A 102,510-nucleotide genomic window follows, 5' to 3' on the forward strand; every position below is an offset into this window, starting at 1 on the left:
ACACACATGGCACAGCAGCGATAACTTCGTTAACACTGGATCTGACCGTAAATCATGTTCTGTGTTCCTCTGCACAACCAGCAGATGAGCTGTTCCACATGTATTCCAGGTTTTTCCAAGAAGAAATTAGTGTTAAAGATTCTCTGGATAAACTCCGAGCTCCATCAGAGCTGTGGGGACATTATGGTTAAGGTGAGCTTGTCATTACGCACAGAATTACATTTCAGTGCTTTCATTGTGCCATGGAACTAACTTTTAGCAGCTCAAATACGCCCTCGATGTAAACGCTGAAAACAAGTGTGAAGTAGTTTCAGAATTACATCTTTAGGAGACCTTTGTGGTGATCATTTAATCCACTAGGTGGTGCTCGACATGAGTTTGTTTCTCTGCTACTTACCTGCTTATGATTTGCAACCTGAGCTACAATCACACACTGTTGGGCTGATCTGAAAGTGAATTTTAAAAAATGAAATAACAAACGGACTACATGGCAGCAAAAAAAAAAGTGTAAACCACACACAGAGACACACAAGCAGGCAGAGACGCACTGGTGTCACCTCTAGGGGGACTCCTGTGTTCACGAATGCAGCTTGTGTGCGTGCGCGTGTGTGCGTGCACGTGTTTGTGCGAGAGAGAGAGAGAGAGAGAGAGAGAGAGAGAGAGAGAGAGAGAGAGAGAGAGAGAGAGGCGTTGGGAATGTAGTACTGTAGCTCTGACTGGAGAGCGAAGGTTGTCCTGCCAATATCGCAGTGTTTCTTCGCTTCCCAAAGCGCCTCTCCACACGGACCGATCCGCATCTGAAAAGCGTGTCACGGCGGCTGTGTTGAAGCCTGAAACACTGTGGGGCTTAAACTGGAGCTCCACTGCAGTAGTTACTCCTATTGGATATCCAATGGTAAGTACGCTTGCCTGTCTTGCTGAAGCTTTCGCGCCGCTGTGTTGGGCAAACTGCTCTGCACAATGTTGATTTGTTGCAGGCCGGCTGAATTAAAACGCAGTCAGTGGACACAGGAGGAGGGGGGGATCGCCAACAGCTGACTTGTACTCCGGTGTTTTGCTGTGATGGTGAACTGTTCTGCAGGACACTAACATCGCTCCTTATGCAGGCAATTTATGTGCACTTTTTTTTTTGGACCTGATCGCCACAATAACCAGTTTGGCGCACGGCGTTTTTTTCCTCCAGTGTCTGGTCCTGTTTGGAGTCCAAACACAAGACAGGCTCATGTTGCCGGAGACAGGCCCCGGTGTGTAAGCTCGTGTAGACCCATGTTGTCAGTGTACATGAGTCTTGTAAGCCGGACTGCACATCCCTGTGATATCGGGGGGGATCCGGTGCCAAGTTGCCTGACGGAATGTTTTTACTCCTGATAAGTTTGCGGCGATGTGTGTCGAGCCCCCTCTCTGCAAGCCCCCCACAGACTCCAGGCTGACTTCAGGCTCCTGTACTATCTCCATGTGAATTGTGCTTAAAGAGGCTGCATTTAAAAACGCGGAGAGCTGTCGACTTCCCCTGTAGGCTACTTGGAGCGTCCTGTTATGTAATGCGCTTCGGCCGGCTGCCCGCAACCAGACAGCCTGGGCCTACACGTGTAAATTGCTATACATGTTTTTTTTTTTTTTATTCTCTAAAGCTTAGCATTGATGGTTGCTGTTCAGTGTCATTATTACCCTACAATAAAATAAGAAGCCAAAGCATCTCCTTGGTTTGCGGTGCAGGACGCCTGACTCAAACCGTGGCACACTTTCACTTCATGATCCGCGGTGGACGCATGCATGTACAGATTGCATTAGATAAGAGCCACATGTCGCCGCCTCACCTGTCGTAAATGTACCAAAGGTGAGTGGAGGTCATTCCTGCAGCCCACATACTTGGATTAAACCAGTGACACACTAAGTTGCTGCTTTTTGCATGTTGATTAGTAGTTTGTACTTCTGTGCCTTTATCAAATTTGTAAAAAGTGGAGTTTAATTGAATTGTATCTACTAAAGACATGTTGGTTTTTCCCAGTTACTTATTATGTTTTCTCTCAAGCACAATCCATGAAGCCCAGCTGTGTCCGAAGCTTTCAATTAGATTTTTTTTGTTGTTGTGGTGGTTGTGCAACTCATATTACAAGCCGCTGTTGATTATAAACATGTCCATGTGTGCTCTTCCCACCATTAGTCTCAGATCAGTCACCCTGGCAGAGATTTGCTTATTAAGTTTAGAGGTTAGTGGTGTCCTTGACATGTGCCGCCAGAAGCCAGCTATAGTGAGTCATCAAAGCTAATGGGGGAAGCATGGACAATTTAATCTGGACTGAGGAGCTCTTGATCTCTGATGGTGCCCACTCAGGAGGCCTTTATTGTCAAATAGAGCACACCCATCTCTGTCCACTCAAGATGTTGGGGGCAGATTGCAGTGACAGAGCGTCGCCCAAGAGTTGTTTGTCTCCTCCAAAAGCCCCCAATGGTAAATGTCTTTTTAATAAAGTCCAGCAGTCAGCGGAGAGTTTGCCGAAACGGGACCACATTCAATGTTATGGTTTAATGACGAAACTGACCAGTGGCACCTGATGCATGTTGCAATAATTGAAGGAGGTTTTTGCTGTCACAAGCCAGCGTTTTTCAATCGAAACAGAAAATCATTTCCATGGAAATGCTGCTCCAGGCTGCTGGGGGCAGGTGATGATGGAGAGTGAAATGGACAAGCCATTAACTAGATATTATATCTGGTCTCAGCTATTGATTGTCAAACCCTCTGCCAGAGAATCAGTGCACATAGAAGCAGATGTAATAAGACAAATGCATGTTTATGTATCCATAATGATCCTGATCCTCGGGTGATATTCCCTCAGGCGATGCTTTCTCAACAACATCACATGTTTTGTTTGTGTGTTCCTTTTTTTTTTTCCAGGACAACAGGTGGTCTGTGAAGACACTAGGTGGTGTATAGGGTTGACACACTGACTGTTTCCACAAAAGAAAGGTGGCTCAAACACAGACACACCTCTGATGCCTCTGGCCAGTCTGAGCTCATGGTTTGTGCCTGCTGGGATCAACTAGTGGCCTGGCCAAAGAGCGCAGTGTTGCTACACACAATACAGCCCACACAGGTGAGAGGACCCTTCAAATCTCTCTGAAACTGACTTTTCGCTTGTGGGATGTTGAGAACTTCTTCCATGTGAGGTTTTCCTATTTTTATGTTCTGTTTGTTTCATGTTTTGCTTAGGATGTCGTGGGCCAGAGGCCTCTTTGTGGGCAGAGTGGATGAGCGAAAGACAGCATGGGGAGAGCGCAATGGCAAAAAGAGGAAGGACAGCTCGTCACTATGCAACCCACGTTACATGAGCTGCCTGAGGGACCCGGAGGACTTAGAGACCCCTAATGCGGCCCCTCAGCATTACCACTGTGGGGCAGGTACCAGCGGGGGCAGCTTCGGCCTGCGCTGTGGCTGGCAGGAGGACCACTATGGGAAGAGGATGGTCAGCGGTGGGGATCTGGGACTAAAGGCTGTGGATCTGGGCTTTGAAGATGGTGAGCTGAAGGGCAGGAAAGGGGAAGAACTGGGGGAATTAGCAGAAGGCAGCTGCAAGACGATGAGCGCGGCGGACTGCTGGAGGCGGGTCGTGTGGGTTTTCCAATCCAAGAAATTTCAGTCGACTAAGCTGGAACGTCTGTACCAGCGCTACTTCTTCAGGCTCAATCAGAGCTCTCTGACCATGCTCATGGGGGTGCTGGTGGTGGTGTGCGGGGTCATGCTCGCCTTCCACTGCATCCACGCGACCCCCAATGTGCCCTACATCTCAGTACTGTCGGTGGCCATGGCGCTCTTCCTGGCCATGATGGTGGTGTGCAACCGCAACGGCTTCCACCAAGACTACATGTGGATTGTGAGCTACCTGGTGATCGGGGTGCTGATTGTGGTGCAGGTTTTCGGGGTGCTCATGGTGCACCCTCGCAGTGCCTCGGAGGGCATCTGGTGGACGGTGTTCTTCATCTACATTATCTACACTCTGCTGCCGGTCAGAATGAGAGCTGCTGTGCTCAGTGGAGCTGTGCTGTCCACCATTCACATAGTCACAGCGTGGCAGGTCAACCAAGAGGACAAGTTCATTTTCACACAGGTACGTGACAGCGGAAGTGATGTACAGTTTGTGAAAGTGGATAGAAATGTACAATAATATTTGTCAGTTCATAATTTGAGTTTCTTGTCAAACAAACATTATGCCCTTTTTTTTGGAAACAATGAATTTCTTTGGGTTTTGGACTGTTGCTTGAAGAAAAATTCTCAATTTGAGCATATCTTCATGGGGATGTAAGAGATGGTTGCCTCAGTATGGCTGGTTTGTTAAACCTCTTACATGGCGCAAATAATTTAACTGAATGTCCTTTTTACGTACACTTGCAGCACTTTACTCTAGATGCACATATGTGCAGTCAAAGTCGCTGCCATTGTTCCTTTTCCCCATTCTGATTGCTTCTCTAAGTATTGTGGTTTTATATTCTAAAGTTTTTCTTTGTGCAGAAATGGGTCCAAAGCCACTTCAGCAGCTGGAGGTAGATGAATCAAGTGGGTGTCTTCCAGTATTCTGTAGTTTAAGATTCTCTTCAAAATTCTCACTAAAAACATGAAGATGTCACTTGATTGTGAGACTCCGACTGCTGAGGCCTTGTATCAGTTGTCCTCACAATGCATTATTGAACAAAACTACAACTGTGGATTTGGTTCTCTGTCACAGTGAAGTCGTGTTTCATGGTTCGCCTGAACAGGAGAACTAATAACAGCCAGCAGTAATTGTTTCACTGCACATATGGCCATGTGAGCATTGTTTAAAACAGATGAAATGTCACTTTATTCAGTCGTATTCAGATGTTGACACTAAATCCTTACAATTCTAAATTATCCATCCTTTCAAAAGGGCATCCATGGTGCGCTTTTGCATCCTACCTGCAACCATTTGTGAAAGTTAACATTCATATTTATGAGAAAACAAGGCAACATATCTCAAACTCATGCTTGTCAGGGCCCATTATAATCACCCTACAATCGAGTACAATGTTGTTACTGTATTCACCAGTGGAAACGCCCTACTTTCTCTTCCCATCAATATAGGACAAACATTGTACAGACTCCTCAACCCCTTTTCCATGTCAAAGGTGCTGTACTAAAAGTAGATGGTGCTGTAGATCTCGGCAGCGTTTCAAATGAGATTTTTAATGAGCCTATGTTTTGTGCTGTAGGGCAGCTATTGGCAACTCTTTTGGGGTTTGTAGAAGGTCATCTGGGTTGAATGAGCCCGTTTAACTGCATTGTGGAGGAATATCATGATAATGTAGCATGGTGCCATTCAGGCCGCCATTCCCTACAACAAGGAGACTATTGTCGTAAAATGAAACCGGGTGGGGTGGAATACTCAGATGACTGCAATGAATTTTTATGGAAAACAGCATGATTACTTCTTCATTTTGGAAGCTGTGGGGAAAAAAGAAAATCAGAAAGGATTAGACATTTATAATGACTTCAGCTCCCAGCACAATGGACATTTCTCCATTACTTTTGCGTGCTTGCTCTTTATTCTGTACCTTGTGTTACTCACAACGTACACTCTGTTCATGTTAATTAGATGCACACTGTAGCAAACTGTGCTGCTGAATTATACACAGCATTTCAAAGCTACATATAAACCAGCACACCTCAACAGAACAGAACTGATGAATGCCCTTTATTTTCATCAGCAACTAATGTTTTTTATGATTATGTGATAATAAGTCAAAAAATAGGGCAGACCAACAGTCCAAACACCCGTCTGTTCATGTCCCTCTCCGGTTATTGATTAACCCCCTTAAAATTCCCTTCTGTGTATTAAAATGACCCCTTTTAGAGGTTTTTTCATTGAAGTAATCCCTCTCGCCTTTCCCCATCCCATCCTTCTTCTGCTCACTGCAGCTTGAGCACACCAGCTCACCTACAAAGCTGCTCAAACACTGTAAAACTTCTTAACTCTACGATGGCAAGTTGTAATGTTGGAGTAAATCAGTCATACAAAGGAAACAGATTCTGAAGAAGAGCAATGGCACAGAAAGTCCCACTCTGCAAGTAAAGAGGACTAAGTTAATGAGTCTGTATCCATGTTTTTGATATGGTCATTTGTAGGCTGCAATTTCAAGCTAAAAATGCTAAGCCATGGAGTTTCATATATTTCTCACGATGTGTCTTCCTATATAGAAAAAAACCACAATATGGACACGTTAAGAAGGGAAAAAAACCCGACTTTCTTCTTTAAAAAAGTGGAGTGAGCAAATTTTTTGTGTTAAAAAAATTTTATGCTATAATTGTTCTTGTCCACGATGAAGTAATTGACTGTAGTTTACCACCAAACCCTTAAAATGTAGTTTTCTAACTGCACATGATTCTGTTTTTGTGCTTGTTAGCTTATTTTACATTTAATCAGATCAGCTGTTGTTGTTAATAGTATCACATCCAACTATAAAAACAAATTGCATCCTCACTACTCTACTTTTGGCACTAAAAGGTACCCTGCCATAAAGAGCTGTGCAGTAGTTATGCATTTCAATGGGGATTTTTGCGTCCCCATGATGGCTTACATGCTGCTCTTGAGAGTTTTTTTTTTCTTTTTAACCACGGATTTAAAAAAAAGAAAGAAAGAAAGAAAGAAAGAAATCCTGGAACATGATAACCTCCCAACAAAACACATGTGAACTGAACTGATATGTTTTTGTTTTTTCTCTACCAACCATCGCTATTAAGCAACCAGATAAACGTGGAGCCAATGTGAATAAGGCAATATTGACATAACTCCACTGGTCCAGTGAGCTTGTGTGTTAAGTGCTCATGCCCCAGACTAGACAGGGTGACTACAGGCACATTGGTCTGTTGCCTCTGTGTGCTCTGGCCCTGGCTGGTTGCTTTGGTCCGCTGATGATGGACTGCTGCCCTGCCTGAGGGCCTGGACCCTCAACACTGTATGTTCCAGTTGTCTGAGCAATCAATGATGGGACGTGGACCTCGCACTCTTCGGCTAGAGGCTTATTCATTCCCTCTTGGGCTCATAGTCTTTTAATACAGATGAAGAGAAGGACATCGGTCTGTTTGGGGTTGCGTGAAGCTGCATCATCTATACATAAATGTTCTGGGTGATTTTGCAGTTTTTAGCCTCAAGAAAAAAGCGGCACAGGGTGTCATTTAGTCATCTCTCAGCTGCTCAGTCATATGAGTACCGAGGGACTCCATGCACTCTGTCACACCGTCTGTATCGCACATGCAAGTCACAAACTTTGTGGGCTCTCGACGTCACTCTTCTTCTGGGGCCTCATCGTCCTCCAGCTCTTTCTTTTCGTCCCAGCCCTTTTCCCTTATTTGTATTTTCCCAGCGGAGATATTCATGCAGGATCAGAGCTGAGAAGATGTGGAACTGATGACAGTGAGGACAAAAGCCTTCTTTGTGAAGGACCTCCACGATGAAGCTGGAGAATTGGTGGTGCGGGGGGGGTGGGGGAGGTTACAGTGGTGACAAGGGGACAGCCATGGATGGAGAGCATGAAATAATCCCAGGCTGACTCACCCTGCTGTAAAAGAGCTGCCACTCTCTTCTCTCTATTTTTTTTTCCCCTCTCTCGCTCCACGTTTTTTTCTCTGAGTCATAATTCCATTCTCACAAAATCCCTCTCAGATGGAGTGGCCTTTTATTTCACAGCCAGCCGAGATTGAGCTCACCCTACTCGTGGGGATTGCTTCCATAGATCTCCATGTTTCGCCGCTCGGCTCGACTCTGAAGGGCTCCGTCAGAAGACTACAAAGGGATGAAGGTGTAACTATTCTCAGGAAGAAGCAAGTTACGCCGCTGCTGTTCACTTGGAGTGCCACCGCTATCCTACAGGCCTCGGAGAGACCTGAAGCGTTCTTACAGGTGGTGCCTGCTGTCAAGGTTCAAAAGGAGAAAACTGCAACAGTATCTTAGAAATCGGTTGGTTGCATAATGTTGACTTTGTTATTTGTGGTCTGTGGTGGATCAACAGATGCTTTCTTGGGACATCATCAGTTCAGGTTTTATCGCCCCTCGCTGGCCTGTTACTGGTGTTTGGTTCCAGCTTTAAAATTGAGGAAAACTTGGCAGCTCTTTAGTAAAAACATCCTATTTGCTCTCAGTTGTCGTTGTTCTGGATCAAACGAATAGCTGCGTAAGAGTCTCGGTTATTACTGAAGCTGTTAGTGAGAGTGATGAGTGTGTTCTCATCATAATACAACTTGAGTCACTTTTCTACATTTCACTTTGAAGCAGTTCGGACAGCTTCATTTGTCTTCACTCTCATTGCTCATAATTGCTTGTTTTCTTTGAATTACTGTGAGCTGGATGACACATCCTGCCTGTGAAACTGACTTCAGCTCAAGCTGTTGGAAACTCTGCACGGATATTTGACGGGCTGAAATCCCTCCACTGTGGTAACTGAGCCACAGAAGGGTCAGTTTATTACTTCCTCATCTTCACTTCTGCTTACTGGGATTTTGCACGCTTCATCCCTTTAACTGCATTTGGTATAAAAAGGCTGCTGTGACAGCTGATGTTGTTGTGGAAGCTGTTTTATTCCCAAGTTTTGACAGCTGGATGATGACCAGCAGCCCTTTTGATGAGGAGAAGCGACCAAATTCCAATTAATATTTTTCATGATGTCTGTATTTGTTGTCATGTTTGGGTTTCTGACACGTCCACTCGCCTTCTTAAGACTGATGTCAGATCGACTCTCTAGCACATGAAGACACCAAACTTACCCAGAGCCAGAGGGTGGTTTGCATTCCAGTAGCTTCACCGTTTTCTCTATTTGTAGTTTTTGGTGGTTTAGAACTGTGACTTTAGAGATTCACCCCACATGGAACAGATAGCGTTCTGCTGCGTTGGTCTACTTTGGTCCAGCCACCTGAGTTATGATTTTAGCTCACGGCCACAAACATCACAAGGTCTAGAACGGATACCTCAGAGTGCTTCATGTCAGAGACCACCTGTCCCAAGTGTTTTGTTATGTAACTCTCTCTTGTTGGTTAATAAAGCCTCAGCTAACTTTTTTTTTTGTTAGTAGAGACAGACAGCTCATGTGGGGAAAGACAACAGAGGAATGACATGCAGTAAAAGTCTGCGGTGAACTGGGGGATTTATTGCCAATGTGGTATGCGCCCGAACCGCTCAGCCATCAGGTCGCCCAACAACTAACTTTTCCGTGATTGGCAGAGAAGTTTTCCTTTGATGCATGTATTTCCATACGTTAAGTATGAACAGCTGTGCATCCATCCGCCTATGTGTACATACGGGGGGATTATGTGACTTATCGAACCATTGTTTAGTTTTTTTGTAACCAGTCGGCTTGCGTCATGATGTCACTCATGGATTACCAAGGGACCAGACAGAAGTTTGAATAACCAAATCTTTAATGAAGAGAGGAGCCACCGACAGCTCAAAAATAGTCTTGGAGACACATCTGCTCCGTGCTCATCCGGGACTAGAGGAGAAAAACCTGTTCCTTTGGTAGATTGTTGTGGGGTCAGTGAGTGTAAGACAAGTGGAATCGTACTGATCTCCTGCCTTGACATTGGTGAAAAAGATACCAATCAACAAAAGAATGACTGAGGAATGCCAAATGTGTTTAGGCCAGAATGCTACAAGGGCAACCCTAACAGTTTATGGTGTTTGTCTGGAAAATATGACAAGAGCCATGTTTGATACCCACAGTACTAGAGGGAAATACCCTGTGCTCTCTGGTTCTAACGTGACACCAAAAGAAAAGGAAAATGTCTGTTCTCTGTGTCTTAACAATGAAAGCACAAGATAGGAGTTTGATATTTCTTTGAAGTGGGTCAGAGGTCGCAATGACTTATTGTTAGGATTTTTTTTTTTTAAAGGTAGTAGAGCCAGTCGGTGGAGTTTTAGCACTTTTTGTATCACAGTTTGAGTACTAAAATTGCAAGCAGCTGTTTAACCTCAACAAAGCGCAGTCTGATTGTGTAAGATTCAGAATGATTAGAAATCAAGAAATATGTAACAGTGCGCTTTGATGCAAACATTTAAGGCATGACACTTGTTGCTGTGGGCTGTTTTTTGGTCAGCACTCAACAAGTAAGCTACTGAAGTTTGATACTCAGCATTGGTTATCAGCAAGTCCAAGATACAAATGTTACGTGCAGTTACATACACGTGTACGAGTGTAGGACCTGTCTGCTTGACGTGCGTGCATCAGAGCAGCACATATGAAATGGTGAGAACCCATCGTCAGGTACTTTGGGTTCCAAACAATGCAGCGGCTCAAATAATAGATCCCCCCCACTGTTTCACTCCCAACCCCACCCGTTCTCAGAGAGGCAGAAAGCTCGTGACTCATCCACTTATTGTATTACAACCACGGGCAATGATACAAACCCGGATAACTTCCATCACCATGGGTGGGAGAAATTAGGATTAGCGATAAGCGAAATGTTGCTCTTAAAATACAGCCAGTGATAAGGGAAATAATAGCCTGGCTAATAATAGCTGTGTGAGTCAGGGACGAGGAAGTGCAGGCTTCTAATAACAGTTCATGGTTTACTAACAACTTGGCTCCCCGCAAAAGTAAATACAGGGATTTAAGGCTGAACTGCAATGGCAGACAGCCAAGAGATATATATTAGGAATCCATTAGTGGAGTTAAATGCTGATCTGTGTGGCACGCATGGCTTTAGGCTCTTATGTGCACTTTTACTGTGGATCCTGCTGAGAGCAGTTCCTATCCAAGTGCAGGAGACAGGAAGGTGACTGGTTCTCTGTCAAAGGTCACCGTCACACCAGCCAACTGTCTTGTTATCCCCGGTCTCCCAGTTACAATTACACTGTTAAAACAGTGACAACATATGTCAGGCCGGCATGAGAGCGCGCTACTGGAATGAAGCTGCAATAACACGTTCTCTATCAGAGTACAAATAGGCAACACCTTCCTCCCTGTGAAATGTACACCACTCCACACAGCCTTTTGCCTTTTGTTTTAATTCACAAAGCCACGATAGACCCTCTTCAACCTGCTCAGCCTCTGCAACTTTTTGACCAGTTTAATAAAGGAGCAGAGCAGATCATTCTAAAGATTTGGTCCAGTTAGTGTCGATTTCTTTTCTGTTAGCTGCGAGGTTTAAAGAGCTGAGCCTTCACTGCATGTCTTCTTCACATTTTTCTTGAATGATGTCAGATACAGTAACAAGACCCTGGTCCCATGATTGTAATTTCACACACTCAGGGTTAATCCACAGAAAGTTGCACTCGTGTCTTGCGCCTTCGCAGGATCCTCCCACTAAAGTATGCAGAAAGCTCAAAAAGCATATTGTTTCATGTGTGCTTTATTCGTAATAGTTATTATTATCATGTTCCCTCTGGAGACATTAAGAAAACAATTGTTGCCCGGTAAAATGACGTGAAATATGGCACTGTGTTTCACTGAGCAGGCCCCTCATTGAAGACGTACACAGCAGCGGTTCGTGTTGTAGTTTCCTATGCACGTGCTGAAACTCTACACCTGTGCTTTTATTCTGGTGAAAGCGCTGCCTATGTATTAGGCCTCATAAACACGTCACGTGACTTTTGCTGAAGTTGGCCCAGGAGGCGGATTTGTTACATGCATTCCCTATCAGCTCATCCTTGACTGAGCGACTCATGGAAGACGAGCCTTCTCTGCTGTTTAGACTATAACCTGCTTCTGTCCCGTTATTGATCCGTGTGCTTTGTAGTAAAAGCCAATATTTTGTGTGGTCGAGGGAGACCAGAACAGGGAAGGACAGCGGTTACAACAGTGCCGCGAATGTTGTGTTTATATAACTGGACAGTCGAGCTGAACTCTTGTGTGTTTTTATTGGCCCATACACACTATCTTATTAAATGTAGATAAAAGCTTCTCTTGTTATTCGTGCTCTTACTTACTATTTAAAGACTTACTAAGTGATTAGACAAACATGGTGCCATGCTATTGCAGACATTTTTTTCCTACTTGGAGTAAATCTTTCAATATCCACGTTGCTGAATGTTGGCCTTGGGTTCACGTTGTGCTTAAAAGGAGATGCAATAGCAGTTGAAATAGGACTTCCTGGATGTTTATCTCACACAGTTCAAGGTTCACAAGCTCGTATCAGCGAGAGGAGCCGGCGGAAGAGTTACTGTCGCTGGTCGGCTGCCTGGTTAGGCTAATTAAGCAGATTTTGTGTTCCTTCGGCCGCCGTGCTATAATTGCAGCTGTGCCTATGAGGGTGTGAGCAGGCAGGAAGTGGAGGGTTAGTGAGGACACAGCTGGGAGGAGAGTGTTGTGTCCAGTCCTGCTCTCTCTCTCTCCCCCTCCCTCCATCTGACCAGGCAAGCACTGACCCCGACCACTGAGCAGCCAAGACCACTGACCAACAGCAACCAGTCTGCTCCGAAACACAACTTTTCATGGAACGCTTGTCTGTTTTTTTGAGCGCAGTTATTTATAGGAAAATTAGAAGGGCAGATGCAAACATACAATTCCAGTTGGGAATGCTTTACTTCTATTGATTCCACGAGTATGTTAATATTCTAAATCTGTATCAATATAGAGTATATTAACCTACAGAACACGAAGCAGTTTTTGGGTTTCCTGTCACGGTTTACACTGGTAATGGTACTTTTATATAGCGCTTTAATCCAAAGCGCTTTACTATGCGTTTCTTATTCACCCATACATACATACACCAAATGGCAAAGTGCTGCCTGCCATTGGGAACAACTTCGGGTACGGTGTCTCGCCCAAGAGGGCCGGGGATCGAACCGCCAACCTTGCGATTGGAGGACAGCCCGCTCTAACACCTGAGCCACAGCCGCTTAATATAAAGTCCTCTATGAAAACAGACCAATCGTGGCTCGAAGTAGCGAGAACTCAGAAGTGTCGCCTGTACAGTACGACACAGTTAAAACTCCATAAAACATAACAAAAAAAAATGAAAGTAAAATTTATTTTATTTACGAATATTAAAAAAAAACAAAATTGAATCATTATGTTTTGTTTTTTCATGTGCTCACCGGTGTTAGCAATACTGGACAAGAAAATCGGTGACTCTAAATACTATAGATATTTAACTTCTAATGTTTTTTATTTGTGTCAATACTTGTCTTGTATCTGTTCTTTGTAAACACAGCCTGCAGTTCAGCCAAATAGTCTCTGAATTTTTGTCATGTGACTGTTCATCACAGCTGAGCCAGCAATGACTTCTTGGTTGCACTACAATACTTAGAATTTTTTGTTTTTTGCAGAACCTAGTTATTGGATACAACTTAGAAGTAGAATAAAGTTCTTTCGATGAAATATCCCAATGTTAGGCTTAGGTTTAGATTTTTCTGATGGAACGGCACGCCAAATATTATCAGTGTAATGGAAAGTAAGGATAGGATATAATGTAATTAATATACAGTTGATTTTATTGATTGCTCGACTGACTGGTCATTCGTCCGAATTTCTTCTGATAATCAGTTAGTTGTGTGTCATTGTTTAATTTAGTGTCATTTTGCAACTGTTCTGCATCTGATGATTGATATTTTTGGTATCTTTGAGTTATTAACCACTGATTGTACAAAACAAGTTCAATCAAAACTTCCCTTTTGAAACTATGATGAACAGTTGGATACAACCCTTCAAAATGTCAGATTTTAAATGCTTTTATGAAGAAACAGAAAAATCTTAGGAAAGCAAAAGAACAGAGACAGATGATAAATGCTCTGCAGCAGACAAGCCCGATATGCCACATGATATTTTTCAGCCAAATGAAGTTGGCCACGAGAAAGTGATAAGAAAAAGTAATGTGACCCTCCTGCTTTGTTTTAGGGAACAGCTGCGTTCAAGGCTCTCAAATAACACTGCAACAATAACAACAAAGAATCTTTTCGATCCGTGTCCAGTTTTGCCAAAGTTGTCCCTTTTATCTGTTTTTTTCTCTGAAGCCAAGTAATCCTCTCTGTTGTTTCGTTATATCTTCTTCATGTCTGTCCTGAAGGTAAATATAGATACAGTGGCAGAAAAAAAGGAGTAAAATCATGGCCGGCCAAATGCGTATTGTCCTCAACAGGGAGCATTATAATGCAAATTTGATCTTCAGCCAAACTGATATCAAAGTAGAAGTTATCCCTATAATATTTAGAGATTTGGAAAAATTTGTTGGTGAAATTAGAAGGACTGACTGTGTAGTTTAAGCTGGTCGTTGGAGTTTGTTTGAGTCAGTAATTCCGGGATAGCTGGGAGATTTTCCTCTTGTTTGATTTTCCACTTGCAACTATTAATTCAGGATCTGTTTTTCTGACAGATGTGCGGCCGGGGTCCAGCTCTATTTAGCCTCGCGGAATTTGCTTCAGCGTTTCACAAAGATTACTTCGTGGCCTCGCTGGTCGCCTGAGACCAATTTTGGTTTGGCCTGAGCCACGACAAAAACAGAGCTCCGGTTCCAGATGGCAGAGACCCAGGATGGCAAAGACAGGCAACCCCACCCCTTTGCAACATTTACCTTTTTAAGGAATAGAGTCTTTCTCATGTCAGTAATTACATGTTGTAGTGACCCCAATTCGATCAGGAGGAGCGCAACAAAGTCTCATAGTATTGTCTATTTTTACCACTCGAGCACCACATGGTATCTTTTCAGGCTGTGATCAGCAGTGTGTGACTGGGCTTTGACGTTCATCTCTGTAAGAGATTTTAAAAGCTCCAGATGCCTATCAAAGGTCATGTGCTGAAGAGCAGCCCCCATGTCAACAGCAGTCAGTGTCCCAGGAGTCTGTGTGTTGACTTGTGGGATGTAGAACTGTGGCCTTTTTAAAGTTTAAACTTCGGCTTTCGTGGAGCTCAAGGTTGGTGGAATATCTGAACTTAAGTTTCACTGCGAGCGTTTTCACATACATCCAAACTATGACAGGGTAGACAATGCCTTTATACAAGTGACAGTGCATTGTGATTATTAGTTCTTAGTTTTTACCTCCCATCATTGTTTTGTCATCGGAGTTATAAATTCATCAGCGTGTGACAACCTCAGCTCTGCTCGCAGACTGAGCTTCACTGAATATACTTAGAAGAAAACAAAAAAGCACTTGTGCAGTTACTTTACTGCTGCAGATTGTCATGAAAATCTCTTTTATTGATCAGTTTAACATATCAGTCGTGGCATTTGTTTTGAGTGGATAATGACATTGCTGTCAGAACTTGATCCGTGCACATGGACATTCCAGCGTGCTTGTGCTTAAGGGAATTGTCCGTTGGGATATTATTAAAGACGGACTGGATTTGCTGTACGTTTGCCAAGCAGAAATCTTTTCCATCCCCTTTCCTCATTTGTTCTTTAACATGCTATCCTTCTTCCGTACTTTATAAAGCACCTTGCCGTGAGCCGCACCTTATAAGCCAATGTTTGGACTCCTTTTAACTTCACCGCCAAGAGGGCCCTGCTTAAGTAAATGTTGAGCACGGCTCATCTCTGAGAGCCAAAAGTCTGCAGGAAGAATGGTCAGGAGACGTGAGTGGAAGATTCTCTAAGTCCAGATTAGCGGTTATAAAGAGAGTCGCGCTGCCCTAATGGAAAGAAGCGGCTTCTGCCCTCTTTGCACCGGTTTGCAGAAGGAAGTGTCAGCTGTGGGTCTGTGCTGGATTTGCAGGCCGGGCTGATATATGTGCAGCAACAGACACAACAAGCTTCAGGATCAAAGAGCTGCCAGTCCAAAAGGAGTCTCACACACACATGCAGAGCTCACGCATAAGATTTATTCAAAAGCCTCTGTGAATGCTTTCGCCTCTAATCTCTAGACGGTGTGGTGACTAAGCATACAACTTGGCATTAACACAAGCTTTGTTCGTTGTGTTTCTGCACACCTTAGTTTCACTTATTCATAGCTATGAAGCTGTTATATTAAGCTGTCCTTCCTGATGTCGTCAGCCAGTCGTTGCAACTCTTAATAGTGCTGAACCTGAATGCCCCCGTACCTGCTGATGTTTTGGGGCTTTTTTAAGTTTCAATAGATGCTGCACTTACATTTGCATCACATTTGCAAATAAATGTGTATCCATGCTGCCACATCTCAATTGTGTGCCATCCTGCTCGGCATAAACGGACAAAATTCTGACTATGAGACCTCCTAAGCCATGTTGCAAACACTCCATGTGCATTGCTAAGCTATCAATACATCAATTTGTGAGGAATGTCTCTATTCGGAAAGCAGCCGGCTCACATGGGAAGCTGCATTGTCAAAATGCAAATTGAGTGCACTGTTGAGAAGTGTGGTCCGGGGGAGCTGCAGGTGGCCCTGTATCAGACAGGCCACTTAACTAAGTTATCTGCCTCACTCTTTTCAGAGCCATCTGTTTGCTGCTAACACAATCATGTTGTATCAGAGCTGTTCAAGACTGGAGTGTCAGGTCTCCATTGGTTGTCTGTGACATTCTATCAGGCAGCCCCGGCCTGCCAGTGATTTATGAACACAATAGGTTAATCACTGATTGAGCGATGGTGCGGCACAAATTCGATGTTGCACTTAGAGAACAATCACAAAGCCAGCGGAGTAAAGAGCACGAGGGGATGTTCTTTGTAGGTCCTTACACCTGATCTTTTACGATGAGACGTCTCGCACGTCTTGACAGCTTTCATATGAATCCCTGAAAGCCGCCTGATGATTCATCAGCTATTCATCCTGCATCAGGGAGTTCAGGAAAAAGTGCTTCTTATTCTCACCTAAAAAGCTGTTTGAGGGAAACCTGGTTGTCTGGATAACTCTGTGAGTTTAAAAAAAAAAAAATAAAAAAAAAAAGAGGACATACTGTATTTTGCATGCTCTGTTGTTAATTCCTGAACAATGCTGTGGCTCAGGGGTTGGTATTTACCCAGCACATCAAAGGTGTGTTTGCTTCTGCACCTGTGAACCATCAGCGTGTTCATTTTTGCTTACTGCTGTGCTCCTAATCTGGTTCAGCCATTTGTTTTCAGTTAGAATAGGAGACTACCATTGATTCTGCCTTCTAACACAGAGTGGCCTCTCACCATCCTGTGGTAATGGCGTTCAGTTTCAAGCACAGGTTGTTAGATTATCTCTGACGTGTTGTGACAACAAATGGTAAGTTCTTGTGTATACACTGTAAACCTCAGGTCAGGACAGTGGTAGAAAGCCTGGCATCACTCTACCAGTTTGAAGCTGTGTTTTCATCTCCTTACATTGTGTGGATGCTGTGGTATAACAGCATGATTTCATTCTCATTTCAAAAAGGCAAAGACACATCCCTGAAAATATACGGTTTGTGTATACATACAGACAATCATCCTCTATCTGCCTTTTGCCATCCTGCAGATAAACACAAGTTACGAGCACAAACACACACTGGTTTGGCAACATACCAAGCGTGGCTCAGACATACTGGTACCGGCGATGAGATTTTTCAAGTCTTCGATTTCGGTCATAATGCTGTTTATTAAGACAGATTGAAGCCCAGCCTTTGTGTGTGTGCGGTGCCTGCACGTCTTTTTCTCATTATTAATGATATCATCTTCAGAGGAAACAGTCTGGTGCTCTGGTCATGGGTCAAGTGACTTTCCCAGGCTGAAGTGTGTTTCTGAACATGGAGAGGACGTGTGTGTGTGCGCATGCCCATATGTTTCTGAGCAGAGGGGAAGTCCAGAGCTCCAGGCTCCATTCCTGATGTTCAGTCTTGGCTGTGGACTAGTGAGACGAGAAATCACTAACAGACCTACACACTGGCTTACCACATGCATCCGAAAACACACAGACACACGCAGAAAGTGGCTTCAGCACAGAGGAATGCCTTTAAGGTCAATGACCCCCAAAAAAGCTAACTGTACACTATAGCTAAACTTAATTTACTCAAGGCACAGATAATGTTATACAGATTGTGCGCTGCATTCTCATTGCCAACATCTGCACTCGGCACACACAAGAAAGTCACGTTATTGCCTGCTTCTGTTTCTATCTAAAGCTGTACATCCAGGCTACCAGTTGCATGGCGGTTGTTCGGTCTTTCTGCTTCATGCTACTGGAAATAGCTCCATTTGACAAGAAAACCCTGTTTCGCTGGGTCATGTCATCTGTTCTTGGCTTTCAACAAAAGCAATTTTCTTTCACATGCTGGATGTATCTGCCTGTCTGTCCTTCTCCCCCTTGAATGGATTCCACTCTGTAAAGATAACTGTTCTGCTCAAATAGGACGAAGTCACACAGTCGTCACGTGTCTCCAGTCATGCATCGCACTGACGCCTGTGGGCTCCCTATCTGCCATTCAGAACATGAAGTGAGGAAAATGTTCTCTTGCAGAGCAACCGTGAGGCCGTGCTCATCATCTTCTAACCAGATCACATCTAATGGCCCCTCAGACGTTTGAGGAATGTTTCGCCTCGCAGTAATTCCTATGACATAGAGTGTTATCAATTTCCCTCAGTGACCTCACCCAGGTCAACCCAAGTTTACTGTATTCTTGTGATGTGACCTGTGCATACTTTTTTTTTTCTTTTCTCTTGAACATCTTTGTCGTGTGTGTGTGTGTGTGTTTGCAGATCAGTGCCAACGTGCTGATCTTCCTGTGCACTAACATGATCGGGATCTGTACCCACTACCCTGCTGAGGTCTCCCAGAGACAAGCCTTCCAGGAGACGAGAGGATACATTCAGGCCAGACTGCACCTGCAGAGGGAAAACCAGCAGCAGGTACACATGTTCTTGTACACGCGAACAACACCAGCGAGTTCAAAACAAAGTAAGACGGGAAGGCCAGCCGTGCCCACATCCTGCAGGAGAACGCATACACAAATGCAAAAGAGCAACAAACGGACGTCTCCATTTTCTAGTCTAATTTGTTTGTCTCCCTTCTGGAGGTCAACAATATGTCCTAGAGTATAACACACACCTCCACTCCTCTCTATTTGACTAACACGTTCCCACACAGATGCCAACGAGGGAGGGTGACTCATTGAACATTCTAACAGTGGAAAAGGATGAAAATGAATGGACTCTCTCTCTCTCTCTTTCTCTCACACTGTCTTTTCTTTCTGTTTTTTAATTCCTCTCTCTGTCTGTTCTCTCATTCTGTGTCTCCATCTCTCTCTCTCTCTCTCTCTCTCTCAGGAGCGCTTACTGCTGTCGGTGCTGCCAAGGCACGTTGCCATGGAGATGAAGGCTGATATCAATGCCAAGAAGGAAGATATGATGTTCCACAAGATCTACATCCAAAAACACGACAATGTGAGGTAAACACACACGGACCCGTGAGTGCACATACATGCTTCCACACAAACACGAGGATGTTGAAGTGCTGCTCCAGTTTGTTGTCACAGCGAGCACCGGTGGCTTTGACCTCACTCCACTGACTGATGTGTAAGTTACAGAGTCGCTCCAACAGCTATTTCCCTGACAACATGTATTATGCATGTTGTTGTTTATTGACACTGACAGCACCAGCTGCAGTAACAATATCGACTTAGGCGCACCGCTGTGCTTTCTGTAGCAAATGATCGGAGGCAGACCTCAAGTTTGCCGGCCCCCCTGTCTCTGCCGTCACCACTGGATTTCACCTCCTAAGTGGGAATAACTCGGGTACTAACAGGCGATTGAAACTCTCCATCAGTTGGCGCCGGTGGTGTTGATGGTGGGGGACGATGAAATGAGGTTGCAGCAGAGATCTCCTGTCAGAGTTGACCCACATAGATACAGGTGATGCACTCAGTGGAACAATCTGCCGCAACACCACGGCTCTACCAAGGTGTAAACTTACAGAAGCAATCCATTACCCAAACGTAACATAAGATTAAAACCGGCTGTCTTTGTCCAAAACTGATGCTTAGATCATTTTGTCAAAGCAACTGAACCTGTTGTTCCTTTTTTCACGATGCTGAAAGTGTGTTTACGTCGCTAATGTTCAAAAAACAGACCTATAACGTAAAGTTTATATTATAGACCTGTTTTGGCGTTTAAGCTATGATCAGGAGTTTTACATTTTTAACTCTGGTCAGTCAAGATTTTGAGAGAGAGATGTTTTAAGCGGAGGTTTAACTATACCAGTAATTTGCTCGTCCAAAGGCATTTTCTCACTTACACCAAGTTCTACATTTCATCAGACTTTAAGTCACCGTTTTGCTGGAATCCAGTTGTGTTAAAATAAACAAAGTTTCAACTATGGCTTTGTAAAAAAAAAAAAAAAGTGGCATCTGGGTCCAGAAATAGCGTACCAGTTACTCTCAATAACCCACAAATCCTGCTGTCAGTTCTGTTATGGGGCAGTGAAAACTGTTGACAGTGGGAAGCAGAAATCAGAAAATATGGGCAAATAAAAATGCTAATGCTGCCAAAACGACACCCACTGTTTGGAGAAATCCCACAGGCGGTAAGTGAGGAAGTTTCTTTTTAATTTGGGTGAATCCGTGCCTTTAGAGATAAACTAGTGGCTCGCAGCCTTGGTCACGGTGGGAGACACAGACACGCTGCTGTAATTTAGGACTAAATCTCCATCAGGGGATGACCTCATGGGGCCCACAGCGCCATCTGTTGCCTTCAAGTAGAACTTTTTGTCTGTGGTGTTGTTTATCCTCGCCTTTCATTACTATCAAAAGTTAGCAATGAATGGCATGCAGACAGGGGGGATGGAGGGGGGATGGAGGGGGGGCGTTCTCAGAGGGAAGGGCTGGAAGAGGTGACCTACATTGGCCTAGATGATGAGAGCCAGAGCTGAACAAATGTCCGCCTCTTTCTCTCCCCTCCAGCTCTCATGGCAGCTGGACACTGAGGAGGGAGGGAGGTGCTAGACCATGCTAACACACTCTGTGCTTTATTGATTGATCTCCTTTTTGTCTTTCTTTTCCTGTCTGTTTGTTTCGGGCACCCTCTCCTCTCATCTCTCTCTCTCTCCCTCCCTGCCTCCCCCCTCTTCACCTTCACCACCGTCACCTCTCCTGCAGCATACTGTTTGCCGACATTGAGGGCTTCACCAGCCTGGCGTCTCAGTGCACGGCCCAGGAGCTGGTCATGACGCTGAACGAGCTCTTCGCCCGCTTTGACAAGCTGGCCTCGGTGAGCGCCGACACCTGCAGCAGAACTTTGAGCCGCTGCTTCTTATGTAACTGTACATTATGGAGCCTTCAGTGTTAGTATGACATAGCCATAATGATGTACTTACTTGCGGGGGGGGAGGGGGTAATTAAGTATTGTGTAACACACCAACTAGACTATGTTGAGACTGTTTAATCATCCATATTGCACATCTATTTGACATGGGCATGGCTTGTATTAGCTGTAATTGAAGGCCTAATATTTCATGTGTTATGTGTCTTTGCTGTGCAGGAGAACCACTGCCTGCGGATCAAAATCCTGGGAGACTGTTACTACTGTGTGTCAGGGCTGCCTGAGCCCCGGGCTGACCACGCCCACTGCTGCGTAGAGATGGGAGTAGACATGATCGAAGCCATCTCGTGAGTGAAATGCACAAAAACACGCTGGAAGAGTCAAAATCACAAACATGGACTCTGACGGTCATGTGGGAATTTTTCATTGAATGTTGGGTAAAAAGTTGCCTCACAAGGGTTTTGAAGTAACTCTGTGATGATTGTTTCCACAGGCTGGTGAGAGAGGTGACGGGTGTAAATGTGAACATGCGGGTGGGCATCCACAGCGGGCGGGTTCACTGCGGAGTACTGGGTCTGCGCAAGTGGCAGTTTGATGTCTGGTCCAACGACGTGACGCTCGCCAACCAAATGGAGGCCGGAGGAAAGGCCGGGTAAGTCCCTCCCCCCCTCCACCTGCTGCTGCACTGAAGCTAACTCCCTGTTTAGTTTCTGAGACACCAGCTTTTGTGTGTGTGTGTGTAGGCGTATCCACATCACCAAAGCCACGCTGCAGTATTTGAACGGGGACTATGAGGTGGAGCCGGGATTTGGAGGAGAGCGGAATGCCTACCTGAAGGAGCACAACATTGAAACCTTCTTGGTGCTGGGCTGCAGCCAGAAAAGGGTTAGTGTTTGGTCAAACACACACACACACACACATGCCCTTGATTATCTGCATGACCTCCTCAACACATCACGCTGGCGCCATATTTCACACAAACAATATAATGGCTTGTCACCCGGCATAGAAGACCTTATTTGTCAAAGCATGTACCCTGGTGGTGTTTCTTCACTTGCAGAAAGAGGAGAAAGCCCTGATGGCCAAGATGCAGCGAGCACGTGCAAACTCTGCAGAGGGACTGATGCCACGTTGGGTGCCTGATAGATCTTTCTCCAGAACCAAGGAGTCCAAAGTCTACAAGAAGATGGTGAGACACAAGCAGGAAGTGCTTTGTTTCGTACATGGCACCTTTTCTTCTTCTCTCGATGGGGTTTCTAGTGTCATCCCGTCCGCTCTCTCAATTAAAATCATAAATATAATTGTGTCCTTGAGGTAGCTCATAATGTCAGAGGTAGATCTTCTTGCTCTGCACTTAATGTACTTAATTAGAGTGAGACATTCTGGGTCCCCAGAGGACAGATTGTAAACGATGGTGACCCCACAACATGTCATTCAGAACCATCATCAAGTCAAGATTAAAATCACATTCAGGCTCAGTGGTTTGATTTGTGACCAAATGTTTAACTAATGATATTCTGCATGCTACATTTTCTGTTTAGTTCAAACGGAACACCAAACTATTTTGCTGTATTAATTGCAGGTAATAATGTTTCCCAGCTTCCCTGTTAAATAAACAGAAGTTTTTTTTTTCTTATATACTTTTTAATGCTGTTTTTAACCCTCTGAACCCCAAAACCCACTTTTGAAAGGCATGTTATCTTTAAAAAGATGCTAAAATTGCACCATTTAACATGGTGGGGGATCTGTGAAGCATAAACAATCATCAACTTTTGTCCATAAACTACTCAGTTTTAATGCGTCCAACAGTCACATGACAAAAATTCAGGGACTTTTCAACTGAACTGGGCTGATCTGCAGGCATGTAATAAAACTAATTCATAAAGTAAGTTAAAAAAAAATCTCTATATTGTCAAAAGTCATCAAGAGAGTACTGGCATCACATTTGGACACTTGGTAAAATATTAATACCAGTTTTTAAACATATTTGTAAACTACATAATCAAAGAAATTCAGCTTTCATTTCTCTTTTATAAGATTTATGGCATTGCATATTTGTGATACTTTACAAGAGACTCTTCTAGTCACAGTTGTGCTGTTTCAGTAGAGGTGAAGGAAAAATGAGCCCTCAGTGAGTAAAAATGTGACTGGAGCAAAAAAATGAACAGAAACTGCTTGAGGTTTCAGAGGGTTAATTTCTCAACTAGCAACTTAGACAACATGTCTCGTAGTAAACAGATGTTGGCATGCTAACATGCTGGTGAAACTAGTAAACATGCCTGTTAATGCATGTTAGCTCTGTCATTGTGTTAGGAGGCCGATAGCAGAAATGACACATGTGGCAGCTTCACAGAGCTGCAAGTTGTAGCTGTAGACTCCTGTTTCTGTTAGAGTAGCATCACGTTTGTTTTAAATATGAATCCGAGCTGCCAAAATGTGACAAATACGTACGGAACCGGCCTGTGAAGGACAATGGGATCGTGAGAAGAAATATTGATCTGTTTCTGTCAAGCAAACATGAATCACAACAGGGTTCTCAGAGCGTTCTTCTTATACTTACTGAAGCTAATCTGATGAAAGTGCAGCTGGAGATTTTCTTTCTCACTCACTTTCTCTTACTTCCTCCCTCTCGCTATGCTTAAAGTCTCATTTCCTATTCTTTCCTACATTCTTTTCCTCTCCTCCTCCTTTTGTCCTCACCGTCTCAGAGGGTTTGAGCCCTCGGGGCAAAGAGGGTGTAATTTGAAGCCTCCGAGCATTAATTAAAACATCAGTCTGGCTCACAGGGATTAGCTGTGCAGATGTCTGAGTCTGTCTATTTTTCAGTTGTACTGTGGCACCACAATAATCTCTCCCTTTTTCTCCTTCTTTTTTTTTCTCTCCTGCTCTTTCTGCTTTTTGCTCTCATATTCCCTCCGTGTTTGTCCTTTTTCTCAGGGCATCGATGCAGCCTCCAGCAAAGACAAGTGAGTGTTTTGGCTCCACTTTTTGTTATTGGGGCAGCTTTTGTTATTAGTGGTTGATTGGCAGACTGTCACTTTAGCAGTTTAACTTTAGGACCCGCTGTTGGTTTTGCACGGTCAGATCCAACGCAGCACTAATACCATATTAGCTCTGAGTCATCCTGCCTGTCACAGCAGAGGCCAGTTCCCTCACATACACATTCGCACAGACTCACCACGGTGACCTATTGTTCCATGTTCCTCACAGTCGCTGTGCTCAGGAGGCTCTGAACCCCGAGGATGAGGTGGATGAGTTTCTTGGACGGGCCATCGACGCGCGCAGCATCGACCAGCTGAGGAAAGATCACGTCAAGAAGTTTCTGCTCACTTTTCAGACCGTCGACCTCGAGAAAAAGGTTGTTGTTTGACGAGAGTTGGTCTGAAATTCGCCAAAACTCTCACTGAAATAAACGGAAGAGATGATTTCTTCTTTAAAGGGAGCTGCGTTGCAACTAACTTCTCATTGATTTTCTCTTCTCAGTACTCCAAAAAGGTGGACGATCGTTTCGGGGGATATGTGGCCTGCACGCTTCTCGTCTTCTGTTTTATCTGCTTCATTCAGATGATTGTTTTCCCAAAGTAAGTAACTCCCTCGGACAAGTCGCCTTCGCAGTTCTAAAGAATTGTTGTCAGGAAATGTGACTTTAATTAGTTTATGAAGAGCTAATGGGAGTTATACGTCCTCATGAGCCTGCCTTCTGCTCTTCCGCAGAACAACACTTATGCTTGGTCTTTACATCAGCATCTTCATCATCCTCGCCAACATCCTCTTCATCTGTGCCATCTACTCTTGCGTCAAAGTAAGAAACAAAAGCCTTCGCCACTCGTATGACTCCTCTTGCAGATATCTTTAGATAAGAGTCCTTATTACATGTCTTCAGCCAGCATCACTAATGGTATTAACTCCCTCTTATCTGATCTTCTCCCCGCTGCCTGTATTAAAGCTCTTCCCAGCTGCCTTGCAGACAGTAACCAAGAAAATAGTCCAGTCTCGAGCAAACAGCACACTGGTGGGCGTCTTCACCATCCTCCTCCTCTTCATCTCTTCTTTTGCTAACATGGTAGGAACCGCAGCTCTTCATTTTGTCATTTTTATATCATGAAACAGATGTTTTATGTTAACATGTTGTTTCAATCAAGTCCCATGCAGTGAAATCAGGGGAAGTGCTTTGTGTCTTTCTCATTCATCGGCTCGCCTACAAATTTTATCATATCACATGAGCGCATTGGGAGAAATTCTGCACCATCTTGGCTTTAAAATTAGACTTTTTTTTGCCTAAGGGGGCGCTATAATTAGAGTCTGTAATTGTCAGTCTGACAGATGGGGTTGTAGATTAATCAGATTATTTTTAACCATCATACTTTTTCCATGTTTATCAACAACTCATTTAGCATTGTGTTTGTGCACGTGTGGATTAAAACAGGATTAATGCCGCTGCCACTTTATACCATGTTACAGATGCCACGGCTGAGAAAAGGGTCAAAAGTTGTGGCAAGTTTCCACATATGATAGCCTATCGATACTGAAACTTTAGCATTTTTTCATATAATGGTATGAATAAAGCTGCCTCTAACTGGAGCGATGCTGAAACCGCACAGTTTACAGCATATGCTTTATCTGTCTATAAAATGTCACGCTTGCTTGTGGACCTTGTGTGTCACTTTCTGTGTTTTGCAGCTTTTTGTGCTGACCCACATGCCTGCAGGTGTTGTTCCAGCCTGTGATTGGTTGCTCAATCTCAGGCTTGCACATCAAATTAGGCAATTTAGGTTTCGTAAGGACTTATTCAGTTGCTCAGTTCAGCAGCTGCTTCTCTCTGTGTCTGCGCTGTTGGCCGACATAGTCAGTCTGCACATTTTTGGGACGATTTATTGGACTATTATTGTATTATTACAAATGTACATTTGTAAAAAAAAAAAACTGAAAAAACAAGTTTAAATACCTACAGCATGGGGCATTTTTTTTGGGCAACATGACTGTCAAAATGTATAAATAAATATTAATGACAGGTCAGAGGGCTGAACAATACAGTCACATATTATTGCAAGAAATTACACATTTAATGTAATTTCAAAACACCATTATTAACAGAGTTTGAATACCAGAAAGCACTGAAACCTATTTTTCAAATGTACAGTGGCCTGCCTGGTAAATATAGGTCAAAAGTCTTTACAATAACCAAGTGGCCTTTATAAAAGCTGTGAATATTATGTGCAAAAAAACATAAAAATGCTAAACATCCTGCTGTCAGCCTCCTAATTCCAGTAGGGTGAAATTATTACATGTTGTAATAATTGTGGCTTCTGTTTTTAGCGTAACACGTGTCTTCTGCTACTACTCGCTAGTTCCCTTTATTGGCTAACCGCTTCCTCCTTGCTCTCCAGTTCACCTGCAGCAGAGAGAATCTGGAGGATTGTGTGGCCAGGGAGCAGAACACATCAGTGAATCTCTGCCTGCTGCACAACCTGACCAAGACAGCCGATGACGGTGGTTTGAAGCTGTGTTCCAGCCAGGCCATGCCCTGCCATTTCCCCGAGGTCAGCTCTGTAACATTTTAGCATGTGTGTCTGTTAGTGTTTGCTTTTGTGTGTGCACACAGAAGCACAGGTGCGTGCCTGTGTGCTCGCCTTCGTGTTTGTTTTTCAGTATGCAAGAAAAGTATGTTTGAGCATTCGCCCTAAACCTTCCTCCTCCTCCTCCTCCTCCTCCTCCTCCTCCCCTGCTGTCTCCTCGGCGCTGCAGTATTTCAGCTACAGCGTACTGCTGACCCTGCTGGCCTGCTCTGTGTTCCTCCACATCAGCAGCATAGGGAAGCTGGCTCTGATGCTGCTCATCCAGCTCACTTTCCTCCTGCTGGTGGAGTGGCCTCAGGTGGCCCTGTTTGACAACGCAGACCTGCTGGTCATTGCCAACACCCTGTGAGTCCCCCTGCCAGGAACAGTCACACACTCATATAACACATACTCCCACTCTTTCCCAATTTTCAACCTGAATAGTTCAGCTTCTGTGTCACAAAAGTGTGGTTTAGGTTAAAATGGGCTTAAAAGGTTTCGATTTTAAAAGACCTACTTTCTTATATTTTTCATACGTTCTCAATTTCCCCCTCAGGCAATTATCACCTGTTAATGATTCCCTGCAACAGTAAGTTGAATTTTACATTTTGTAATCGCTAATTTCAGTGACTCATCGGATGTATGGACATGATTTTTCTCTTGTTTATTTTCCAGACTTGGTTTCAATGAAACTGCAGAACAGTGGTAAGTAGTTTTCACTCCTTCTTGTGTCTAGTTTGTTACTCCCATGCAGGACACTCATTCACGACTCCTCTTTCCCTCCTCAGCCTGGAGAGCATGACCAAGGTATCCCTAAAGGTCATGACCCCTGTCATCCTCACCGTTTTTGTTCTGGCTCTCTACTTGCACGGCCAGCAGGTGGAGTCCACTGCACGCCTTGACTTCCTGTGGAAGCTGCAGGTAAATCGAAGAGGTTCCGTTATAAACCAGAAACAAAAGTGAAGCTCCAACTATTCAAACTCGAACAAAAGGCGTTTTTCACAGTGGAGATGTTGACGTGTCGCAGCAGGAGAAAGCACGGGGTCTGTAATAACATTAACAATGACTCTATTCTATATAGGCCTCGCCACTGTGTCAGCGAGCCAACATGCACGACGTCAGCACAGGAGCTGAGGGAGCTGAATGGAAATGATTATTTACACCTGTGCTTTTTCCACTGTGACACATCAAAATGTGAAAAAGGGCCCATAGAAACAGCTGTGAGTTCCGTAGGAATGCAGTCACCTGATGATGTGGCTCTCGCTGTTCCTCCCCATAAGGCCACAGAGGAGAAGGAGGAGATGGAGGAGCTGCAGGCCTACAACCGCCGCCTTCTCCACAACATCCTGCCCAAAGACGTAGCCGCCCACTTTCTCGCACGGGAGCGTCGAAATGACGAGTTGTACTACCAGTCATGTGAGTGCGTCGCTGTCATGTTCGCGTCCATCAGCAACTTTTCAGAGTTTTACGTCGAGCTGGAGGCGAACAACGAGGGCGTGGAGTGTCTCAGGCTGCTCAACGAGATCATCGCTGACTTTGATGAGGTGAGTTCAATATAGTCAAAAGTAATATGGGAAACATTTGTTAGATAAGGTTTGCAACATGGGAAATGAGACTTTTCTTTTATGCAGCTAACATTCTAGCGGTTGTTTCTGTTATTCAAAAACAGCTGAAGTGCTGCTTTCTTCGTCTTACACACGATTAATTACTTCTCCCCAGATCATTAGCGAGGAGAGGTTCCGTCAACTGGAGAAAATCAAAACCATCGGCTCCACCTACATGGCCGCCTCCGGGCTCAACGACTCCACCTACGACCGAGAGGGCCGCTCTCACATCCTGGCTTTGGCCGACTACGCCATGAGGCTTAGAGAGCAGATGAAATACATCAACGAGCACTCCTTCAACAACTTCCAGATGAAGATAGGTAAGCCTGGGAGGTAGTGGAAGTTGATCTTGAAACGTTATCTGATAAATCTTCTTTGGATAGGCTTTTGTTGGGTCAGACAGAAGTAATCCTCTTCTTTAGAGAGAGCATTAATATTCAGGTAAAATGGTGTAACTAATGTGCCGTCTCACAGTCAGGTGGTTTGTTCTCAGGGTTGAACATGGGGCCTGTGGTAGCAGGAGTGATTGGAGCCAGGAAACCTCAGTATGACATCTGGGGGAATACGGTCAATGTGGCCAGCCGGATGGACAGCACAGGAGTACCAGACTGCATCCAGGTACTGCACATGAACCCGAACTCTTCTCAGCAAATGCTCTGCAGTTTGTAATTTAATGTTCTGAGGAAACATTTAGCATATTTCGTTGCTAAATGAGTCAGCCAATTCAGAATATCAATCCAGTAACTTGTGAAATTAGTCATAATGTTGAGATCAGTGGTTATTCAACATGAAAGTGTGTGCCCGTTATGTTCCATTCATGTTCACTTGTACCCAAATCACTGTGAGAACAATGCTTCCTCTCGCTGTTTATCACTCCGAAGCACAGTTTGTGGTATCTGAAAGGAAGCTTACACCACAGATACAATCACCACACAGTCCTTCACTTTCAGGATTTATGCTCAGACATCTGCACAAGTGCCTTTGAGCAAAAATCGGTGTCAGCGTTGGACAGGCTGTTATCTAGCAGACATCAGGCTCTAATGTCCCTCTGGGGGAGGGCAGGAAGCTAATTTTGAATTCCCTTAGAGGCCGTGCAACCGCCACAATATTATCACCTTTAGTGGCGAAAGGTCGTCACATGTTTCTGAGAGAAGCAGAATGGTAGTCACAGATCCGTACAGTAGATGTTGACACTTCTTGTGAAATGTGTAAAAACCAGCCTGGCTACGTGCTGTAATGCTGCCCCCCAAATCAAAAGCCTGAACTGGCTTCCTGGAACAATAGAACAGTGCTTCCATCTGTTGTACGACATGTGTTACTGCAAATCAAAATACCTTCTGCAAGACACAGTATAAATAGTGCAACTAATTCATATTTTCATTGTGAAGTCATCTTTTTGGTTAATTAATAAATTAATAACAATGTTGAGGTCACTACTCGAAAAAAAAGTAATGCATTACATATTACTTTTTAAGAAAGTAATGTATTGCTTTGCTTATTTGTTCCCTGTAGTAAGTAGTTTGTTACACTGCTTGTTATATTTCTTTTTGCATTAGTCTGCAACACTACTTAAAATTGCCAGCGAACAATATAACCTTAAACCTTACACGTGTCCTAATATCAGCACAAATCCCTCTCCAAATTAAAAAGACACGCTTTTATGCTTTTGAATAAAGTATTACCACTACAATCAGTATAACTACCACCTAAAGTATTTTTAAAATAGTTTTTTTTTACCAGCAGCAAAGTTTGTAGAACCAGGCAACACTTAGTAGTAAGTGGAATGTGATTACTGAATTTAGGACTCATTGTATTACTCTACTACAGAAACTTCTTACTACAGTATTGCATGTCTTTCAAAATAATTATTGTGATTATCATTTCATAATCAAAACTTTATTATTTTTCTACTAAATGACTGGTCAACTGTTATTTTTAACCCAAATAAATAACTGCTGCAGACTTCATGTTTCTAAAAACGTTACTGCTTTTTAAACTGTCTCGTCTACACATGATCTTCCACTGATCCTGTTCTGCCTTCATCACGGTGCTTTAGGGAGATTATCCGGTGTGAAACTGGGACCGACACTGTTTCTCTCTGGAAGGGTTGAATGTCTCATATCCTGAGTGTCAAATGTCTGCGTCCTCTCTTAGGTGACCACAGACTTGCACCACGTGCTGGTCAACAGAGGATACCAGCTGGACTGTCGAGGTGTTGTCAAGGTGAAGGGAAAGGGCGAGATGACCACTTACTTCCTCACCAGCGGCCCCCCGGGCAGTTAGCGACACACCGGCCGACCGCAGACTGACTCCCCCTGCACTGATGAGGCAGAGACTGCAGAGAGACTGAGTGGTCAGCTCGATGAGGCAATGAGCACCAACAGCTCGGTGCAAACACACCGGGGACAGGAGACGACCGACAGAGACGAGTCTGTATGTTCGCGTCACGAACTCAGGCACACACGTGTCGGCCGTCGGTCATGTTTGAAGGCCCCACCCCTCCTTCCAAGCTGCCCGAGAGATAATGAAGCCCAGTTGCCTTAGGACGGAAGTGGCATTGCTTGTGTTTATGAGCAATTGTACAAGTATTTCATGTGGAGTCATTATTTATTTTCGTGAAAAGCAAAAACTTATGTTTCGTAAAAGAAAATATGCAAGGACAACATGAAGGATGACAAATAACCAAAGAACAAATGTTTGATATGAAACACACACTAATGATTCTGCTCAAAAGTACAGTAATCTTAAGTAATTTATTAATCTTTTGAGAGAAAAGGCCACGGTAACGTCACTGTCGCTGACAGGGATGGACACTTGTTGTTGTGGACTTAATAATGAAGGAGAACGCACATGCACACATATGCACACATACGCAAATAGAAAAACACGACAACCTTTGCTTGGACTTCTTCTGTTTCTTATCAGGGCCTTCTTTGTTTCTCCCAGTCTGTGATTATCCGCAGTCTGGACACAAGGCTGTTTGTGGTTTTACTCAAATGTAAAACTGAACACTCGCTCCCTGCAATGTATTTTTGGCTCAAGCCAAAAACGAGAAGTATGAAATGAAGGAAGAGCAGTTACATTAGTAACACGGAACTGAAGTGAGATTGTTAAACTGTTATGAAACATTTTATACAAGTGTGTGTGTGTGTGTGTGTGTGCTGAATGTATGGCTGTGTGGGTGTGAGCACATGTAACTGAATGCTGATCTTTATCTATAAAGGGGCATACTGTAACTTTTCACTGTGAGGTTTTTACGATACTGTATGACAATGCTTTCTTGCCAAACTGGTTGCTGCAAGGCATGTTTTATATTATTCATCGGAATTGTGTGTCCATTCCTGATTTTTTTTTTTTTCTTTGTCAAAATGATCATTTGAAGAGAATTATGTCTACTGCGCCTTTTACTGGACTGTGATTCTGACTGATTTCATTCCAACTGAAATAAGCAAAAGCCTATGAAATGTGTGTTGTTGTTTTGTTTTGTTTTTTTGATTGTGTTACAACATGTCAAAGTAAACTGGTTACCTGACAGCTTCAGGATTAAGTGTGTGCAGAAACTCTCTGTCTGCTCATGTCTGTATTGCCTTGAGATGATGCAGTGCTAAGGTCTGCATACTTCACGGACCAATATTCACAACTCTACACTACAGTATTCGACCCTGTTTTTTTATTTGGCACATGGAGGTTTGTTAACCCCCCGGAAATTATTTGTTTGAAACGATAATCATTTGAATGTATGTAATGAGTTTGTCTGTCCACATTAAGACTACTGAAGTAAACTAGTCTTTATGTTGCCTTTGGTACTGAAAACAAAACTGAATTGTTGTTTCCTGAAGGTGAAGGAATATTTCACAATTAAACTAGCTTTACACTTTGTGTTAATATACGCTCACTTTTCTGTCGGAGCCCAAAAATGCTGCCTTAACAGGCTACGATAAAAACCCTCACTTTCGCTGATCCCTCTCTGTCCTTGAAATGAAAGGTCAACTAAACACTGTTGCCTTTTCCTTTAAAAAGAGTGGCAGACTTTAAGAACTAGTGCAATGATTGATTTGATTAAATTCCCCTTGGATAAAAAAATCAATAAATGGCTGGTTTTTTTGCATTGATTGTGTTTATTTGTAATTTTTGCCTACGCAAAACGCGTTGTTTTTTCCTTGAACACAAACATAATGAGTCGACTGTTTACTTCACATTGCAGCTTTAGCCTGCTTAGCGGTGTTCTATTTGTTAGCTTTAATTTAGATCTCATGTCAATCAGCAGCACGCAATCAAGATTTCTCCCTGTGACAGTAACCCGAGAGACGCTTCCATCTCCTTTTCTGCATAAATCAGTCTACGGTTTCAAGAGGGTGATACAGGAGAGAGTATTTAATTGCTTGCAGATGAATAATGTATTTTTGTTGAGGTAGCGGCAATGTTCACTTACAGCACTCTATGCTGAACATTAATTAAGTGACATAAATTCCCCTTAATCCCCGATGAAAAACACTAATGCTACTATAATAGATTCATGATACAGGGACACGTACAGTACAATCAGTGGCCACTTCTTCAGGTACATCTTGCACCGTCTGATGCAACCCAGCACTAATGGTCTTTCATTAAGTGGATTTTTATGACCCCTATAATGTTTTTATACACAGCCGTACAGATGTTATTTAAGTTTTATGTTTTCGCATTTACAGTCGCTAACAAAAGTGAACATATGACCATGTTTATTATGCTAGGCCTGGGTTTCCAGTGATGAATGAATGAATTTTCTACAGTGGAATCATTAAAACCTATGCAACTTTATCACAAACAACAATCATGCATTTTGGTTCTTTTATAGATTTATTATAGGTGTTCTGGAAATATAATTAAAAATACAGCAATGCTAATATTTGGTTTAACGTCCACTTAGCTATTTTTAGTGCTTTTGGTAGCCGTCAACAAGCTTCTGGTTGTATTTTGTGTCATTCCTCTTGACAAAATCGGTACAGTTTTACTACATTTGTTGGCTTTTTGACACAAACTTGTTCCTTCCTCACAGTTCACAGATTCCTGATTTGGTTTAAGTCGAAGCGATAGGGAGCTCAGTCTAAAACCTTAATTCCAACCTTATTTAGCCATTGTCTTCACAACTTTTGATGTGTGTTTTGGGTCATTGTCTTAATGGAACAACCAACTGCACCCAAGACCAATTCAATTCAATTCAATTCAATTTTATTCGTATAGCGCATATTTACAACAACAAGTCATCTCATAGCACTTCACAAAGGCAGAGACAGAAACACCCAACAATCCAAAACATTTGGATTCCCTATAAGCTTCAGCAGTCCGCAACAGTGGGAAGGAACCGAAAACCCCCGCAGGGGGAAAAAAACCTCTGACAGAACCAGGCTCAGGGAGGGACATCTGCCTCGACCAGTTGGGTGAATGTAGGATGACCAACACTTCTAACTGATGATTTTAGGTTTTCCTCAAGAATGTGGAGGCAATCCTCCTTCTTCATTATTCCATTTACTTTGTGGAAAGCACCAGTGCCACTGGCAGCAGAAGAACAGCCCCAGAGCATTATACTGCCACCACCATGCTGGCTGTAGGTTTGGTGTTCCTCCCCCAACACATTTCTGGTCATTGTAGCTCAGTTTTGATGGCCTCATAACTTTCCTCCAGAAGGCCTTTTCTTTGCCCATGTGATCAGCAGCTAACTTCAGTCGAGCCTTAAGGTGCCAATTCTAGAGAAAGGACTTCCTTGGCCTGATTTTGGGATCTGTAACTGCTTTGAACTGACTTGTTCAAGTCACTGATTTCCTTTGTCAGGCCCTTTGTCTGTGGCTGAGTCGAATGAGTAAATTTCCTCTGAGCCCTATTGTTTCAAAGGACTCATAATCATTCACAAGAAGTTAGGAGACCATACCACTGAGACATTTTGATAAACACAGCTTTCTACAGTACCAAAACTGACAATTCAAGTTGCTGTATGTATATTTTTGACCCAGCAGATGTTGATCCAATTTCCAGAAGAAGTAGAATAAATCTAGGAAAGAACTAAAAAAGCATGACTGTGACAAAGACTCATGGGCTTCAGTGATTACTTCACGATTTAGTCACTGGAAACTCAAGACTTCCATGACATACGTGGTCTTTAGTATGTTAACTTTTGTTCAGAAAATTTTAAGTCTAAAAAATTGGTGTTGGTGACCGTTTGGAATGTTCTCCTCTCAATATAATGCCTTAACAAACAATTAGAGTTAACTGAATGTATTTCAACATTGTACACACATTATAAGTCTGGTAATGCACTATTGAAATATGGTGTTTTTAATGAAGTGGCCAGTAGGAGTGTTTTTGATGATTAATTATTGTACAGTTTTTCCTTATTTCTCTTATTTTGTGTTATTTCCTCGCACGTGCTTGAAACTGTCAACGCAGCGGCGCGCGCTCTGGGGGCGCGCTGAGTTGAGCTTGGAGAGGCGCGCGGCCAGCAGGGGGACTCACTCACACTAATTATTGCAACTAATGGCACCTGTTCGGTCTGCAAGCGCAAGAGTCCGCCGCGCTCTCAACTCCAGTTTGGCAACTTCCAAGACGAGCCTCGAACGCGTGTCAGCTTCACACACTGAACCAGAACTATCAAGTCCGGCGAGACCAGGTGAGGAGGGCGACAACTGCGCCTCACTTTAAGGTAAGTGGCGGCATTTGTGGAGCGGTAGAAACCACAAAGTGCATGTGTGAATGTCCACTTTGGGGTCAATATTCTTTTTTTTGTTGCCACACTATGTAAGTTCGGGGTTTATACGACGACGACACATTCTTTTCCTTCTCTGTGTGGAGTTTAAAGCTGTGCATGGCCTGCCGTACACTCAGTGAAAGCAGGATGTTTGCAGCTCTTCCTCTTTCATTTTGCTGTCATGTTGTCAGCTGGAAGTCTCCTTTGCTTTTATATGTAATCATCCTCTGACTGTCTAATGGTGCCAACACGTATTTCCAGCTGTTGATCTGTAAAATTGTCCTGATCTCGTGACTTCCTCATAGCATTCAGATGTCACATATTGGTATTTTGGCAGCCAGTCAAAAGCACGGGCTCACATATTGACTTCAGCAGTAATTAGTTGATTTATCAATTACTTATCAGCTATTGAATCCATCACCATCTAATTTTTTTTTATAATTGATTTAAAGGTTATAGTATTTAAAACAAACAAACTGAATCTTTTGGGGGTGCGCATGAAACAAAGCATTTGTCATCTTGAGCTTGGGCTGATCAACATTTTTGCACCATTTTCTGACACTTTTAAAGATAACTAATCAAGAAAATAACCAACAAATGGATCCACAGTGGAAATAATCGGTAGTTGCCGCCCTAATAATGTCTGATTCTATGTTTTTCTTTTCCTCTTCCTCTGTCATGATTTTGGTTTCCCATTAGAGACAACCCACAGTGGCTTGTGGTTGTTTGCCTTTTCTAGAACACCAAAAGAGTGCCCTCTTGAATCAATTATGAAGTCGGCTGGCTTGAGAATAAAGTAAATTAATTATGACCAAGTAAGAGTGAGTCTCTTACAGTGATCACCTAAGGACACACAGATGTCCTACATTGCCGTGATATCCTGTTTCACAAAGCAGGAAATACAGTCTGCCATTGTGCCAGGTCTGGGTGAAGTTGTCTGTGCTCCACGTAGCAAACTCCACTTCCTGTAGCAGTTGACAGCTTGTCGTTGCTGGTGATGTGTCTTTGAGTGCAGGTGTCTGAGCGGGGCGTTGTGTGTCACTTATTAACCAGCATGGGAGCTACAGGTTGAGCGGGCGGCGTCACAGCTCACCTGCTGCCACGTGGGTCCTGGAGGACTGTGTCCGGAACAGGTGAATTCAGGTGTTTACTGAAAGGTGTGGTGTGTTTGTTCGCTCCACCCGCCCTCTGGGGCTGTTTCCTAAAGCGACCGAGAGGGAGGAGCAAGCTTGACTCAGTAACCAGCTGCTATGACACTTTCAAAGACGCACAAACCGGTTCATGGGATTTTGCTCTCGCTTGTCTTCTCTTTTTGCTGAAGGAATAGCAAGTAAAACAGGTATGGATTACAAAGAAGTGTGTTTTGAATGAAGAAGTTATCAAAGTTAGGTTGAAACCCCTCAGGACACCAACAGTCAGCAGGCAGCCAGCTTTTATTCCATTGTAATTCATTTTTATTTCTGTTTTACAGCCTTAAGGAGCAACACCCACTCTGAAACATGCGTCTGCTTCCACGCCGGCGTATGTCCCCGCTAAAGCTGGTGCTTCTTGGGGGGACTATCTTCATGGTGGCCCTGGTGGTTCTCCAGAGGGACGTTGGCTCTTCATCAGCTGGGGACCCCTGGTTGCAGGACCTAGTGAACAGGAAGGACAAGATGATGGTCATGGTCCGAGACGCTGTCAACAACATCGGCTTCCAGATCGGAGCCCCGCAGCCGCCACCGGTGCAGGATCAGCCCACCGAAGACGCCAACTGCCCCTCTGGATTTTACACTCAAGCTGAACTCAAACCTCATCTAGAGAGACCTCCTCAGGACTCCCAAGCCCCTGGGGCTGATGGGAGGCCCTTTCAAAAAGACCACATGAGCCCAGAGGAGGAGAAGGAGAAAGAGGAAGGCATGACACGGCATTGTTTCAACCAGTTCGCCAGTGACCGGATCTCACTCAGCCGAAGTCTTGGGGATGACACAAGGCCTCCGGAGTAAGAGCATGTTCTCAGAATCATCTGTCATATTGTGAACTGATCACTGTTTTACCAACAAGTGTGCTGACATGTTCACAGGTCAGATAATACAGTGGACCTCAGCTGTGGTCATGCTTGATGACATAATTATTTACATGCTGTTTACATACTATTTTCTTTTTAAAAAAACAAACAAACAAACAAAAAAACTCTGTTAAAAGCCTAATTTGATTCCTGGGTATAGTTTGAACAGCATGCAGTATCTGGGCTAAATGGAGACTGAGACATTGTCCGTGTTGTAAACACTTCATTCACTACAAATATTTGTCCAACTTGAAATTTTTACAATCTGATTGGACCTGAGATATTTCCCTTTACGGTGTTTATCAGCGGCTTTGAGACTGAGCTGATTACTACGAGTGCCGCACATTAAGCGAGTTAGAGTGTTTGTAAGCAGATCTTGAATATCTGCAAACAATGGTCTATTATGTGCAGCGCCGCAGGACCTTCTCTGACTTTCATTTAATCAGATATGCCTTTCTGTCTCACTCACCTCTTTTGTCTCTTTGTGTATTTTGACATGTCTCGCCTCGCCCAGGTGTGTGGAAAGGAAGTTTCGTCGCTGTCCTCCTCTGCCTACCACCAGCGTGGTGATAGTCTTCCACAACGAGGCTTGGTCCACACTCCTCAGGACAGTGCATAGCGTCCTGCACACATCTCCTGCTATCCTGCTCAAAGAGATCATCCTGGTAGATGATGCCAGTACTGCAGGTACGATATATTATAAACATGCACTCATGGTGAAACATACACGCAGGCCTTGATGACAGGAAACTACAAGAGTTTGCTTTTGAGCTGCATGACGATAAGAAACTTGAGTTTTGCTTTGTAGCTTCATCAGGCTGTGAGTGAGAAACACACATATAAGCTTCATCATTTTGCCAACTTGTTGGTGTGTCAGTAAAATGAATGTGAATAAAAATGTCACAGACAGGCAGAGCAGGTAGAGAGCTGTCAATGCACACAGTAGCAATATTTTCTGTCCATAGTTGATGCAAACACAATATTTCATTTGCTTTTAATCTTAAAAACAGAAATGATTTCCTTACTGGAATGATACAGGTTTAATGATGTCACAGTAAAAGTGAAGACTGACTTTTAATAACAGACAGTTTTAACTGTATAAAAAAAACCAGGAAGCTCTTGTGTGTTTTTTTTTTTAAAGGGGGGAAATAAATGTTGAACATCGAGGAAGTTATAAGTAATTTATTAGTTTACATGGTCTTCTGAGTTTTTAGGGCCACATTCCAGCCACCGCATCGGCTTTGATAAGACAACCTAGAAACTGTGTTCGCCTGGGATTTTAGCAGCTTGATCACACAACAGTGAGCCAGTGGGGTTTTACAAATAGCTCAGGAGACTTGCAGTGAGAGTGATGTGCACGCAGACAGCTATCTGCAGTGTCATAAATGAGAATGACCCTGTGTGTTTTACGAAGGGCATGTCCACAAGGCTTGCTGCGGTAAATTATATAAGTGTTAGAGAATCCTCCGAGAGCACCACCTCCTCAGTGAGAGTTTGCAGAGGTGACACTTGTGGTAAAGGAGGCCTGTCTGTCAGGCTCTGAGTGCAGCTTCGCAAGATGTTTTCACACAAAAGTGTTTACAGTCCATGCTAAATGTTTGAATTTCATTACAAAACTTTGCAAAAAGATAATTGCTCTCTTTTAGAATGGAAAACAGTATTGTGCAGCAGAAGCTTAATTGAGTTGTCTCAGTCTTTTCCGCCTTTAAAAGCCCCTTTTACTATGAATAACACCTCACTGGTGTGTTATTTGTTTTCTGCATAGACACTTTTGATACACTCTTTGGCTAGATGTCAAACTGCATGTAATGTAAAGATGAATCTAATGTAATTTAAAATACAAATCAGGTGCTTGAAGCTCCACCAACAACAATATTTTAGGTGCTACATCAATTCAGTCCTCGCACCAAAAAAATATATGGAAAAACTAAGCATTGTCTTTAAAATACTCAACAGTGTAGATGTAATCAAAATGTTTTGACCCTTTTTGAACAGAAAAAAAAAGCGGTGCTGTAATGTGTTAATTTCATTTTATCCGTTTGTTTTGAAATATGTTTAAACACTTTACAGACACACTTTAACATTTGATGTTAGCCTGAGCAGCCCTGAGTAAAGCAGGTATAGAAATGATTTTGAGTGATGATAAATAGTCATGCACACTACTCATCAGCGGCTTCAGCATCTGTTGTTTATTAATAATGCTCAGTGGCCTGTGAACTGAGCTTTAAACATCTTCAGCAGTTTTCTCATCATAAGTGAGCATGCCGTTACCCTTGGGTGTATTTACATGTTTCCTACTGTATTCAAACATATCCTTTGGCGACCAGAGCAGCAGCTTTCTGTTGTAACGTTTATGACATGTGGTTGGTTGATTCAGTCAGAATGAAACTTATAAGAAGTAGGCAGTCATTGTGGTCATAAAGCTCTTAAAGGGGAAGTGTGACCCAGTTTTACCAGCAGTGTTTCCACTTCATTGCTATTTCTTCTGACAGTGCTCTCATGGGTATAAACATGATGAGTGTTTGACTTTTTTTGTCCCTGTGGCACTGAGGTGCTTTATGAAGCACTAGACAACTTTTCTTTCCGCGATGACACGACTTGCAAAATGATAATGTTGTTTTATCTCTGCAGAGCACTTGAAGGGCCGCCTCGAAGAGTACGTGCGCCAGCTGAAGATCGTCCGTGTGGTGAGGCAGCTGGAGAGGAAGGGCCTCATCACAGCCAGGTTGCTGGGTGCCAGTATAGCTCAGGGTGAAGTGCTCACCTTCCTCGATGCACACTGTAAGGAAATGCACACACACAACAATACACAGTGTCGCTCACTGGGTCATAGCACTGTCAGGATTATAAGTAAGAAGTTAAACTGAAATGTGTATGTGCTTGCAAGACTGCAAGGAAGCATCTTATTTTTTCTAGCAATTCTTTAAAGATTCAGTTTGTGCAGTATGACTGTATGACATGGGCTAAAAAGATAATCAGGATTATTTAGCTAAATACAGTAATAAAAGCCATGCATCCATCATTTATCCGTGTTTTTGGACAATGTAAAACTGCCTTCTCTTTCACATGGTGCTTAATAAACCTCAGCACAACTTGTTGCAGAGGGATATACTAAAACTAAATATCCTATACCATTGGAAAATATTTGCATGAAAAAGAACAACAACGCTTAATTGTAGCCCATTTAAAACAAACACGCTTTTCTTCACCTGCTTGTTATCCCAACTAAACCCGATTTGAATACTTGAATCTCAACATTAGTGACACTGCTGTTACAAATAATTGCTACGTTAAACTAAAATATCTGCTGTATGTTTCATCAGGAAACCTATGAAACCAAGCTATGATCCTTCTTCACTCTTTGTACTTGATGTTGTTGGAAATAAGGAGGAAATATCAAGTTATATTTGTCCTTTTTTCAGGTGAGTGTTTTCATGGTTGGCTCGAACCCCTGTTGGTCCGCATTGTAGAGGAACCCACAGCAGTAGTTAGCCCAGAAATTGTCACCATCGACCTCAATTCCTTTCAATTCCACAAACCTGTGGCCACCAACCGCGCTTTCAACCGGGGCAACTTTGACTGGAGCCTGACTTTTGGCTGGGAGCCAATCCCAGAGGATGCAAAGAAGCTGCGCAAGGACGAAACCTACCCTGTAAAGTAAGAAGGATCACTTTGGTTCCACTTGGAACATCCTGAATCATCTGAATCTCTAAAGCTTTTGTGTCTGCCTCTAAAAATTTCAGAACGCCTACTTTTGCTGGAGGTCTCTTCTCGATCTCACAGAAGTACTTTGAGCACATTGGAACATACGATGACAAGATGGAGATCTGGGGCGGTGAGAATGTGGAGATGTCATTCAGGGTCAGTTTATCTTTGCTCTCACAGTTCCACATACAACTTAAATTTGTCTCTTTGTAGTTATTAGGTTAGACTCTGAGTGCTTGCTCCTGTGATTCACAGGTGTGGCAGTGTGGGGGTCAGCTAGAGATCCTCCCCTGTTCTGTGGTCGGCCACGTCTTCCGCACCAAGAGCCCCCACACCTTCCCCAAGGGCACAGAGGTCATCACTCGCAACCAGGTGCGCCTGGCTGAAGTCTGGATGGACGACTATAAGAAGATCTACTATCGTCGCAACAATAATGCTGCAGCTATGGCCAGGGAGGTCAGTTTTTGCATGTTGACTTGATACAGTGCCGTTTATCACCCTTCCTTTGATGCTTTTATGACTTGACTTCATACTTCCTGCTGCAACAGGGTGATGTGCTATTGTGATTCTAAGCGGCTGTATTGTCCCTTCACTGCTATAGCACAAGTTCGGAGACATCTCCGATCGCCTGAAACTGAGAGAGCGGCTTCAGTGCAAGAACTTCACCTGGTTCCTAAACACAGTCTACCCAGAGGCCTTCATTCCAGACTTAACACCAGACAAATTTGGAGCAGTGAGTCGCGTTTGTGAATGGCATTGTACACACTGCATGTGTTGCATAACTGTGGCTGGATCTTACTGTTGTTGCGTGTCAATGTTTGCATCAGATTAGAAATGCTGGTTCTAATACCTGCCTGGATGTTGGAGAGAACAATCATGGAGGTAAACCTGTGATCATGTACCAATGTCACAACATGGGCGGCAACCAGGTGCGGTAACTCTGAAATAGTAATTAGTCTGAAAGATAATTTGATTCCCCCTTGAGCAATTGAGTTCTAACTGGATGACTGTGTCTTCTAGTACTTTGAGTATACATCTCAAAAGGAGTTGCGTCATAACATCGGCAAGCAGCTGTGTCTTCATGCCTCAGCCCAGTCAGAGCCGGTGAAGATTGAACTGTGCCACCGGAAGGGGAAGGGCACCAGCTTGTCACCACAACAGGAGTGGATCTTTACAGAGGTAAGGAACGCGTGGGGCTTGATTTACAGAAAAAGTTTGGCATTTATTCAAATACACTTCCTGGATGGATAACAGCTATCAGCTAATTAACTGGGCTTGGCATAATGGCTGGAAATAAGGAAAACCGTGAGCTTTCTAGCACTGAATGTTACCGTGAAGTTGCTGGACAACCAATGGACAATCCAGAAACATATTAAAACCAGCAAAGAAATATTCTGGCTAATATACTACCAGAAAACCACAAAACTAGCTTTGATACTGGCTGTAGCTTTATTCAGACCAGGAAGACGTCAGCAATCTTCTCATCAAAGTCTTAGATAAAAGGATAATAATGATGTTTAACATTCCCGCATCAAACTATTTTTTAACCATTCTATGTTGAGCACAGACAAGTGACATGCAGTCTGTTTGTAAATTAATTTGAGCCTCATTATTGATTCTCTTGTTATTTTACTCTCCAGGAACATCTTCTGAAGAATCCCAGCAGCGGGAAATGTTTGCAGCTCAAAGGAGGCCAGATTCAGATGGACTCCTGTAATGCTGCTGATCTCTTTCAGCAGTGGACCATAAGCTGACCTCCCGGTCTGCCCGTCAGGTGACTTCTGGCACCTTGTGTCCCCCCACAGACTCGTCTCCGTGGAGCCAAATCAACACTGATCAAAGTGGACTTTGCTTGATGCTTGAGGCATGTGGCTGTGCTGAATGTACAGTCGAAGACAAAGTCAAGACAGTCGCATCCGTTTGAGACCCTCCGGTTGGTCTTAACTTATTTTTAATGTATTTATGAAGGAAACTCAGGAAGGACATTTAACGGTGGTTGGGGATCTTCAGACAGAGTATGGACTTTGCTTTTAGGTGTGGCAGCTCGACTGTGACAAAGCTGATCACAATAAAGACTGTGAACTGCCATCACCTTAATTCACTGGATTTTACACTCCAGCTTGAAAACTCACTATTAATGACTTTCTTTGCTGACAGTGAATGTTGGAATGTGAAAACAAGTCTAAATACAGAATAATATATGAAATGTCTGTTTTTTTTAAAATAAAAATCACTGTGTCAGATAAATGATCATTTGTATACAATATAAGATAAATCTTTATTTTTTTTAACATCATACTAACAAATTACAATTTCTAAAGGTTTCATACGTAAAAAAGGGAAATACATTGAAGTTATAACCAGCATCTTTGTCCTTTCATGGTTAATTATCCTATTGTATGTAAACATGTACTGATCTTGTATTAGTACTAGAACTTTCCTTCTGCTGTAGATGCTTGGTACTGATTTACAAAATGTACTGTGTCCTGAAGGAATGATTAACTCCAAGTCTTTGCTGTAGTTACTGAAACTACAAATATTAAATAATTGGGACTTTGAGCTGCTGTAGCTTAAAGTTGCCAATCTGCAAATGCTTCATGATACAATTTATGACTTATTTTTGCAACCTGTGAGGACTTCCGTGTCAAAGGTCGTGCGCTGATACGATCGCCACCTGCAACAAAGCGCTAGGACTTTCTTTGTTGAAGGCACCTGTTAATGTTTGCGCAACATTTTTCTGAGGAGTGGTTCAGGAGCAAGATGCATTCCTGCCAACTGCTTCGCCCTCGTCTTGAAATGCGAGTTTCAGTGAATGAATAGGATCGACAAACCTGATCTGATGGAATGTGCAGATTTCACTCTTGCATGGAATGTTTTACACGCAACTCGCTGCACTACAGGGGTTAAAGTAAAGACATAATGTGCTGTAGGTTAACGAGGAAGCGATAACAGGAAAGCAGTTTTTTCTTTGTAACAACAGGTGGCAGCACAGAGTCGCTGAGTTTTTTTTGTGCAAGGCAAGGATGACAACTGAAATTTCACCATACAATGTGTGCAGTATAGCTGTAGGGAAATGAGTGGTCACAGTGGGGACAGACTGACAGCAGATGGACCAGAAGATGAGCACTGAGCCTTTGACTCGTTCTGAAGTGTTTGGACAGCTCAGGAAGGAGCTCTATGGAGAGGAGCAGTCAAGTCGTTCCAATGCTCACATATTCATCATACTGGGAGCGTCTGTGAGTACAAACTTGAAATTGTTACAGCATGACAAAAATAACGCCTTCTGTTTTTAAAATGAGACATGGTGCAATTCCTCCTTATAACTCTTTCATGATGTCTTGGTAGCTGTGGGAGCACTTGTTCTATTTAGACTTTGTTTTGCACCAAATTCCAAACAGTTTTAGTGGAGTGCTGGAAGTGACAGGGGCCCAGCAGAGGTGGCACAAAGCCCGACTGGGGAATATTGCAGTGTTGTAATCGGAGCATGAAAGCCAGTGTATGAGCACATGTTGGCTAAAATGTGCTGCATCTACTTTTTCCTTTGTCAAGCACCAAAAAAAAGGGAAACATTTTGTAACAGAAACTTACTAACTGCCCCTGCTATTGAGCTGGGACATTTCCAAAACCAGCAGTCATTTGATGTTCTCTTCTTTTTGTCATAACCAGCAATTTGTTTACATTTTGCGTTATCTCAGCGTCCTGCAAAGAGGGTGTGTTCAAATTTGCTTATGGTCTGGTTAGTTTTTGATTTTGTGTTGCTCAACAGATCCACTCAGGTCACTCCACTGTGTCCACTTATTTTCAAAGTTGACTTTGGACTCTCGAATGATTCTTTGCTCTCGCAGTGATTAGCCGTGAGGGTTCTTAATCAGATCTTTTTTTTAAATTTGTATTATTTGCACAGGGAGATCTTGCTAAAAAGAAGATCTATCCAACTTTGTGGTGAGTAAAGAAACTGCAGCACACACAGAGCAGAAGTTGTTTATTTACATCATATTTAGGAATAGTTTGAACCTTAACCAAAGTGTTCTGCATTACAGCTTTTGACTGACTGTTCTGTTGTCTAGGTGGTTATTCAGAGATGGCCTGCTCCCAGATGACACATACTTTGTGGGTTTTGCCCGCTCTAACCTGACTGTGGAGGACATCAAGGCTGCATGTCTGCCTCATATGAAGGTAGTAGGTTTAAGGTTTCTTCTTGGCAGGATCATGCATTATTTGGAGTGAACTCTCAGAAATCATTCCACATTTCCTTCAGGTTACTGATGAAGACAGTGATTGTCTATCAGCCTTCTTCAGTAAGAATTCCTACCTGAGCGGCAGGTATGACGACGGCAGCTCCTTCGACCAACTCAACCACCTGCTGTCATCTCTGCCTGGAGGAGCCGGCGCCAACCGACTCTTCTACTTGGCTCTGCCGCCCAGTGTCTACCACCATGTCAGCACCAACATCAGAAACCACTGCATGAGCAGCAAGTTTGTATCTGTTTGGTCCTTGAAAGTCTGTGGTTAACATCCTGTTAGATCACATTATTCTAATCAGCTGTGTTTGTGACAGAGGTTGGAACAGGGTAATTGTTGAGAAGCCCTTCGGTCGCGACCTCCAGAGCTCACAGGAGCTGTCGGCCCACCTTTCCTCCCTGTTCGCTGAAGATCAAATCTACCGCATAGACCACTACCTGGGAAAGGAGATGGTCCAGAACCTCATGGTGCTCAGGTAAACTCAATACCCCCATTTTTGGCTCAGGTTTAAATCCAAAGGAGTTCTCATTACCCATCATCTTCTCCATCCTCTATTTTGTTATGGAAGTATGTTATTTTTTTTCCACTTCTAGGTTTGGAAATCGCATTTTTGGACCCATATGGAACAGGAACAGTGTGGCCTGTGTTGTCCTCACCTTCAAGGAGCCTTTTGGCACCCAGGGCCGCGGAGGATACTTTGATGACTTTGGTATCATTCGGTGAGAGAATGTTTCTTTAGATAAATATGAAAAACTGGTATTGTTAGACTGGAAACTTGCAATGATTCCAGTCCTTTCCTCTTAATGCAGTGATGTCATGCAGAACCACCTCCTCCAGATGCTCTGTTTGGTTGCAATGGAGAAACCGGCTTCCACCAGCCCAGATGACGTGAGAGACGAAAAGGTAACATCAATGATTGGATGACGGGATCTTATGTATTGTCCGTAATGATTAGACTTCCAGTTGCCTGCAATCCTGTGTGTGTGTGTTTTTTTTTATTATGTGCTGTAGGTGAAGGTTTTGAAGTCTATCGCTCCTGTTACCATGTCAGATGTGGTGCTCGGGCAGTATGTTGGAGATCCCGAGGGTGAGGGACACTCCAAGCTGGGTTACCTGGATGATCCCACCGTACCAAAAGGCTCCTGCACGCCAACGTTTGCCACTGCAGTGCTCTACGTCCAGAATGAAAGATGGGATGGTGAGACTATAGTCCAGCTTTCTTTGTTTTAGGAATAGACTGATTCTGGCCTGACTGGTTATTGCGGCCAGCATTTTACATTTTTCTGATTGTCGGTATCATTATTCTTTTATTAGCAGATTATTGATAAACTAAAAGCACGACCTCAGGTGTGATGCAGCCACCTCAGTCAATGTGTGGTCTGAAAACTCAACAAGAAACACAAGTCGTTGCCACAAACTAGGAAACTGGCTGATCTCACAGCGGCTAAGGATATGCTAACGGCTAGCGGCTAGACTATGGAAAACAATAATTAATAATGCTTTAAAATATTGACCTTTGTGACCAATAGAAGTGATGTAATAATAAAAGATTAAGAAAACAGAGAAGAACAGCAGACTTAAGTGCAGGAGACCAAATTATCAATATCAGTTGATCCCACATAAACAGAAGAGAACATCTTAATTTAATCCCTCCTATTTCTAATTTACACATTCAGTTAAAGTCATTAATGAGGAAGCCTAGTTATGAATGACAGGTTCCCCGCTATCACATGCTGTTAAAACATTACATGTAATTCATATCGACTCCAAATATCGGTTACAGGCCTTTCTTGATTAACAGTAATCAACATCGGTATTGGCCCCACGGAAAACCCACGTCAGTCTATCACTACTTTATTCCACACGTCTTTCTCAGTCTAAATTTTCTGACTCGTCTCTGATTTTCTCCCTGACACACTTCTCCATTCATCCATACATTCCTTCCATCCATCAGGAGTTCCTTTCATCCTGCGCTGTGGAAAAGCTCTAAACGAGCGTAAAGCAGAGGTTCGTCTGCAGTTCACCGACGTGCCCGGAGACATCTTCGGAGAGCGCTGTCAGAGGAACGAGCTGGTGGTGCGAGTCCAGCCAGACGAAGCCATTTACCTGAAGATGATGACCAAGAGGCCTGGAGTTTACTTCAGCCCAGAGGAGACGGAGCTGGACCTCACCTACAAGAGCAGATACAAGGTGCTCATAGGCTCATTCAACTCAAAGAAGTCAATGTAGTCCCTCTTTATGTATTTATATTGTATCTTGAGTGGAGGTATAGAGCTGCACCAAATAAGTTTGTAAAAAATGTAACACAATATGAAGCTGCAGTTCATTTTTGTGGCGGAGGTTTTTTTTTTTAAAGTTATTTGTCTAATCCTTGTATTAACATACTGTGGGTTACTGACCCTGACGTAAGCATGTATGCAGTTTCAACAGTTTCCATCTATTTGTAGAACGTGAAGCTACCAGACGCTTATGAGAGACTGATACTGGATGTCTTCTGTGGAAATCAGATGCACTTTGTCCGCAGGTTGGTTGTATTGTTTACTGTCAAAGCTCACTGAGAAAAGATGTCACTTGTCACACCAAATATTAGATTTTAAGATATGTACATAAACCAGATTTCTCAGCACTTAGTGGTAGTTTTGTTATAAAAGGTCATCGATAACTTGTTGGGAAGTTGTATTTCCATCTGAATTGCTGCTCTTTTCTGTCCCAGTGATGAGTTGCGGGAGGCCTGGAGGATCTTTACCCCCCTCCTCCACCAAATAGAAGGCGAGAAGACGAGCCCTATTCCTTACACGTATGGAAGGTAAACTCTGCTTTATGAGAAAGAAATAAATCCACAATCCACATTATCCTTTGCACAGAACACATCCTCCTTCTTCCTCTGCATTTCTCGGCACTACAGTCGTGGCCCGAGCGAAGCAGACGATCTGGTAAAGAAGGCCGGATTCCGCTATGAGGGAACATACAAGTGGGTGCAGCCCCACACAGCCTGATGCTTTCTGTCACACACATGCACACACGCTTGTGAAAATATTAACACCACTGTAAGAACGTTTACACACAATAAAACACAGTCACTGCTGTACCGCTTTGATTTTGTCTGCATGTACAAAAGAAACCACCTTTTACCCCCAATCATACCAGAATGAATGTGTAGTTTGAACAAAACCTGTAACAGCTTGATCCGACCTGTAAATCTGACATTTCTGAATAAATCATGATTCACTCTTTTGCCTGCACTTTCTTTAAAAAGCATTGTAAACGCCTACAACTGTGGCCTATGTGAAACTTGTAGAGCAGGAAAAACAGCATTCAATGTGATATTATCGGATGTATGAAATTACAATGTCGTCATAGCGACACTGTGAGTGTTACGACTATGAGCTTGCTCTCTGCTGTCAGCGGGCCTGTGTTTAGTCATCACTGAACTATGGTGATGATGGCATAAAGCAACGGCAAGTAGTGATAGTACCAGAAGGACCTGTTGGTCTGGTTTGTATGAACAGGTGCTTCCCATGATAGGCCATAAAGGAGACACATTTAAATGTCCTGCTTCAGGTAAGAACAACTTCCAGGTAGGTGTCGTCAGCTAACTTCAAATCAAAACTGTACGTTACTGTTATTAACATTATATTAACCTCTCACGATGTACGAATGAGTTTTAACATTATTTTTTATAACAATTGACATTACAATGAGTTTGATTTCTGTTACCTGCCTGCTCCAGATTGATGTTGTGTCTTGTCACTTTGTCTCTACCAGGAGTGTGGCCTAACTGGAACCACATACACAATTTATTACACACTGAGCAGTGTGCACTGTACTCGAAGGGCTGTCGGAAGTACAGCGAGGACAAACATGTGTTTAAACAACTTTGCCTCTGGCACTATTGTACTTTCCGTCTTTCTCCCACTTCCCTTATGATTTCAAATACACTGTGATGCATTAATAATCAATTAGTATGGGAGACACTTAGAGTGAAGATAACTTTTAAAATGTTTTTGATTTATAATCCAGTTTAGTTTAGTTTCCTACTGCTTGATTGTTTCTGTACAATACAAATGATGCTTTTTTTGGGATGAGTTTCAAAGAAAAACTGCACTTGTGAACTAAGGTTGGCAACAATAAAGCACAGAAGCATAAAAGGGTCAACCTTTTTATTGTATACGGTAGTTTTCTGTAACTCTCCATAACCTCTGGTTTTAGAGCTGCTGCTGTCAACTTGAGGAACATCAGAAGTAAACATCTTCATATCTTAACAGCTTTTATTTTACATCACCAAGTTTAGAACAACCACAAAACACAATAAAAAAAAAATTCACCATATGGGACCTTTAAATAAGTTTTGTGCAAAACCACCTGCACTACAGATAATTGTAGAGTTTATTAAACAGTGTTTTTAAAGAATAGTGTTCGACAAGCACACACACGTTTCAGAATAAATAGATATTTTTTCATTATTACAATGAGAAAATGTATAAAAGCATCTGAAATATTAGGAACTCTTTGGCCATGACAGATTGTGCGGCTGGTTATTCTTTAAATTAATTAGCATCGCCATATAGACGCTATTCTTCAGGGTTTTTTTCCTCCATTATCCAAAATTTAGGTGAGACTTTTTGGGATGCACATCCTTCGACACTCGTCCCTCTCCTGGCTGTTGTGTACGGCGGCTCTGTCTTCGATGCCCCGGGCATATAGACGCACCAACTGGCCATGAATCCTGAGTGTGAACACAACAAAATACAACACTGATGACAAAAACACAAAAAAATTGCACTATTTTTCTGGTGAATTACTGAACTTCAATTAGTATTCAATGTCATTTATAACAGCGAAAGGTTAATACAGTATAAGACTGCCCAAAACGCAACAGGTTGGGTTTCTTACTTGCAGAGGATCTCGGTGAACGGCAGAATCTCTCCATCGCAGTTCCACACCGACACGGCAGGAGATTTTTTGCAGCACAGACCACACAGGAAGGGGGTCGCTGTTTTCTGCTCGTTTGTCGTGGCTCTCTCTGCCAGGTGCTGCTGAGATCCATTTCTGCTTACAGTGTCCACATGTTCTCTCTCTCCATCTGTCTCGCTGCTGAGCCCTCCAATTTCTTCATATTCTTGCTCCTCTCTGCCAGACGGCACAGAGAAACGGACCGCCTTCACGCGGTGGACCTCTACGAAGGGCAGGTCGAACTAGAAATAGAGGGACAGAGATTGGGTCAAGCAGTTTTTTAAACTTTCTCAGTCCAGCTTTGGTTATTTACGTGACAATCCCCAAACCTGGTCCTGCGTGCTCGTGTGCCTGTAGAGGAACTTGAGGAAGCTCAGAGGGTGAGTGTCCCATACGAGGATGAGGTCCCCTGTTCCGTCCGCCAGGTGAGCAGACGGAGAAAGACCCTGAGGACTCCTGGCACATGAGCTGGACATGCAAGTCAGAGAGAGGCACCTGAACCTGCCCTCGACGCTCACCCACTCACCTGAGGACAAAAAACAAAAACAAAGAGACAATGCTACTTTAAAAAAAAGCATCACAGATACTTCTGACAAGGGCCGTACTACTAGTCCATGACAGTAACAGTATAACCCAAAAATACTAAATTCTTATGAACCCTCTGAATGTCAAGCAGTTTCTCAACATTTCTTGCTCCCGTCACATTTTCTCTCATTTTCACTGCAATATGAAGTCCTGCACCTACAGTCAAATGTATTCATACCCTTCTATTAAAGAAAAGGCAAAATTCATAATAGTCACTCAAATAACTCGAAACTGAAAAAAAGTAATAATAAATAAATATTTGCTAAATTCTAATTTAGTGAAATAAGACAGTGTTTTTGAATTGTGGTTAAAAAAAATAAAAAAACTGTCCCCGACAAATGAGAGCACTTTGCTGATGAGCGGTGGGCCAAAATACCTGTCAACAGGTGCAGAAGTCTGACTGAGAGTTACAGAAAACACTTGATTGCAGTGATTGGTTCAAAGGGTTGTTCAACTAAATATTAGTCTACGGGTCCCATCATGCTTGTTTGCTTGTTCTTTTTTTATTGTTTGTTTCTTTTTTTTCTATTTCTGTTGAACCACAATTCAAAAGCAATATTATGATTCCCATTTAATTTGTATTTCAAATTTTCAACTTATTTCAGTGACAGCTGTTTTTTCCTTCTTTAACGGGAGGGTATGAACACATTTGAGGACGACTGTATATGGGAACAGCAAAACCATGGCTGCCAGCACAATTATAATACCAGAAATCATTAGAACAGGGGTGTCGAAATCCGGTCCTCGAGGGCCACAATCCTGCATGTTTTAGATGTGTCCTTCTTCCAACACACCTGATTCAAATGATCAGGATCGTTATCAGACTTCTGCAGAGCTTGATGATGAGCTGATCATTTGAATCAGGTGTGTTGGAAGAGGGAAACATCTAAAACATGCAGGATTGCGGCCCTCAAGGACCGCAGTTCGACACCCCTGCATTAGAATGAGGAAAAAGTTAAATTTCTTAAAGTATTTTCTTTACAAAAATTGAAAAACCTTGGTATCAACATGTCCAACATTTTCCCAAGTGCCCACAGGTGTTACCAATGAAAAAAAAAAAAGGTGACTCTACATACTATAGATGTTTTACTACATCTAAAGTCGCCTAATCTTTGCCACATGACTGTTGGTCACAGCAGAGTCACTAATGGCTTCACGGTTGCACTGAGGAGCACAGAATGGTATGTTTTTGTTTTTTTTTACCAAACCTGGTGAGGTTAAATAATTTATTTTTTCCAAAATGTTAAATGATACATGTAGAATAAAGTAGTTTTGATGAAATGTTATGATGTTACACTTAGATTTGGTTAATTTTCCAGATAAAATGGTACATCAGGGACTGCAAGGACTGTCTGGAGGGTTCAAAAGTAAAAACTAATATATAATAGTCTCTGCAAAGTGTTAAACATAGTGTATACTTCAGACAGTAACGTAAAACAGTGGTTCCCTTAGGAGGCCGCTGCCCCAGAGCTCATGAGCTGATGATTCTAAAAGAGGAGGAGAAATAACGTTTTTCTGCTACAAAAGGGTTCTTTCACTTTTTCTAATATTTGTTAATTTTCTTGTGAAGCTTTGGATGACGTCACCTCTTTAGCCCCATTTAAATTAAGACGATTAAGAAGATTTGCACTGCGGTCAGCGTGTAAATCCTGACAATTTGACCTGATTTCAAGGGATCACAAGCCAAAAGAGACCGCTTTGCAGTATGCAAGACATGTGACAAATAGGATGAAATATGCAAAACATGCAAGAACGCTGTACTTGTATTTGCATCTGCGTTGTTACCTTCGGAGTCAGTGCTGAACTGACTGAAGTGGGAGCTGTACAGGGAGCCTGAGTCTGATGAATGGGGGAAAAGTCTCTCTGTGCTTCTGGAGCACACACCGCACCTAAACACACACACATACGACACAAGAAACAGAAAATCACTCTGCTTGAAGTCTGTGAAATAACAAGCTCCTCGACCTTGACACCCATTCATAAGAGCATTATAAACCATGTGCCGACAGCCAGAAGCGGCGGCCTCAGACAAAGACTAAGGCTCTGCACACTCTAACAGGAGGCCAAGGCTCACCTTTCATCTAGATCAAGTTCCTCTTGCCATGCTTTCCTACCCTCCTTGAGGTGCAACCAACACCTGAGTCCTCGCTGCGGGTGGTGGCAGTTACAGTCGTGTCTCAAACTGTGAATTTGAACCATTTCCCTGCCGCTTCAATAACAATGATGTAACTCACGTAGACAACTTTCTCTCTTTCTAATTAAAAAGGTTTAGAGTTGCACGTGGAGCAAATCATCCTTAGATTACTTTGATTAGGACTCAAAAAAAACTGAGAGGCAGAATTATTTGAATTGCAGTTGTCATTATGGACTTCCTCCAAAACGTTCACCTTATCTTGAACACTACCCTTGTGGTTGTATTGTTGGGTTGACATTTGTTGCCACATTGCATCGCTAAGTCCCAGCCACAACACAATGAGGGAATAATGGTTAAATTCACCTCTGTGATGCAGGAAATGTACAGAAGAAAAAACACAGGTGATGAGAAACGACATTATGAGAACAGGGAAGTAGATCTGCACAACAGATAACACACAGTCTGAAAGTTTTATGGTACTGAAGCACCACCATGAGTGTGGTCTAGTGTGCACACTGTAAGCTTTCTTTCTTTCTTTCTTTCTTTCTTGTATATGAAATGAAACTGTCTGCGTTTTACCCTGCGAGGCAGCGTGTTTTATCTCTGGGGCTGGAGAGCAGTGGGTCCGCTGGTAGATACTTCACTGTGCCGGAGTAGCTTCTGTTGCTCAGGTACACCATAGTGCCTGCACAAAGGAAAACATTTGGTAAGCTAATAATGTACATCAGTTTTGTGCGCCACATTCTAAAAAGGGAACATACGCTGTGGGTTTGTTGCATAAAATGTACAAAAAAAAGGAACATATGGGTCACATTAAGACCTTTCATCTTGGTCAAAGCGCTATCGGTTGCAGTTTCAGGATGTTGTTTTGTTTTTTTTTCACTCTTAACCTTAAAATAAATAAAGATAATCTAACAGCATGTAATGTAAGACAGCATGAAGTCATTTCTGTTCCCTAAATGAACCGTCAGTCCAGACCTGAATAGTCGTATCTGAGAGGCCCCATCCAGCGGTGTTTTTCACTCTCAGCCAGTACGTCCCCATAGAAGCCATAGCCCAACAGAGACACAGAGTATCGCACCAGAGCGGAGGAATGATGAACTGAACACACATCCAAAGGCTGGGAGTCTCCTGCAAGGTATTGTGGGAAATCAAGAGGGCATTGCTGGCTAATTATGGTGCTTAAAGTTGATCTTGATTTTAAAAAACAACGAACCGATGATAATGTGCAAGGCTGAAGTAACGGGGTCTATCACTCCCACAGTGGCGTAACACACACAGTCTGTAGAGCCTGCAAGAGACAGAACGCATCAGAATGAGGGCATCATGGCTCTACATCTGACGACGTCGCTTTATGAACGCTCGGCAACCTGCAGGGATGATGCCGATGTGAAGCGGACAAGGCTGCAGAGCGACAGCGGGATCATTCTCACAAAGGCCTGCCTCTTGTTGTGTCCGCCCGACCAAACCGTGAAGTAATTCGCTGAACATGCCATCCCCGCCCACGCACACCACACTGTATAAACAAACACAAGAGTTTCTGTTATGAAAGCGCCTCCCAGCAAGCTTAGCTGGTATAATGGTCTCCTGCCACACTATTTACTCTGTGGTGCTGATGGTGCTTACCCATCAAAGCCCGTCAGGTCTTTCTTCAGGAGATGGTCTCTGGCCTGGTTCGCCCGCTCAGTCACTAAACAGTAAATATTGTGATTACACAGAAAATCATTAATCACACATCAGATAATAAGATTGTACCTGGAAGAGCATCGAGTATTTGCATGAGGAACAAAGCAGACAACAGAAGTTTTTTACCTATTACATGAGAGCTGATACCAGCCAGTTCAAAAAGAGGAGCAACCAGAGAATGGTAGATCTGTCTTCCTTTTTTCTTTCCTCCAAACGGGTTGATGAACACCAACAGTCTATGTGGACGCAACGGACCTGGAAGATACATTTGGAATATTCCAGGTTTGGGAAAGACCTCCGACATGCAGTTAAAAGTAGTTAAATCTAAGAGTAAAAGATTGTCAAAATCAGAATGTCAGCGTAGTGCCTTGTCCTATTATTCGTCCCTACTGTGAGTTTTCAGAGCGGCCCTCAGGTGTTTCGTCCACTGGTCTCGAAGAACCCGACTGGGGCAGCTGAACTGGGTCCGGCCCAGTCTCCATAGCAACCCACCGGAACCCCCACCGCTGCTACGCTTCACGTAGAAAACTGCAGGAAGATGACAGATAAAGAAATTGAAACCATGATGTAAAACCACAACATCAACTGCTGCTCTCTGGGCGAGAGCAGCGAAGCCATATATGTATTCGTATTATTCTGGTGTCATTTAAAACTCAGCGGCTCAAGACGTACAATAGTTCAGGCCATGTTATCATTTATTTATTTGACAGCGGTGACACCTGAGAATCCCCACCTGTGAAATCTTTGTCTGTGTCTTCAACTGACTTCTGGGGCAGGATCTCCACCCGACCCTCCTCCACGCCAACCACCTCCGCCACAGGTACTGAAACTTTAATCACACATACACGGTGAAAAAAAACTTCCTTGAACATGCTCCATTGTGTACAATTAATAGACTATTTTAAGCCCTAGAACAACTGCAAACCTTCCTCACAGGGGATACTTTTTGCTTTTAACTTGCTATGGAGGCAAATAATGGGGACATCCCAGTCAGCTGTTTCATTGTCAAGGCTGTCTTTGAGATGTTCTTCAAGGAAGGCATTTGACGGCAGACGGTAGGAAGTAAAAGAAATGAAATCAGCGTAGAGCAGAATTTCTTTCAGCTGCTTCAGATTCAGGCCACTGGTGTATAATGTATCCCACTGGGATATTTGAATAAAACCACTGTTTGTGTTATATCTGCCAAATGTCTGCCATGAAAAACACCTGTTGTGCACGCTGGCTCACTGGCACACCTTAAACCAGCGGGGGTCATTGTCAAGGGTGTAGGCTACAGCTCTGTATGATAAATCAGATCGGGCTGTTGGTTTAAAGCTCACATTGATGCCGTGTTTAGTTAAAACATGTAGGGTGACTATTGTTAAAATGAAACACCTGGCACATTAGGATGCTTTGCAATGATCAAGGAGTACATCAAATAACCACAAAGCAATGCTTATGTGTTGCTGAAAAGGAATCTGATAAAGAAAAAAAGTCCACATGGGTGTCATGTTAGAAATGTAGATGTTTCATCTTGTGAAGTGACACTTATTCCAAGAATCACAGTGGTAACGAAAATGAGAGTTCTGACAACAAAACTGTACCACTTTATTCCAACTTATTTTGTAATGGGATGTAATTATAGATCAAAATGCAAATCTGCTAGTGCACCACCAAACCTGTAGGATGTTGTTAATACGGGACATCCTGACAGTGTCAGAATGGGACACTGCTGTAAGTAAGTTAATAGGAAAAATTGTTTTTCATGATCAAAATACTTCTAAATTCGACCAAATATAAGTTCTCTTATCGGATAGCGTGGTGTAACTGAGCTAAGAAGAAGGCACGTTTTAAATCTCCTATTTGTAAAGAATTACCACACCAACAGAAGCTCCAGTCGGCTACCTGTAGCTATTTTACATCGTCTCCTAACATCTACATAATTATTTAGAATAAATATTCAAACATGCATGTTTTTAAGTTAATGAATGAGTGGGCTTACGCGGCAGTCATGGTCACAACAGTTCTGAAAGGCCTGTTTAATTTAAAAAACAATACTTTTCAGTGGTACACACACATATTTCCACTGTGGTGTTATATTTTCATGGTGATGGTTTATTAAGACACTGAAATGTTGACTCTAGATCATTGTCTTGTGTTTAAAAAATATACAGCAGTAATAAAGTGTTGTCAGGACATTTGGATTTGAGCTGGACTCATTAGTTTGATGCTTAATTATTCTTGCAGTGAGGAAGTTATTGTTTATATATTATTACTATATATTTAAATCAAGTAGGGAGTTGAGGATCTGGAATAAGTTGTTCCAGAGTAGAAATGTTCCATTTTGACAATACTCTCTAATATGTTGTCACCAGGAAGACTCGCAGGCAGATATATACTGAAACCTGTTGCTTTCCTGTTTTTATCTTTTCTTTCTTTGGCTTATGGTTTTGTTTTGTTTGTGTGTTTCTCTGTGTGATGACAACAGATTCCAGGAAACGCTTTTCACTTCTTCACATTCCCCTTTTTCTCCTCTTTTTTGTTTTTATTGTTGGACGACAGGCAGTTTCAGTGATCGGAATGAAGAAAAGTTTGATAGTTGCAGAACAAGCCCTGTACTCGATTAGAATCTACTGCAAGGAGTGTGTGTGTGATTGTGTGTGTGTGTCCTCCATCGCCTTTGTTTTCAGTAAACTGTCTTGTTTGTGCTGCTCAACTCGTTCTTCACGTTTTCTGCAGCCACTTAAAGGCTCCATTAAAACATCCCCTCCCTAAATTAGCAGCACATCAGATGCAGTGACTGTTGTTTTTAGTTTCCTTGGCTACTTACTAAACAACGAATACAGTCCTGTTTGTGTCAATGCAGACAGGAAACAGACTTGTGGCTTTAAACAAGTCACAGTGATCCTGCATGTGCACATATTTATTAGACATATTTAAAAAGCAACCTGTAGCCTGCAGCGTTTTACAGACTCATATCTGCCAGAGTGCGCTCACCTGTCTTCTTGTCGCGGTTCTTCTTATCCACCTCGGTCCACTTGAGGTGCCATCCTGTCAGCACCGCTCGGTATCTTTTGTTTCCGACCCACAAACTTGACTCCAGCTTCAGATCCATCCGGAATAAGCGATCTCAGTCACACTCCCTCTTTACTGATCACATTTTACACCCTGAACTTTTACATTTTCTCACATTTCGCAGCAGCAGCAGCAGGTTGATCTGGTTATCAGCGCCCCCGAGTCCTCCTCTGACAGGTGGACGTGTTCGTCTCCCTCTGAACGGACCCGGAAATTATTATTTTATTATTAGAATAATTTTTTTTTAAAGACCATCCTTCCTGTGAAATGTTGAAGACGCCGCCTCGGTGTTATTCTAAACATATGTGTGTGTTTCCTCTACAGCCCCTATCTCTGTGACACCTGCCTCATTTGCATGCTGCGCTTCTGATTGGATGACAGAAGGTTTACCTGCACTGCTGTGGCCAATTACTGGGAGTGTTGGAGTGAACCTGTTTGGCTATTTTCTACATGGACCGTGGACCAATGAATGATTAAATATAGAGCGTGACTGACTAATTAATGATTATTCACTTGGAATTAGCTTCAAGAAGCTCTGGTGATGATTAAGGAACCAGCTTCATTTAGAGAAGAGCCTGGTTGACGATTACTCGAACAACTTTAAAGGTTTCCAACAGACACATACATATATTTAATTTGGTCAGTTATATGGAATCAGGTGTCCAACTAAATTTACACTTTGTTGCATTTATTTATTTTTATTTTTTAAGATAAATAGACTCATTTTAATGGTGAATAGTCCAATGTTTTAACTTGTATCTAATATAATAAGTTCAGATCATTGTATGATAAAGGATTAGCGAGGCTGACAGTATTATAATGTGTTATCTTAGTCCAACATAAAGCTATTTCATTTACATCAGAATCTATAGATATTGTTGGGACTTTGGAAACAAAAGGCTCAGTGTTTCTGCAGTGACAGGGATTATCTTTTAAAAACACAACAGGACCTCAATTTGTGAATCAAATCACAGGTCAGGAACTTTTTTTATCACTAAAAATTAAGACAAAAAAATCCAGAGAATTTGTTTTTGATAGCTTTTTTTTTTTTTTTTGAAGTAAATTGTGGAACAATATTGATTATATCAAGAAATTAATACAAGTTTTACAGGTTGCTGTTGTGTATTTGGACTAATAGGGATGTTTTGCAGACAAGCCACCTCCTCAGGACAGGACTCAACAGTCCACCTGCATCTCAAGGACAAAGGACACTCATTTGAGAACAGTGATGTACAGATTTTGGCCAAGGAGGACAGATGGTTTGACAGAGGGGTGAAAGAAGCCATCTATGTCAAACTGGAAAGACCATCCCTCAACAGAGGTGGAGGTCTGAGGCATCACCTCTCACCTGTTTACAATTCAGTCTTAAGAACTCTCCCCAGGAAGATGAAACCGCATTCACACCTATAGCCACAAAGGACCCTAACAAACCCCTTTGTGGCAGGAGGAGCACTAACGACTCACATAATGAGGGGGAGGAGCAACAAACCCCCAATTGAAACCCAAACTCAGGTGTTAATGGCCCCTTAGGATGTCAGTATCTGGAACTCCCAACTAGTCAGTCAGAAATGATGAAGCCTCTTGGATGAGAGGTGAAACGTCTTCAAGGAACTCAAGCAAGTCCAGTTGCTACGAATAATCTACCAGAATAATAATAATAATGATGATAATGAATCATTTTGAACTTTGGAGGCCGTATTTCTCCATGACCCTTTTCAGGATTTGGCATTTAGTTTTATAATAAAAAGTCATAATCTGTGATGATTTAATTATCCTCTAAATTAGGTCACCTAAACATACTTCTTATATACATATGATATTAATCACCCACAGTATGTGAACGTGAGATACCACAGCTTATTCCTGCTGCTGTCAGATTTTTCAACCAGCACTGCTCTCAGTCGACCACACATAGAAAAACAGACAAATGTATTCAGACCCTTCCATTAAAGAAAGGGCAGAAATTCACAATAGTCACTCAAATAACTAGAGTCTGAAAAAAAGTAATAATAAATAAATATTTGCTAAATTATAATTTAGTGAAATAAGACATTGCTGTTGAATTGTGGTTAAATGAATAATTTAAAAGAAAAAAAACTGTCCCAGACAAATTAGAGCACTTTGCTGATGAGCCAAAATCAAAACACCTGTCAACAGGTGCAGAAATCTGATTGAGAGTTATTTATTTAATATTTCAGTTGAGCCACAATTCAAAAGCAATGTCATGATTTTAACAAAAATTTTATTTATTATTACTTTTGTCAATTTCAGCTTATTTCAGTGACAGCTGTTTTTTCCTTCTTTAATGGGAGGCCGTGAATAAATCTGAGGACGACTGTATGTTTCACTTATCACTATTATTATGTTGTGCACATCTGTATATTTCTTGCTCATTTCATTTTTTTGTTTTTACTGATGTTCTTAAATTTTTTTGCACAACCCTACTTCCATATGTATAGTTTTTTATGTGTTGAAAAAAAAGGTTAAATAAACTTAATATAAAACCGATTTATTATTAAAAATGCATTTTGTGTCCCAGAGCTTAGAACTTTTATTGTGAAGCGCCAGCACGCTGTTGCGGAAACGTGCGCCGTTATTGTCGCACGCTCCTTCCTCCCTTCCTGCTAGCTAGTCGGCACAGCTAGCTAGCTAACAAGCTCTTTAAACTGTGTGGTGTGACTAGTATGACCTGTTTCACGCGTGTAGTATAATTATTTTCTTTTTCTATAGTTTTGATAAGACACCAGACAGCAACATGAACATCAGAAACGCGCGGGTGAGTGAGCTGGAGCTCTGTCGGCTGCCACGCTGGTTCTGCTGGAAGCTAAGCTAACCTCACTGACTGCAGGATGCACTTTAACAGGCGAAATATCAACTCTCGGCGTTTGAGCGATGTGTCATGAGCATTTTCTTTCTTTCTTTCAGCCGGAGGACCTCATGAACATGCAGCACTGCAACCTGCTGTGTCTTCCAGAAAACTACCAGATGAAGTACTATTTCTATCACGGCTTGTCCTGGCCTCAGGTGAGCCGCAGTGCTGCTTCCCATTCCTCCTCCTCCTGCTCCTGTCACGGTCGCTTCTGATTCACACTCTTTGTTTTCATCGTTTCAGCTCTCATACATCGCAGAGGATGAAAATGGGAAAATTGTGGGATATGTGCTGGCAAAGATGTGAGTATCTGATCACATTAGTAGACTTGACATCACTTGAACAAAAGCCATGTGTAATGTACTGCTGTGTTTAGGGAGGAGGACCCAGATGATGTACCACATGGACACATCACCTCCCTGGTGAGTCGGCGCAAGAGAAGAAATGATTCCTTATAATTGGTGTTACAAATGTTATGCTGCTGAGATCATGTTCTGGCTCATCTGGGGAAATAAAAAAACCCTTTTTGCGTCCTTTAGGCAGTGAAACGGTCCCACAGACGCCTTGGTTTGGCTCAAAAGCTGATGGATCAGGCCAGCCGGGCCATGATAGAGAACTTCAACGCTAAATATGTCTCGCTTCACGTGCGTAAAAGGTACTGTGCACTGTTTAGTTAGTGTGGATAAATTGTGTCATAGGTTCCTTTTTTAAAAATGTGTTCATACAGACTGCATGTGAGTTAGTGATCCTGTTTTTAAAGTTTTAAAAATGTTTTCTTCCCACTACAGCAACCGAGCAGCCCTGCACCTCTACTCAAACACACTCAAATTCCAGTAAGTCTGTTTCATTTATAATACTTGTTGTGCATTAATTGATGCGTCCATCGCTCCAGCTTTCAGAAATTCTGGGGTGATGAGTAGAAGGAGACGACTAAACTCATGAGTTTATATATTCTACAGTTTCATTTGGCAGACACTTTTATCCAAAGCGACGTACATCTGAGAGCAGATACAACACAAGCAAGGATCTAGTCAGGAGAAAATGATCTAGATAAGTGCCGTAGAACAAGTTCAAGTGTGATAGCGTGGTGATGCCAATAGCAGGCTGTGTGGGCGGTAAGAGGGGTTTTTGTTTGTTTGTTTGTTTGTTTGTTTGTTTGTGGGCAGTGAAGTGTGTTCAGTGAAGAGCTGGGTCTTTAGTCTTTTCTTAAAGACTGAGAGGGAATCAGCAGATCAAACAGAGTTTGGTAACTTGTTCCACCACCAGGGAGCCTCAGAGGAGAAGAGTCTAGCTATCGACCTCGGGCCCTGTTGCGGTGGTCGTATCAGGCGGCTTTTATTTTATTTTATTTTTCCTTTATTTAACCAGGTAGGCTAATTGAGAACAGGTTCTCATTTACAACAACAACCTGGCCAAGAGGCAGCACAGAGCAGAAAATACAATACATCCATAAGAAAAGAATACACAAACAAAATGTGACAATAAAAGTCTTTGAAGATAAAATACACTAAAAGCAGGTACAGGACTCGATAAAAAGTTGTTTCACCATATTTTTAAAAGAAGATACAGATATAAATACACTGAGTTTGATTGTTTTTTGTAACTGGTTCCAGTCGAAAGCTGCAGAAAAGTGAAATGAATGAATTATTGGAGTGTAGATCTGAAAGAGATCAATTCAGTTTTATTTATATAGTGCAGTCTACATCATCTCACAGCGCTTAACTTAGTAAGGTACAGACCTTACAAATTTAAACAGAGAACCCAACAATCCAGGTTTATCAAATATATCAAACAATCCTGGATAATGTCAGACGTATCAGTATTTGATATATTTCAACTGAAAAATAGCAACAAAAAAAAACCTGCAGCAAAATGTGCCAAAAAGTGAATGAATGCGCGCTGAGCTCATGAAAATGTATTTAACACTCTTTTTTTTTTTAAATCGCTTGCATTAATTAACACATGGGGTGTTTCATCAGGCTTCGGCAGTGTCAATATTTTTTTTCCGACTGTGCTCTTTCAGATGCTTGCACCTCCGTCTCTGCAGTGCGCTGTGTGCAACAGTTTGTGCAAAGTGTGCTCAATGTGCATCTGTAGGATCATTGGAACAAAAAAAAAAGAAAGGGTCGCTGTTGCTGCACACCAGAGAGAGTCGACAAGTTCGATTTCTCCGTTTGTGTATAGCAAAAAAAAAAAATGTTTAGAAAAGATCCGTTTCTAAATCGTTCATAGTAATATATAAAAACAAAAGAATACCAGCTGATATATTAGTGGCATTAAAGAATTAACTCGTAATATTTGTAGGGAACTAGTCATAAGTGTAAATCCTCCATCAAAGCCCAACTGTTTTAAAGATTCTTGTACAATGCTAGGAATATAATTCTGATTGGTAACTGCTTATTTTTTTTATTCATGTATTTATTTGACCAAAAAGTAAGCAAATGTAAAAAAGAATCTTTAGTCTAAACCTAAATCTGTTTTTAAAATATTCAGTCTAAATCTTCTTTAAGGTTTCCCCTCCCACAGGAAAACAACACAGTGATATTTGTACTGACTCGTGTGGTTTGTTGTTGCTCCTTCACAGGATTAGTGAAGTAGAGCCTAAATACTATGCAGATGGGGAGGATGCCTACGCCATGAAGAGAGACCTGGCCCACATGGCTGATGAGGTAACTTTATTCTCCACATATTTTTATTTTTTTTATGTATGTGGCTACACTGGCATGATTTTAACCAGCCCTGTGGTACCTCAGCGGTCATGTAGAAAAAACAAAAGCCACTGACTTCAAGTGAGCACATTCTGATGGTGAGTCCTATTTTATTTCTGTAGCTGAGGAAACCTGGAGTGCGAGTGTCTGGTCAAGAGGCTCCGTCTGGCCAGAGCCCATCAGGGTCTGGGGACCAGGAGAGAGAAAGTGAGAGAGACAGCGGAGGAGAAAGCAAAGAGCTGAGCGAAGTTAGCGAGGCGACAGAAAGCACAGACGTTAAAGATTCCTCTTCTGATTCACAATGACGCTGCAGGCCGAGACATTTTTAAGAAATCATCCCTCGCTTCCTCTTTTTGTCTCCGTTTGCCACTAACTCTGGCTTTACAGACTAACTGTACATCAAAGCTGTTCCAACATTTCCATCACTGGATTTTTCTTAATTCTTGTTTTTTGTTTTTGTTTTTTTTCTGCAGTGATGAACAAAGAGACCTGGATATGAATCAGTATGTTGCTTAAAGTAAATTACTAAAGAGAAATACTGGTCTCAGTGTTTTTATTGGATTGCTGTTGTCATTACCAAAGCTGGTGTAGAGGATTGAAGACAACGTGTACTTCTCAAATTGGTCTCATTTATTTAAGAGAATTACTGCAAATAAATCTTTCAAATAATACTTGGTGTGTCAGTTATTTCTAGAAGTGATCTTTGAAGGTTTATTTCTCAGCACAGATCTTTAGGAGGCCTGACGACGGCTGGAGACGACTGTGGAAACACGTTGGTTTTCGATTCTGCAGGATGTCGCAATAGCATTAATGAAATGTTGTAAGCCATCTAGTTAAAGTGACACAATCAGCTCTTCCTGGAATTACACTGTCTGCACAGTTAATGGATAGGTTATTGTTTAATTACAGTTGCTGCGCTTGTTGCAGTTGCACACATCCAGGTGAGGCGTGAACAGCTAAATCCTCCGCCTGGTTGTGAAAACGCACACGTAAGATCTGGTGACTCCCAGTGGTCATGTTGGTGAAAGACAATTATTTCACAGAAGGTGCGCAGCAAACCTCACACTTGAATGGACTGACAGTAAAGAATACATACATTTGTTTATAAATGAAAGCTTATGCCATCAGATAAGTGGAATTCTTTCTACGCAGGCTAAAGTCAAAATGATGAAACTGTTTTCTATAAAGAATGTCTGACCACCATCCTCATGTACAGCTGGGCTTTAAGATTCCAACATTCCTGTTCCAAGGTTCAAAAGTTGCCTCTGCTTTAAACCGAGAAGACAAACAAGTAATACATTAGCCATCAATATATACTAACTTCAATCAAAGCGACTTTTTTTGGCAAAACGGCCAAAAAAAAAAAAAATGGCAGTGTAGTGGATTCTTAGGCTGATTTCACAACACTGTCCGACTGTCCGTTAGAGGAAGGGAAAGCCATAGAGAGTGAGAAGTACGCGGCAGATAAGAGAAAACTAAGCACACTGACCTTTCAGAAAGTTTGGCAGTTTGTCAGAAATTGTAAATAACCCAGATTCACACCCCGGTGCCCGTTTGACACTTTTTGCGCAAAGTGTAAAAGAGCACGACTCACACATGACACATCTTTCCTGTGTTTGGATTTCAGAGCAGCAATGGTTGTGGTGGGTTTTTGTTTTGTTTTGCTAGAAATCTACAAAATGTTGATGGTTGTTTTTCTATAGTCAAATATATGCTTCTGTATTTATTGTACTTGAATATATTCCTATATTTGCTGCATGGCTTACTCACAAACTCATTTATTGGCTCAAAAAATAACTCAAACCAACTTTTTTTTTTTTTCCTACTGAACTCTATACCAGCTGATTTCACTCAGTAACTTGCAGATAACCTGTGAGCAGGAGACTAATCAGTGACAGCAGCTGGTGTTTGATTAGACTGAGAAGCTCAAGAGGCAGCATGAAAGAAAAACAGAGGAAGGACTTGACTCGGTGAAGATTTTTTCTCTCGTCTCACTTGCACAATCGCTCATTCGGTGCCTCAAAGCAAATGTGTGAGTGAGATGAGGGGTGAGAAAGAGCGAACAGCACAACAGTGAGTGTATGTGAAAGAGAGAGAGAGAGAGAGCGAGAGAGATGAGATCCACCCCACCCACATCCATCCGTGTCCAATGTGAGGGGGAGGTGAAGCAGTTGAGAGCTCACTCTGCTATTAACTGGCATTATTTAGTTGTCTCAGTCTGGAGAAGAGGCTAGTCGAGACTGCTCCTCATCAGGTATGACTCTCTCTCTTTTTTTTTTTTAATGGGTGTATTAAACTTTTATTGATTTTTATTTACTGGCCTGTCAAGCCAACACAGAGCAGAGAGTTGGGGGTCTATTAAACCCGTTTTGTAGTGAATGGTGCTTGTTATGCTGCTGTTAAGGATCGCTCTGCTTGATTATTTCAGTTATGTTATTATTGGCCACAGATAAAAAAGCCCTCGGGCCGTTTCATGTCTCATAACTCAAGCGGCATCTATGTGTTGGTACTTGTAAAAAAATCCAAGTGAGACAAACAACATCACAATAAAAATGAGCTGAAAGGCTACAGCTGCAGTAAGGTTAAGACCAGCTTTAATAAGGAATATTGCAGCAGATTGTGACGACAGGAGGTGGTGATTCAGTGCTGATCGCATAAAGAAAGAATGAAAGGGGCTAATGGAAAAGGGTGACATAGGCTGGAAAAATGAAAATGAGACACTCTCCTTTTTTAAAAGGGAGTTTTGGGTTTGCTCAAAGGCAGCAGAGTCATTTTAGCAGGTCAGTCGGTACACGTTTGAAAGAGTGCACATTTCAGCCAGAAGAAGAATGCTGATGAGTGATGTTTGGCTTCTGAAAAAAGGGAAGTTAAAGGGGAAAGAGAGAGAATGTGAGATGATTGTGTACAAAGGGTTATGATCCAGCAAGAAAACAACCCGCTCTTCCCCTTTCTGACGTGTAATAAATGTTGTCCTGATTAAAATCTTGCAGACATCAGTTACTAAGTTGCTGATTTGTCAAAGGCTGTGGCGTTTAAACAACTGTCATGCTCCAGCCGCACTCTTCTATCTTGTTCTTCTTCTATGTTCTGCTGAGATCAGGCCGAGACGTTACACAGGGGTTCCAGTCATACAAGATCATGTAAAGCGCAAGAAACTGAAACCGAAATTCTTAAAAAAGTTCTCCAGTGAGGCTTGTTCCTTTTCATGTCGTCTGAAGCTAAGTCTCAGTCAAACGTGCTCCTCGTGTTCAACCTAAACCAGAATATACTTTGCCGGTGTAGATTCACAGTCATTTAGCAAACACTGTAGAAGTGAGAAGCAGCTGGATTTGCTGCTTAGTTGCTGTAAAAGCAAAATATACTGAGTGCATCAGTAAACTTGAGTATCACTAGTAGTAAAAAAACAAACAAACACCTGTAGTCTTCAGCACAAACATCCCTGCAGAGTTGTACGCCTTGCGGTTCACCCCTATTTTTAGGGCAGCTGAGATGTTGCTGGTGCTATTTTTGCACCTCGTGCAAATCTGCAGTGTGACCGGTGCAGCAGGCAACACATGCCAACTGGTTTTCTAGTTGTCTGCCGTTAAGGAGAGCGCAGCAGAGGGGTGGCCGGTTTGAAGAGATGTGTTACAGTAAGATGAACATGCTCTTTTCACTCTTTCTGCGTCAGGAGGAAGTTGCTATCGTCTGTGGTGGGTGGAGTGTGACAGTTTATGGAGGGGCATGCTAGGGGTGCAGCAGTGGGTCCGAGGCCTTGACTAGAATAGTATGTATGCACACAAAGCATACTACACTTCTGCAATATGGACAAAACCAACAGAGCTGGTGTTTAATGCTACATGGTGATACAGTGAAATGTTCACTTCCTTTATATAGAATTTCACCCGGTTGGAGCAACAATGACTTCCCACGTAAAACTTCGGAAGGAGAAGGTCGGTGTTGTGGACTACGATACACAAATCAAAGGTAAACCACGAACAAACTTTCATCTGTACCATTCTAGCAACCTCTCCCACTTTATCACCACTCACTCATGTTCTTTTGTGGAAAAAAATCTTGTAAAATCTGTATCTCATACAGCCGAAAGACTTTCAGAATGAGTTATGTTGTCTCCTACGCACTTCTTTCTGTTTGCAGAGGTGCGTTGCCAGCTTGTAGACCAACTAAAGGTGTTGGACTTGCAGCTCGAACAGAAAAGCCAACAGCTGCAAGATCTGGCAGACTACCTGCGGCGGCGGGGTGAGATTGAAAGCGAGTACTCCCGCTCACTGGAGAAACTTGCAGAAAAGTTCACCTCAAGGATTAAGAGGTAATGACAACCCTGCACACAATGCACTAAATTGACAGTTCATCCGAGGATGTGTCTGGACTGAAAGTGTCTTTGTGTCGATGTCTTTTTCGTCTTTTGTACTCGTACATGTGCTCAGGAAGGATCCCAGCAGTCACTCGGTGGCCCAGGTCTGGCTGGCTCTGCTGTCCCAAACCCGCCAGGAGAGCAGAGACCACAACGGCCTGAGTGAAAGTTGCAGCAACTTTCTCATCCAGCCCCTTACACACTGTCTGGAGTACACGCAACGCCTTGCCAAGAAGGTACCATTAAAACCGCTGACCTGCCTGCCATAAACACGAAGCCTGTCGAGTATTTCAGACAAGTCTGGCCTTCTGCAATGTAACTCACTTGCAGCGTTGACACTTTCACAATATCCCCTATATATCTCTTGACATTGAAAATACACTGTGGCTCACTGTGTACTTTCTGTGTTGTGCTACCTCAATGTGTGATATTTAGTGTCTGCATTGTGTTTCCAGAGTAAAGACATCTGTACCCAGCTACAAGACGGACTGCTGAAGGTTACCACAGAGCTGCAAACTGTAAGTGAGAAACCAACCACCCAAGACACTTCCCGCTTCCTAAACATGCAAAATAAAGCAGTGCCGTGTGTATCTGTGTGCAGGCTTGGCGAACATACTACCAGTACCACTCCGACTATGTGGCCGCCGAGGGGAAGCTAAGGGAGGCAGAGAAACAGGAGGAAAAGCAAAAGCAGAGCGCTGCTAAGAAGCTTGAGAGGTTGATAGAAAAAGTAAATATGAATCTTTTGTCTTGCATTATGCGCATGCGTGCCGAGTATGTGGCTCTTGGTGACGATGTTTGTGTGTTGTAGAGACAAGGTAAGGTTCAGGAGATACACCTGAAGTGCAGCAAGGCCCGAAACGACTACCTCCTAAACCTGTCTGCTGCCAACTCCTCCATGAATAAGTACTACCTCCAAGACATCTCTACTCTCATAGATGTGAGTGCACCGGTCTTTAAACTTGTGTATGCTGCCTTTTCCTTTCAACATAAACAAACTCTGTGTATTAAGTTTCGGAACCCCCCGTGATCTGGGGCCAGACCATAGTTACCACCTAAAATATCGTGTTTTAATAAAATGTCTGGATATCATGTCTTCCAGTGTGCAGATGTAGGATACCACGTCTCTTTGGACCGGGTGATGCAGGCCTACCTGTCCAGACGCTGGCGGGCCCAGCAGAACCTGAGCACCGGTCTGCAGCAGCTCCAGGGGGCCGTGTCCGGGCTGGACCAGAGCCAGGACAGGGACACCCTCCTGCAGGACCACTACAACACCTTCTCCATGCCCCTTCGCTTCCCCTATCAGCCCCATGACGGGGACCAGGCATGTGAATAATCTATCAGTGTGCTTTTTTCTTTTCTTTTCTTTTTTTAGCTGGTTTTTCTGTGGTGTGGTGCCCCAGCTCTAGATTTATTTACTTATGTTTTGCAGGTTTCTGAGGTCAGTGCAGAGTGTGAGATGAGATGCGAGCTAGAGACCAGATTCAGACAGATACAAACCAGGCTGAAAGCCGTCACCCAGGAAACAGAGGAGGTAAAGTATATCTTGCAACTCATCTGCATGTTTCTTGAGCCCCTACAAGGCTACAAACAGTCTATCGCATAATGTTTTTGTGTCCTTATTCTAATTTATTGAAGGACATTGAAAGTACGATAAGCTTAAGCTGGGAGGCAAAAGTACTGCGTTTCAAAGCGATGAAGAAGCAAATCCAGAAATAGGGCAGTAACTTCTCGCTTTTGATTAACTTGTTCTCAGGCCTTCATAGAGTGTTTTTATCTCGGCTGACGTAGCTCTCACAGGCACTTGAAAGCAACATAATGTTATTTTTTTTAAATAGACCATTGCAGACACCGATATTGCAACATAGACAAAAGGCCTGTACTTCTATCTACAACTGTGAACAAAAGGTTACATACACTTGTATGTCTTGAGTTTCCAAAGACTCCTTCAGTTCTTATTTTCTATGATTAAAAGATTGAAACGCGTGCATCTTTGGCACAAAAAAAATCATGAATTTTGTTTCTTTCATAAATGTAATATAGGTCTTCTGAAAATATGACAAATTCTGCTGGGTGAAAAATATACATCAACATACAAAATCAAAATAGAAAAGCTCATCAAGAACCTGTGGACTGTCCGTGTCAGAAAGCCATCAAATTTAATTGAAGTGCACCAATTCTGTTGATAGTGGTCAAAATACAACCAGAAGCTTAAAAGTACCTAATTCAGGTGAAAATGGCTGAAGGACATCCATCCATTATCTACACACCGCTTAATCCTCACTAGGGTTGCAGGGGGGCTGGAGTCTATCCCAGCTGACTTAGGGTGAAGGCAGGGGACACCCTGGACAGGTCACCAGTCTGTCACAGGGCTACACTTAGAGACATTTAATCAGATATTTGGATTTCTGAAGGGCTGCAAGGTGGCTCGGTGGCTAGCACTGTCACCTCGCACCTAGAAGGTCCCTGGTTCGCATCCCGGTTAGGACACCTGGGATCTTTCTGCGTGGAGTTTGCATGTTCTCCCCATGCAGCGTGGGTTCTCTCCGGGTTCTCCGGCTTCCTCCCACACGGTCCAAAAACATGATGAGGTTAATTGGTCACTCTTAATTGTCCGTAGGTGTGAATGTGAGTGTGCTTGGTTGTCTGTCTCTAAGTGTAGCCCTGTGATAGACTGGGTGTCCCCTGCCTTTGCCCTATGTCAGAATTATGTGAGGATTAGGCAGTATATAGATAAAGGATGGATTGCTGTATGTATTTTTAGCAGATTTAGTCATATTTTAAAAAGATCTGTAATAAATCTATTAAAGAACCAAAATGGATGATTATTTATTTTTATGACAAGGACGCATTTGTGTTTCCATCATAGAAAATTAAGAGTTGTAGGAGTCACTGTAAATTCAAGACTGCCATGATACACACACTCTTTACAAGTTTATGTAAACTTTTGTTCATAACTGTATATCCAGATCAGAATCTGAGTCAGCATCAATATTCTGACCTGAGTACAGCCTTCCACTTCAGCTGCAGGTCACTTCTAAGTTGTTCTTTCTGCCACTTCCACGCAGGCTGGTAAGAACATGTCAGCAGCTCAGGCCTCCCTGCTGGAGTGCATCAGTGATGATGATCTGGAGCTCAGCAGCGGCTCTGGTTCGTCTCACGACGGCAGCACTGAGAATCTTACAGTGAAGCCCAGCGTGGCACGACGCAGGGCGGCCAACCTGCAGGAAATAGAAAACTCCTACTTCACTGTAAGTCTGTTTTTAATGCAATAGATCAGAAGAGTTTACTTTTCAGTTTCGTGATGCCCGGCTGATGTTGATTTAACCACTTGTTTTCTGACAGCATGCACGTCTGATTTGTTTTACAGAAAGTTAAAGAGTACCTTGTTGGCAGCTCCCTGGTGTCTAAACTTCAAGCCAAACATGACCTGCTTAAAGTAGCTGTGGAAAAAGGTAGGACTCCTGCATTTCTCACATAATAATGCCACAACAAGGCCAACCGCTGACCCAAAGTGTCACTTAGTAACAAATGGTGTAGGATATTGTTATCAACTTTTGTTTTTTTTGGTGGTTCTAACTTTTGCTTCTTAAATTATTTCTTTCTTGACAGCTGAAGCATCAAATGGGCATCAGCCAAGGTATGAATATAAATATTGCCAGTTCCTATGGAGTCATTGTTTTTATTAATTTGCGATAGCACTAAGACGTTGTGCACTGGTGAGCTGTACATATTATGCACTTGATTAAAATGGAGTTTCTTATGTCTTCATGTTGCGACATGTCAATCTGCAGACTAACTGGAAAGTCTCTGCGTGTCAGAAGGAATCCCTCAAGTGCCAATTTGTTGCACAACCACAAACTTTTCAGTGGAGACATGCTGTCCTTCATACAGGTAGCTACCATTATAATTATGCGTTTCTTCTTTCATTGTTCATTCTGTATAGTTCTTCGTTTCTAGTATCCGTCTGTACTCGTATATCAGACCTGCTGTTTGTGAAATTCATCACGAAATTCTTTTTTTTTTTTTTTTTTTTACAGGCATCAGGACAACAGATTCCAATTGTTGTGGAAAGCTGCATTCGCTTTATCAACCTCAATGGTGAATACTCGAGAGCAAAGGAACAGAAAACCAGCAGATTTGTAGCTTTGATGCACAAAAAATACATAAAAGACACAGTTTTATCTTTTAAAGCCACTGAGAGATCAACACTGACATAAACACAAGTCACCAGCATTTGTCATAATTCACATTCTTGTACAAATTTTAAAAAGCTATAGTAACATAAAAATGTTTGTGACTTTAAGTGTATATTTTTGAATTGGTTTTAAAAGTTCTCAGGTAGTTTAAAGCACTGACGAATCATAGCAACATGCCTTCTCTTCAGGTCTCCACCACGAGGGCATATTCAGAGTGCCGGGGCCTCAGATGGAGGTCAATAACCTGAGGGATGCATTCGAGCGAGGTAGACCTGTGTGTTTTGTGCACGTGTGTGTTGGGTTAACCCCGACTTATAGAGTAGCTCTGCTCACTGTGGAGCATTAATAATGTGGGGCAGTGTGCCGTGGGCTTCCTCTGCAGGAGAAGACCCCCTGGCTGAGCGCTGGTATGACCTGGACTCCGTGGCTGGAGTGTTGAAGCTCTACTTCAGAGGACTGGAGAATCCACTCTTCCCCATCGACAGCACCAGCCAGCTTCTAGAACACACTCGTGAGTGTGCATGGGCGTATGCGATGTGATGACTGTGGCTGAGGATGTACAGCAGCTTATCTTTCTTTCCTCACCTTTTCTCAGAAATAAAGAACGAGGCAGAGCGAGCAGCTCAACTCAAATCAGTCATCTCTTCCTACCCTGAGCCCGTCATCATCGTCATGAGATACCTCTTTGCATTCCTTCATCAGTGAGTATTAAAACTTGCTGTGGTTGTGACTGGCACATGCTTGAATGAGCAATTATGATCACATCATACAATCAGGAAATGAAAGCGTGACTTTATAGAATATGAAAGAGCCAGTTTACTTGAGTCTTGTTAGATCTCAGACGTATTTTTAGCATTTTTTTTTTTTTTTAGTCAGCATGCAAAGTCAGGGCAGCATGGTGTTGCAGCAGTTAGCACAAGCAGCACCTTGCAACAAAAAGGTTGTGGGCTCTGGCCTTCTACCACACTCCAAATGCATGCATGGTAGGTTAATTAGTGATTCTAAATAATCTGTAGGTGTGAATGAGCACGAATAGTTGTCTGTCTTTTTGTGTCGGCCCTGTGATGCACTCCAGCCCTCTACAATCTCTTAATCTCATTGTACATGTGTATAGTGACAATAAAGGCATTCTATTCTACAAAGTTCTACTGAATAATACAAGTATAGAAAACGGATAGCTGGAAATGCGCACGACCAGCTCATATCCACAGCGGACCGATGATGTTGCACTTGAGACACAGGAAGATGACATGTTTTGACATCTTTACACAGGACAATTGGGGCAAAACAGGATTTTTTTATTTTTTTAAACTTAATCCATCTAGTAGTGTATATGATGTAAAAGAACTACTCAGATCTCATATCAGCTTGACAGAGATAACAGATGGTGACAGTGATAAAAATGCCCAAAAATAGACAAAGGGGAAAATGTTGACTCACGGAACACTGTGTCATATCGCAATAAGGAAACCACAAAACTCAAGCCAAAAAGAAAAAAACTGAATGTAGTTTAAATATCAGAACGTTTTAGAGCAAACGGTTAATGTTTAAGGGTTGAGCTCAAATTTTGGACATATTTGCCTCTTTTGATTTTTGTCCCTTCTTCATTGTCCCCATTTTTCCCTTCTTATCTTCTCCCTGCTCCCTCCTCCAGTGTGTCTCAGTACAGTGACGAGAACATGATGCAGCCTTACAATCTGGCCGTGTGTTTCGGCCCCAGCCTGGTGAGAGGGGCTCAGGATGAGGATGTTGTCACCCTGCAGCCTCAGATCAACGCCCTGGTCAAGGGCATCATCCTCCAGCATGAAAGCATCTTCCCCAGTCAGAGCGAAGTGCAAGGACCGGTGTACGAGAAATGCATGACACTAGAACAGGATGACTGGTACGGTGAAGAATGTTCTGACTCGCAGATGGATGCATGCACATATCGTTTGTGGTTAAAGGATGATCTGAGCATGTTCTCTCCACAGTGAGCCTATTAATGAGGAAGGAGATGTTGAAGCAGAGTGCACTCTTAGTAAAGATGGTAAGTTTTATGTGATTATTTGGGTTTATCGCTTTGTCTTTGTGGACTTAAAAAAAAAAAAAAATACTTATGTGCTTTGCTACAGATTTGGAAACGGGATTCTTAGCTGACAACCGCGCAAAAGATCGTCCTCGAGCTAACAGCAGCGGCTGCATAGACCACAGCAGGTCAGCAGCTGGACCAGCAGGGGGAGGCGTCACTTCAGGTGGAAAGATGATGCTTCAGATTCCCGTTGGGCCGCAGTGCAAGCCGCGGAGGATGCACTCTCCTGGTTATTCGCGCAGAGAGTAAGTAGTACTCACCGACTAATTATATTTGAGTGAAAAATGAATATTCAGTGTTTTCTGATTTCTTTTTCTACACACAGAAGCCACCCACTCTCATCTTCTGAGGATATAGCTGTTCAAGTAGACAAGGTTTGTCTGGTTTATTTTCTTTCAAATTATGCTGCTGGTTCCATTATTTAATAAGAGACCATTTTTATTGTTGGTTTGGAAGGGATTAATTATTCAGTTCATGGGTTTTAACTACCATTGTCTGGTTTGGCATCTGCAACTGTAAATGTTTAGTCAATAATTAAGTGTTTTTACAATAATCCATAAAATCTGCAGCTGCTACAAAAAAAACTCGTCTAAATTGTCTGTAGCACTTTTCCAGAAGGTAAGTAGTTGAACTGTCCTTCTAAAATGTGTTTCTGATGAACTATAGACCAAAAAAGAGAAGAAAATCACCAGCCAAACCACATTTTGACAACTGGCAAATTATAAATTTGTTTATCAGTGGTTTACAATAGTCATGTCAATGCTTTAAGTGCACAAGTAATTACTTGCAGTCCCCCCTGCTGGGCCTTTGACTGGGGTCATCTGCATCCTTTCATCCCCAATGGAGGGCTTGACCAAATTACTAATGATTTAATGACAAAAGTACATTGTAGCTTTTCTGTCCACCATAACAGAAGCTTCTAAGCAGAACAAAGACAGTTGTGTCCTTTTCCACTCTGTCTCTCTCTCATCACCATTATTCCTTCCAATTACAGGAGGTCTGTCGCCAGATGGACACGGTCTTCAAGGAGCTTATTTCGCGGCAAACACTGCAGGATCCCTCCTCCAATGTCTCCTCCTCCTCTGCCCAAGCTCCCCAAAAGAAAGGCAGGCGTGGTGATGGACGCAGGGGGAAAGGAGCAGGTCTCTTCAAAGCAGCAGAAAGAGATGATGTTAATGAAAACTGAAGTGTGGCTTGAAGGGCTCTGACTGCAGCTTTCAGCACATCTATTTCTAGAAAAGTCAGATCACTGACCCATAATCCCTTCTCTGAGGTGCCTGCGTTCGGTTTAGGCTTCTCTCCACAGGGTGGCACCCGACTACAGAGCTTTTTCATTCATGTTTTGTACGGCAAATCCCATTCGTGACTGCAGACCTGCAGTTCAATATAGAAACTGAATTACTTGAAATGCACAGATTTATTTGGGTAAAGCTGCATGCGGTTGTGCAGCTTTATTTCTGCATCGGTGTAGGTGTTACCATTCAACTGTTTCTAGTTAAAGTCAGATTTTATCGGTGATTTTTAGTCCACATACACACCTCTACATGTTCAAATGTCTCTCAAAAAGAGATGGCGTTACAAAGTTGATAAATGAAACTGTGAATACTGTAGCTGTAAGGAATTTGTATATAATGAAATATTTCTAACTTGTTTCAAAATTTTATGGTTTGTGTGTAGAATACATAACAAATAAATAATTGGTCTGTTCTCATTGCTTTTGGAAAAAATCATGAATTTTGGATATAAGGGCTTGAAAAACAAAGTATAACTTGCATTTCTTCTGGTAAGCCTTGGTTATTTTAGAATTTTGTCATGTTCAGGCAGGGGCATGGTTGTTCAGATGACTCCTTCCCCAAAAACATGTTCCAGCTCTTCCTGGGGGATCCTGAAGCATATTCCCAGGCCAGATGAGACATTTATTTTTCCCAGTGTTCTCAAAAATCAATCACAGGGTTTCCTACCAGCTAGGGAAAGCTGACGGTCCCTCAGATGCCTGAACCATATTTCATCACAGTGCCAACATTACTGTTGATGCTTCACCAATCTGTCAGTCTCTCACTCCATTTTACCCACACTGTGAACAAGACCCTGAGATACTTGAACTCCTTCACTTAGGCAGCAACTTACTCAGAAACCCGGGGGGAGTAATTCACTATTTTCCAACAGAAAACCTTGGCCTTGGTGGTGGCTGACACTTAATTTCAGCTGTTTCACATCAACTACAAAACGCTGCACCGCATGCTGTGCACAGTCGAACAGAATCACATCATCTGCAAAGAGATGTGCTCCCTGCGGACGCCTCTGGATCCGGAACTTCACGTCCCTGACCTCCAGCTGCTGGTTCCTTCCCACCGTTGCCAAGCGCTTGCTCAGAGGAAGTACAAATGCTACTTTGGATTGTTGGGTTCTCTGTTTAAATTTGTAAGGTCTATACCTTACTTTGCTAAGCGCTGTGCGATAACGTGTGTTGTAAACTACGCTATACAAATAAATTGAATTTAATTGAAGAGAGGAAGTTAGAGAGGCGACCTGTCCAAGGTGTCCCCTGCCTTCGCCCTAAGTCGGCTGGGATAGGCTCCAGTAGCTGTCATCTAGTGGAAGAGGAGGGAAAGGCCGTGTGACGGGGTCCGAAAGCGCAGTCGTAAGAACGTCGAAGGACAGTTTTGATATCCAACCACAGAAGACAAAAGCAAATAAAGACAAAATTAATTGGCTTACAGCAAAAGCGGACGGTCCGGGACTCACTGAGTTGCGCCCCGTCAGAAAGTCTGCAGCTGCCAATCTGAGCCCAGACCAAGGTCACATGATCACGATAAGTTTTTCGAGCTCCATACACACTCATGTGGCCGGCGTCCCGCATCCAGGAAGTGTAAAACTAGAAAACACACAGTAAAGACTAATATTAAATCTGTTAATAATACAAATATTGTTAATATAGCTAAATAATATTAACATTATTATTAATTTTATTATTATTTGGTTACAATTAATTCAAATGTAATTTTACGTTTGGGAACTACTTTTTATCTGTTCATTACTAGTGGGGTGGTGGAAGGGTGGGCGACCCCCCAGCGCCCTGTATTAACCAGCCGCCACTGATTGTAAGCTTTCAACAAGTCTGCAAAACACATGTAAAGTCTATGGTCAAGCACCAATGACCCCTATAGTATCTGTGCAAGGCTAAACACCTATAGGACAGAATCCATGATGTTCAAATAGGATTTTTGTAGAAATACATACTTAAATATACAAACTGTCTTTCAGAAATATATTTATTATGGCAACAGAAGTATAAAATTAGCTTGCAAATAGCATCTCATAAACAACAAAAAGCAAATAGTACTATAAAAAAGAACAAATAGACCCCTTTCACAAGCCGTCCACAGCAGTACAAAGCAACCTAAAGACAACTTTACTTCACTTTCACTTCACAGTGACTGATACAATACCAGAACCTTCCAGCGTACCAACAGTTCCTTCTCATCTTGCTCTTGTTAGCTGTGGCATTGTGTCATTTGAATAAAGTTGCATTTTAAAGTAGTTGATGGCCAATTGTCGAGGCTGTCACCAGTTGAACAACTAAAAAAGTTTTTGTGACAATTGGCAAAAAAAGACCCCAAAAAATTAACCATAACATTAGAAATGGGATGTATTCCTATTTCATTTAAGTCAGAGAAGAAAATCATTTGTACAGTGTGTTTATATTTTTTCTTAATGGAAAAAATCTAAATAAAAAAATAATTACCACTGAAGATCTACAATTAATTTATTTATTAAACCATTAAAATCTAAAAGACATTTAGAATTTTCTCTTTTGTCCTTCTTTTCTTTCTTTTGCGTGTGTGTGTGTGTCTTTTCAGGCCACCTTCTGTTTTGGTTCAGATGACGTGTCGACATAGTAGTTTCCCAGGGTGCTATGCGGCGCTACGGTCCACGTCATTGCAGCGCAGGCGCAGAAGCGTCGCTGCGGTGAGCTGAGGTGGACTTCTTCCCTTCTGTTACAGTGAAAGGAGCCGAGCAGTTCAGCAATTGAACCTCAGGAACAACACGAAACCTCTCAGACAACGTTTCAGACACCATGATGATCAGGATAGCCGCATTCCTCGCCCTGCTGGTGGCCGTCTGCTCGGGTAAGTCAGCGGAGAAACGGTGGAAGTTATTAACCGGTTTAATTAGCCTGGCAAAGCTAACCAGTGTTAGCTAGTAGCTAGTCCATCTAATCACTCCCATTCATCCACCTGGCTTAAGTAAGGCGGCATGTATAAGCTTTGTTGAAATGTGTAGCATGTATTAACAGTGTGCAGGTGATGCACTGGTGTCCAGGAGTTTTAACTAACGCCAGCTGTGCACTCTGTGATGACAGGAGAGAGCTGCACAGACCCAGTCATCACTCCGTCGGCCTACACCACCTCCGACGCCGTCATCTCCTCCGAGTCTGTCTTCATCGTTGAACTCAGCCTGACCTGTGCCAACGGAGCTCAGGTAACTGTCCACCTCCCACACTTCACACAGACAACATGATGGTGCTGCTTCACTCACTGATGGTCATTTCTGTCCTCTCCAGAGTGTGACTCTCTACGCTGATGTCAATGGAAGACAGTTCCCTGTGACCCGAGGCCAGGATGTTGGCAAGTACCAGGTATGGGTTCATATGGAGCTACTCACTAAGGCTCTTGTTTTCACTGTTTCGAATGTGTGCACTCACAGGTACAAGGTCACACAAGATAATGACAAATGTACAAAGTTGAGCATATAGCAATGAAGAGTGTTTTGTACCTGCAAATATCAGACCACCATGAACTTCTTAACTACAACAGACAAAGTAGTTCCTTATTAATTGTTAGTCATATAAAGAAAGCCGTTGTTATAATTACTTATTCACCTGTTATTTTCAACTTATTAGCAGATGTGGAACACCTAGAAACACTTGTGCCTCACAGCATTATTTAGAGAAGTGTTAGAGAAACTTTTTTTGTTTCTGGCATGCCCCTTCACCCATTTCTCAGCAGCAACATATAACTGTGGCCTGAAAGTTTGGACAGAAATCTTTGAATTTAAGGGAAACGATCGAGATTCAAGATCCCTTCATTGCCATTGGGTCAAGATACACAACAAAATTTCAGTGCACCACCTTAAAATAGAGCTTAGGTATACAGATTTATCATACTCACTCATTCAAAACAGTTCCAAATGTAATTTCCAGCATATGTGTAAAGGAAATGTAAAGAGAAAAAAAAAAGCACTTGTGAAAGATATTGCATTTGTGTAAAATTTGTGTCATAAAATAATAGATGAACGAGTAACAATAAGTCGTATTGCACAAGAATGCTGGTACGTTTAAACTGTTTTTTAATCTTGTAGTGCGTGCTTTAATGAACCTTTTTTCTGTCAGGTGTCATGGAGTCTTCCTCACAAACAGGCCAGCTCTGGAACATACCAGGTCAAATTCTTTGATGAGGAGTCCTACAGTGCCTTGCGCAAGGTCAGTGTTTCTTGCGTAGCTGATCAGCTCAAAGTTTACTGCCTGTGAGATTCACTTACTTTGCAATGTTCTGTCTTTTAATTCTGTGTGTGCATCTCGTCTGTTTCAGGCCCAGAGAAACAATGAAGATGTAAATGCCATCCAGCCTCTCTTCTCTGTCAACATTGACCACAGAGTGAGTCTCATATAAAACCTCAGTCTGAGAACAAGAACGTTTCATTATAGCAGCAAAGTCATTATTTTTAACTAAAAATGAATCAGATGGCTACTTGGTGTGTTTGTGAAAGGTGTTACAGCCGCCTGAGTCTGCAATTACCTCGTCTTGTTAGACTTTTTAGACTTTCCAGCCAGCAGCTGTACTATTTTGGTTATGGCTTTTTTGAGTAGGCTGCTGTTTTCTGCAAAAAAACCCCCAAAAAAACACAACACTAAAAACCCAATGTACACTATCTACCTGTTTAGCACCTAAAGAGCCCAATATGTTGCTCAGGAATCAGTCGAGACTCAATAAGTACCAAGGATTAATACATTTTGGACTTCAAGTACTGGATGTGTAAATGGCCAACAGTTTGCAAAAAAAGGTTCTCCCACTTAAAAGTGATAATATGTTAGTACTGTGTTTAAAACGATTCTGCTGCCCAGAGTCTCCAAAAATATGTTGCTGACTAAGGTTAATTTATCACCCACAAAAAGTGTGAACAAAACATCAAACAGCAAGCTAGAAGGTCTGATTTTATCAGTCACAGCCCACATAGACAGATATTTTTTTCTAGGTTTTCTCACTTCAGTGCAAATTATGTGTAACTGTGGTAATGATGACAACATGTAGAGAACAATCCTAGTTTGATCCATACCATAAACAGTAAAGAAGGCATCAACAGCTGCAAGGGCGTTAGCAGCAGCAGCCTTTAGTATTTCACTGGAATAAGGGAAAGTGCCTGATTGATGCCTGGAATTACTACAATCATAAAAAAAAGATTTTTATGAAACCAACAAAGACTCAATGATTCAGCTTTGCACAGGAGTGTTTGTTTGTAGTATGGTTTTAAAAAAAACAAACATTTTTTGTCTGTTTTCTCTTATTAAAAGGTCCTCTTTGACGACATATTGGGAAATCCTACGATTGCCTATTTAGTTTTTTTTTTTTTTTTTTTTAAGTGAATTAATGGTATTTTTATTCAGGAATAACATTATACCTTTAAAATTTGATTAGTAACTGAGCAGTCACCCCTGCTGCATTCAATCAAGCAAAACTGAAATGTATGGTTGATTATCATCTGTTCCCTTCCCTTTTCTGTAAACCTCTGATCTCTTTTATTATAATCTGTCACTACAGGGTGCATGGAGCGGACCGTGGGTGTCCACTGAGGTGGTGGCTGCACTAATTGGTATCCTGGTCTACTACATGGCATTCAGCGCCAAGAGCACCATCCAAGCATAAACAGATCCACAATCACTTTTTAACCACTGGATCATTAAAGACTGAATTCTGGTGGCGTTTGACCAACAGTTCATCATCTGGTTTTGTGGCGAAAAAACACGATTTTCCTACTTGATCTGCTTTGGCACAAGGAGCAGAAGTAGCAGTCTTTGTATTTTTTATTCAGACTGTGTCTGTGTGCGATCAGTCTTATCAATTTACAGATGAATTCTGTATTGAGTTTGTCCAGTCACTATGAATGGAATTTTGTAAAATGTTTTTTTGAATACAAGACCAATATACCTGGATTTATCAATTATGGAACACCAATATAGCTCATATACTGTGGTCAGTCCTGCCTAAAAGTTGTTTGTACATCCAGACCAGGTTGTTCCTTCTATGTGGACTCGCTGGTCAGAGTGGGACTCTCTTCTGAACACCAACAGAGAAAGGTCAAGCCTTCCATGCATATGAAATGCCAATAATGTAACTGCACTGGCCGGCCTGAACAGGCCGAGTGGATATGTCTGTCCCAGGAAAATGAATAAATGGCTTGTTTTTCTTCCAGTTTAGTGTGTCGGTTCATGTGATAGCACAGTGAGTGTGCTCTTCTAAAAATTCCCTTTTATCCAAGACAAACTGAAAGATTTGTTTCTTCTTCTGTGGCAACACATTTAATCGAATTTTTTTTTTTAATTTATTTGCACGAGTTACACAATGTCTAGTTTATCTAGCAGTCCAACAAACTCCTCTAAATCGAGTGATAACCAGATCCGAACAGATTTCTCTTTCACACACTTCTTGCCTTGAGGGATGAAAATTCTTCAGAGCCACAGCTGCATCCAATCTGCTTTGATAAATTGATATCTAAGTATTCCCCTGAAGATGCATAACTAATGTGTTAAGTTTTATCAAAGGATTTATTTATTAAGATTTTTAGTTAAGAAAACCACGAAGAATCATTTAGTTGTTGCCTGCTGATTCATTTTCAGCTTGGAGGATGTGGCGGAAATCTCACCGGACATGATGGTTATTTTTGTCAGCAAACACGAGGCAGGCTGTCCCACTGATGTTCTGAGATAGTCAAGGAGAGATGTGTGTTTAAATGCAGCAGAAAGCCAGCAACTCATGTCCTGTTTCCTCTCGGTCTACACCATCAGTAAACGTGTTCTCGATGTTATTTCGGCCGACACTGGAATTGTTTCTTTGGGTCTACCTGTAGTGCAGTGCCACCAGTTGAACACACTGTGGCAGCTCTGTGCTGCTTTTTACGTCTCCGTTGGAGCAGCAATGAGTCCAGATACGCCCTCATGGACAGATTACACGTGATTTATTTTTTCTTCTGGCACATTATAAGCTGCTGCTAATGCAACACATTGCACTTTGAGCCCTTGTTCTGCTTTACATCCACTTCACTCTGGTTTGTCACATTGACAGGTACTTAGAGCAAACTTCTGCTGATCTAGTTTGTTGGAGAGATTTAAACTTAGCATGTCTATTTCTGTCCATGTCCCAAATCGGTGTTTGCACTCACCGAGCGGCACATACGGGGCGGCTTTTTTAACGTGCAGCGCAACTGCAACTCCTCAGTCAGTCCCTTGAGACTAATGTAAACTTTGTGCATGAGTAACATGATCTGCCCACATAAACACTGTGTGCTGCACAAGTTTCTCACATCTTCTTTTCTGTGGCTTTGTTATCACACATGCACACAAGTGTTTGTAAGATTATTTTTGTGAGGACTTTCACTGGCATAATGCATTCCTCAGCCCCGGTCTAACCTGAACCCCCACCCAAACCGAATCCTGATTCCAACTTTAAACCAAGCCTTAACCTTCAGCCAGCCCTTTGTAGGGATTCAAGAAAGTGAGGTGCAGCCAAAGTGTCCTAACTTGCAAAAAATGTTGGTGTAAAACTCAACCTGGTCCGCTAAAGGTAGCTATGTAACACACACTCTCTCTCTCATGGTGCAATCACATCACAGCTTCAGGCTTCTGGCACCTGTGCAAGGAGACAATAGAGACATCACAATGCTGTTAACTCAAGGAAGACATGAGCTGGCATGAATCCAGACGCTGTTTCACAGGGTCACCTATTAGACTGTGGGAAGTGATGTGACGGCTGGATGCGGGGGGATATAAATGGAATGAACAAATAAACAGCCAAACAGGGCCACTGAGCTGACGTTAAGACATGGCTTTTTCCTTCCCTTTGTGATCAGTTCAAAGTGTATGACTATGACCCAAGCCTCAGTGTTCATAGCTGTGGATGGAGAAGGAAATGCATTTGAGATAGTCACTGTCATTTCAGATGAATGAAGTCACAAGTTCGTCTGTCAGCGGTAAATTATTCATCTTTATATTTTCTGTTTTAGATGTTAATATACAAGGTCATGTAAACAGAATCACATTTCTGTTCGTATGATTACACAATACAGGGTTTGAATCCTAATTTACTGATGCAAAACATAGCTTGTTTAAAAAGGTACTGCATATATGTCATTGTTATTACCAGTATCTTTGTTATTAATATTACATTTTACTGCAAACTGAGAGTTATTGTAAGAATCTGAGTGTGTGTGTGTGTGTGTGTGTGTGCTGTGAGTCAGAAAAAAGCGGCTTTGACAGAGGTGTGTAAAACACCAGCTCCAGGGGCAGACACCGATGGGCTTAGTGGGATTCAGCAATGTGGAAACTGGCGTCGCACAGATGATTCTCACATGAAGTCACACTTTTCTGTCTGTGCCATAAAAATAGTTTTTGCTGTTCATACTACCCACTTGTTTTTTTTTTTGTTTTTTTTTTTGCAATGCAGAACAAGGTCAACAAACTGCAAACTAATTCAATAATCAGACAGCAGATGGTATCTCCCCCTTCCTTCACTACCATAACAGTCATTGTTCTGGCGGTTTGGTGGACGTGTACGTACAGGGAGGCGTGTTAGATGTATCGCCGCTTCAACCAAAACAGTTTGTGTTGGAGTGCATAAACTCACAGTCACTTCCAAGCTTTTGTGCTCCCCTCTCTTGTTATCTCCCTCTTCCTGTCCTGTTTGGGCATCCTCTAATCCGCTTTGCGTGTCATTGCAATTGCCAGTTTAGAACCAACCATATATGGGGAAAATTCTCTCTTTTTCTCCATCATATAAGACATTCTCTCCACATTTGGAAAGTCAGCCGCCGGTGTGGAGCATCTTTTTCATTTTCTGCTTATAGCTGGCCCGGAGCCATGAAATACTGTAGGTTAAACAGGAGCAGACACATCACAGCAAACCTTTTTTCTTAGCGCATAAATCCTGTGAAAGCATGCTGAATGAGCTCCCATAAAATTTGTTTTTATCAGACACTGTCCACATGCCTGTTTTTACTATGAAGGGGGAGAGAAAAAACTGCAGGATCTCATCGAGGTGTAAACGCAACCACGCTTTAAGTAATGAAAACAAGGTGGGTGAAAGTGATAAAAGCATATCCTTGATCCTCTTGCCTCTCAGAGAATTAACCTCCTTTCAATCAATAAAGACTTTGTATTCTGCAAAGTATGAGCTGAGGTTTGCGTGGAATCATAATTAGTGGCAATAAAATAAATGTGTGGCTATATTTAGCAAAAAATCACCTTGAACGCAGCGGCAGCAGTCAAGCTGTGTTTTGTAAGTTAAAGCGATGGATGCAGATGTCACATGAAAGTCTTGTGTGCAACAAGTGCCCCCACTAATTTTCCAGCTGCTTTGATATGAAAAGGGTATAAAAACGGTCAAATTTAAGGGCGAGAAAAGTGAAACAAAAAAAAAAAAGAGATTTGTGCGAAGCTAAATCGGTCAGCTTTCTTTTCTTATAAGTTAAGATTCTCCAAACACAGACACTGGAGTTGTGTTGTGTAAGTCGGTCCGGGGCTACATGTACCTCCCGGTGTCTTGGAATGAGCTTAGTAGCAGGCTCAGGAGTCATCAGGTCTGTGGAGGGGTCTTGGGTTAAGCAATGCAGACACATTGCTCAGTACAGTAAAGCTCCTGGCTCCAGGTCTGATTTATTCTGACTGTGGTCAAGGCTGGGGAGCTCTGTCATTCTTTAGTATCACAGGTTGCACTCCGTCACTGACCTCAAACTGATCTGAAGAGGGAAGCTGTCTTGCCCTTGTGACAGCCACACTGAGGGATCATTTACTTCCTTTACACCCCAGCGCAGCCGCGAGCCTGGCAAGAAATGCCACGATGCTGTAATGAAGGAGTGACCTTGAGTGTCGACGTGCTTCAGTATGGAAACCATGAGCATTAGGACATTCAGCATAAACACACCCACACACGCTGCAAGATTACAAAAAAGCAACGACCTACCCTATGGTCATATATCATACGCTGCGACAGGGGAGGGATGATGACGGTTGCGGTGATAACAACCACTGTCAGTCTTTCATCCTCAGGAAACAACATATGCGGTCATGGGGGTAATTCTCTGCAATGGTGTATTTTTAGTAGATATTTAGTGGTGTTTGTTCCAGGAAATTCTCGTCGACATTCATTATTTAGGCATGTTAATGCTCACTAATGGCTGCGGAAAACAGTTGAAGCGTTTGGCCTCATTCGGAAGTCTGGCCCAGTCATCAGAGAAGAATCATCCTCTGACCTCTCAACTTCCTGACAGGAAGAGGAAAAATACATGAACACCCTAAAGGTTTGGGAGAAGCTCATCTATTTCCTGATATAACAAAGTGAGACGCGGGACAGTGTTGCTGTAGCCTTTAGTTCTGGCCGAAGATCAAAGGGGAGCCTTGTGTCTGGGGAGCAAATGCACGGTGGCGTGCTGAAAACCCAAACACCACACCGCACAGAGGAAAAGGTGAGGCTTCTCCTTCGACCCCAGACAAGTACTCCAGAGACACCTTGAAAGCATCCCAGCATTGTCCCGCAGACTCACATAACACTGTTTTCTCATGAAAAGGATGTCTGCTGAACTGACTCACTGTGTGTGAACAGCATTGAAAAAAGCTCAGGAACATCTAATCTGAAATAGATAGTTTGACCAAATACGGTGAATTCTAATCATATTTTATACACATAGCGTTATCACATCTACTGCATGTACAGTAGCTTATATAATTATGCTTTTATATTTATTTAAAAAAGTCTTAAGATTATTATTGGAAGTCTGTCATGCAGTTGAGGGGCATAATACATTACTGTTTACATGGAGAAAGTTCTATATAAAAGCTACACCTGAAAGGCAGTAACAGGAATTGAAATATGTATATATATGTATATGTCTGTGTTTGTTTTCATTTATACAACAATAAATAAAAGGAGAAGTGAACACATGGTGTGATATAACACATCCTATGATCCCTGCTGTGGCGGTAGCTCTAAGAATAACACGGCTGACATCATTGAGGATTAAACCAGTGAGGGAGGCCCCTCTAAAAATGTCTACTGACATCGCAGGCACTTAGTTTTGACTTGGAGTATTTTCACTGTTGATGTAAAGTCTTTTTTTTAATAGGTTTGCAGCTAAAATAATGTGGTTTCTCTTGTCTGTTTTTTCCTGGTGAAGCTTCGTAACATCTTCACTGTTAAGACCTGTAAAGTCAAGTTTTAAAAAAGTAATCTTTGGTTCGATATCTCCTTGTTTTCTACTACATACCTTGGACCACTACAGCTTTACATCCACTTTTATCTTACACAATAATGTGCCTTACATTTTCAATAAATATACTTTACATTGTTCATCACTGTACATGGAATGTAGTTGTTGAATGTTTCTCATTTGTTTCCTTCCCATGTCTTCTGAATAATGTTCTCTCTCCGGAGAGCATGACGGAAGGTCATTTTTTGTACCTCATATGCTGTGTTTGTACAAAATACAATCACATAATTGTGTCCCAGTTGGTTGTGGAAACCCGGGTTGTTCATTTGTATTCTTCCAGGCACTAACTGTCACTCTTGTTTGTTTGTGAGTGTTGTGAGAGTCTTTTTCCGTCTGTTAATCCACATTTTTCCAGGTCCTCTCGGGGCAGAGTCTTGACCCAACTGCACCGTCCTCCTGAGTGAATCTGTCCGTCTTTCTAATACATCGCTGTTGCTCCTCGGGACTGAATTTCTCCTGAGTGGATATATATTCAGCCTCAAGCATCCGTCTCTAATTCACTTTCTTTGATATAACAAAGTTTGTTCACATTATTAGATTTCAACTACAGCCTTCTCAGGACCGTTCCAGCAGCTGTAACATCCCTCACATCCTCTGTCTCTTTCCAGCCCAGCAGCAGTTTCACTCCCTCATGCTGTCTGCATGTGATTCTTTCCCTCTTCACTTATCCTGCTGCTTAGTTTTCTCCACACCCATAGCTTTGTCTGCTGCTTTGTACATCAGGCGTGCCATAAGGCCATTAATGCAACAATCCTTGCATTCCTTTTGCTCTGCTATGTCTGAGCAAGGCAGGAGTTTTTTTTTTCACGTGAATAACTGCGCAAGTTCCTACTCAACAGCTACTGAAGAGAAAATCTACTCTCTTTACTCTTTACTTTTCATGTCATTTTGCATTGCGGATGATCTGAGAGGCTGTATGTGGTGTTGACAGGTTCAGTGACATCCTTCCTTACTGCTGAGGTGGAGAGGACAGGTGATTACAGACTGAGGTCCTGCTGACAGTACAGCTGTCCTTTGTCATGGAAAACATCTGGCAGAGGTCAGTGCTGGCTGTTCTCAGGCAGCGATGCTGCAGCTGTGTGCAACAGCACATCCTTGCAACGGGCGCATGTGCACTCATGCGTGTGTTTTCAAGCACGTCTCTGTGTGTCTGTTTCTGTCTCATCAGCCTCTGTCAGTACAGGCTGTCCTTGGTGGTTGAGGTGTGTGTAGTGGTGGAGTCGTCGGGCAGGGACCCCCGGCGGCTGGGTCGCGACTGGCAGTGTAGCAGGTTCTGCAGCTCTCTGGAAACGCTGCTGGAGAAAGCTGTGTAGATCCACGGGTTAGTGCACGAGTTCAGACTGGCCAGCAGCATCAGGATAGTGAAGGCCACTCCTGCAGCGGACGCAGAAAAAGATGTAAACACATTCATATTCAGAGATAGGTACAATATAAGAATGAAAATGTGGATTTTTTTACATATACTGTCTGTGAAACTGAAGACAAACCAAGGACAGATCACAGTGTGCTTCACATTGTTCTCTCCTCTCTTAGGAAACATCCATAAATATGTACAACAATTTAGTTTGAAAATAAAGCATTCATGATTATTGTTTTTCATATTATTTCCTTCAGGAAAAGCAAAAGAATTATAAATATCCCAGAGAGGCAAAAGCCTTACACACTTCCGTCATCTGTCTTTGTTTTTATACTTGTAATAATACATGTCATAACTAAAACATGCTTATTTCCCTGCAGCCAGTTGAGGGCAATAGATTAGACAAACTGATTTTAGAATACAAAGCTGATAATGATCAGCTGTATATGTGTGTGTGTGCATGCATGTGTGTGTGTGTGTGTGAACTGCCTGCCAGTGAGCACTCATTTATGTGTATGCACACTTGTAGCTGCATGTGAGAGCCCTTTGTGTATGTGTGCATGTATATGTCTGTGTGTGTGGGTGTGTGTGCACGTTTATGTGCCTTGTGCCATGTGTCTGCTTGTGATTTAGATGATATGTGGTGTGTGCAGGCTGCTGGCACGTATCATTGTTGATGAAATGTCAACATCTGGAAGTGTTACAAAATCAGCAGGGGATATAAACAGGTTATTTATCGGCCTCTGATGTTTGTCTTTAGCTGCAGATCAGAGGACACCCACTCAGTCCATCGTATCGGCCACGACTTAAGGCTACGTTAGTCTTTCCTTGCTTGCCTCATCACTGGCTGCCAGTAAAGACATCAGGAGATGTGTTTTTTGTGCCAGAATGTCAGAGGCCAGGGATGTCATCCAGGGACTCCTGGTCGTGGGTCAAAACAAACATTGTTTCTGACCTTGTATTTCACTCACTGTTACCCCATCTGAGCTGGAACTTGTCCTTGGAATAATGAATAAGACTGCTAAGATTTACTAAGATGAACAACAGCACTGATCAGAGGATTTTGTTATAAAGCAGACCCAGCCGTTTATCTTTTGGCAGCCTGGAGTACAAAAATGATGGTTCGCACATTTAAGGCAATTAAATGGATTAACTGGGCTGAGGAGGGTCAATCCATCTGGGAAAAACAACACTAATGACTCACCTGAAATCCCCCTAACACAAGTGTTCGTTTGTGTTGCTTGTCGATAGTGGATTGCACACATAGATGGATGCTGCAGTGTCGCATACAGAACGTTTGTGACTGACCTTGGTCTGGAGGGTTGGGGTCCCAGGCAGCCCACAGCTGGACGATGAAGAACGGTGACCAGCAGATCGTGTAGACCAACACAATGACCAGGGTCATCCTCACTGTCTTGGCCATGGCTTTAGTGATGCTCGGAGGGGGGGTGGCTGGAGGGGGAGGGGGGGCGTAATCGAGCGAGCAGCGGGGAGAGTTACTGTAGGACTCCTGGCACTCTGTTGAACTGTTGAGGGTTTGTTGGTGTGTCGGTGATGCTGCTGCTGTTGTTGCTGCCACATGTTCACTGTGGCAACTGTTGTATTGAATAGCAGAGGGCACATAGTCATAACACTCTCCCACTTGGCTGTTATGGGTGTTATTGTGGGGGCTGTTATTTGCACCCTTCAGGAGTTGCCCTCCTCTCCCGTCCCTGCCCCCTCCCCCGGACGCCCGTCTCCCCCGTTCCCTGGCCCGCTCGTCCTCCTTCCTGAAGCTGTGGAAGCGAAAGAAGATTTCGCTCTTCTTGAGTTCCGCCATCACCATCCTCTCTGACTTCAGGTAGATGTTGTTGTGAATCTCGCGGAAGATTCTTATCTGAAAAATGTGAATATTTTTTTAAAAATTGGCACATTTTCAAAATATAAGAAACAAGACGATCTATCATGGAGATTAAATTTGGTATCAGACAAGCGCCAGATTCAGATATTTGTCTCTGCTGCAAGTGGTCTGGTTTGCAGTTCTATTTAATGTTTATGGGAAATTTGAAATGAGAGAGAGAGAGTGTGCGTTGGTCTTAACTATCAGCTATAAACCAGGGTTAGACATTTTTATGTAGCATTATTAAACACCGCTATTCCTTCTCTCTGTATGAAAATAGAAAGTATAAAATTTTATGACAGTAAAATGATTCACATTGCTCTCCTGAGCGAGTAAAACAATAACTTGACATCTAGCAATAATAACTGATTCATGCTTGTAGCTATTTTCATTTTATTTGTCATGATTTTAAGGTTTGGTACTCTCAACTGTTGCTCCTCTGCCATGCTCGACTCAAAAAAAAAAAGAAAAGCTTTGGGGCACAATTTAATCAGACACTACAGTCTAGTACACAGTTTCATTCAGATACGAATACAATATATGGGATGTGATCATCTGACTCTAGCCTCCAGCAGAAACAACATCATTCCTCTCTCTCAAAAAGTGTCAAAATGTGCCTCTCGATACAAAAACCAGATATTGAAAAAGGGTCAGGGGTTCTGTGTTTGGCACACATCTGGTACATTCCACTTCCTGGCAGGAGGTTCTCAGAGAAGGCGGCCATCTCAGCGGTGGACCTCCAAGTGCTGTGTTAATTAGCGGAAATAGCTGGACCCTAGAAATATCTTTCCCTAAATAGAGCAGGACTGATGGGAGGCAGCCCAGAATGCCGATCCACCATGGGATGCTACACAACACCGACCGCAGTCCCCCACGGGTTATTGAACAATGCCTGCCAACTGCACCCTTCGCGAAAACAAAGCGGCATTTCATTCATGCCACATGCTTCATTATTGGATAGTGTTTCCTTGAGCATGTAATCCTCAGGTCAATAGTCTTTGTAGACAGTGCTGAGTCGCAGCCAGTGCAACCAGTATTACCTGACAGATGGTGATGATGAGCGCGGGCAGGAGGAAGACAGCCACCGTCATCCAGGTGACGTAGGCCTTCAGCCCCCACGGCTCGGCAAAGTGACCCCAGCACTCGAACTCTCCAGGAGCCACTTCTGAGCGAGAGAAGATGAATACCTGCCGGACGAATCAAAAGACAGGTGGTCAGCGCACACGCAGACACAGCGTGAAGTCATTATCACTCTCCATTAGCTGAACTGCTGGCTAAAAATAGACCAAGATCTTGATTCGTACTGTAGAAATCAGGGCGTGAACGCATGCTGAGTCTTCATTTCCTATTTCACCACGTGTTTCTTGTGTGGGAATTTTATTTTATTTTTTTTGTTCACGCCTCCCTACCTGCGGTATGCTGAGGACCAATGCCAGCCCCCAAGCTACCATGACAGGGGTGTTCCAGCGGGACATCACTCCCCCACGGTAGGCCTGCAGTGGGCAGCAGATGGCATGGTGCCGGTCTACCGTCATAGCAACTATCATGTAGGAGGAAGCAAACATGCCCACAATCTGCAAGTACTTGATGGACCGGCAGAGCAAGTCAGGGCCCTGAAATCTTTCTGTTATGTCCCATATGAGCTGAGGAAGAACCTGGATGCAGAGATTTTAAGGAAACAAACAAGCAATCTTTATTAGAAAAGTGGATCATAACACATTGGGGCATTTTTGTGTAGAAATGTAGAAGAGAAATGGCAAAGAACAGCTCTGGTGATGTTCAATATCTCAGTTAATCAACAAGCATGGCCTGTGCACAGATTTATCTCTCTGTCTTTTTGGCTGAATAACAACAATAATCAGATTCTTGCCTCACATGAACCCACAAACTGACCTGAAAGAGGGCCACCACCAGGTCGGCCACGCACAGGTTCACCATGAATATGTGCATCGGTGCATTGTGCTTCCGTCTCCTCAGCAGCACCCACAACACAAAACTGTTCCCCAGGGTGGTCAGAGCCAGCACCAACCCGAGCACCGCGATCTCGGCCCGGGCCAGGCCCAGGTCCCTCACCCTGGGCTGGGGAAGGGTGCGAGGCGTGGTGCTGGAGCCATTCTCGGGGAAGAGTCCAAAGAGGGATCCCCCGCTGTGAGAAGTATTGAACGTGTTCAGCTCAGACACGAACGAGGAAGAGAAGTTGCTCCTTCCGCCGACGCCCAGAGAGGAGGAGAGGCCTAACCCATCCCAGTCCGTTTCCACGCTGATGCTTTCCATTCCTGAAAGAGCAGCAAAGTGTTAATGGCGTGTTTGTGGTTTGTGAAGATTTTTCCAAAAAGTGGTGTTGGATCATAAGACTGGTTTTATCAACTGCTGATGTTTTATTCACAATAGTTCACTTGCTCTCAATGATCACAGGAGCAGTATCATGTCTGACCCCATAATTTAATTTCCCTTAAACGCTCTTGTCGTCAGCTGAGTAATTTTGCCCTTAATGATTTCCTTTATTGTAGCTCAGAGACTCGAAAGCAAAAACACTCGGGTCTTTTATTTAAGATAGATGTTGATGCTGGGATTAAAAACAGGGACTCATTGTTATTGGTGCATCCCTAACTACAAATAGCTTCTCTTGTGCAACTTCATGAAACTTGATTGAAAGTAATGAAAGCCAGACTCTGTACCAAACGTTTTTGCCATGTGAAAATTGTTGGGTTTTTGCTGCTGTCTTCAATTTTTTAATAAGTCCTCAGCCTGTCTGTTTGTCCGTTTCTCAAAGCTTCCCATTATTCTGACGCAAGTCCATTCCGGTTTATTTTCTTTCTCATACTTTCTCAAGGTTGATTTGACAGCTTTTCCCTCCTATCCCACCATTCTTATTCCTTCACCTCCGCTCTCGTAATCGCTCTCATCCCATACTTACCCCCATACATTCCTGTTTTCCACTGTTTTTGTTCCCCTCTCGCCGCATTTCCCTCAAACATCCAGGCATTCTTTTCTCTTACCCCCCTAGTCACACTCTCTCGCTATCTTGATCTCATTAAATTTTACGTTTATTTTTCTTTGCTTATAAATAAATGGCCAAAAAAGAAACGGCAAGATGAGAGGAATGAGATGACAATTTAAGAAACTGAGTCGTGGGATGCTGGGCGCAGGAGAAGTTTGTGATGAAAAATGGCGAATGGTGAAAGAAGAGTGATTGAGGCGGTGCAGAATAAAAAAAAAAACAGGCCAGAAAAGGTGAAACAATAGATTTGAGAAGAAGGATGATAAGATAAGGAAGGAGGAGGTGACCAAATATAGCTCTAAAGAACACTGAATGCCTTTAGAGTGTGTTGATTGACACCATATTGAAATGTTATGATGACTAATGTAAAAGGAGTGGTTGGACATACATAAGTGTTGTATGTGGGCTTGGACAGTTTCCATTTCTAAAAATAGGAGGAAAACTACAGCAATAGTATGGAGCGACTGAGCGTGACTAACAAGACATTACAAGGTTGTTCTCACTATTACGGTGACACCTAATGACCAATTTGCTGGTAATAACGCACTCGCTGCTGTGTGCACGAGATAGCGCCGGCCGAACATGCAGTCGAGCTTAACATGCTGGCTTTGCCACAGGAATGTATGCAGATTAATGAATGACAGGCTGGGCCAGCTGGACTTCTCTGCCCAGCGCGAAGGCTGAGCTGAGGCTGAAAGGAAGAGAAACCTGAAGTGGAACCATTTCTCAGAAGAAGACAGACGGGCGCTCTTGATAGCTCGAGTGAATCTCTGCTGCCATAAATGGTTAAATCTAATGCAGTTTTAACAAGTTCCACTAAACCTGCATTGGTTTAGCAACTTTACGGGATTCCTCTCAAATAATTGACTCCATCCAAAGGTCATTTGGCTGTGTTTATCATTTCTCTTTAATTAGGGGTGCAGACAGCGAGGTCTTTTGTTTCATCAAGGAATCTCCTGGCCTCTCTTTGTTGGGATGTGAGGAGCCCGGTGCCCCTCTCTGTAATTACAGCATAATTCATGAGAGGATTCTTTGTGCTGCTGTGGCTCTTTTACCCGCTACATAATCTCATTATGTATATTTGCCCATGTGACTCATTTCTGATGTCAAAGTGTGTTTCAAGTCTGCCTGTGTGCCGATAAGGTGTCTCAGGGAGGTGCTACGATACCTGCGGGGCCAAATAAGGGAATCCAGAAAATTGCAAGTAAAGTACAACTAACATCCTCCTTTTTATTTGAATAGAAATAAAAAGGTTTAACCATTTACAGGGCAAGTAACCATATTTGGTAACTTCCTTGGACGTTCAGTATGTCCACCCTGAGCCTCTCCTTGAGGTTGAAGAACCATGGGCACTTTGATTTAGTTTTCATGTTAGTGTCAATATCACTACCTTACGAAAGATGTCACTAAACAAATGTTCCCGGCACTTTATAAATGCTTTGTTACTGGTTTGCATTGAACTCCACTTTGATTTATTTTTTGACATTAGTGCCACTAACACCACTACCTAAAGAAAAATAAAAGAACTTGCCAAGCACTTTATAGATGCTTTGTTACTGGTTGTGTAGAAATCATTACCTCTAACAAACATGATTCTAAATAAATGTTTTTTGCAGTTTGTTACTTTTTCTTTTATTTATTATAAATTCTCTTTTTTTAAAAACCATAGACGGGCACGTTTCCATTTATGGTAACTGTATTAATCTGGATTTGCAACATTTTTTTTAAAGTAAAAATATCTGGAAATATCCTTTAATAACACCCTGGGGTTGAAATGTTCATTTTCCAAGTATTTTAAGGAGTGTCCTATAAAGGGTTAATAACTGTTAAGGAGGACTAATCCTCTAAGTGCCTTATCTGTTGTGTCTTCAGCATTTTATTCTTCTCGCTGGGGTTTTCTGAGAAATTCTGAAGTAGCCCCTGTTTTCCTGAACTCCTGCAGGACACTATGTATCTCTCCAAATATGCTCAAGGCTCATTTGCATCGCTTGCGCATCCAAGAAATCAAGATGGATTGTCTTCAAATTGCTCAATGGTTCAGCTACCAGAGGCCCTCGCATAGCTCAAAACTTCTCGATCTTTCCTGAACGGAGAGGGGGGAATTTCTTGAACTGCAGCTACACAGAGAAGGTAAATAATGTCTGCAGAGCTGCGCTGGGTGCAGTTTTAACGTATTCCGAGCACATCACGTCATTCCCATCTGTCTGAGTGACTTAATGTAAAGCACAAATTATTCCCTCTCTCTGTGCCGGATAGACTGTGGACACTGCTTTTAGTAGTTAGTGCAGCGCATTGCTTCCTCTCTTTACTTTAAAGCTTTCACTCTGATTAATGATGAAGCTGATTCCTCCCATGCTCTCCAGAGCCAAACCGGTGTGCAGCCATTTGTTTTAACGTCCTGTCCATCCTATACTGCTTCCGCACGCGGAGGGGCTCAGGCTCACAGGGCCTCGGGGATGACAGAAACCGGTAGTTAAAGTGCAAAGAAAATGTTATCGCTACCAACCACCTATATCTTTCAACATCATCCTTTCTTGCCATTTGCACATGTTTTGATCATCCCCTTCGACAAACTACGTCAGGTTGTAGCTATGCCGAGATCCAAACGCTATTTGTTTGTCTCCTCTTAAACGATCCTAAAGTACGATATGTGAAGTACCAAATATTTGTAAAGACATAATTTGAAGGTGAAAAAAATAATCAATATAGTGCTAACTTGTAAAGTGTATATCTTGCAAATTCTCATCAGCAATCTGATGTGATCAATTCAATGTGAGCTTGAAAAGTTGAACTACACACAAAAAACCCTTTCCAGCACTCATGTCCTTTAAAATAAGGTTTTACCCAGTGGGGCGATTTAAACAGGTGCTTATGCACTTGGTGCAATAATCCAGACATAATGAAAGATCCATTACCTCCCTGCCTGTCTTGTTTGTGCTTGTCAGTCTCTTGATTAGTTTCCTTTGACCTGATTTGACCCTGTCTGATTAATGAGGACCTCTCTCATTAGCAGTCCGGCCTTTTCTCAAACAACCTGCTGCTAATTTCCCCCTTTAATCTGCTCTTCTTCTTCTCTTTCAGTGTCTCTTCTCACCTGTGATGTTCTCTGACTGTTCACATTCACCCACCCTGTTCGCTTCTCTCTCTCTCTGCTCTAGCCAGTCCCCTGTCACGAGGGCCAGAACTGCAGCAGAAACTGCTTCCGACATGCTTATTATTTTGGCTTGATTTAAATTAGCATGCCTATAAATTGACTTTGGCAGCAGGAAACTGGAATAAAACGATCTAGTCCAATCTGCGTCTAAGTTTGACTGCAACTAAACACATGAAGCAAGCGTTGAATCTCAACGTGCGTTCTGTTTAAGATTTGGTATTCAATGCTGCTTTTCTCAGACTTTATTTACATATCAATCAATAGATCCTTGCACAATAATGGCCTGGATGAGTCATGTGATTGCACAAACTAGACTGTGCGGCATTTCATCTGCATGATGAAGCAGATATGAAGGCGCTTCTCTACCTTAAGCCCCTCATATCAGTAAATTGGATCCCTGCTGACACAATCACATGCAGCATAAATTCACCTTCTGAATGAGTCTTTTCAAAAACAGGTGGATACTCTATATATTTATGCATTTTCAATTTGTGGGGGGCACCTGCTGTACTCATTAAAAATCAGATTCACAGCTCTCCATCCATGATTTATTCCTTTCTTTCGGCATGTGTCACTCAGGTCCTGCTCTCTGTTGCAAGCTGCCGCCCAGGTGAGCAATAACAGTACCTGCTCTTTTCGCTGTCTCGCCCAAACAACCCATTAAATGTTAATCATGCGGGCCAACACCTCACTGCACACAGTGATACAGCCGTTGCTCACCCACATTTCAGTTGTGTTGTGCCATGGAGCCACTTAAGTTTTGTATTCAGAAGAAAGGCGGCGAGTTTTATTGCCATAAAACTCCAGCCAGTGGGCAAAACTCAAGAGGTTTGGTGTTTAGGAAGGTCCAAGTCCCCTTATCATCACTGATAAAGCCCGTTCATAAGACCACAGACTGTTTTTTTTGTTATGTATCATTAACTAGCACACTGCCAACAAGCATGTGCTGGTCTATACAAAACATGACCTTTTTCGCGTCATTCGGCTGATATAAAATTCAGCGAGATTCCCCCCTGAAGAACGGAAAACACGCTGCAGTGCTACAAAGGCCTGCAGGGTCGATGCTGATGCCGTCAGATTTGTGCCACATGATGAAATTAACTCAATGAAATTATTCTTTGTTGGAGACCAGACTAAATTGACTGTGGAAATAACATTAGTGATGATGCTTTTTCCTGACGGGGGCCACAATCAAGGAAGTAATTTTTGCGTACACAGTAGATTGTTACAGGTAGTAAAACAGACAAACAAACAAAAAACCCTACATGATTGATGGAAAACCCTTTTCAAGCACTTTGGCTGATACAAATAGCTTTGAGCTCTCAATCACACACAAAAAAAGGGGGCTTCTGCCAAATGAGGATTTGTTGATTTAACGGACAGCATTAAATGTTTGGAAGCTGGGAAAGTCGGCCCATAAATTAATGAGCTTTGAAAAACACAGACTTGACGTGAACCGAACATCCAGGACAACAAATCTCTTTGTCATCTAAGGACCTTTGAATTTCCTTTCAAAATATGGGCAGGACACACGTTTGCACAGAGAGACATAAAAGAAGAGGAACCCAAGGTGAGTATATAAATACATGTGTGCGCCTGTGTCCTCCCGTACCTTGTTGTCAGTGCATGGTAAGATTTCTCACGCGTGTCCTTTTCTCTTGGCGTGTTTTGCTCTTGTCTCTGTGGGACAAAGCATTAGGAGCCGTCACCATTACAGTCCATTAGCATTACATGCAAGAGCAGATCACATTAACAACCTTGCAGTTCTCTTGAGCTTTTTTAATCCACAGGAAGATTTAGAAGATCACATGCATTTTTCAATTAGGCTCTGTCATAAAACACTTCCAATCAAACACAGAACCTGAAATACTGTGTGTTAACACGTGTTACATATGTTAAAATTAGAACTGGTAGGCAAAAGGAAAAGCATACTCTAAGTACTGTTACTTCATCAGAAGATATGTGTCCATTATTTAGAAAATTAATTCAATCGATTGTGATTTTTCATCATAAGAAATGGAAATAAAAAGATCAAGTAGAAAGGTTTTTTTTAAGGTCATTTAACCAACAATTGGGACTGTGTGGCACATTTGCAAATACATGAAATGCATGATCAGTCATGGGTTCACTTTCCAAAACAGGTGCGCTGTTAATTCAAACAAACAAACAAAAAAATATAATATGTTTTGTTTGTTTTTTTTTGTATTTAATACTACTACTGCTTTTATTTGAGATTTTTCAGAAACATAAGATGATTATGGCAAGTTGATTTGGGAAAAACAATTAACTGTAAAAATGCATAAATTGATGAAAACCAAGGAGGAAAAAAAAAAAAAGATGAGAAGTAATCAAATACCGCAAACGGAGACCGAGTGACATACTTGTGTCTCGTGCATACATGAGATACTGTGGGCATACAGAGGGATGACCTAGATCGGCCGGTAAACACATTTGTGCAAATACAATGAGAACAAGTTCAAGTTCCTGCAGAACACTGGGCTGCAAAGTATTCTCTTTTTTTTTTTGTCATCACAGGAAAATTACTGGAGAATTATGATGGGAAACATCTGCATATGTATAAATATGACACCATAGTCCTTTAATGTCGATTAGCATTAGTCATCAAATCAATCACTACAGACTGAATAACACATACTTACCCACTTGTGATCTACTTCACTGGTGCAAGATGTGATACAAAAAAAATTACCTACAATATTCACATCTTCAATCCACTCCTGAATGAATTAAGGTGGGGGGGGTAAAAAAAAAAATCAATGTTTCTTCAATAAACTTTTTTTGGTCAGTGTTAAAAAAGAAGTTCTGGAAGATCTGTGTAAGTCCTCAGTGTGGCTGCTGATTGTGTTGTCCTTGCTGTGTTGTAGTTCACAGCTGTTTATGAGAGTAATCCATTTGAAAGCCATGTGTGTGTCCCGGGTCGTTGCCAGTCATGTTATGCCTTTGCAATGTGCTGCGCCTCCAACAGCAGCAGCAGAAATGAATTTGAGCTCCGTCTGCTCTTACCCTCACCTCCCTCCTCCTCCTCCCTCCTCCGCCTCCCTCCATAGATATCCCCTCCTCCTGGGTCAACCAGCCTGTCCTCTAGGGCTGAGGGTGGAGCCTGCAGCCAGGAGTGGAGGGAGGATGTTACACATACCTTTGAAGTGCATTAAACAGAGCGATAAATGGGCAGCGAGACACGGTGTTGTTGGGTTTGGACATACGTGTGTGTGTGGGTGCATGTGGGCTGCATTAAAGTGTGGAAGCTAATGTTTGCAAGTGTCTGTGAGTGTGTTTGTGTATGTGTGGGTGTGTGTGTGACAGAGTAGCACCACCCCTCCTTGTAGTGATTTATGCCTCTTGTAAGTCATTGATACACGCCGCTTGTGTTTTTATTCAAAGCTCTCCCCCCCACGGTGTGCTCCCTCTTCCCTTCCATCTCCTTTTGTCCCCAGAGGACATGGCCTGGAGCACTTCCACCTCAACAGGAATGCCGATTGGCTGAGTCAGCCGGGGTAAGGGCAGGTCACGCCCTTGGTGTACACACAGAAGGTTAGCGCAAAAAAAAAAAAAAAAAAAAAAGTGCTGTCTTTCAATGTGAATGTCAGGCCTCTCTCACTTACACACACTGACACGTGATGGTAAGGAAATATCATTGGCATGCTCGCAAACACACACACACACACAGGTGTAAACAATGAGCGAATTCATAATTCCTTTCAACACATACACAGGCCAACATCCAGCTAAACAAGCAAACAGGGAGCCAAATTTATTTTGACAGGTAAATTGCAGCTTCCACTTAATTTTTCCTCCCGAAAGCCGAAAGTAACAAGGAAAGCTGTAGTCCGCTGACATTTTGCCTGTATTATATCATTCCCATTTGGTGGCCCCCCATCAGCGCATAGATCCACACGCAGAGACCCGTGTGGCTGCTCCCTGTCTGTCTGGTCCGAAGCCACTGATCCCCGGCCAGCAGGGACCGGATTTGTCCCATGATGTCAGAAAACCTGGCCGTTGTCCCCCAGCGGTGCCGCCAGGTTCGCCTAAGACATCCCCCCCCCTTCAGTCAAAAGCGCTCTGTCCTGCTGCTGTGGAGGTAAGCTCCCTGAGAATGACTCTAATATGATTATCCAGGCTCCTCTGGTCTTAGAGGACGTTTTGTTAGAGAGCAGTAAAATTAATCCACAATCCACTTTGCCCGTTTAACAGCCAGACATGTCAACTGATGAGCAAGAGAAGATGAAAGGAGGCTGTGAGGGGAAAGGCATTAAGTGGACGGATGAAATCACCTTGAATGGGTGACAGATGTCAGATAATTAATGGTTTGCTCAGACTTTTAAGGTCAAGTCAACAAAACACTGCAGAAGAAGACACCGCGTATGAAATATTTGTATTTGGAAACCCATCAGCCGGTGTTATATTGCTATTATCTTTCATCAGGTAGAACAGCTTTTGCAAATCATGTCGAGTCAAAGGGCAGCACTTACGTTTAAAAGGAATGCGGAGACCTTTAAATATCTCTGTGTATGACAATCTTTTCCTCTGAGATTTCACGCTGGACATTCTCCCACATGTTGGAGCTTATTTCCAGCTCCTGTTATTGTGCCAGAAATAAAAATGACAGCTGTTTTCCTCTGAAAGGGTGTCTCATCTGCAAAGTCCTTTCACTGACTCTTCTCTGGGACCTCTTTATACAAACAGAAGTGTTGACAAATTCAAAAAAATGTTGCCCGAAAGGTTGAGTGATTCAGCCTCGTGGCCAATCGGAGGCCCACTCTGGTCTGGAGAAAAGTAGGATGGAGACGGTCCTGGAATATACTGAGCAGAATCCAAAAACAATCCCTCACTCAAGCTCACTTTTTCAGTCCAAAGTGTTTGGCTTCCATCTCGGAGTCTGTCAGAGACCACAAACATGGCTACCAAGCGGCCTCAGCGGATGAGATGCAATACTGAATTTTCACTCAGGTGGACAAAAAGTGGCAGCAGAGTCCTTTGTCTTCCTGCAGGTCAAAAAGAATCAGGCCGAGCGTTTGCATAAGAAGCGCACACAGCACAGAACAACAACTGGTCCGAAAAAGTTGGCAAGGAAAACCGCTGAGGCACATCTGAAGGAATCATTAACTGTCAGACGACCCACGAATAACAGAGACACATCAAGAATTTGGGATTCATCTCGCGTGAGTCCATAAAAACCAGGAAGAGATTCTGTGGGACGTCACTTTGCCAATGAAGTGTTGTTTCTATGAAAGATCTGATTACTGCCATTGTTGTCAGGGGCTTGATTTTTTTTCCCATGAAAAGTTTCTTGCATGAATCTGTTTTGCAAACCTGCTGCTGACCTTTAAATGACACAGTCTGCTGCTGTCTTGGGCGTGCAGCTGAAGCTCCAATGCAAAATGGAAGCAGATTTTACACATACATTATATAGAAACTTGTTTTACAAAAATAGCACATCTGCTCACTCAACTTGTAACACAGGACATATATGTACTGTAAAGTTTTGCTTGGCTGGACAGGAATTTCCTGTGTGGAGTTGACTGCGAAAGTTACATTAAAAAAAAAAAATTAATGGAAATATCTTTTTCCAGAAGCAGTTTTCCTTCGACTTAACTGCAGAATAGTAGAAAGGTTCCACTGAATACTGTGTTGTGACAGATTGCTGCAGATTTTTTTTGTAAATCCGTTTTTAATGTTTAATGAAGTTCCACGAACCCTCTGAAGTCCAAAGACTTTCTGGGTGATTTACTCAGCGTGGGCTCATTTTTCACAGCAACATAAAGTCCTGCACCCTTTATGGAAACGGCACAACTATGGCTGGAAGTAGAGAGAACGAAAAAAAACAAAAACTTTATGACACAGTTCTAGCATCATAAATTATAACAACCAAAACCAAAGTTGCATTTCTATTTGTTCTATTTCAAATTTGAAAATGAATAAATCTGTACATTTGTCCAAGTGCCAGCAGATATTACCAATACTGGAAATAAAAATGGAGGCCTCCACATGTTATGTACATTCATTACTTACATTCTTATCTCGTTTCCATGTTTGTCTCCTATCTTCTCTGTGTAAACACAACCTGCAGTTCAGCCCAGTGCATTTGAAAACTCTCAGAATTTTAGGCATGTGAAAGTCACAGCTGAGTCGCTCATGGTTTCTCATTTTCGCTGAGGAGTGCAGTCTTTTTAGTTTTGGTACAGGATCTGGTTACTGCAAACAGCTTATGTTTGGCACAGCTTTTTAATGAGACGTGCGGAATAAAGTGTTTTTGATGAAACATCATGATTTCAAGCTTAGATCTGATTAATTTTCCCACTGAAACTGCACGTACCAGATGATACGTTCATGCACTGAAAGCTAAAAATCAGATGATTCTTTTTTTTTTTTTGCTGTTTCTGCATCTGATAAATGTCATCTGATGATAAAAGAAAGAAAAGCTTAAGTCATCACACCCAGGTTTTTATGTTTACAGTGTTTAGACAACACCTGAACACAAAACTGGGGTTATGTTGATGCAGAGACATCACAAGTGGCAAATATGCTTTTTAATATTCTAGGTGACCACATCGTTTTATGTGCTACGCCTGTAATAAAAATTATAGCAGCTGCAGTGAAATGTCTTTAGCAGGGATTTCACACAAGATTTTTACAAGTTTGGGTACTTGAAGAGTTCATCTGCAAGAACAAATAACTCCATTGTTGTAGATTTTCAGAAAACTTTTTTTTGTTGTTGTTTGCTTGAAACAAAATCAAACTGAAGTTGAGTGGATTTGACTCAGCAGAAATGACATGTCAACAATAACTTAAGTTTGATTGATATTTGTCTCAGGTAGACGATGGAGAAGTGGGTTTTTTGTGAAGATGGAGTTATCTGTTTTTGCAAATGAACTCTTCACATGTTGCTGCACATGTGGAAAAAAAATGCATTAGGACTAAAAATATAATTAAATTATTCTATCATATTTTAAAATGATCTGTTTTCATTACTCTTTTAAAGA

At 42.5% G+C, this 102,510-nt stretch overlaps 8 protein-coding genes and 1 long non-coding RNA gene across 12 annotated transcripts; 7 read left to right on the plus strand and 2 right to left on the minus strand.

Moving 5' to 3' along the window:
• Positions 1-744: 744 nt before the first annotated feature.
• LOC103363729 (adenylate cyclase type 6-like) lies at positions 745-32,367 on the plus strand. Its single transcript, XM_008290587.1, has 24 exons — positions 745-895; positions 2,897-3,095; positions 3,212-4,106; positions 18,545-18,694; positions 19,112-19,233; positions 20,938-21,049; positions 21,320-21,447; positions 21,594-21,752; positions 21,844-21,985; positions 22,161-22,289; positions 24,038-24,066; positions 24,311-24,458; positions 24,584-24,681; positions 24,815-24,902; positions 25,047-25,163; positions 26,488-26,640; positions 26,846-27,021; positions 27,212-27,244; positions 27,331-27,360; positions 27,444-27,576; positions 27,936-28,199; positions 28,375-28,579; positions 28,753-28,877; positions 30,414-32,367. Exons 3-24 carry the CDS (start codon positions 3,213-3,215, stop codon positions 30,540-30,542), a joined length of 3,564 nt encoding a protein of 1,187 aa, XP_008288809.1. The 5' UTR covers positions 745-895; positions 2,897-3,095; position 3,212; the 3' UTR covers positions 30,543-32,367.
• Positions 32,368-34,725: 2,358 nt separating this feature from the next.
• galnt6 (UDP-N-acetyl-alpha-D-galactosamine:polypeptide N-acetylgalactosaminyltransferase 6 (GalNAc-T6)) lies at positions 34,726-43,327 on the plus strand. Of its 3 annotated transcripts, none has more exons than XM_008290588.1 (11): positions 34,726-34,935; positions 36,452-36,961; positions 37,542-37,714; positions 39,659-39,808; positions 40,450-40,684; positions 40,771-40,888; positions 40,988-41,188; positions 41,334-41,465; positions 41,560-41,661; positions 41,753-41,911; positions 42,373-43,327. In XM_008290588.1, the coding sequence occupies exons 2-11, from the start codon at positions 36,480-36,482 to the stop codon at positions 42,484-42,486; spliced, it is 1,866 nt and encodes a 621-aa protein (XP_008288810.1). In that variant the 5' UTR covers positions 34,726-34,935; positions 36,452-36,479; the 3' UTR covers positions 42,487-43,327. The 3 variants fall into 3 exon arrangements, with proteins under 3 accessions (XP_008288810.1, XP_008288812.1, XP_008288811.1); XM_008290590.1 differs by lacking the exon at positions 34,726-34,935 and adding an exon at positions 35,546-36,113; XM_008290589.1 differs by lacking the exon at positions 34,726-34,935 and adding an exon at positions 36,121-36,319.
• A 207-nt stretch (positions 43,328-43,534) lies between these two features.
• LOC103363731 (glucose-6-phosphate 1-dehydrogenase-like) lies at positions 43,535-48,208 on the plus strand. Its single transcript, XM_008290591.1, has 12 exons — positions 43,535-43,968; positions 44,637-44,674; positions 44,800-44,908; positions 44,991-45,208; positions 45,291-45,449; positions 45,568-45,693; positions 45,784-45,877; positions 45,986-46,172; positions 46,929-47,164; positions 47,422-47,498; positions 47,688-47,780; positions 47,880-48,208. Exons 1-12 carry the CDS (start codon positions 43,840-43,842, stop codon positions 47,968-47,970), a joined length of 1,557 nt encoding a protein of 518 aa, XP_008288813.1. The 5' UTR covers positions 43,535-43,839; the 3' UTR covers positions 47,971-48,208.
• Positions 48,209-49,248: 1,040 nt separating this feature from the next.
• LOC103363733 (ceramide kinase) lies at positions 49,249-57,685 on the minus strand. Its single transcript, XM_008290592.1, has 13 exons — positions 57,309-57,685; positions 55,066-55,161; positions 54,723-54,860; positions 54,459-54,587; positions 54,273-54,336; positions 54,017-54,162; positions 53,863-53,937; positions 53,625-53,777; positions 53,226-53,331; positions 52,298-52,401; positions 50,257-50,453; positions 49,868-50,169; positions 49,249-49,700 (listed from the first exon to the last, which is right to left on the minus strand). The coding sequence occupies exons 1-13, from the start codon at positions 57,424-57,426 to the stop codon at positions 49,583-49,585; spliced, it is 1,746 nt and encodes a 581-aa protein (XP_008288814.1). The 5' UTR covers positions 57,427-57,685; the 3' UTR covers positions 49,249-49,582.
• On the plus strand, positions 55,066-57,868 carry LOC103363732 (uncharacterized). The gene is made up of 2 exons (XR_520512.1): positions 55,066-55,152; positions 57,711-57,868. It is a non-coding gene; the product is annotated as an uncharacterized LOC103363732 (long non-coding RNA).
• A 2,116-nt stretch (positions 57,869-59,984) lies between these two features.
• Positions 59,985-63,634, plus strand: naa10 (N-alpha-acetyltransferase 10, NatA catalytic subuni). The gene is made up of 8 exons (XM_008290595.1): positions 59,985-60,162; positions 60,312-60,410; positions 60,499-60,557; positions 60,632-60,677; positions 60,795-60,910; positions 61,044-61,088; positions 62,840-62,924; positions 63,086-63,634. Exons 1-8 carry the CDS (start codon positions 60,142-60,144, stop codon positions 63,266-63,268), a joined length of 654 nt encoding a protein of 217 aa, XP_008288817.1. The 5' UTR covers positions 59,985-60,141; the 3' UTR covers positions 63,269-63,634.
• Positions 63,635-65,113: 1,479 nt separating this feature from the next.
• LOC103363734 (rho GTPase-activating protein 4-like) lies at positions 65,114-75,295 on the plus strand. 2 transcript variants are annotated; one of them, XM_008290594.1, is made up of 23 exons: positions 65,114-65,217; positions 66,634-66,729; positions 66,840-66,929; positions 67,101-67,272; positions 67,391-67,553; positions 67,773-67,835; positions 67,919-68,047; positions 68,129-68,257; positions 68,420-68,641; positions 68,750-68,851; positions 70,386-70,568; positions 70,688-70,772; positions 70,930-70,957; positions 71,112-71,211; positions 71,358-71,418; positions 71,705-71,782; positions 71,899-72,027; positions 72,112-72,217; positions 73,171-73,398; positions 73,487-73,542; positions 73,628-73,829; positions 73,910-73,958; positions 74,579-75,295. In XM_008290594.1, the coding sequence occupies exons 3-23, from the start codon at positions 66,863-66,865 to the stop codon at positions 74,768-74,770; spliced, it is 2,544 nt and encodes an 847-aa protein (XP_008288816.1). In that variant the 5' UTR covers positions 65,114-65,217; positions 66,634-66,729; positions 66,840-66,862; the 3' UTR covers positions 74,771-75,295. The 2 variants fall into 2 exon arrangements, with proteins under 2 accessions (XP_008288816.1, XP_008288815.1); XM_008290593.1 differs by lacking the exon at positions 66,634-66,729.
• Positions 75,296-77,540: 2,245 nt separating this feature from the next.
• On the plus strand, positions 77,541-81,053 carry ssr4 (signal sequence receptor, delta). Its single transcript, XM_008290596.1, has 6 exons — positions 77,541-77,714; positions 77,948-78,066; positions 78,149-78,223; positions 78,977-79,066; positions 79,176-79,241; positions 80,403-81,053. Exons 1-6 carry the CDS (start codon positions 77,663-77,665, stop codon positions 80,505-80,507), a joined length of 507 nt encoding a protein of 168 aa, XP_008288818.1. The 5' UTR covers positions 77,541-77,662; the 3' UTR covers positions 80,508-81,053.
• A 1,768-nt stretch (positions 81,054-82,821) lies between these two features.
• LOC103363737 (vasopressin V2 receptor) lies at positions 82,822-98,534 on the minus strand. Its single transcript, XM_008290597.1, has 7 exons — positions 98,170-98,534; positions 97,122-97,189; positions 91,248-91,630; positions 90,764-91,009; positions 90,395-90,541; positions 88,784-89,351; positions 82,822-87,492 (listed from the first exon to the last, which is right to left on the minus strand). Exons 3-7 carry the CDS (start codon positions 91,626-91,628, stop codon positions 87,293-87,295), a joined length of 1,542 nt encoding a protein of 513 aa, XP_008288819.1. The 5' UTR covers positions 91,629-91,630; positions 97,122-97,189; positions 98,170-98,534; the 3' UTR covers positions 82,822-87,292.
• Between the last annotated feature and the right edge of the window lie 3,976 nt (positions 98,535-102,510).

Source organism: Stegastes partitus, unplaced genomic scaffold (genome assembly GCF_000690725.1).
Source record: "Stegastes partitus isolate 25-593 unplaced genomic scaffold, Stegastes_partitus-1.0.2 Scaffold686, whole genome shotgun sequence".
Lineage (NCBI taxonomy): Eukaryota > Metazoa > Chordata > Actinopteri > Pomacentridae > Stegastes > Stegastes partitus.

What these genes read in the sequence shown, in the direction of transcription:
- LOC103363734 (XM_008290594.1), top strand. Translation starts at nt 66,863, where the DNA reads ATGACTTCCCACGTAAAACTTCGGAAGGAGAAGGTCGGTGTTGTGGAC. An exon ending in TTGAGAGGTTGATAGAAAAA is followed by an intron (nt 68,048 to 68,128) that starts GTAAATATGAAT and finishes TGTGTGTTGTAG; the next exon opens with AGACAAGGTAAGGTTCAGGA. An exon ending in CCTGGTTATTCGCGCAGAGA is followed by an intron (nt 73,830 to 73,909) that starts GTAAGTAGTACT and finishes TTCTACACACAG; the next exon opens with AAGCCACCCACTCTCATCTT.
- LOC103363733 (XM_008290592.1), bottom strand. Translation starts at nt 57,426, where the DNA reads ATGGATCTGAAGCTGGAGTCAAGTTTGTGGGTCGGAAACAAAAGATAC. An exon ending in AAAACACGCTGCCTCGCAGG is followed by an intron (nt 52,402 to 53,225) that starts GTAAAACGCAGA and finishes GTGTGTGTTTAG; the next exon opens with GTGCGGTGTGTGCTCCAGAA. An exon ending in ACACGAGCACGCAGGACCAG is followed by an intron (nt 50,170 to 50,256) that starts GTTTGGGGATTG and finishes CTCTATTTCTAG; the next exon opens with TTCGACCTGCCCTTCGTAGA.
- naa10 (XM_008290595.1), top strand. Translation starts at nt 60,142, where the DNA reads ATGAACATCAGAAACGCGCGG. An exon ending in TCGCTTCACGTGCGTAAAAG is followed by an intron (nt 60,911 to 61,043) that starts GTACTGTGCACT and finishes TTCCCACTACAG; the next exon opens with CAACCGAGCAGCCCTGCACC. An exon ending in TGGCCCACATGGCTGATGAG is followed by an intron (nt 62,925 to 63,085) that starts GTAACTTTATTC and finishes TTATTTCTGTAG; the next exon opens with CTGAGGAAACCTGGAGTGCG.
- galnt6 (XM_008290588.1), top strand. Translation starts at nt 36,480, where the DNA reads ATGCGTCTGCTTCCACGCCGGCGTATGTCCCCGCTAAAGCTGGTGCTT. An exon ending in ATGTGGAGATGTCATTCAGG is followed by an intron (nt 40,889 to 40,987) that starts GTCAGTTTATCT and finishes TGTGATTCACAG; the next exon opens with GTGTGGCAGTGTGGGGGTCA. An exon ending in AGGAGTGGATCTTTACAGAG is followed by an intron (nt 41,912 to 42,372) that starts GTAAGGAACGCG and finishes TTTACTCTCCAG; the next exon opens with GAACATCTTCTGAAGAATCC.
- LOC103363729 (XM_008290587.1), top strand. Translation starts at nt 3,213, where the DNA reads ATGTCGTGGGCCAGAGGCCTCTTTGTGGGCAGAGTGGATGAGCGAAAG. An exon ending in GAGGCCGGAGGAAAGGCCGG is followed by an intron (nt 21,753 to 21,843) that starts GTAAGTCCCTCC and finishes GTGTGTGTGTAG; the next exon opens with GCGTATCCACATCACCAAAG. An exon ending in GAGTACCAGACTGCATCCAG is followed by an intron (nt 28,878 to 30,413) that starts GTACTGCACATG and finishes GTCCTCTCTTAG; the next exon opens with GTGACCACAGACTTGCACCA.
- LOC103363737 (XM_008290597.1), bottom strand. Translation starts at nt 91,628, where the DNA reads ATGGAAAGCATCAGCGTGGAAACGGACTGGGATGGGTTAGGCCTCTCC. An exon ending in TGGTGGTGGCCCTCTTTCAG is followed by an intron (nt 91,010 to 91,247) that starts GTCAGTTTGTGG and finishes CTCTGCATCCAG; the next exon opens with GTTCTTCCTCAGCTCATATG. An exon ending in TCATCATCACCATCTGTCAG is followed by an intron (nt 89,352 to 90,394) that starts GTAATACTGGTT and finishes CACATTTTTCAG; the next exon opens with ATAAGAATCTTCCGCGAGAT.
- LOC103363731 (XM_008290591.1), top strand. Translation starts at nt 43,840, where the DNA reads ATGGACCAGAAGATGAGCACTGAGCCTTTGACTCGTTCTGAAGTGTTT. An exon ending in AACCACTGCATGAGCAGCAA is followed by an intron (nt 45,209 to 45,290) that starts GTTTGTATCTGT and finishes TGTTTGTGACAG; the next exon opens with AGGTTGGAACAGGGTAATTG. An exon ending in CAGAACCTCATGGTGCTCAG is followed by an intron (nt 45,450 to 45,567) that starts GTAAACTCAATA and finishes TTCCACTTCTAG; the next exon opens with GTTTGGAAATCGCATTTTTG.
- ssr4 (XM_008290596.1), top strand. Translation starts at nt 77,663, where the DNA reads ATGATGATCAGGATAGCCGCATTCCTCGCCCTGCTGGTGGCCGTCTGC. An exon ending in GCTGGTGGCCGTCTGCTCGG is followed by an intron (nt 77,715 to 77,947) that starts GTAAGTCAGCGG and finishes CTGTGATGACAG; the next exon opens with GAGAGAGCTGCACAGACCCA. An exon ending in CCTGTGCCAACGGAGCTCAG is followed by an intron (nt 78,067 to 78,148) that starts GTAACTGTCCAC and finishes TGTCCTCTCCAG; the next exon opens with AGTGTGACTCTCTACGCTGA.